Source organism: Dendropsophus ebraccatus, chromosome 10 (genome assembly GCF_027789765.1).
Source record: "Dendropsophus ebraccatus isolate aDenEbr1 chromosome 10, aDenEbr1.pat, whole genome shotgun sequence".
Lineage (NCBI taxonomy): Eukaryota > Metazoa > Chordata > Amphibia > Anura > Hylidae > Dendropsophus > Dendropsophus ebraccatus.
Window position 1 is genome coordinate 8,387,090 of NC_091463.1, and position 125,269 is coordinate 8,512,358.

Below are 125,269 nucleotides of genomic sequence, written 5' to 3' on the forward strand. Positions count from 1 at the left end.
TAGGGCTGCATCCAACTTCTTTAGTCATCGGTAATGAAATACCTCATGCTCGAGTTTCACTCATCTCTAGTGTTAGTGACATTTCACTCTGAGTGGGCTCCGTTATACTTAGCGACCGTAACGTGGCTTGAGGCCAGGATATAACCTGACCAAAGACAGATGACAGATTTTATTTGACATTTTTCTCTTTTCTAGAATAAACCCCTTCAAATTAAAGTCAAGAATATAAAGAACAAACACAATAAAGTAATGCAGACTGCATAGACTTCAATTTTGAGCGAGTGTTATGTCTTTCCCCCCATTGCTGGATTTATAGCTTACACTCCTCGGTACCGCTCCATAATGTCCTCCACGATGCTGCTGCTGCCTCTGAGGGTGTGATATAGAGATAGAGGGAGTAGGATCCTCTCTATTGTATGCACAGTGTATAGGAGACATTATAGCAGTCAGTCTACACCCATTAGCCCAGGGACAACTTCAAATTACAGACAGAAAGTTATAGCCACAGAGACACTTTAAAATCTATTTAAAAAAAAATAAAAAATTTGGTAATTCTTGATAAACGTTTGTATTTCTGCAATTTCAATAGTTCTACCACTAAGTGGCGCTTACAATAGAGGTTGGTAGAGAGAAGTGTTCTGTATCTCTTTTATCCCAATGAAATGCTTCTTCCTGACAGCACACCCTGTGGCGAGGCATGGTACTACGTGAAAAAACTTTATACATGTACATCTACAGTTATACATTTGTATCACTTCAACATCTTCTGATCCTAGTGTGATTTTATGTGTAGAAGAAGAAGGTGACCTCATACTCACGGTTAGGGAAAGTAGTGAAGAAGTCTACCTTTTGCCAAACAAGTCCATTGAGTGTCAGGTTTGGTAGCATGACTCCAAGGTTTAAACTACTGGGTCAAGGTTTCACAGAAAGGCCGAGACAGAGTCAATGGAGTACGTCAGCTTAGGCTCTTTGTTCCATTGTGGATCAATCTCTGGTTCTGTAGATTGCCCTGACTCTAGATGGATCCCAGGCATAGACAAGGTTGAACCCAGGTAAGCAGGGCCGTACAGGGACTAAAAAGCAGCCCTGGCAGTCAAACCCACCAGACCACATACAATACCCCTGGTGCTCATTTGTAGTGCCCTCGGAAGGTACGATTAATCAAGCACCCGGGCAGCAGGAACAATCACTGTATTGTTCATGTGGCCAATGGCATATATTGCTATTGGTTATAGTGAGATGTGCGGACGCCCGCATAAAAGATAAGATTAGCCGAGGTTTCTGTGTTAAGGACCTTTTACGCAGATCAATTATCGGCCAAAGGAGCATTTCTAGCAATTCCTTGCCAATAATCGGCCCACTGCCTTTTTCTTTCAAATCAACTGGTGTTATATAAATTTGTAATTTACTTCCATTAAAAAATATCCAGTCTTCCAGTACTTATTAGCCTCTGTATGTCCTGCAAGAAGTGCTCTATTCTTTCCAGTCTGACACAGTGCTCTCTGCTGCCACCTCTGTCCATGTCAGGAACTGTCCAGAGCAGCAGCAAATCCCCATAGAAAACCTCTCCTGCTCTGGACAGTTCTTGACATGGACAGAGGTGGCAGCAGAGAGCACTGTGTCAGACTGGAGAGAATACACCACTTCCTGTAGGACATATAGCAGCTGATAAGTATTGGAAGACTGTAGATTTTTAAATAGAAGTAAATTACAAATCTATATAACTTTCTGAAACCAGATGATTTAAAAGAAATAGAATTCGCTGGAGTACCCCTTTAATAAAGGACACAGTGTAAGCTGTGGCAAACTGACTAGGTCCCAACACTTGCCACTCATTTCAGTAGGTGACCTCCACCATCATCTCAAGAAGGGGGGAAAAATGGACCAAAGAAACGAATCACATGGTTAGGGACCAGTGAACACTACCACTACACAAAGAACAATATAAAGCATAATACATAGGAGCACTGGAAAGTATTATCACACAGACGACTATAGTACAGAATACAGAACTGAGCAGTCTCAGGTAAAATGTACTATTAGGCTATTGTTCACACACAGTATTTTTGCTCAGTATTTGTCAACCAAAACAACCATATAAGATGATAGGAACAGGGACTGAAATGACTACCCGGGGTCACTAATTGTATAGATATGGTGGGCAGAATTTCAGCCCCTATACCTGTCACCTGGCCTTTTTATTAATATGTGATTGCTACCTTGAAAAACTTCAGTGCAACGGCCTTCTGGGAGAACTGGGAGCGGCCTGAGGGAGCTGAGCTGGAAGAAAGTGGGTAATGCAGCCTTATACTAAACTACATTGCGGCACTGCATGGGCGGGGCTAAAGTTCAGGGGTGGAGTCAACCGGGGCACATAGCATACATACCAGCTCAGGACCATGTTTAAAAATCGGCTTCTACAGCTTTCTGGGGATGGGACTCAGAGCAGAGCAGCCCCTACAGGGACCTACCAACCGGCCCAGGGGAATCTGCCTGCAGGGGAGGTCACTGCTTCAGTGTTCAGTGCCACAGCCAGCACTCCTCCTCCTCTCCTGCTTGGCTCCTGACATGTGAGGAGACACACAGACAGCAGACAGCTGGCCCTGCACCAATAGTGCTAACTATATTCAAAAGATTATCTTCTTCGCCTCCTCCTCTGTGCCGCCAGCGACATCACTGCTCTGCAGCGTCCAGCAGTCTCTGCACGTCACTGCAGTGTGACAATGATGAGACCGTCAGAAGCCGCGGCCCTCTTCAGAAGATTCATAAGCAGCGTGGCGGCGGGCAGCCGCTGATCTATTGGTTCATATTAATATAGAATTCTAACATGCAGACTGGGCAGCTCCCCAGATTGGCAATCAGGGCAGCCCACCTGGCATTTGCCCAGTCTGCCTGATTACCAGTCCGGGCCTGCAGGAGACAGTTGCCCCACCTTTAGGCTTAGCACTGCATAATAGTTTTCTCTCCCAGGCTTTAACTAACTGTGTCTCTGTCTCTCACACCAACTCCACTACACAAGGCGACCCTCCCACCAGGAACTAACTCACTTATATAGGAGTGACCGGTTCTAACCTCCTATTGGTGGGTATTATGCTAGAAAGAGGAGAAGGAAGAAGTGTAATATGTGGAGAGTGTGTGGGGTACCTGCACAAGTGATTGACTGAAACAGAACATAGAACAAACAGCAGTTAACCCATAAGCTTCCTTCAGCTGTGCACAAGATAGGGGAAAGTGAGACACCAAGTGGTGATGTCCCATCCCTGTCACTGACTGGCTGAGACGGGTTGTGACTAGAGATGAGCGAACCGGTTCGGCTGGTATGGGATCTGGGTTGGATTTTCCAAAAAGTCCGAGTCCGTTCTGATTCAGATTTTTGGAAGTCCGCTCCCAATTTTTTTTCTTGCTTTCTAAAATGGCAGCCTCCTATTGACTTCAATGCATTGCTATTGCTGTCAGTTAAATCACGGCAAAAAATGGCCGATGTTTGACGTTGTGTGAACATAGCCTAATACTGGGGTTTTATCAGTAAAATGGCCACTTTCATTAGTTATTCACACGTCCTGCAGATCCTGACTGTCTGTAGCATTGTATGTTGTATGTTGTGTCTGGTCTGAAGTTACGATGGTCCAGAAATTTACATTGTATGTTGAAAATATTGTATCCTGAGGCCATTGTAAGTTGAGGGATCACTGTAGTATTACACCAATCCAATCCTCATCAATGACATCATGGTCATGTATCTATGTCATCAGATGCCTGCATCTATGACATCACGGTCCTGCATCTGTTTTCATGGTCCTGCGTCTATGTCATCATATACCCATAAGAAAGTAACACAACGGGATTGCACGGACTCACAGGGATTCAATTTTTATTTAATTGATAAGTCTAGGTCTCAGGTGGGGTCTCCTTTCCTCTTACACACATATACAGCACTGGTCAGCACAGGTGAGATCTCCTCTCCTCTGACACTCACCGGCCACTTTATTAGGTACACCTGTCCAACTGCACGTTACCACTTAATTTCTAATCAGCCAATCACATGGCGGCAACTCAGTGCATTTAGGCATGTAGACATGGTCAAGACAATCTCCTGCAGTTCAAACCGAGCATCAGTATGGGGAAGAAAGGTGATTTGAGGCCTTTGAACGTGGCATGGTTGTTGGTGCCAGAAGGGCTGGTCTGAGTATTTCAGAAACTGCTGAGCTACTGGGATTTTCACGCACAACCATCTCTAGGGTTTACAGAGAATGGTCCGAAAAAAAAAAAACATCCAGTGAGCGGCAGTTCTGTGGGCGGAAATGCCTTGTTGATGCCAGAGGTCAGAGGAGAATGGGCAGACTGGTTCCAGCTGATAGAAAGGCAACAGTGACTCAAATCAAGTCCTCCACAGTCACCAGATCTCAATCCAATAGAGCATCTTTGGGATGTGGTGGAACAGGAGATTCGCATCATGGATGTGCAGCCGACAAATCTGCGGCAACTGTGTGATGTCATCATGTCAATATGGACCAAAATCTCTGAGGAAGCTTCCAGCACCTTGTTGTATCTATGCCACCAAGAATTGAGGCAGTTCTGAAGGCAAAAGGGGGTCCAACCCGTTACTAGCATGGTGTACCTAATAAAGTGGCCGGTGAGTGTATATATCACTGGTCAGCACAGGTGGGGTGTCCTCTCCTCTGACACATAGAGCACTGGTCAGCACAGGTGGGGTGTCCTATCCTCTGACACATATACAGCACTGGTCAGCACAGGTGGGGTCTCCTATCCTCTGACACATATACAGGTCTGATCAGCACAGGTGGGGTGTCCTTTCCTCTGACACATATACAGCACTGGTCAGCACAGGTGAGATCTCCTCTCCTCTGACACATATACAGCACTGGTCAGCACAGGTGGGGTGTCCTCTCCTCTGACACATATACAGCACTGGTCAGCACAGGTGAGATCTCCTCTCCTCTGACACATATACAGCACTGGTCAGCACAGGTAAGATCTCCTCTCCTCTGACACATATACAGCACTGGTCAGCACAGGTGGGGTGTCCTCTCCTCTGACACATATACAGCACTGGTCAGCACAGGTAAGATCTCCTCTCCTCTGACACATATACAGCACTGGTCAGCACAGGTGGGGTGTCCTCTCCTCTGACACATATACAGCACTGGTCAGCACAGGTGGGGTGTCCTTTCCTCTGACACATATACAGCACTGGTCAGCACAGGTGGGGTGTCCTTTCCTCTGACACATATACAGCACTGGTCAGCACAGGTGAGATCTTCTCTCTGACACATATACAGCACTGGTCAGCACAGGTGAGATCTCCTCTCCTCTGACACATATACAGCACTGGTCAGCACAGGTGGGGTGTCCTCTCCTCTGATACATATACAGCACTGGTCAGCACAGGTGGGGTGTCCTCTCCTCTGACACATATACAGCACAATTCAGCACAGGTGGGATCTCCTCTGACACATAGAGCACTGGTCAGCACAGGTGGGCTCTCCTCTCCTCTGACACATATACAGCACTGGTCAGCACAGGTGGGGTCTCCTCTCCTCTGACACATATACAGCACTGGTCAGCACAGGTGGGGGTCTTCTTTCCTCTTACACACATATACAGCACTGGTCAGCACAGGTGGGGTGTCCTTTCCTTTGACACATTTACTGCACAGTTCAGCACAGGTGAGGTCTCCTCTTCTCTGACACATAGAGCACTGGTCAGCACAGGTGGGGGTCTCTTCTCCTCTGACACATATACAGCACTGGTCAGCACAGGTGGGCTCTCCTCTCCTCTTACACACATATACAGCACTGGTCAGCACAGGTGGAGTCTCCTCCCCTCTGACACATATACAGCACTGGTCAGCACAGGTGGGATCTCCTCTCCTCTTACACACATATACAGCACTGGTCAGCACAGGTGGAGTCTCCTCCCCTCTGACACATATACAGCGCTGGTCAGCACAGGTGGGATCTCCTCTCCTCTGATAATGCTTACCCCCTTGCACTGTCTCTCTGGCTTCTCTTCCATCGTGCTGAGTGGAGTAGTTGCTGTTGTGAGACCTTCTGTCTCTGTCTGTACTGTAACTGTCTGTTGTGTAGAGGTTAAGAGGGGTTAGCATAGTAACATCTATATCATAAAAGTCAAAGTCTGTCCTTCTGTCTGTCTGTCTGTCTGTCCTCTATAGACTTCCAAACGCCTGAACCGTTTGACCCCAAATTTGGCACACAGATACATTGGGTGCTCGGGAAGGTTATTGCGAAGGTCCCGTCCCCGCCAGATGTACAGGAGGGGAGGGGGAGGGGAAAGAGAGGCGCCCCATAGAGATGAATGGGAAAATCTCACTGCAAACACAGGTGATATAATTAGCTGCAGCAGACACAGCAGTTGGAGCCTTAGCAACCAATAGGATTACTGCTTTCATTTTCACAGGGAGCAATGGTTGCTAGGGAAGCTGCCTCACAACATCCACAGTAATAACTGGTAGATCCCCTACTCCATCTATACAGTACAGGTATACAGGACCCCCTACTCCATCTATACAGTACAGGTATACAGGACCCCCTACTCCATCTATACAGTACATGTACACAGGACCCCCTACTCCATCTATACAGTACATGTATACAGGACCCCCTACTCCATCTATACTGTACATGTATATACAGGACCCCCTACTCCATCTATACTGTACATGTATACAGGACCCCCTACTCCATCTATACAGTACATGTATATACAGGGCACAACAGGTATACCAAACTGGGACTGGGTAACACTGCTACACCAGACCTGACCAATACCGCCATACTGTGACTGGATAACACTGCCAGACCTGACCAATACCGCCATACTGTGACTGGATAACACCTCCATACCAGACCTGACCAATACCGCCATACTGTGACTGGATAACACCTCCATACCAGACCTGACCAATACCGCCATACTGTGCTGGATAACACTGTCATACCAGACCTGACCAATACCGCCATACTGTGACTGGATAACACTGCCAGACCTGACCAATACCGCCATACTGTGACTGGATAACACCTCCGTACCAGACCTGACCAATACCGCCATACTGTGACTGGATAACACTGTCATACCAGACCTGACCAATACCGCCATACTGTGACTGGATAACACTGTCATATAAGACCTGACCAATACCGCCATACTGTGCTGGATAACACTGTCATACCAGACCTGACCAATACCGCCATACTGTGACTGGATAACACTGCCAGACCTGACCAATACCGCCATACTGTGACTGGATAACACCTCCATACCAGACCTGACCAATACCGCCATACTGTGACTGGATAACACTGTCATACCAGACCTGACCAATACCGCCATACTGTGACTGGATAACACTGTCATATAAGACCTGACCAATACCGCTATACTGTGCTGGATAACACTGTCATACCAGACCTGACCAATACCGCCATACTGTGCTGGATAACACTGTCATACCAGACCTGACCAATACCGCCATACTGTGACTGGATAACACTGCCAGACCTGACCAATACCGCCATACTGTGACTGGATAACACATCCATACCAGACCTGACCAATACCGCCATACTGTGACTGGATAACACTGTCATACCAGACCTGACCAATACCGCCATACTGTGACTGGATAACACTGTCATATAAGACCTGACCAATACCGCTATACTGTGCTGGATAACACTGTCATACCAGACCTGACCAATACCGCCATACTGTGACTGGATAACACTGCCATACCAGACCTGACCAATACCGGCAAACTGTGACTGGGTAACACCGCCACACCAGTCCTGACCAATACCACCATACTGTGACTGGATAACACCATCATATCAGACCTGACCAATACTGCCATACTGTGACTGGATAACACCGCTATACCAGACCTGACCAATACCACCATACCGTGACTGGATAACACCGCCGCACCAGACCTGACCAATACCGACACACTGTGACTGAATAACACTGCCATACGGGTAAATACAACCCTGCAGGTATACAGGACACTACAGGTATACAGGACCCCAAAACTATACACTACAAGTGCACGGGGACCTCCACAAAACTATATACTACAGGTATACAGGACCCCAAACTTTACACTACAGGTATACAGGACCCCAAAACTATATACTACAGGTATACAGGACCTCCACCAACTATATACTTCAGGTATACAGGACCTCCACCAACTATATACTACAGGTATACAGGACCCCAAACTATACACTACAGGTATACAGGACCCCAAAACTATACACTACAGGTATACAGGAACTCCACCAACTATATACTACAGGTATATAGGACCCCAAACTATACACTACAGGTATACAGGACCTCAAAACCATACACTACAGGTATACAGGACCTACACCAACTCTATAATACAGGTATACAGCACCTTCACCAACTCTATACTACAAGTATACAGGACCCCAAATATACTACAGGTATACAGGAACTCCACCAGCTATATACTACAGGTATATAGGACCCCAAACTATACACTACAGGTATACAGGACCTCCACCAACTCTATACTATAGTTATAAAGGACCCTCAAACTATTTACTACAGGTATACAGGACCCCCGAACTATATATTACAGGTATACAAGACCTCCACCAAATATACACTACAAGTATCCAGGACCCTCAAACTATAAACTACAGGTATACAAGACCTCCACCAACTATACATTACAGGTATACAGCACCAACTATATACTACAGGCATACAGGACCCCCAAACTATACAGTACAGGTATACAGGACCTTCACCAACTGTACACTGCAGGTATACAGGACCTCCCTCAACTATACACTATAGGTATACAGCCCCCCCAACTATGCACTACAGATAAGCGAGACCCCTAAAAACTATACATCGTGGGTATACAGAACCCCTCCAACTATGCACTACAGGTATACACTAATTCCACTGATTAACTCAGATGAAACAATACCTTTAGCTTGGCCTCCTGGGCACCTTAGAACAAATCTAATTAACACACTGACACTTTATACCCGGGCAGCGCCGGGTACATTTTCTAGTATAGTATATTTGCCCAGTAATATGTTTGTATGTTTTATAAATGATGCTTTTATTTTTCCTACATCAATACAACTCTAATGACTTGCTCAGGCTTTGTCTCCCTTTGTGTTGCTCTTTATCTCATTCCTATGTCTTGTGTCTGTGTTTTTGTTACTTGTTCGCCTGTACGTTCGCTTTTTAGCCCACGACTTACATTTCCCTCGGTTACATCCAGCTAAACATGTGTGCAATCTACTGCTTGGCCAGTAGAGGGCGACTATAACCCGTAATTCTAATAGGATTTTCCTTTAGTACACAGGAGTGGCACCACAACTCACCACCAAGCAAGTGACCGGCCGATCCTCCGACATAACATCATCACCGGGGGCTATACACCACATATCTATCTATCTGCTATCTAAAAATGAAACTACATGTAGGTGTCAGAGCACATAAAGCTGTTTATCCGCCCACAAGCAAACAATGTGCGACGTCTCAGCTCATAATAAAAATTACATTTATGAGCTGAAATGTCGCAGATGGATGAATCCCTTTTTGTTCTCTGACACGAGTGCGGCAGACTGGTTGACTGGCAGCAGATATTCCAGCCGCTTCATTAATTGTGCTCAGTCAGTATGAGATAATATATGTAACGTTTTAGGTGGTGTACAGGGAGGTAAAATACTCGGGAAATAGGAGAATATTTTTGGCTGAAACAGCAGGAAGCACTGACAGAGTAACAATGTATAGCACAATAGTAACATAATAAATTAAAAATTACATAGACGTTTTTTAGCCCTTTTTAGGGCGTGTTATGTATGGGAGGGCCGGCTTGAGGGCTGCTAGAGGGTCCTGACCCCTATTATACAGAGTCTGCTGACTGGTTGGTTGTCAAGAATAGTGATGAGCAAACAGTAAAATGTTTGAGTGGTGAAGAGCAGTGGTGTTCGGTTCGAAGTTCGACTCGAACAGGAACTCGAACCCCATTAAAGTCAATGGGAGATGTTCGGGTTAATTATCATCCAGAAGAGTAAATTGGATTTAAGAATAAAAGAGATGGTCAAATAGTGAACTATTCGATAATTCGTACGAATATCGAATCCCATTATAGTCTATGGGAGAAAAATACAAAAGATGTCTCGAGTTGGTCAATGAGCACTGTCTCAAAATTCTGCATTCTTCTATCAATTTCTGTGGGTGGAAGGAAATCGCTTACTATGGTCTTGTAACGTGGATCAAGGAGGGTTGCCCCCCAGTAATCGCTGTTCACTTTTATTGCCTTGATGCGTGGATCATGTTGGAAGTAATGTAGCATCCAAGCACTGTGAGAAGCATGTGTGAGATGCTACTGGGATCTCCCAAACACGGGGTCGAGGGGCAATAACAGGATCTTCATCCTCTTCCTCCAACTCCTCCTCCCCCTGTAATCTGTGCCAACCTCTTACCAGTGAAGGAGAATCAGTACAGATGGTATCCACCCCTGCTTCCTTATCCTCCTCCACTTCTTCCTCCTGACCGTCACCAGAGGCCTGGCTAGCCCATGCGCTCTACCGTGGGAGCTGTACTGCCAGCCTGCACCCGCCCTCGACCTAGAACCAGTGCCTAAAGGAGACCAACACAACTGTGTAACAGTTGGGTCATCTACATTCTCCGGTGAGTAAGGTTCCGTGTCTGCCTCCTCCTCATCCCCCTCCCCCTCCCTCATAACTGATGAGAGCTGCTGCCGCAGAGTGCCTAACGCTTGTTCCAGTAAAAATATCACCAGAACGGCGTCTTGAATGACCATTTTGGTGGCCTCTTCAAAACTGCCAAGGATGGCGCACAGATCGTTCACCTGTCTCCACTCTCTACGAGTGAACACCCAGAGGTCCGCACCACTGCTAGTCAGGCCATGTGACATTTCATACTGTGGAGCGTGGAATTCCAGTGTGTTGCCACATAACAGATGAGACGGTTGACGAGGAGGCCCAGATCCCTTTGCAACGATGCCAGTTGTGCCGAAGGAGGGTGCGAACGTCGGAAGTGGGAGCTAAGACCTCGAGCTTTCTTCAGGAGACCGTCAACCCCAGGGTAACCCTTTCTGCACAACCAGGTTCATGACATGTGCCAGAAGGCACGTGCGTAAGTCTGTCGATCTTAAGGACAGCAAGGAGATTGCTCTCGTTGTCACACACCACCTTACCTGGTGACAGATTCTTAGCACCCAGCCAGTGGTCGGTCTAAGTGCGCAGAGCCCTCCACAGCTCTTGACCTGTGTGTTGACAATCTCTGAAACAAATTAATTTAGGAACAGCCTGGTTTCTCTTGATGCTACCTGTCGAAGTTGTGCACTATCCCAGCAGTTTTGGAGACTGTCGACGGAGACCCAGAGGCACCAGAGGCAGTGTCAGCCACCAAAGCACGTGATGCTACCTGTCGAGGTTGTGCACTATCCCAGCAGTTTTGGAGACTGTCGACAGAGACCCAGAGGCACCAGAGGCAGTGTCAGCCACCAAAGTCACCCATTGAGCAGCCAAGGATAAGTAATGACCTTGACCATGCTTACTGGTCCATGTGTCTGTTGTGAAAAAGACCTTGTTAATGCAACTAACGCGCTTGACATATTTTCTACAGTGTGCTGGGCCAGGGCAGGGACAGCTTTTCTTGCAAATAAATGCCTACTAGGTATCTGATACTGGGGACATGCCCAGGGCCAGAATGTGGTGGAAGCCATCTGTGTCCACCAGACGGAAAGGCAACAATTCCAAAGCCAACAGCCTGGCAATGGCGACATTTAACATTTAGGCTTTGGGATGGTTGGGGTGAAAGCATTTCTTATGCTCCCTGGTACACAGAAGGCTGGCTGCCGGACTGGCAACTGTACGGTGTGCAGGTAGCACTGGTGGTAGGCGAAGGTGTCGGTGTTGGTGGCAGTGGGGAGCGGACGACAGGATCTTGGTTTGGAGATGGTGCTTGATTGTGGTGCACCCGCACATCAGCAGAAGAGGGCCGCTTTGCCTTGGAAGTGGAGGAGGAGGAGGTGGTAGATGTGATGGTAGCTGGAAGCTCAGGACCTGTGTGGCCTTTTTTCTCCGAATGACTATTCCACAGCAATTCATGCTTTCTCTGCATGTGCCTGTTCATGCTCATGGTACTTAAACACTTTTCATTTTTTCCTCTACTGACACGTTGCTGGCAAATACAACATATCACCTCAGTCGGAGAATCAGAGGCTTAATCAAAGAAGGCCCAGGCTTCACAGGTTTGGGACCTCTTAGACGTCGAAAACCTACTACTGGTCTCCCCGCTGCCACCACTGACCACGGTTGACGCAGTAATATCAGCGGACTTGTGCGACCGCCCTCTCCCTTTCTTAGGTGGGACCCGCACTGTAACTACCTGATCCTCCATTGATGATGCCCTCGGCACCTGTCGCTCCAAAGACCGCATTGGATCCGCGATGTCATCATCATCGTCATGACAGGTGACTTCCTCTATGTGACATTCTACATCCTCAAACTGGGGGCTAAAAGCCACAGGCACTTTCAGGCATTGCTGACCGCTCAGTATCTCTGACGACAGACCAGCTTCCTGATCCTCCTCTGAGGGCATCAGCAATTGGGCGTTAGAGCAGACTAAATCATCCTCTTTGGTCTCTTGATTTTTTGGACCACCTTCTGACCAGGGTCAGGGTCTGATAACCACTGAAGAACAGATTGACGACGCTGTTCAATAATAAAGCTCACAGGAAACCTAGCAAAAGAGGACAGGCCTGACGGTCCTGCTACTGACGATGTTCTCGCTTGTATGTTGGCCGTAGCACTGAAAGCAGTGCCTTGTGCACTACCTCTATCTCCCCTTCCTACACCTGATACTGCTCGCCTACCACCTCTGTTTCTTACCATGTTCACAAGATAGAGATATAAAATCTTAGAAGATAAAACAAACAAAAAAATCAACAGATCTACCAACTCTCGATAAATCCATGCACACAAATCAGATGTACGATTAATTACTGGGTATAACAGATGTGAAGTATTCCGTATTTTTTTATGACTGACAAAGAACGTATGTTAGCTTTTAGGAATACTGCCGTAATCAGTGAACAAATGCACATACACAAACGAGATGTACGTTTAATCACTGTGTAACAGATGTCTACTATTTCATATTTTTCCTGACAGGGGACCTTTTGCAGCTTATAGGAATAGAACTGTAATAACTCAAGAAATGCATGTACACAAACGAGATGTACGTTTAATCACTATATAACAGATGTCTACTATTTCATATTTTTCCTGACAGGGGACCTTTTGCAGGTTATAGGAATATAGAACTATAACAACTCAAGAAATGCATGTACACAAACGAGATGTACGTTTAATCACTATATAACGATGTTTACTATTTTGTATTTTTCCTGACGGGACCTTTTGCAGCTTATAGGAATAGAACTGTAATAACTCAAGAAATGCACCTACACAAATAAGATGGGGCAGTATCATGATGTCTCTAGGGGCAGTATCATGATGTCTCTAGGGGCAGTATCATGATGTCTCTAGGGGCAGTATCATGATGTCTCTAGGGGCAGTATCATGATGTCTCTAGGGGCAGTATCATGATGTCTCCAGGGGCAGTATCATGATGTCTCCAGGGGCAGTATCATGACATGGAGCCAGTCTGACATGTCTAAATAAACACAAATATCCTCTAATATTGGGGAAATGTTGTCCCCCTCAGTCTTACATAGCATTCATTCTTTACGGCAATACATGGGTGTTTCCCGGCCCAGCTTAATCCTGAGAAGGCATTATGCAATTGTTTCATAGATTTGCCAAGGTCTGTAAAGGATAATAATAAGTGTGGGAAGATTTTTACAAGGTGCAATCGTCTAATGACTGTCAGGCGGAGGCACTCCCAACATCCTAGCTCTGACTCAATCTTTCCTTATTGGGGGGGGGGGGGTAGTTCAAGACTATAGGGTATCAGGAGACAACCTTATTTTTATCCCATGATAAGTAATTCTTATGTTTATATCTTATTATATTATGGAGATATCAGGATGAAGAGGGGCCCAAGGACAATAGGAAGTGAGGGACGTTCTATCCCCCAATGTGGTCCTCAGCCTGCTGAACCCTGTCCTTAGGTTCGGAAGCTTATTGAGCAAGGTCTACCTTCACCTCCTCAAACATCCCCATCAGGGAAGTCTTACACACCATTATAGCTGTTTAAGTTGTTTGAAAACATCTTGGAGGGTCAGCTCTTCTCCTTCCTCAGGAGGTCTGGCAGTTTCTCCTTTATGCAGGGCAGAGGGCCCGTCACCATCTTGGGTGAGCAAGACCTTGACGTCTTTGGCTTAGGCTCATTGTGGATCTCCTGGTACCCAATACAGTCCTAAGTCACTGGACGAGTGAATGCAGGATAGTAGTAGGACAAGAAAAAACACGAGATCAGTGCAGAACTAAAGCAGCATGCCTCCGCTTGCTCCGGTGTCCTGGCCATGTCTCCGGCTCTCTCTTGTTTATTTTATATCCCGAGAATTTGCCATATTCTTCCATGGTGATGGTAAAAGATCAGGAGAACATCTCTCTCCTACAGGTATACAGGACCTCCATAGAGCCCTATGTTTTCCAGATGTCTTGCTAGGAGCTTGATTGCCAGGTCAAACAGTAGGGGAGAAAGAGGACTCTCCTAGCACGTTCCTCTTCTATATTTAACAAGCGCTGCACCCATCCATTTCCATCTTACATTGTTAAAAGCCTTCTCAGCGTATTCTTGCTTTTGCCTACTTAATTATTGTTAAAAAAAAAGCTACTGCAAAGATACAATATGGGGGCTTCAGGGGGTTCTCGTTCTATATGGGGGGTACTGATTCGATATAAAGGCTGCAGTGAAGGGCTGATATTATATAGGGTCTTCAGAGGGGAACCTGATACTATATGCGGCCTGCAGAGAAGATTGATAATATATGGGGGCTGCAGGGGGGGTGGCTTATATTATATTGGGCTGAAAGATACTTTATTGCACAGAGGGGCTAATACTACATGTGGGGGGTGCACAGAGTGAAAGGGCTGACAAAACATGACAGGCACAGAGCATACCTAACTATTATCTGGGGCACATGGGGGCCTTAAAACTATATGTGCTGGATCAAGGAGCCTAAAATGTTTGGCAGATTTTGAAGAGAGGATTCATGGCCAGGAGAAGACTTCAAGATGTCATGGGCTGGATGGAGAGAGATAGGAAAAGTGAACAACTCTGATCAGAGATGGCGCCCCCTGTGGAAACTTAGATCTCTATCTAAGTAGATCTATCCTATCTATATATCTATCCCCTATCTATATATCTATCTCCTATCTATCTATCTATCTATCTATCTATCTATCTCCTATCTATCTATCTATCTATCTCCTATCTATCTATCTCCTATCTATCTATCTATCTATCTATCTCCTATCTATCTCCTATCTATCTATCTATCTATCTATCTATCTATCTATCTCCTATCTATCTCCTATCTATCTCCTATCTATCTATCTATCTATCTATCTCCTATCTATCTATCTATCTATCTATCTATCTATCTCCTATCTATCTATCTATCTATCTATCTCCTATCTATCTATCTATCTATCTATCTATCTATCTATCTATCTATCTCCTATCTATCTCCTATCTATCTCCTATCTATCTCCTATCTATCTATCTATCTATCTATCTATCTCCTATCTATCTATCTATCTATCTATCTATCTATCTATCTCCTATCTATCTATCTATCTATCTCCTATCTATCTATCTCCTATCTATCTATCTATCTATCTATCTATCTATCTATCTATCTATCTCCTATCTATCTATCTCCTATCTATCTATCTATCTATCTATCTCCTATCTTCCTATCTATATATCTATCTATCTCCTATCTATCTATCTCCTATCTATGTATCTATCTATCTATCTATCTATCTCCTATCTTCCTATCTATCTATCTATCTATCTATCTATCTATCTATCTCCTATCTATCTTCTATATTTACCATCAAAAGATACAAGATACATGTGAATACATCTTGTGAATACTCTTGATCAGTTTATCATTAAACTGATGAAGTTTGTAATGTCATTCAATTATTTCCTGTTCAGTGTTGATTTCTTTCTTCACTTGGTTGGCACCGCGATGGGCACAAGTGTGGCCCCACTGTATGCAAATCTGTTTCTAGTTAACTTGGATATGTCTCTTAGTGTCACAACGCATCAGACTCTGTCCTATGTCCTATAGACTGCTAGTGACAGATTAAATAATTCTATTAAAAAGAATAGGAAATGTATGTAGTCATATATACCAGGAAGTAGAAGGATAAGGGCAGTAATCACACCAATGATTATAGGTATATGGTGTAATAATTATAACATGATAAAACAATGATTAAAAAAACAAATCTAAAGAACATGATAGAAAGTATAACATATTATTACAGAGCGCGTTATAGAGATGTCATGTCTGCACCTATTCAGACCTGGGTCCTCTGCCTGTATGGAGTAATATAAGTACTGTACTACATCCTATAGCTATAATGACTGGTATGACTATATTACTAGTCCAGTCATACAGTATGGGTGAGTCTCCTCTGCCAGGCAGAATGGCTTCTTCTTGACACACCGTCTCATTTGTGATTCTCACTGGGTGATTTATGAGTTCATGAAAAGTAATACAGGTGGGATAGACCGAAAACGTATAGTATCCATAGAGAGAGAGGATAGATAGATAGATAGATAGATAGATAGGAGAGAGATAAACATATAGATAGATAGATAGATAGATAGATAGATAGATAGATAGATAGATAGGAGATAGATAGATAGAAGATAGGAGATAGATAGATAGATAGATAGATAGATAGATAGATAGATAGATAGATAGGAGATATATATATAGATAGATAGATGATAGATAGATAGATAGATAGATAGATAGATAGATAGATAGAAGATAGATAGGAGATAGATAGATAGATAGATAGATAGATAGATAGATAGGAGATAGATAGATAGATAGATAGATAGGAGATAGATAGATAGGAGATAGATAGATAGGAGATAGATAGGAGATAGATAGATAGATAGATAGATAGATAGATAGATAGATAGATATGAGATAGATAGGAGATAGATAGATAGATAGATAGATAGATAGATAGATAGATAGGAGATAGATAGATAGATAGATAGGAGATAGATAGATAGATAGATAAATAGATAGATAGGAGATAGATAGATAGATAGATAGATAGATAGATAGATAGATAGATAGATAAATAGATAGATAGGAGATAGATAGATAGATAGGAGATAGATAGATAGATAGATAGATAGATAGGAGATAGATAGATAGATAGGAGATAGATAGATAGATAGGAGATAGATAGATAGATAGGAGATAGATAGATAGATAGATAGATAGATAGATATAGATAGATAGGAGATAGATAGATAGATAGATAGGAGATAGATAGATAGATAGATAGATAGGAGATAGATAGATAGATAGATAGATAGATAGGAGATAGATAGATAGATAGATAGATAGATATAGATAGATAGATAGATAGATAGGAGATAGATAGATAGATAGATAGATAGATAGATAGATAGATAGATGATAGATAGATAGATAGATAGATAGATAGATAGGAGATAGATAGATAGATAGATAGATAAATAGATAGATAGATAGATAGGAGATAGATAGATAGATAGATAGGAGATAGATAGATAGATAGATAGATAGATAGATAGATAGATAGATAGATAGAGATAGATAGTCCAGGAAAGCAGCACATCCAAGGCTCTATAATGTGTAGCAGGTGCAGGCAGACATTCCCCCCTGGACTGGGGGTCACACATAGTCACTAGCAGATGACCGCACTTTATTGCTGAAATAAAAAGGTATCTGCCGATTATTCTACCTGCCTCCATATAATTGTGCATCAGTATTAGGAAACTTCAGTCTCAGATTCTTTTCCAATTTCTGTATTTTTGTCTCCCTCACTATTTATTCTATAATCCATAGTTAATGGGCCGTATAGGAGACCACCCACCCTGAGAGATACGCAGACATCATTACAGCCCAAGTGTCCTTAGCTCTAACAGTGCTTGACATCGCTAATGGAAGGTGTGTCCACCACTGACAGGGAAAATCTGGTTTGAGTTGAATAACAAGGACAGTGATCTGCAGAGTAATGTACCACGCTCTCACCGAGTCTGATTGATTTACTGGTCAAAATTAACTTTAAGGGTGTGTTCACATGTACAGGATCTGCAGCAGATTTGATGGCACTGATTTGATGCTGTGTTCAGTTATTTAGATCTAATCTGCTGCGATTTTGCTGCGAGTTTGCTGCAAGTTTGCTGCGTATCGCAGCAGTAAATACGCTGCATATACGGTGTGTGGGTTTATACCCTAAAGGTTTGTTCACATGTACAGAATCTGCAGCAGATTTGATGGCACTGATTTGAAGCTGCAAATCCTGTACGTGTAAACGCACCCTAATTTTATTTCAATTAGTTTTTTTGTAACATAACTTTCTTGAACTTCATTGCATTTTTAGGCTATGTTCACACTCCGTAAAAAACACGGCCGTATTTATTTTGCATATAACGGCCATTGTTTGCGCAAATTGTTGTTATGAAATACGGCCATGTTTTTTACGTAGTGTGAACCCAGCCTTACACCGAGGGGCAGAAGTAAGAGTCCTCATGGCCCTTAAGCTGCCACCAGTAGCTATGTCGGGAACTGCAGGGCTGCACAAGCTCTAGTCCCCGTTCAGTTACATATCGCTAGTGCTAGTAGAGAAAACAAAGGTGCACTCTCCGGCGACTAGATGTCTTTACCATAAGAATGTGAAATTGTGAAGCAGGCACCTCCGGAGCAGAGACAACTGAGGGCTTCAAACCGCTGTAGACAAGTTCCAGTGATAGAATCACATCCCTCCCCTTTATGTACCCCTACACCTTCCCTTCATCCATTCTTCCTTTGGTTGACCTAGACCACAGGTGTCTAACTGGTGGACCTCAACCTGTTGCAAAACTACAATTCCCATCATGCCTGGACAACCAAAGCTTTAGCTTTGGCTGTCCAGGCATGATGGGAATTGTAGTTTTGCAACAGCTGTGGGGGCCGCTAGTTTAACACCCACAGATACGGTTCTCAGCCGTACTATATAACTATGCAGCCTGTAATGCCTCTGGTCGCAGCCACGTTTGATCGTCCAATACAAATGGTTTTTTTTACGTTGTTTGATGATATGATATGGTGGTTTCCATAATTGCTTACATCAGAGCAGATTTTATGGCGCGTGCCGTAGGTTTACACTACACTACTGAGTAAGATCAATGGATACAAAGAAAACACAAGCAGATGTCTCCGAGTGATTGGGTTGTTTTACGACTTTTTATACTCAACGTACACACGAGCCGCCTTTATGCACATAATGCACACACAGCACACTTTTACACACAGACAAACTTTTTTGATGCCCATTGGCAAACATTTACACACATACTGGACTTCTACACAAACCAACATGCTTTTGCACATCTGTGGTGCCCCAACACGGGTGTTGCCTGTTCTTACACCTGTCGCAAAAGCCTTTACTTTCAAGTGCCAGTGTTGGTGAGGTATTACTTAAGTTTGCCACTAGATGTCGCTAGTGTGTGTATTGTATATCTAAGTATTGCACATGCAAAACAAGAGTCCGTGGAGCCTCAGTTACGAGTCTCAAAACACGGGATAGCCAGATATCTTTAGCCTGTTGCCAACGGGGTGCCTCCATGATGGGGAGAGCACCCCACCACCCTGATAAATAACCCCTTAAGTCCCACTCGGTTGCGAGTATTGGAACATAGACAGGGAAACAACAGGGTGGCCCCTTTTGTCAATGTCTAACTCAAGGTGCGAGTATTGCGATCATGACAAGGGCTTGCAAAGGCAGGCCTCCACCCACAGACAGCCGTTTCGGGGTATTTGCCCCTCGTCAGTGTGGGGTGGGATTCTGGCTAGTTGGGGCAATTACAAATCAACCAACAAAACACAGTAATCACTGAACTCAAGGAGAACAGCGAAAAAAAATTCCAATGAAGTACTCAATCAAGAGTCTCCACTGATGCCCCCAAAAATTTAAATATGCAAAACAAGAGTCCGTGGAGCCTCTTGTTTTGCATATTTAAATTTTTGGGGGCATCAGTGGAGACTCTTGATTGAGTACTTCATTGGAATTTTTTTTCGCTGTTCTCCTTGAGTTCAGTGATTAGTGTGTTTTGTTTTCTAAGTATTGCACAGCTGTGGTGTCTAAAGGGTTATTGGTTCTGTGATCTGTGCACCAATGAGAGCTCTTTCTACCTATTTCTATTCTTTTCTTTTCCTTGCACTCTCTTCTCATCCACTCACAGCACACGTTACTGATGCTGTAGGAAGTTGTCACATAGGGAGAGGAAGTGTAGCCACACCTTAGTGAGTCTTACTTTGGATTCTGTAGTGGACAGACGCACACAGGAACGCTCCCTACAGTGGTCAAGTTGGGCCCTGGCCTATGCCAGGACTCACACAACTAGTTCAGTGTAGTGTAGTCTAAGGTGTTATAGTGGACAGACGCACATAAAGACAGACACTCTTTTCTTGAAAGCAGCACTTCTACACACTATGCAGTGCTGAACGCACACTCAGAGAGGACGCTGTGAACAAGTTTAAAAGTGCAGGACAGTATCCTGAGAAAATAGGAACTGATCTGGATAGAGCAAAGTTGCTAGAAGCCTAAGTACTCTATCTCGCAGCGAGGATGTCACCAGGAAATCTTGGGCACTCTGTCATCCCAAGTAACAAGGTCTGGGGCTTGTGTCACCCTCTAGGACAGGTCGCCTGACACTGGTGGGCAATAGGTGATGCAAAGACCAAAGAGTCAAAACACGGGCACAAGTATTCTCTCTACTCAAGTATTTTACTTTTTCTACTTCTCAAGTTCCAGCAGAGCACTACTTTGGGTTGGGACTCTCTCAACATCCTCCTCTCTACTTCTCTGAACTTCTCCTATCTCTCAGCACGCAACTCAGTCAGCACGGCTGTACTCCTTCTTAGCTTTCAGCACAGATCGGGTCACTAAAGTAACTTATCAAGCTGAAACTCACTGTGTATCACTATATCAAGTATTCTGGCAGTAAAGAAGAGTTTATTTACTCTCACTGGACTCAGTGGTTATTCTCTAAGCACCTACACAGCCATTGCATCTTTCTTGGGTCGTTTCCCCTTTCAGTGGGTGGCGGTACCAATAGTCTGGGTGGGTCACAACTCCACTCCGGACCACCGTGATAAGTACACAAGGGACCCCCAAACAGCCGGCAGGTTACTGATCACAGGGGAAAGGGTATAGCCAGTCTAGCTAAAATAAAAGCAGGTGTGCCAGCATACCTGTGTGCCCAACCGGCACTGGCATCACAACAGCATAACACCTGGCTGGGCTATATCCTGACCACCCACTACTGCAGTGGAGTCACACAGCACCATCTGGCAAGTGACTGGCCATCCACCACACCGGTGGTGCACCACACATCTACACTTGCAGGACGTCTTTTGCACTAATCTACTGCATATCACACCTATATACAGTATATTTTTTGACCTGCTTCACCTTGTCCTGCCTGACTTTCCTCCACCGATTCACCCCAGTAAAAACTGACAGCAGCAGGTCCGGAAACTTGTTACTTCTAATCTCTTTAGATATATGAGGAGCCCCTGTAAGTCCCACAGCATTATTAATGAAAGGTCAATGTGGGGCAGGGGATGGTATAGGGAGAGAGAAGAGGTCACCAGGTCATGTACACACAGAGCGGGAACAGAACACTCAAGCCCCCGAAGTCTGGTAATCAGCACAGCCAGTAAGAGCCTATTAAATCTGCCGACACTCTCAGGGCCTCCTAGGAGACCGGGCCCCATAGCAGTTGCCTGGTTTGCCTACATGATAGCTACGCCACTGGCTGGAAGGGTTAATCTGAGGTCAAGTTGCTGATAAACTCCCTGTGATTATCCCTCCTGGTATTACAAAGTTGCAGATAGGGACTTGTTTACATCATCCGTCTCGTAAGGGGAGGGGGGAGACAGAGAGAAAAGCTCACACACAGATTTTTGTGTCCTCAGCAGAAAGCAGCAGCTGAGAACTGGGGGAAGGAGACTAAATAGATAATAACAAGTATGGAAGGAATTGTTAGTCTCACCATGGGCAGCAACATATCAGAAGTTATGTATGAGTGGAGTACCCCTTTAAGAGGTGACCACATTGCTAGTAACAGTGTTACCATGGAAGGTGCTTGTAGGCAACTGGAAGGCGCAGGTTTGTACCAGGCAGCTATGTATATAGTCATTTAAAGGGAATGCTGGGAAAATAAAGAAGTGAAGATTTTTAACCCCTCAAGTTCTCTGGATAGTTTTATTTTGTTGGTTGACTAGTCTAATGGGTAAGTATATCCCTGGTGTATAACCAATCCTTCAACGTCCAGTTCCTCTGATATATCTATAGGGGTTCAACGGCCATCGGATATAACGTTACGGCTGTGCGAGGAGCAGCACGGGATCTGGAGCCGTAATAACTGCGGCACAATGTTATTCTTTAGCACAGCTAAAGGGATTTATCAGAGCTTGTGTATAACGTATCCCGGAGGAAACCCATCTGTATACACAGGAGCCAGCGGAATAACAGGTAATAGAGGGAGAGTACAGCATAATACAGGGAGAGAGGCGGTATATAGAGGGAGAGAGGCGGTATACAGAGGGAGAGAGGCAGTATATAGATAGAGGCAGTGTATAGAGGCAGTATATATATAGAGAGAGGCAGTATATAGAGGGGTGAGGCCATATACGGCATAATAGAGGTATAGAGGCAGTATACAGGGTAATGAGGCTTACTCATCATCCAGCAGGTGCAGCGTTACTTTCCATATGAAACAGGAGACACAGGCAGCACCACGCCTGACCAGTGTATGAGTGCATGCTCCCAGGACGCAGCAGCAGATCCCTGAGCCTCTCCGCTCCGCAGCATGCAGCCAGAGAAGCGTAAGTACCTCTATATAGCATGGGGGAGTGTGGGGGGTCCACAGATGGAGCCGAGTCACTGGCCACAACTCCTGCTGATATCATTGACTATCTTCACTAGATTTTGCTTAAATGCAAGAACCTTTATATAACAAACCCCTTTACACTAAAAAAAAAGAAAAAAGTTAGTTCTGTCTTGTTTATTACAACGAGCTTTTATCGTAAAATTGTCAGGGGAGGGGGGTTACGAGATGTGTATAAGGAACATAACATATAGGAGACCACTGAGGACGGCTATTTGCTGTATATTCTCAGCTATCTTTTTTATGTGAAAAATATATATAAATATAAACATATTACATGTGAAAGTATAAATGTATATCAATATACATATATAACATGTATAAGTATGCACATATATCAATATACACATATAACATGTATAAGTATGCACATATATCAATATACATATATAACATGTATAAGTATGCACGTATATCAATATACACATATAACATGTATAAGTATACACGTATATCAATATACACATATAACATGTATAAGTATGCACGTATATCAATATACACATATAACATGTATAAGTATACACATATATCAATATACACATATAACATGTATAAGTATACACATATATCAATATACACAAATAACATGTATAAGTATACACATATATCAATATACACATATAACATGTATAAGTATGCACATATATCAATATACACATATAACATGTATAAGTATGCACATATATCAATATACACATATAACATGTATAAGTATGCACATATATCAATATACACATAACATATATAAGTATACACGTATATCAATATACACATATAACATGTATAAGTATACACGTATATCACTTTTTTTGCGCCTACCGTGTGAGATCAGGGTTGAAATAAATTAATAGTTCAGGTGATTACGCACGCGGCAATACCAAACATGTTTATTTATTTATTTTTATTTATAACATGGGAAAAGGGGGGTGATTCTGACTTTTATTAGGGGAGGGGGTTTTTTATCAATAAAAAATATTTTCTTTTTTTTACACACATACTAGAAGTCCCCCTGGGGTTAAGGTTATTCCCCCTGGGGTTAGGGTTATTCCCCCTGGGGGACTTCTAGTATCACTACACTGATCTCTCATTGAGATCTATGCAATATATACATATATAGATATATAGATATATAGATATATACTGTAGATATAGTATAGATTTACTGCATAGATCGATGAGATCAGTGTTCTATTGCTTTCGGCTTCTGCAGCCGAGAGCAATAGAATGTTGAGCAGGGATCAGCGCCATTGTGGCGCAGACCCCGGCCAGGTACAGATGCGGGGATCGCTCCTACGTGATCCTGTCACGGGGGGGTGGAGACTGCCAGGGACCTGTAAAAGAAGACTTTTAAATGCAGATCCCAACTTTGACAGCTGCATTTAAAAGGTTTATTCAGTGGGCACGATGATCGGACTGTGCCCGCCAATTGCCGCGGTCCCAGGCTGCAGATAGCACCCAGGATAGTGGCGGTCCAGAGCAGGGCCGCTGCACGGCCCCTCTCTGAACGCCCTTAACGATGCAACGACGTACATGTATGCCCTGTGTCGTTAAGGGGTTATAAGCTTAAAATAAATATATTTTTTTATTTCAATTATTATTTTTTACACCTTGAAAAAAAACTTTCAATTTTTTTATTATTTTTACTTGTTTTTGTAAAAAAAAAAAAAAAATGGGCTTTTTTATTATAATTTTTTTATTGGATATTTAGAAGCTACAAAGTGATAGAAATACCTGAAAGACCTTTTATTAGGAGAAGAGTACAATACACTGGACACCTACGGAAGTGTCTGCACAAAAAGCAGAACCGTAATTACTGGCTATTAAAATTAACTACTTATTGTCCTAAAGGGACCGGAAATCATTAACTAGAATCCTGTTCTGCTTGATTTGGTTCATTTGAGAAGAACAAACTGCGATTTTTTTAGTTGAGCAGGGGGACAGAAAAAACTATTTTTTTGGTTTTTATTTTTTTAGTTTCCCTCCTTCTGTTCAGACTTGCCAGTAAATCTGGTGTCTTTTCCAGGGGGGTGGGGGGTTTGGTGGTATTGGTCAGGTCTGGTATCGCCAATAGGTGCTTGAAGATGGGGCGTCTTCAGGTTTAGTGACTAGGGCAGCAGCAGCTGTTAATACAGCCCTGGGCAGGAGTGGTAAGAAGATGCACAGTAGGGGACATTGAATATGGGGGGCAAGAGTGTACATGGGCAACTACAGAGGGAGAGTGTAGTATCCTACTACATATTTTCTTTTTCTTCTTACACCTTGGTAAAAGTGTATCACTCTAAGGTCACAGGTTAGGACAGGAGGCCGCTGTTCTTTACTCCAATCACTAGATGTCCCTCTCACCAGCACAGCTGCAGATAACACTAGGTCTAGCTACACACACACTTCCCTTTTATGTTAACAGCTTTCTTTTAGTTAGTTAGTTAGTTAGTTAGTTAGTTGGTTGGTTAGTTAGTTAGTATCTGGCTAAAGACCAGGCAGATCCTGTACTTAGTCGTTTCTGAAGCTAGTTATCCAACCTCTATGGGTCACTAGACTAGACCCCTAGGAAAACTGGAGACAAGGGAGTCTTCACCCTTGCTTACACTGTGAATCAGACAGCTAACAGGACAGTCGACCAGCTTAGAGAAAAGGGACGGATAAACTCAAGACCGGACCTGCAGCAGAGCACAGTGCCAGAAAGCTTCTCTCTACTGCCAAGACGCTCAGGTTTGTAGGAAGGATTCTACAAGGCAGCTCCACCCAGAGACCTGGGACTTGTACTACCCTAAAGGACGGGTCACCCGGCACTGTGGGGCAGAAGGCGGTGAGGTGAGATAACTGGGACTCATTCAAATGTGAGTACAAGGATATCATCAACACTAAACAGACACTTTACCACATCCCGGCAGAGTACATAGTACATTAGGCAAAAGGTCCTCCTATCCGGTCCCTGACACCTGTTACCTGTTACTGTTTTCTTCTATCAACTTATATATCTACCTGTTGGAGTATTATTGCTGAATATACCTGAGCACTGCTTGTTACTATTTTTGACCAAGTAAAGGCTGAAAGTTCTTTAAAGTGGGAGTGTCATTTCTACCGCCGCACTTGCACCTACACCTTGCACCTCACCCTAGTCCTAACCAAGGTCCAGTTGCCGTGTGTCCGGAGGTGGGTGTTACCGCTCCTGGCCACCGTTACAAGTAGCCTCCAAAACATCAAACCCACCAGCAGGCCCAACATCTGTTCCAGCAACTTTGGTCACAGCAGGAGGTATACAGTATGGGGACTACCTGCAGGGGGGATGTGAACAGTATAGGGGAACAACTACAGAGAAGAAGACAGGTGGAACAACTACAGAGAGGGGAGGGAGGTATACAGTATGGGGGAACTACAGAGAGGGGAGGGAGGTATACAGTATGGGGGAATAGCAACAGAGGAGGGAGGTATATAGTATGGAGGAACAACTATAGAGGAGGGAGAAAGGGTATACAGTATGGAGGAACAATTTCAGAGGGAAGAGGGAGGTATATAGCATGGGGGAACAACAACAGAGGAGGGAGGTATACAGTATAGGGGAACAACTACAGAGGCGGGGGGAGGGAAACATTATGGAGGAACAACTAAAGAGGGGGAAGGAGGTATACAGTATGGGGAACAACTACAGAGGAGGGAGGTATACAGTATAGGGATTCGGGAACAACAATAGGGGGAGGTATACAGTATGGAGGAACAACTACCGGGGGAGGTGTAACGTATGGAGGAACAACTACGGGGGGGGGGGGGGGGGGTATACAGTATGGGGAGAAAAACTACAGAGGTGGGGGAGGTATACAGTATGAAGGGACAACTATTGTTGTCATGGATGCATCTTAAGAGTGCTGTCATATTGACTGTCTGTTCCAAATTACAAGTTACATCTATAGTGCCCACTGAGAATCAAACACCCTGACACATTGATGGTTAAAGGAGAAGTCCAGCTAAAATTTTTGTTAAAGTATTGTATTGCCCCCTAAAAGTTATATAAATCCCCATTATACACTTATTATGGGAAATGCACATAAAGTGCTTTTTTCCCTGCACTTACTACTCCATCAAGGCTTCACTTCCTGGATAAAAGGGTGACGTCACTTCCTGGATAACATGGTGATGTCACTTACTGGATAACATGGTGATGTCACGACCTGACTCCCAGAGCTGTGCGGGCTGTGGCTGCTGGAGAGGATAATGGCAGGGGGACACTGAGGGACACAGGGCACTGGAGGGACACTGAGCATCCCCCTGCCATCATCCTCTCCAGCAGCCACAGCCTCACAGCTCTGGAAGTCGGGTCGTGACATCACCATTTTATCCAGGAAGTGAAGCCTTGATGCAGTAGTAAGTACAGGGAAAAAAGCACTTTATGTGCATTTCCCGTAATAAGTGTATATTGGTGATTTGTATAACTTTTGGGAGGCAATACAATACTTTAATAAAAAATTTTGCCGGAGTTCTCCTTTAAGGTGGATCTCCTTTATTTAAAGATGGCAGCTGGTTTGTATATCCTGGGGGCATGTGTTCTACTAAGGCTCGCGTTAGTACCTCATTAGCTGAGGTACATTAGGAGTTAGTTACGTAGCACTATATACTAACATAAGCTTTAAGGAACGTAATATCTTCTGCTGTCAGTATACACAGTGAGTACACAGGGAGCTGCTGTCAGTATATACAGTGAGTACACAGGGAGCTGCTGTCAGTATATACAGTGAGTACACAGGGAGCTGCTGTCAGTATATACAGTGAGTACACAGGGAGCTGCTGTCAGTATATACAGTGAGTTCAGGGAGCTGCTGTCAGTATATACAGTGAGTACACAGGGAGCTGCTGTCAGTATACACAGTGAGTACACAGGGAGCCGCTGTCAGTATATACAGTGAGTACACAGGGAGCTGCTGTCAGTATATATAGTGAGTACACAGGGAGGTGCTGTCAGTATACACAGTGAGTACACAGGGAGCTGCTGTCAGTATATACAGTGAGTACACAGGGAGCTGCTGTCAGTATATACAGTGAGTACACAGGGAGCTGCTGTCAGTATATACAGTGAGTACACAGGGAGCTGCTGTCAGTATATACAGGGAGTACAGGGAGCCGCTGTCAGTATATACAGTGAGTACACAGGGAGCTGCTGTCAGTATATACAGTGAGTACAGGGAGCCGCTGTCAGTATATACAGTGAGTACAGGGAGCTGCTGTCAGTATATACAGTGAGTACACAGGGAGCTGCTGTCAGTATATACAGTGAGTACACTTACTAATACTGGACACTGAACAATTTTACCATAAAGTGGCCGACCTTTTTAAGGCCTGCCAGCAATCCACTAGGCTGGGTCCCATTAGTACCAGCAGTTGGTTTTCTTTTCACCTGCAGCAAGGGGGATTGTGGGAAAGTGTCTGCGCTGTTGCCTGGCAACCACAGGGTCACAGGTCAGAGAGGAAACCAGGAAGTGGTCAGATACATGTAGAAGAAAAATGGTCCAGGGATGTAAGCTACTTTACTAATAACAGCACATTTGTTCTCCTCTCTCCCTCTCTAAATTCCAAATTCACCAAAAGCTGCATACAAAATCTACATCCAAACAACAAGTCTGAATGCAGCCCAATGGGCCTCAGAGGTGGCAGGTCATTAGATGATGTACAATACTAATACAATAGTAACAAAACAGAAAAGGAGTCTTTATGCCCTCCACCCTCAACAAAACCCTGGTCACCTACAGTATCAGGCTTTCCATGAAGCAATCAGGAACAAGAACAAGTGGAACCTGTCTTGAATACTTTTGCACGGCACCATAGAGAATACATTTCCAGCCAGTTGAGAGAAACACTTCTAAATCTCAAGTATTCTTCAAAAACAAAAGAAGTCATTCAAGTACAATAATAATAATACAAAAATCATGACAAGAATGAAGAATAATTACACAGTGATTTCCCTAGTGGTCTAGTAGGTTTAATATTACTATCCCAGGTCATACAATGGCCCTTATAATCCCCAGGAATCTAGTGGGTTATATAATATCCTTACTAGTCTAACAGGTAATAATGGTGTCCATGGTGAGCCAATAGGTAACTTAATCTTCGGTGGTCTGGTGGCTGCTATATATAACACAATGCCTGTTGGGAGAGTCCTGGTTTTATTGGAGGATCTGTCCATGCATTGGTTAATTCTTTGATTGTCATTTTAGCTGGAAAATCCTGGGTAAAATAAAAGGGAGCTGAATAACCCATCTGTGCTGAGTGGAAGAAAGCAAAATTACGGTTTGTACAACTTTTTTTCTGTAATGCTGCCACCTATGTACGCAAATGTAACTACTTTAATACTGCCCCCTATACAAGGATAAAACTACTATAATGTGGTAGGAGATAGCAGAAACTGGGACACTCATCGAATCTTCCAAGCTAAAAGTCCTTTATTGCATCAGACTTCAATCCAATACGTGAGGAAGGACAGATGGACTTGTGGGCGCTTACACCCCCGGAGTGTAAGCGCCCACAAGTCCATCTGTCCTTCCTCACCTATTGGACTGAAGTCTGATGCAATAAAGCAATTTTCGTTTGGAAGATACAGTGTCCCAGTTTCTCCTACCTCCTACCACATTGCATATACTATCTTCTTTTTATCTGGGTGCACCCAAAGTACAAGCATTTACAGGTCTTACCTCTGGTTATACATCCTATATTGTTAGGTTGCTGGCAGTGACGACTGTACTCTACTGCTTCACTATAGCTACTATAATACTGCTCCTATATACAGGAAAATAACTACTATAATACTGCCCCTATATACAAGAATACAACTACTATAACACTGCTCCTATATAGAGGAATATAACTACTATAATTCTGCTCCTATATACAAGAATATAACTACTATAATACTGCTCCTATATACAAGAATATAACTACTATAATACTGCCCTCTATATACAGGAATATAACTACTATAATACTGCTCCCTATATACAGGAATATAACTACTATAATACTGCTCCTATATACAGGAATATAACTACTATAATACTGCTCCTATATACAGGAATATAACTACTATAATACTGCTCCTATATACAAGAATATAACTACTATAATACTGCTCCTATATACAGGAATATAACTACTATAATACTGCTCCTATATACAAGAATATAACTACTATAATACTTCTCCTATATACAAGGATATAACTACTATAATACTGCTCCTATATACAGGAATATATACTACTATAATACTGCTCCTATATACAGGAATATAACTACTATAATACTGCCCCTATATACAGGAATATAACTACTATAATACTGCTCCTATATACAGGAATATAACTACTATAATACTGCTCCTATATACAGGAATATATTTACTATAATACTGCTCCTGTATATAGGAATATAACTACTATAATACTGCTCCCTATATACAGGAATATAACTACTATAATACTGCTCCTATATACAGGAATATAACTACTATAATACTGCTCCTATATACAGGAATATAACTACTATAATACTGCTCCTATTTACAGGAATATAACTACTATAATACACGGAAACTGGAGAGAAAGGAACGGCTGCACATCCCATCTATGGCTGATACTAATGCCGCTTGGCCTATAATAAAAATCAACACCAGAGTGTCTGTATATGAATTGATCAAGCCATATCGCCCCGTGTACCAACGTGCAGTCCACATGGGGTGATATGGCCCACGGGGCGTCCTCTGGTCCACACGGGTCCCTACGCTAACTCCACACCGTGTTGGTCAGTGACAGGCCCTGCAACCCCCATGTCACAGGACTAGACCCAAAAAGCCCCACCAGAATCCGGCCAGCACCACCGGCGGGGGAGGCTGCCCCCAAACGACACAAGCATGGATAGGGTATAACACTTGCCACTGCTGAACTCAGAGGGAGGCCATTACCTACAGGGGGACTGCCTACAGGGGAGGGGGCTTACTACAGGGGTGAAAACCTTCAGGGGGATTGTCTACAGGCAGTGTTTAATATAGTGGGATTACCTACATTGGGGGATATCCTTAAAGGTTGGTTATTACAGAGGGATTACCTATAGGAGAGACTGCCTATAAGGGGGCGTACTACAAAAGCATTACCCACGTGGGGGACACAATTTACTGGGAAAGGCTAATCATCAGGGGAATGAGGGATACTACCTATTGGATGGGCTAACAATTGCAGGGGGCTACCTACATAGATGCACAAAGGAGCCTAACCACTATATGGGGGCACAGAGGGGCGTTTAATGAGGACACTAATGATTTTGCCGACATACTGTTCTCTACCTCCCAAGACAGCAAACTCTTTCCAGTCTAAGCGGCTTTCCATCAGGATGCAGTTCCTAAAGTGTACATGTAAGTAGCATCTCTATACTAGTCCTTATTATAAGCAGAGGGTATGTGATAGACTTTACACTATCGCCAGTACATACTCCTCAATCCCTTATAAGAAGGGTGTCATATTATTAGAGATGATGGGCAGCTAATAGTCCTTTATCTATTATAAGTGGGCTGTATGATCAGAGACATTATTCTATTTGTGGCCAATAGTCCTCTATCCATTATAAACAGGAGGCATGTGATAATAGTCGTATACACATTATACTATATACCGTTAAAGAGGTAGTGCGATGCTACACATTTATTCACTAAATAACACACATTACAAAGTTATTCAACATTTTTTTAAACGTTAGTGTGACAATTTGATATTATAGGCGGTATTAGGACCAGTAAATATATTGCATACATACCCATGTAGCAGCAGTGAGTATACAGCACACATAACTATATACCAGCAGTAACTATACAGCACACATAACTATATACCAGCAATGAGTATACAGCACACACAACTATATACCAGCAGTAAATATACAGCACACACAACTATATACCAGCAATGAATATACAGCACACTTAACTATATACGAGCAATGAATATACAATACATATTACTATTTATCAGCAATGAATATAGAGCAAATATAAATATATACCAGCAATGAATATACAGCACACATAACTATATACCAGCAATGAATATACAATACATATTACTATTTATCAGCAATGAATATAAAGCAAATATAAATATATACCAGCAATGAATATACAGCACAAATAACTATATCCGCTGTTGGTATATAGTTATGTGTCCTGTATATTCATTGCTGGTATATAGTTATGTGTGTTGTATATTCATTGCTGGTATATGGTTATGTGTCCTGTATATTCAATGCTGGTATATAGTTATGTGTGTTCTATATTTATTGCTGGTATATGGTTATATGTCCTGTATATTCAATTCTGGTATATAGTTATGTGTGTTGTATATTCATTGCTGGTATATAGTTATGTGTGTTGTATATTCATTGCTGGTATATGGTTATGTGTCCTGTATATTCAATGCTGGTATATAGTTATGTGTGTTGTATATTCAATGCTGGTATATAGTTATGTGTGCAGCATATTCACTGGTGGTATATAGTTATGTGTGCTGTATATACACTATTGATATGTATTATGTAGGAAGTAGGACATGACTTAGACACATCTCACATGGTGTAACCTCATCAGGAATAGGTTTATTCACTAAGAACAATGTCCATGATAGAATACACATTAATATTATCTCCTATTGTTCCAGCACTGAGTAACACGAGGAGGATCCTGCTCTTCTGCCTGGTTGGTGGTCTGCTGTTGGGTTGGTGAGTGCGGCGTATACGTCTCCTTCTAAATACTATGCAGTGTCCTGGTACCCGGTGTCATTTTGTCATTACCAACCCCCTATTGTCATCTCTATGGTGTCGTACATTCACATTCTTACTTACAGGTGTCTGGGTCTTAAGAGAGTGTCACTGTTTCTATTACACACTCTACTATCACTATCACTATCACCAACTGATCACATTTACCTCATGTTTGCTAATATCTATGAATAATCAAAACTTTTACGGTAAGCCAAGATGGCTACAAGAGACACCAGTAGACTCAGCCTTGGCTTGTATATCTCACACTGTGCAGAATATTTCTTATGTTAGCCGATGTTTTGTGGCATCTTTTATAGCCATACAGTAGGGGTATACACTACTCACAAAAAGTTAGGGATATTTGTCTTGTGGGTGGAGCTCCTGCTTCAGTGATTTTATATCATGGGGTATATAAGTAGAGCTGACTGGAAGCTGTGTGTGCCCTGTCCCCTCCCGCCTCATCTCCTGAGCCCTCCACTGCTGGCCTGGGATGTGACATCTGCTGGAGGAGACAGCCACAGGAGGTATGTCAGCCATTGCTCCACTACTACCCATCCCATCCTAACAGACTCTGCCATTTGTATCTGCTCTGTGTATTTTGGTATGTCAGCCATTGCTCCACTACTACCCATCCCATCCTAACAGACTCTGCCATCTGTACATAGAGAATTGTGTACACTTGAGAATTAGACCAGAATGAAACCATTCATCTCCGTCTACCGTCCTACCCGTGCCTTACGCTCCTCTAGCGACTTAAGGCTAACATCTGCTCTGTGTATTTTGGTATGTCAGCCATTGCTCCACTACTACCCATCCTAACAGACTCTGCCATTTGTATCTGCTCTGTGTATTTGGTATGTCAGCCATTGCTCCACTACTACCCATCCTAACAGACTCTGCCATTTGTATCTGCTCTGTGTATTTGGTATATCAGCCATTGAGTTATTATCGCCCTCATCAAATTCTGCTTTGCTGTTCTGTATCTGTTTTGTGTCTAGTATGGCTTCACTGATTTTTATTACCCCTCATTTGGCCTTGTTTGTAACATATCACTAGTCCTGTGCCCTCTGATCGCCCCACTCTCACCACTAATCACCCCTCCCAAATTGACACCTGGGCCCGACTTCAGCCTTTTGGAGTCAGTTAATCATAGCCATACAACTATAAGAGTGGGCACACTCCATCGTTCGCTCCATCGCAAGTGACCTCATAAGTGACCACTTGAGAATTAGACCAGAATGAAACCATGAGAAACCTCTGAGGAAAAACCAGTGAGTACTGCACATGTATTCCATAGACCTACTAACCACTTAATACATTTTTACTATTTTCATCAAGCTTTTTATCTCTATATCTGCTAATCTTGTGTCTACAGACCTATCCCCCACCCATTCCCCCTGTGGACTGCCCACCTCAGCCCCTCTCTCCTTCCGTCACCTATGTACTGCTCACACTCACTCTTTACCTTCCTGAACCCCCATCACCTTAGTTTCAGGTGCAGCACAGAAACCGTCCTCATAAGTCACTAAACCATCTACTATCTCTTACTATTCTCCTCCATCTTACAGCAGGAGACATTTCTCCTAACCCTGGTCCTCCCTCTATTACTAACAGCTTCTCTTCACCGACCTCCTTCAGAAACCCCCATAACCTGGTCAGGATCCGTTGCTTGCCGGATCCTATCAGCATTAACTGTGCTCTCTGGAACGTCCGGTCTGTCTGTAACAAACTTACAGAAGTTCATGACGTGTTTATCAATAAATCACTCGACCTGCTGGCTCTTACGGAAACATGGCTACAAGAGTCAGACACGGCCTCACCCGCCGCTCTGACCCATGGTGGCTTACACCTTTCCCATACCCTAGACCTGATAACAGACATGGTAGGGGAGTGGGTGTACTTCTCTCCCAGACTGTACTTACCAGGTCATTCCCCCTGAGCCCTCCCTCTCATTCTCCTCTTTTGAAGTTCACACCGTACCACTTTTCCGTCCATTTTCCCTGAGAGTCGCAGTCATCTACTGCCCCCCTGGCTCACCCACTAAGTTTCTTGATCACTTCTTTACCTGGCTTCCTTACTTTCTATCTTCTGATATTCCTGTTCTAATCATGGGCGATTTTAACATCCCAATTAACACCCCAATCTCCCCATCAGCCGCTCAGTTTCTCTCTCTAACCTCTTTCCTTGGCCTCTCTCAGCATTCTAACTCTCCAACCCCCAAGGGTGGGAATACCCTGGACCTGGTCTTCTCCAGATTTTGCCCAGTTTCCCACTTTTCTAACTTTACCACTGACCTCTCAGACCACAACTTCCTCTCCTTTATCATAACAAATTTCTCGTCCTCCTCTTGACACCCCGACCTCACTCACATATAGGAACTTACGTGCTATAGACACCCAACAATTGCTAGATACCGTACAGTCATCATTGCCCCCCACCTCTTCCCTCTCCTATCCTAATCTGGCTGCCAAACAATACCACGACACCCTCAAAACCACCCTGGACAAACTTGCACCCCCTATACCCCAAACAGCCCGACACAGACGGCCACAACCCTGGCACACATCCAGAACTCGTTTTCTTAGACGGTGTTCTAGGTGTGCTGAACGTCTGTGGAGGAAATCCAAGACAACAGCCAACCTCCTACATTATAAGTTCATGCTTAGAAGCTACTACTCCGCTCTTCACTCTGCTAAGCAATCCTACTTCACCACTCGATCTCTTCTCTTTCCCATAACCCAAAACGTCTCTTTGATACCCTCAACTCTCTCCTTAAACCGAAACTTCAGACACCCATCACTCACCTCTGCGCTGAAGACTTAGCCAACTACTTCAAGGACAAAATAGACACAATCCGCCAGGAGATCATCTCCCATTCCCCAGGTAATATTAATCCTATTCCCTCTCACTGTTCCTCCTCATCCCTCTCAGCCTTTGAGCCAGTGACAAGTCTCCAGAATCCTCTCCTCCTCTCACCCCACCACCTGCCCTAGTGACCCTATTCCCTCACACCTTGTCCAGTCTCTCTCTCCTGTTGTCACTACTTACCTTACTAAAATCTTCAACCTCTCCCTCTCCTCTGGCATCTTCCCCTCGGCTTTCAAACACTCCACCATCACTCCATTACTGAAAAAACCCTCCCTAGACCCCTCCTGTGCTGCCAACTATCCACCTGTCTCTAATCTCCCTTTTATCTCTAAACTCTTGGAACGTCTGGTCTATTCCCGCCTAACCCGCTACCTCTCTGACAACTCTCTCCTTGACCCCCTTCAGTCTGGTTTCCGTCCTCACCACTCTACAGAAACTGCCCTGACTAAAGTCTCTAACGATCTCCTCACCGCCAAGTATAAAGGCGACCATTCTCTGCTCATTCTCCTGGATCTATCTGCAGCTTTTGACACTGTAGACCACCAGCTCCTCCTCTCCAGGATCCGCTCTATCGGCCTCAAGGACTCTGCTCTTTCCTGGTTTTCCTCCTATCTCTCCGATCGCTCCTTTAGTGTATCACTTTCTGGCTCCACGTCATCTTCTCTCCCCCTTACAGTCGGGGTTCCTCAGGGATCAGTCCTCTCTCTCTCCTTTTCTCACTTTACACTTTACCCATCGGACAAATCATCAGCAAGTTTGGTTTTCAGTACCATCTCTATGCTGATGATACCCAGCTCTATACCTCCTCCCGTGATATCACCCCCTGCTATATACAATCTCTATGCTGATGATACCCAGCTATATACCTCCTCCTGTGATATCACCCCCTGCTATATACAATCTCTATGCTGATGATACCCAGCTGTATACCTCCTCCTGTGACATCACCCCTGCTCTTCTACAGAACACCAGTAACTGTCTGTCTGCCGTCTCTAACGCTATGTCCTCCCTATTCCTAAAACTAAACCTTTCTAAGACTGAGCTTCTTGTCTTCCCTCCCTCTGCTAAACACCCTCCACCTGACATCTCCATCTCTGTCTGTGGTGCGACCATAGCCCCTACACAACAAGCCCGCTGCCTTGGGCTTATATTTGACTCAGATCTGTCCTTCACTCCTCATATTAAATCTCTTTCACGTTCCTGTAATCTGCATCTAAAAAACATCTCTAAAATCCGTCCCTTCCTTCCTGTCAAATCTGCTAAAACTCTCATTGTCGCTCTGATTCATTCCCGTCTAGACTACTGCAATTCCTTACTAATCGGCCTTCCGTCCTCTAAACTCTCCTCTCTCCAGTCCATTCTCAATACAGCGGCCAGGCTCATCCCCATGTCCAGCCGCTATACCAATGCCTCCCCCCTGTGCCAGTCACTACATTGGCTCCCTATAAAACACAGGATACAATACAAAGTCCTCCTGCTCACCCACAAGGCTCTCCACAGTGCTGCACCTCCCTATATCTCCTCCCTCATCTACCGTCCTACCCGTGCCTTACGCTCCTCTAGCGACTTAAGGCTAACAACCACCTTGATCCGCACCTCTCACTTCTGTCTCCAGGACTTCTCCCGAGCTGCACCAGTTCTATGGAATCCATTACCCAAGACTGTCAGGCTCACCTCCAATACACAAAGCTTCAAACGTGCCCTCAAAACTCATCTGTTCAAGCAGGCTTACCAGGTTACCAGTTGTAAAGTGCTGCGGAATCTGTTGGCGCTATATAAATAAAAATTATTATTATTATTATTATTATATAAGTAGGTGCCCATAATGCTGGTAAGATGGCCCGGGGGGTAGTGTTGCTGGCTCAGGTGGGGTAGTGTGTGCGTGTATGGAGGGTCAGGTGGGGTAGTGTTTGTGTGGGGATGAGGGTCAGGTGGGGTAGTGTTTGTGTGGGGATGGGGGGCAGGTGGGTAGTGTTTGTGGGGATGGGGGGGCAGGTAGGGTAGTGTGTGGGCATGGGAGGCAGGTGGGGTAGTGTTTGTGTGGGGATGAGGGTCAGGTGGGTAGTGTGTGTGGGGATGGGGGCAGGTAGGGTAGTGTGTGTGGGGATGGGGGGCAGGTGGGGTAGTGTGTGTGGGGATGGGGGGCAGGTGGGTAGTGTGTGGGGATGGGGTGCAGGTGGGTAGTGTGTGTGGGGATGGGGGGCAGGTAGGGTAGTGTATGTGTGTGTGGGGAAGGGGGTAAGTGGGGTAGTGTGTGGGGGAATGGGTCAAGTGGGGTAGTGTTATGAAGGTTGCTTAATAATGTAGCGTGGGGGGGGGGGGCAGGGTAGTTGTGGGTAATTGTTTTAGGGCCCTAGCAATGCCCCTGCCTCAGGTCATTGAGGTTCTGGGATACAAAGTTACGAGCCTCTACACAATGACTCAGCTTATCCCATGGGTTTTCTATAGGATTCAGGCCTGTAGGAATGCAAGCCACTCCATGTGAGGTCCCCCAGTCTCCAGCAGCCGCTCCATGTGAGGTCCCCCAGTCTCCAGCAGCCGCTCCATGTGAGGTCCCCCCGTCTCCAGCAGCCGCTCCATGTGAGGTCCCCCAGTCTCCAGTAGCAGCTGCTCCATGTGAGGTCCCCCAGTCTCCAGCAGCCGCTCCATGTGAGGTCCCCCCGTCTCCAGCGGCCGCTCCATGTGAGGTCCCCCAGTCTCCAGCAGCCGCTCCATGTGAGGTCCCCCAGTCTCCAGCAGCCGCTCCATGTGAGGTCCCCCCGTCTCCAGCGGCCGCTCCATGTGAGGTCCCCCAGTCTCCAGTAGCAGCCACTCCATGTGAGGTCCCCCAGTCTCCAGCAGTCACTCCATGTGAGGTCCCTCAGTCTCCTGCAGCAGCTCCATGTGAGGTCTTCAAGTCTCCAGCAGCCGCTCCATGTGAGGTCCCTCAGTCTCCAGTAGCAGCCACTCTATGTGAGGTCCCTCAGTCTCCAGCAGCCACTCTATGTGAGGTCCCCCAGTCTCCAGCAGTAGCAGCCGCTCCATGTGAGGTCCCCCAGTCTCCAGCAGCCACGTGTGAGGTCCCCCAGTCTCCAGCAGCTGCTCCATGTGAGGTGCCCCAGTCTCCAGCAGCTGCTCCATGTGAGGTCCCTCAGCCTCCAGCAGCCGCTCCATGTGAGGTCCCTCAGTCTCACATGGAGAGGCTGCTGGAGGCTGGGGGAACTCAAATGGAACGGCTGCTGGAGACTGGGGGACCTCACATGGAGCAGCTGCTGGAGACTGGGGGACCTCACATAGAGCGGCTGCTGGAGACTGGGGGACCTCACATGGAGCTGCTGCTGGAGACTGGGGGACCTCACATGGAGCGGCTGCTGGAGACTGGGGGACCTCACATAGAGCGGCTGCTGGAAACTGGGGGACCTCACATGGAGCAGCTGCTGGAGACTGGGGGACCTCACATAGAGCGGCTGCTGGAGACTGGGGAACCTCACATGGAGCGGCTGCTGGATACTGGGGGACCTCACATAGAGTGGCTGCTGGAGACTGGGGGACCTCACATAGAGTGGCTGCTGGAGACTGGGGGACCTCACATAGAGCGGCTGCTGGAGACTGGGGGACCTCACATAGAGCGGCTGCTGGAGACTGGGGGACCTCACATAGAGCGGCTGCTGGAGACTGGGGAACCTCACATGGAGCGGCTGCTGGATACTGGGGGACCTCACATAGAGTGGCTGCTGGAGACTAGGGGACCTCACATGGAGCGGCTGCTGGATACTGGGGGACCTCACATAGAGTGGCTGCTGGAGACTGGGGGACCTCACATAGAGTGGCTGCTGGAGACTGGGGGACCTCACATAGAGTGGCTTGCATTCCTACAGGCCTGAATCCCATAGAAAACCCATGGGACGAGCTGAGGCATTTGTAGAAGCTCCTAAATCTGTACCCGAGAACCTCAGTGACCCGAGGGCCGTCCTTCAAGAAGAGTGCGGTGCCGTACCACCACAGAATAATGCAACTTGTGACCAGCAGGAGGAGTCAATGTCAATCTGTAATTTAACATGACAAGTTGTTGGGGTATTGGGGTACACCCACCACTTGGGTAGGCTATTGCTTCTATAAATTGTTGGAGAATCGCCATTGCTGCTTCTACCTAATGCCCCATGATATAATATCACTACGCTTCCCATAAATTTCACCCTTAAGCCAACTATCCCTGACAATGTGTGAGTAGTGTATGTCACAGAGTTAATGGTGTGAGCCTAGCCAGAGTATTTTTAGGAGACTTACATGCTCGTGTTTATTTTGCAGGTTTACCTTCAAGGACACCCGATCACGTTCAATTGTCAACTTCTTCTGTAGGCGACATAGGTCAGTGCAATTTCTCTTTTTTTTTTGCTACTTTTTTGGGATTAAAAGATTAGAAGAAAAAAAACATGTCTGTCTTCTTTCAGAAACCGCACAACACCTGTCCTCAGGTTACATGTGGTATTACAACTCTGTTCCATTCACTTCAATGGAACTGAGCTGCAACACTGCAGGACAAGGGGGTTTCTGAGGATAACGCAGGAGAAGGGCCATAACGCAGCCATGTTTTTTGTTTTGTTTTTTAATCCTGGGAAACCCTTTTCATTCCACTTTTTTACAATATATCATGACCACTGCGAAACAGAGCAAAAGTAATACACAAGGCCCCCAGAAGGAACGTATCACTAAATCCTGATGATCTATTGTCAGACACACATAGGGCTACGCTGGACCACCCAGTTATATAAGGGGTGCAGAGGCCACTACAGGCTACAAAAAGTTTTTAATTTTTTTTTTTTTCTTCAAAGCTGATGTTGTTCTCCCTAAGATATCCAGTATAAATAATGGCGCCATCTATGGGTGTAATATCTCATTTCTCTCTTTTCCTACCAGTAATAACACTGAAAGAAAGTCTCCTTTAATTCTTCTTCAAGACGTGAAACTTCCAAGGTAACACAAATCTCTCTATTCTGCATATAAAACTTCTACCCTCAACAATAATTCCATTTCTATTTCCTTCTTTTTGGGATTTTCCTCTCTAACAAAAAATCCCATTTTGTAATTTCTTTTTTTAAATAAAAGTATTTTAAGCCTCATGCGTGCGAACTGATTAATCCTGTGATCCATCGGAGGAGCAGTCGGATCACAACCTCCATTGGTTTCCATGGTTCACCATATAGGTTGAATACATGAGACCTCGTGTCCACACTAAATAACAAAGGAATGAGATTAATCCTACCATTTCTTCCTTGAAATTTGCAGAATACTGTACACCAAGCCCGACACCATCCGACCACCGTAAGTTCATGTTTTTTGTATTCTTTTTCCTCCCTTAGTTTTCAACATGAATTCTTTAATGTCGAAACAGTTTTTTCTCTCTCTATAAGGATAGCCAATGACTTCCCATGAGGAAACATCGACCCCTTGTGTTGTGTTCAGTATTGCAGCTGGTTGTACATCTTAAACTAACTTGTCCCCTATTCATTGGATAGGGGACAAATAAGAGATTGCTGGGGTCCAACTTCTGTGCCCTCACTGGCAATCTACCAATTTGCCTCCGGCTCCTTTGTTATGAATACAGCCGTGGGTACAGAACGTGACTCGTGGCTCTATTCATTCCTGTGGAGCCGTCAGAAAGAGCGGAGTGCTACATATCTAATAAACTACAAATTTTCCGAAAATGGCTGAGAGGATCAAGGCAAGAAAATCATTGTCATTCTCAGCGGCCTGTGAACTATGGGGTTATATCAGCAGGTTAGATGCTTCCTTCCCTTTAACCTCTTAAGGACCCATGACGTACCGGCACGTCATGGATCACTGTCACTTAAGGACCCATGACGTGCCGGTACGTCATCCCTTTAAACGGGCGCCGCGGCCGGCCGGGTCCCGATCGGGGGAGATAGCCTGCTATAATACATAGCAGGCCATCTCTCCCTGTCGGCATGGAGGGTTGTTAACCCCCCCCATGCCGACGATCGCCGCTATTGGCTGATAAGCCCATAGCGGCGATCGGAACCTTTCCGGGCCATCGGTGGCCCGATGACCCGGAAAAAAATGGCGGTCGGTGCTGTCCGAGGACGGCACCGACCGCCATTACTGTAAAAAGTAATGGTGGTCACGGTACCACCGTCCCGATCGCCGTGAACGGCCGGCCAGCCGGCCGGCCGTTCACGGCGATCAAAGTCCCCACAAGTAATAAATACCTGCTCCGGACCCCTCAGCTAGGTAGCTGAGGGGTCCGGAGCAGGTATTTGTACATTACTCACCTGTCCCGGGGTCCTGATCGGCGTCTTCCGGGTTCCCGGCGTCCACTTCCTCTTGTCGGGACTTCGGCTTCTTCCGTGAGTCCCGATCGGCTGTTTCCGGCTCCAGCGTCGTCTATTTTCGTATTTTTCCGGCTCCAGCGTCGTCTATTTTCGGATCTTGCGCTCTGCTGCCCCCTAGCGGCTGATAAGTGTAATACACGTATCAGCCACTACAGGGATGTTCAGAATGTAGTAAAAAAAAAAAATTTTTTCCCAATTTTTTTTTTTTCTATTTTCCGCACCCTATCGCCGCTGAGTGTTGATCAGCATCGCACGAAAGTGCGCTGCTAATCAGCAACTCCTCCTTTTTGGCGTAGGGTGTTTTTTTTTTATATCCTACTGCCACGGTCTGCTTATAAGTGCCGAACATAAGTGCGGCATTCATCAGCAACACCATTTTTGGCGTAGGTTTTTTTTGTATACTTACTGTAAAAAACACGTAAAAAAACACTACATTACACCACACTACATTGAATAAAGTTTTACACTACACCACTACATACCCCATATACCAATCCCCATATAAAGATGGCCCCCAGGGTGTTTTCGGTGTCGGACGCATACATTATTATTGCCTCCGACACCGAAACAGCCAGTGAGGATGAATTGGGGGGATCCTTCTTTCCTCCATTCATCCTCATCCTCCTCATCATCCAGTGACGTGTCTGGGAGTAGCGTAGCGTACGCTGCCCCCCAGACACGTCTTTTCCGCCAGTACCGTCCCAATAAGAGATGACGGTATGGCGTGAAATTCTACAAACTCTGTGAGAGTACCTCAGGGTACACTTACAGATTTAGGGTACGTGCACACTGCGGAATGGCGAAGGATAACCCTTCGTGCATTCCGCAGCTGGCACCCGCCGGCGGACTGATGCAGGGGCGCGTCTCCGCCTGTGTCATAGACTCTATCCTATGCATGGGCGGATTCCATTATCCGTCATTCCATCAACACGTTGGACGCAGAGCGGAATCCGCCCGTGCATAGAATGGAGTCTACGACACGGACGGAGACGTGCGCCTGCATCAGTCCGCAGGCGGGTGCCAACTGCGGAATGCACAAAGGGTTATCCTTCGCGATTCCGCAGTGTGCACGTACCCTTAGAGTGTATGAAGGAAGGGACACCCGAATCCAGCCGCCAGATGCCCCCCCCCCCCATCCTCGGAGTTAGTGGGGAGATCGTCCGGGAACTGATCTTCCCACTGCTGGATAAAGGTCACCACCACCCGTACGGGGATAACTTTTATACCAGCACCCCCTCTTCTGGTCCCTCGCTGCCTGAGCTACTGTAGCTTGCGGCACGATCCGAACATATCAGAAATAGTAATAGCGCCCTAATATTTAGCAGCCATGGAGCGGACCCAGCGCTTCTGGATATGAAGGACCCCGTATCGCACCAGGACAACATTTTCCAGGTGACGTCCCCCACACTGGAGAACAGGAGACCCCAGAAGAAGTGCAGAGTGTGGGGTAACAGGGGGATCAGGAAGGACACCATTTACCAGTGTGACACCTGTCCTGATCCCCCCGGCCTCTGCATACTGGATCGCTCCAAGGCGCACTACACGTCATTGGGGTTCTACATTATCTAAATTCTGTCCCTTATTCCTATTTCAGGGGTCACGTTGATCCAGGGATTATTCTGATCGCCATTATGGAGTCGGGAAGGAATTTTTCCCCTGTGATGAGGCTACTGTCGTCTGCCTCACGAGGGGTTTTTGCCTTCCTCTGGATCAACACAGGTTGAATTTGATGGACACCTGTCATTTCCAACCTTATAAACTAATAATTGGCCTAATACCCCCAAATAAATTAGAATTGTCCCTTTTCCACAGCTAAGTAGGTATGGCCGCCATTCCCATTAGAGGATGCCATGATGCAATTACAAAGCCTCTGTGCGGCCAGGACAGTAGAAACCCCCCACAAGTGACCCCATTCTGGAAACTACACCCCATAAGGAATCTAACAAGTGGGGCAGCGGGTATATGGCCCCCTGGTGACGGCCACATTTGGGACGTGAAAATGAAAAAAATGGTATTTTTTATTTTCACGGCACATGTCCTACACATGTGCCCATCACTAGTGGGGTCCATATGCTCACTGCACCCCTTGTTAGATTCCTTATGGGGTGTAGTTTCCAGAATGGGGTCACTTGTCGGGGGTTTCTACTGTTCTGGCAGCACAGGAGCTTTGTAATTGCGACATGGCCTCCATCCCCCATTCCAGCCTCTAAATGGCGCTCTGTCCTTTTGGTGACTTGCCCTGTGCCCATATGGCAAATTATGTCCACATGTGGGGTATTTTCGTACTCAGGGGAAACTACCCTACACGTTTTGTGTTCATTTTCTTTTTTTAACCCCTTGTGGAAATGGAAAAAAATCAAGGCTAGACCAACATTTAGTGTAATTTTTTTAAAATTTTTACTCTAAATCATTGATCTTGTCTTGATTTTTTCATTTTCACAAGGGGTTAAAAGATAAAAAAAAACACAATGTGTAGAGCAATTTCCCCTGAGTACGGAAATACCCCACAAGTGGACATAAAGCGCCATGCGGGTGCAGGGTAAGCCTCCAAAGGGAAGGTGCGCCATTTGGTTTTTGAAGGCTGGATTTGGATGGAATGGATTTCGAGGGGCCATGTTGCATTCAAAAGGCCCCTGTGTTGCCAAGACAGTTAAACCCCCCACAAGTGACCCTATTATGGAAACTACACCCCTCAAGGAATGTAACAAGGGGTGTAGTCAGCATATGGACCCCACTGGTGACGGGCACAAATGTGGAACAATGTGGCGTGAAAATGAAATATTAAATTTTTTACACTATAATGTTGGTCTAGCCTTGAATTTATCATTTTCACAAGGGGTTAAAAGAGAAAAAAACACACAAAATGTGTAGAGCAATTTCCCCCGAGTCCGTAAATACCCCACGTGTGGACATAAAGCGCCATGTGGGTGCAGGGCAAGCCTCCCAAGGGAAGGAGCGCCATTTGGATTTTAGAGGTTGGATTTGGCTAGAATGGATGATGAACACCATGTCGCATTTACAGAGCCCTTGTGCTGCCAAAACACTGTAAACCCCCCACAAGTGACCCCATTCTGGAAACTACACCCCTCAAGGAATCTAACAAGGGGTGCAGTGAGGATATGGACCCCTGGATGACGGGCACATTTGTGCCATGAAAGTGAAAAAATGAAAATTTTCACTTTCACGTCACATTTTTCCACATTTGTGCCCGTCACCAGTGGGGTCCATATGCTCACTGCACCCCTTGTTAGATTCCTTGAGGGGTGTAGTTTCCAGAATGGGGTCACTTGTGGGGGGTTTCCAGTGTCTTGGCAGCACGAGGGCTCTGTAAATGCGACATGGCCCTTGAAATCCATTCCAGTGAAATCCAGCTTCCAAAAGCCAATTGGCGCTCCTTCCCTTTGGAGGCTCGTCCTGCGCCCGCTTGGCACTTTATGTCCACATGTGGGGTATTTCCGTACTCGGGAGAAACTGTGCTACATGTTTTGTGTTTTTTTTTTTCCTTTTATCCCTTTGTGAAAATGAAAAATTGAAGGCTAGAACAACGTTTTAGTGTAAAAAATACTTTAGTCTTTTTTCAAGCCATATTGTTTGGAAAATCTGTGAAGCACCTGTGGGGTCCAGATGCTCACCGCACCCCTTGTTACATTCCTTGAGGGGTGTAGTTTTCTAAATGGTGTCCCTTTAGGGGTGTTTTTTAGGTTTTGGCACCCCAGAGCCTCTGCCAACCTGAAGTGGTACAGTCAAAAATGACCAAAAATAACGGAGCCATTGAAATTCACTAGGCGCTCCCTTATATCTGAGGCTTGTGGTTGCGTCAAATAGCGCAATAGGGCCACATATGGGGTATTTCTATAAACTGCAGAAATGGGGCAATCAATATTGGGGTGCATTTCTCTGGTAATAGGTTTATAATTATGAAAAATATTGGATTACAATAAAATCTCTGCACAGAAAATTAAAATTTTCAAATTTCTTACACACTTAGCTTTTATTTCTGTGACTCCCCTAAAGGGTTAAAAAACTTTCTGGATGTGCTTTTGCAGAGTTTAGGGGGTGCAGTTTCTGAAATGGGGTGCTTCGTGAGGCTTTCTAACACACAGTCCCCTCAAATACACTTTAAACCTGAACAGTTCCCTAAAAATATCTGATTTTGAAATTTTACTGAAAATTTGGAAATTTGCTGCTAATGTTTTAAGCTTCCTATTGTCTAAAAAAAATGAAATATAGTTTAATAAATGCCGCCAACATAAAGTAGACATGTTGCTAATGCTATTTAATATATAATTTATGTGGTATAACCATTTTCTGTATAAGCAGAAAAGTTTTAAAGTTGGAAAAATGCATTTTTTCACAATTTTTCACGCTATTTTGGGTTTTTTCATAAAGATTCGTTATAAGTATCGACTCCAATTTACAAGAAATGTGAAGTACAATATGTCACGAGAAAACAATCTCAGAATCAGCCGGATAGGTAAAAGCATCCCGAAGTTATTAATGAATAAAGTGACACTGGTCAAATTCATAAAATTTGCTCCGGTCCTTAAGGCCATTTCAGGCCCGGTCCTTAAGGGGTTAAAGGGGATATCCAATTTGACCAATCAATTTGGTTAGAATTGCATATAATGAAGCTCACCTATATCCACTGCAGTAAATATGAGAAACAAAACTGGTTTTGCCTTTCAGGAGAACAGATGTTCTAACAGTAACGCCTTGGATGGCCCCTATTGTCTGGCACGGGACCTTCAATAGAGATATACTGAACGCTCAGTTTCATCAGATCAATGTCCGTGTTGGTCTTACGGTATTTGCCATAAAAAAGTAAGTTCCCTATTGCTGATATTTTTGATCATTTTATATTTTATGTTCTTTGAGTAATTATAATACTAGGAGGCCCACTGTCAGTTGGCCATTGGATTTACATTCCACCATAACGCTTATCATTGTTTTCGCCCTCTTTAGATACACAAGGTTTCTCAACAAATTCATTGAGACGGCCGAGAAGTTCTTCATGGTCGGACACAAGGTCAACTATTATGTGTTCACAGATCGAGTCAATGAGGTTACCAATTTCACCCTTGCTGAAGGTAGGCGATTGGTCGTCTTGGAGGTTCCGGCCTACGAAAGGTGGCAGGATGTCACCATGAGACGCATGGAGATGATCCGAGACTTCTCCATTAAGCGCTTTGTCAAAGAGGTGGATTACCTGGCGTGTGTGGATGTAGACATGGTGTTTCTGGATGAGGTTGGAGTAGAAATCTTAAGCAATGTGTTTGGAGCCTTACATCCCGGATTCTTTGAGAAACCACGAAACGAGTTCACGTATGAGCGTAGACCGCAGTCCAGCGCCTGCATTCCAGTGGAACTTGGAGATTTCTATTTTGCAGGTGGATATTTTGGCGGTGTAATAGAAGAAGTCATAAAGTTGACCAACTACTGTCATAACGCCATGATGGCCGACAAGCAGCAGAATATAGAGGCGCTCTGGCATGACGAGAGTTATCTAAATAAATATTTTCTGTCCTATAAACCAACCAAAATCCTGTCACCGGAATATATATGGAACAATTATTACGGATCTCCGGCTGTTGTAAAAACCAAAAGGTTCCTCGGCTTAGACAAAAATTACGATGAGGTCAGATTTTAATGGACTGTTTGTAGAATAATTTAGGTTTGGTCATGATTCTTTAAGCAATGTCAGATATGTGGCATGTCATATTGTCTTGCTGGAAGATTCTATCTGCCCCAAAGAAGACAGTCAGCATTTATGGGTGTATGTGATCTGCAGATGTGGTACCTCACTAGGGGTGTTGCAATTATATACACCCGTTGCAAAAGTCTGTACTTCTTGTAATATTATTAAGGTAAAAGTTGTACTAAAAGTTGGCCACTAGATGTCGCTGTATGTATATGAGGAAGCTCCACAGCTGAAGGATCGCAAAGGGTTATTGTTCTTCTGTGTTACCAGCAGGGGCGGATTACCTTTACCATAGGCCCCGGGCTGTTCACCAAGCCTGGGCCCCCCCACCCCACTGTAAATATGGCGGCACTAGCCTGGCGTTCATAGTACAGGACAGGTAATGTCATGATGTCCTGATTTGTGCAAAATTGCCATTAAAAAAACAGTTTTTTTGCAAATCATGGCAGAAGTGTATCCAGGAGACAGTACACCACTGAAAGTATAAGTCTTTTTGGGTGGTCATGGGCCCCCCAGGAGCTCAGGGCCCCGGGCTGCCGCCCAAAACGCCCCTATTATAATCCACTACTGGTTACCAGAATCTGGAGACCAGTAGGATTTCTTCTTTCTTCTTTCCTATCATCTCCCTCCTTCCTTCTTTTATTGCACTCTTTTACCCAATCACAGCGCACCATACACGCTGTAGAGGAAGTTAGTCACATGGGTGGAGGAGGAGCAGGAGTTTTTCGTTCTGGAAGTCGTGGAGGAAGGACACTCGCTAGATAGCTCTTCACAGTGGTCCTATTTGGGCCCTGTCCCTCTGCCAGGTCCCCTTACCTGAAGTCAGTCTTAGTCAGTACCCCGCATGGAAAGGACGCAAGACAGCTCACTGTTACCCACTTCTTTACTAGTGACAATCCAAAGCACTCTGCACTATTAAACCCCTTTTAAGGGAGGACTAAACAGAGATCATCTCAACCCACGCCGAAGGTACAAGGAGAAGTCACAGTGCAGGACAGTATCAATACCAGAGCCACAGAGCCAGTAACTGATCCGGACAGAGCAAAGTTGCAGTAGACTATGAATTCCATCTCGCAGCGTGAGTGTCAGCAGGGAACTCTCAGCATTCCGCTTATCCCAGGTAACAAGGTCTGGGGTCTGTGTCACCCATTAGGAAGGTTCAGCTGAGTCTAGTGTGCATAAGGTGGTGTGAAAACTGAAGTCAAAGGTCAATACACAGGCACAGGTGTTTTTCTTCTTATTCTTCTTACAAGTATTCTACCTCATCCTGGAACATCCCAGCAGAGCACATTACTATATGGATTGAGACTCTCAAGGCATCCTTCTCTCTGCTACTCTACTTATCGTATTACTCAGCACAACTTAACCAACACGACTATATCCTACACTGCACTTATCCTACAGATCTGGTTGTTCTCTTATCAAGTGTTTATTGCAACTTCTAGTGTGTTCCAGAGACTTTTCACTAAAGAAACCTTATACTGTCACTTCTGTATTACCTGCTGTATTACCTGCTGGTTTACAAGTAGTAAACCAACTCAACTTTATTTCAAGAGTCTGTGATTATTTGTCACCACCGACACAGCACATACACCGCAACCTTGGGACATTCTGCCCTTTCTGTGGGTGGCGGGTCCTATCATCCGGGACAGTCACTACACCACTCTTGCCATCCGTGATATCACCCCAAGGGACCCCGTAGCAACCTGGCAGGACACTGACCACAGGGGAAAAGGGTACAGCCGACCTGATAAAATAAAGGCAGGCGTGCCATCACACCTGTATGTTCACCAGGCACCGGCGTCACGTGACAAGATCTCGAGATCCAGCTGTATCTCGGCCATCTACCATAGAAGTGGTGTCACACTACAACACCTAGCAAGTGACCGGCCGCTCCTCCGATATAACACCACACCGGGGACTGAACACCACACAGGGATGGATTTATTCCCAAATCAGAGAGTGCCTCCACATGGATAGGTAACCCAGAGAACATCCCAAGAACATCCCCCAGACCATAACGCTGCCCCCACCAGCTTGTGTTCCTCCAGGCATGGCAGCAGGGTGTTTGTTCTCTGATGTTTCTTGCCCCATACACCAACGTCCAGGTGTCCTGTCCCAAAAGCAAATAATCATTGTATATCAATGACCTGTATTGTTGGGGCCACTCTGCAGTATCTTGTCCAGATCTTGGGTATGGGATAAGTCATTAAATGCCATTGTCTTGGTTAAACAGTCATAGAAATTATACACAATCTGAACACGTAATCACAACTTTTATTCCAGGCTATTGGCACATCTTGTAACTTGTCAAAAACACCCTCATACTTGCAGGTGATATCTCCTTACTATAGATGAATCCGGTCCCACTGTCCATGACCTCCTCGAGCACCTGTAGACTTGCTGCCCCGCTTATCACGGTGTGACCCCAGTGACCCCCCCCCCTTTATTGGCTATTTTCTTATATCCAAGATACTGTTTTCTAAAGCCTCAAGCACCCACATCCTCAAGATCCCCATTTATGACCACGGTCGGATATTGCTGTCCTTGGGAAAGGCCCAACCGACCCCATGTACAAATTATTAGATATTTCCCTCTTACTTGGGGAACTCTCCAAATTTCCTAATGCACCTACTGAATTTAGGCTAGGTTCACACTGGGTTTTTTCATCCATTTCACTGTATCCATGTCAGGGCGTTCAATTGTAAGGGAAGCTTTAAACATAACGGAATCGCAGCGGATTTCACACTGTGAGTTCACAGCAAAATCCGCTGCGATTGCCCTCCTGTCACTTTCAGTAGGATTACATACTGGCAGGGAATTGTCATCCAGCTGCGTGTATGTAATCGGCAGCCCCTTTAACCCCCCGCAGCCTGGTGCATACGTTACCTGGTCTGCGCTCCACCTTGTTCTGTGGCTCCCTGACATCCCACTCAGCCAATGAGTCCGCTGTCCCGCCGCAGTCCTATTGACAGGAGGGGAATCGCAGAGGATTTAGCTGCAAACTCACAGTGTGAAATCGGCTGCAATTGCATTATGTGTGAAGCTACCCTAACGTACAGAAAAACGTGATCAATCATGTTCTCTGCGTATGTTTAAAAAAATGAATTAATTTCGATCCATTTCTTTTGATAATATAAGGCAAGGGAAAACGGATCCTGCAGGATGACAAACTAACAAATCTCTTTTATCATCTGCATCATCATTTATCATCATTTTGCATTGTGGCTCCAGCCTATGTTAATGACTATTACCAGCATGTAATGATATTCCACATATTATTGATATATTATATGTTGGGCTGCTTCCAGGGCAGTACTCCGGGGTGGTCATCCCAACACCACCACCATGTTCTGTATATTCTTGTCAGGAAATACAATACCGGGAGGGGGACTGTCTCTGCACAGCAGGTGGTATACATTGTGGCGTTGATAGTGATCAATGTAAAACAAACCTCTTGGTAATAGCCCAATTATTACTTACACAGATGGTGCAGAATATGTGAGCAAGTGCTATACAAACAGTTCAAGACAGGTCGATGTCATACATAGGGCTCAGACACTACACGTGCCGTGCCTCAGTACCCCACGATCACTTTTTACACTTCCATGTATTTATTGTCCTCATTTGACTCAGTTATGGCCGGCTATAGGTGTTGCATGGCCAGTAGAGGGCGCCTATAACCTGTAATACTAATTCTGTGTACTCAGACTCACTATCCAGCACCTATTGATAGTAACAGCTGGCGTCTTGCACCTCGGCCATAACGACATCTTTTTCTATAAAATATATTTATTATGCTGTGATGTTTGTATTACTCAGTGTTGTATTTGTACGTTTCTTTCTGCAAACATTACCTTTTATTATATTACGAATGAAGTAAAAATGTCTAAATCCCTGCGATCTAGTTGTGTTATCTTCTTTTGGGGATTTATGTGTATAAAGACGCAGGATCGCAACGACATAGACGCAGGACCGTGATATCATAGACTGAGGACCGTGATGTCATAGACGCAGGACTGTGACGACATAGACGCAGGAACGTGACGACATAGACGCCGGACTGTGACTACATAGACGCAGGTCCGTGATGACATAGACGCAGGACTGTGATGTCATAGACTGAGGACCGTAATGTCATAGACGCAGGACTGTGACGACATAGACGCAGGACTGTAATGTCATAGACACAGGACTGTGATGACACAGATGAGGATTGGATTGGTTTAATATCATATATACTCATCTACAGATGCTTCTATATCCGTCATCTGATCACATGATCACGTGATCCTTTCATTACACTGGACAACAAATTTTTTCGAGAGTTTTGTTACCTTGAAAATCTGATGTGATTATGACAAACTCATCTGAGCTAAGCGGAAATATAATTCTGGATAGTTTTACTGATAAGTGGTAGTTTGACTGAAACCAAAGTGTCTCCCTGCTGATTTTTGTTTGTACTCAGCGTCCGGTCCATCCCGTATTAGTGTCCAGCTATGGGTAGGATATCATGAACAGTTTACCCATATAGGTGCGTCCCAGCCAGTTGCTGAGGGCATGCCATAGCGTTCATAGCTGCCGGCCGTGTTCCTAGGGGCGCGTCTTGAGTTTCTGCTGCGGCTGGGGCCGACCTGCCCCCGGCTGAGCAGCACAGCCGCCTTAAAGAGGACCAATCACCTAAATTTAACTGTCCCTGTTGTAAAAGTTCCTCTCTCCCTAAGTCTATCTCTGAAGATACAGACTGTCTTTACAGTCTGTATCTTTCTAATTTACCTAATCCATCCTAGCGGCGCAGTAAGGCCGGGCGCGGCCATCTTGATTATGTCCCTTGCGTTCCAATGGTGCGTTCCACCGTCGGACCGCAAGTGACGTCATCAACATGGCGCCCGGCTTTACAGCACCGCTACAGAGGACTGGGTAAAGTAAAAGATACAGACTGCAAAGGCAGTCTGTATCTTCATAAAGTGTATTCCTGAAGATACAGACTGCTTTTGCAGTCTGTATCTTATACTTTACCCAGTCCTCTGTAGCGGTGCAGTAAAGCCGGGCCCCATCTTGATGACGTCACTTGCGGTCCGACGGTGGAACGCACCATTGGAACGCAAGGGACATAATCAAGATGGCCGCGCTCGGCCTTACTGCGCCGCTAGGATGGATTAGGTAAAATATAAGATACAGACTGCAAAGGCAGTCTGTATCTTCAGAGATAAACTAAACTGTCAGTTAGGACATTCATACACAGTGATCTCGCACTGTATAGCGCGGATCACTGTGTATTTACAGAGCCGCGGGCAAAGGCTCATGGGAGCCCTTCCCGCCGCTCGGCATGCCGGGAGTTTCCTGTCGCGCGCCGGCTCTTTTGAAAAGAGCCGGCGCGCGACAGTGAACGGAAATGCAAATATATTAAAAACCCGGCAAAAAAATTGATTAATTATATTTACAAAAATGTATTAAAAATTAAATGTTATTAAATGGAGCAATAAAAAAAAAACAACATTTGCCCGTGATTGGTTCTCTTTAAGTCTCATATGATTAAATGGCGGCCAACACTACCAATAAGCCTTCATGTATGTCCTGGGGCTAGGATTCCAGGCCTCATAAGTATCCTCCCCTTCCCCCTGGTCCTGCGATAGAGCCTAGTTTACTAGTGTCTTGACCTAGCGTTCCTTCCTGAATTTGTGTACCTGGTATTCTGACTTCTGGCTTTTGGACTTCGACTATTCTCCTGGTTACGTTTTGTACTGCGCTGCTCTTTTGTTGCTGTCTTGGACCTCTGACCTTGCTGTATTGTGTTGCGTTTGTCTTGTCTATTGTTCTGTGTTTAATCTTAGAAAGGATTAGGGACCGTCGACCAGTTGTCTGCTGCCTTTAGGGCTTTGAGGCAAATAGGCAGGGACAGCATCAGGGCTGCACCCGTCCTTTGTCTTCCTGGTCCCATATCCTGACGTCTGCTTTCTTTTTGTTTTCTATCCTAGTAATAGTAAGCATTGATAGATTCCAGGTTAGAATTCCAAATGTGAATGTGGAACATAAATTTTCAATGACATGCTGCACTGGATCACTTTGTAATCTGGAGGGCACCTGACTGACTATTGGGGTGAACACTGACTGGCACCTCCATAGCTTGGTTCAGTGTAGGACTAGGCCAGGAAAGGGTTGGCGTGTTCTCCTCCTCTCCTCATACCCAGTACACCTATGAGTACCCAGGCTTTATAGGAGCAGTCCCGTCATCAGCCTCCAGTCCACAGGGCAGGTTCCAGATGGTTTGGCCACCCTGATAAGGCCAGGTATTGGGATTTTACCTACTTGCACCATACCTATATGACTACACCTATATATACTGCCCTCTGAATGAGGAGATGATCAGAGCGTGATCAGAGCGTGATCAGAGCGTGATCAGAGAGATGTTCTGGTTGAAGAAGAGGAATGCTGGAAGCACGTCAATGAGAACAGCTCCTGGAAAGTTATCATTTATAGTCACAATACCCAAGGAGAAGAGAGCCAGTAATCTATAAACAATTTTTGAATAATAAAACATTGTGTTACCTTGACTGCGCAGTACAGGATGTACTAACCATATGTGGACTGGGCTACCAGAGTGTGACATGTATGTGTCTTGTGACTTGGAACCCCGCCTGTATTAGATGTTACATATTTCATATGACTGAGTAGTACCGCCCCATATTCTGTCTATAAAATGTGATAACCATAATAAAACTTGGGCCATTTATCCAGGCTTATAATCATGATACAATGTCTTATCTGTGTCCGTGATTTATAAGTGACGAGTTGGTAATACTGCAGGTTACAACTCTAGATATATTTAAAAACCATCTTTTATCCTGGGTATTTGACTTTTTCTCCATAGAGAGGGGTCAACATCTAAATTTAGACTTATCACACCCTCCCTTCCTTTTAGGTATGCTGTTTGAGAAGTCACAGCAGGCAGTAAAATGTAGCAAGGTGGACTTGCGCAGTTGGAGTTGGCGGTGGCATACCACTTGGTACCCCATCTTTAAATTTATTGGGCACCACGTGCCTGTTGGGTATTAAGTTAACATTGAAGTTAAATACACATTGCTGTGCCCCACCACCACTCAGCATCACAAGTTGATGGATTTTTCATTCATAGCAGAGAAACCAGAGACATTGGTTAGACAGAAAAAAACATTGGTCACATGATCGTTCTATCCTGTGGATTGCTCCGTGCATTGAGAATTTTTCTTTTCATTGCCAGAGCCCATAGTCTGTTTTTCAGCAGCACACGTATTTATTTGCACGGTACAGTAACAGTAAAGCAGGTGATTTAAAAAAAAATTGTGGCTAGAGTCATGTTCAAGGGGAATTTATTGTGAAATCACCAGTGCCGCAAAATCTCTTGTTGGTTAGTAACATGTTTAGTTTTTGCAAAGAACAGTCACCGCTCTGCATCCTCTGCTGTATAATTCTCAATCTAATGGCTGCATGTGGCATATACAAATCCCAAATAGCAAAGTCCAAAATGGCACCAAATTGAAACTCTCAACCAGCCAAATTTAAAACACTGACTACAGCTTCAGTCGAAACCATGGAAGTGTAACATCTCAGGCTCTAAGACCAAGAATTCCAACTGCGAAGGTTCACTTTGTGTGCAAATGTCCATTAAAGTCGGAAAACTTCATAGTTAAGAGATGAGTCTAGGCAGGGATAACAATTTCTATTAGGCTCACATATGGGACTACCTGTGCCACCATGCCTGTATGTCTGCACTGGTTCAGCTGGACTGTCTCTTGACTGTTCACCTGGAGAGTCTTTGCTCATGGCATCTGTTATTGGTCTAGCACTACCTGAGCCTGGCCTGTAGGTCAAAGCATCTAAGGAATGGAAGTCCTACATTCAGAGAAGACTTGTCCTGCCTGTGTTCTTCCTGTTCTGCTGGGCCTACCAATCATTGCAACACTGGAAAAAGTCTTCAATGGGGCTGTCAATGCCATTCCTACTGCCCATCTGAGCTGTGACCTGCATCCTGTACTCCAGTGCCACACAACCTCTCTAGGCGCCCATCTCAGTAAGCCTCGCTCTCTGACATTTTCATCAAAAAGGAGGTCGGGACTCTTCTTCCCCACCATATTACTGTCCAATGGAACTCTTAGTAAATAGTAATTGCCAGCTCACTCTTGCGCATCCTCCGGTGCACGGACCCAACTCAACCAATCGGGTAAAATTTTCAACACCACAGGAGGTACTTGTGACGCGTTTCCAACACATGCACGTTCTTGATCACCAACATAGCATCTACCACCAGACATTTAACCCCTTGCCTCTAAAGCCTGTTTTGGCCTTAATGACCAGGCTCATTTTTCAAAATCTGACCTGTCTCACTTTATGCGCTTATAGCTCAGTGATGCTTTAACGTATGCTAGCGATTCTGAGATAGGTTTTTTTGTCACATATGGCACTTTATATTAGTAGCAAAATTTGGTCACTACTTTTTGTGAAAAACATCAAAATATCATGAAAAATTTTGTATATGTCTTCTTTATTCTGGCATAATTTGGTAGACATATTTTACTTTTTTAGGGTGTTATGGGGCATAGAAATGTATCAGCAAATTATCAAATTATCAGTTCTTTTTTTAAATGGATTTAGAAGGCTTGTATCCTGGAAAAAGTGACCCCATTTTGGAAACTAAACACCTTAAAGAATTAATCTAGGGGTATAATGAGCATTTTAACCCTACAGGGGCTGGAGGAAAGTATTCACAATTAGGCCGTAAAAAAATCGAAAATTTAAATTTTCCAGTAATATATACGTTTAGGTTAAAGTTTCTCATTTTGAAAAGGAATATGAGAAAAAAAGTATGCCAAAATTTGTAACGCAGGTTCTCCTGAGTACAACGGTACCCCATATGTGGGCGTAAACCACTGCATGGGCACACAGCGGAGCTTAGAAGGAAGGGAGCGCCAATTAGCTTTTTTAATGCAGATTTTGCTGAAGATGTTTCTGAGCACCAGGTGCGTTTGCAGAGCCCCTGTAGTGTCAGCAGAATAGAATCCCCCCAAAAGTCACCCCATTTTCGAAAGTGAACCCCTCAAAGAATTCAACTTTGGGTAGGATGAGCATTTTGACCCCACATGCATTACAGGAAAGTATTCAAAAGAAGACAGTAAAAATGAAAAACCCGAATTTTTACAATAATATGTTCGTTTAGTTTGAAATTTCTCAATTTCACGAGGAACAATAGAAAAAAGTACCCCAAAATTTGTAACGCAGGTTCTCCTGAATACAACGGTACCCCATATGTGGGCATAAACCACTGTATGGGCACACAGCCGGGCTCAGAAGGGAAGGAGCGCCAATTAGCTTTTTTAATGCAGATTTTGCTGAAGAAGTTTCAGAGCACCAGCTGCGTTTGCAGAGCCCCTGTAGTGTCCGCAGAAGAGAACCCCCCCAAAAGTCACCCCATTTTGGAAATTACACCCCTCAAAGAATTCATCTTGGGGTGTGGTGACCATTTTGACCCCACAGGTATTAGAGGAAAGTATTTAAAATTAGACAGTAAAATTGAAAAACTAGAATTTTTCCAATAATATGTTCGTTTAGTTTGAAATTTCTCAATTTGACTAGGAACAGGGGAGAAGCTGCATGCCAAAATCTGTAACGCAGGTTCTCCTGAGTAGAACGGTACCCCATATGTGGGCATAAACCACTGTATGGGCACACAGCAGGGCTCAGAAGGGAAGAAGCGCCAATTTGCATTTTCAGTGCAGATTTTTCCGAAGAAGTTTCTGAGCACCAGGTGCGTTTGCAGAGTCCCTATAGTGCCAGCAGAATAGAATCCCCCAAAAAGCCCCCCCCCCCCCCCCGTTAGGAAAGTGCACCCCTCAAAGAATTCAACTTTGGGTAGGATGAGCATTTTGACCCCACATGCATTAGAGGAAAGTATTCAAAAGAAGACAGTAAAAATGAAAAACTCGAATTTTTCCAATAATATGTTCGTTGAGTTAAAGAGTCACTGTCGTATTTTTTTTTTTTGCAGAAATCAATAGTCCAGGCGATTTTAAGAAACTTTGTAATTGGGTTTATTAGCCAAATCTGCCATTATCTGCATGTAAAAAGCCTTTTCCCAGGTCCCCCCCTCCTTCCTCTTTTTCATCCACTCTGAAAAATCTGAAAATTGTGACTTGTTGCAGGAGACGTACCCTGTCTGCTCTAGGGAGAGGGGAGGGGGGAGGAGGAAGGAGGGAGTTAGCCGGCAGCAGAAAGCAGCTAACAGAGGATTACAGGCATGAAGCTGGGTAACAGCTGTAATCCGAGCTCAGACAGGTCACTGGTGATGGTCAGAACAGATAACGGGTGAGGGATTTGTAGATTAACTCTTTGTTGTCCTGTTTTGGTCTTTTCTTTAGCTCTCTCCATAGGAGAACAATGAAGACAGGGGGGAGAGCTTCAAACTGCTTTTTCATGATAAAAATGCATTTTTCGGATAATAAACCCAATTACAAAGTTTCTTAAAATCGCCTGGACTATTGATTTCCGCAAAAAAAAATTTCACGACAGTGACACTTTAAAAATTTCTCAATTTCACGAGGAACAGGAGAGAAAAAAACGCAGCTAGTAATAGTTATTAGAATAGCGCAGTTACTAAAATACAATAAAAAAATGAGATTGTAGGTAATGTGGGGTGGTTACGGGCAACCTGGGGTGGTTACGGGCAACCTGCGGTGGTTACGGGCAACCTGCGGTGGTTACAGACAATCCGGGGTGGTAACGGGCAACGTTGGGTGGTAACGGGCAAAGTGGGGTGGTAACGGGCAAAATGGGGTGGTAACGGGCAACGTGGGGTGGTAAAAGATAAACTGAAGTGCTTATAGGTAATCTGTGATGGGTACATGTAATTTGGGGTGGTTACAGCCAATCTGGAGAGGGTCACTGGCAATTTGGAGTGGTTACAGGCAAAGTGCGGTGGTCAGAGGCAACGTGCGGTGGTCAGAGGCAGCGTGCGGTGGTCAGAGGCAGCGTGCGGTGGTCAGAGGCAGCGTGTGGTGGTCAGAGGCAGCGTGCGGTGGTCAGAGGCAACGTGGGGTGGTCAGAGTCAGCGTGCGGTGGTTAGTGGCAGCGTGCGGTGGTAAGTGGCAGCGTGTGGTGGTAAGTGGCAGCGTGCGGTGGTAAGTGGCAGCGTGCGGTGGTCAGAGGCACCTTGCGGTGGTCAGAGGCAACGTGCGGTGGTCAGAGGCAACGTGCAGTGGTCAGAGGCAACGTGGGGTGGTCAGAGGCAACGTGCGGTGGTTAGTGGCAGCGTGCGGTGGTAAGAGGCAACGTGCGGTGGTCAGAGGCAACGTGCGGTGGTCAGAGGCAACGTGCGGTGGTCAGAGGCAACGTGCTGTGGTCAGAGGCAATGTGCGGTCGTCAGAGGTAACGTGCTGTGGTCAGAGGCAATGTGCGGTCGTCAGAGGCAACGTGCTGTGGTTAGAGGCAACGTGAGGTGTTTAGAGGCAACGTGAGGTGGTTAGAGGCAATGTGCGGTGGTTAGAGGCAATGTGCGGTGGTCAGAGGTAACGTGCGGTGGTCAGAGGCAACGTGCGGTGGTCAGAGGCAACGTGTGGTGGTTAGAGGCAATGTGCGGTGGTTAGAGGCAACGTGCGGTGGTCAGAGGTAACGTGCGGTGGTCAGAGGCAACGTGCGGTGGTTAGAGGCAACGTGCGGTGGTTAGAGGCAACGTGCGGTGTTTAGAGGCAACGTGTGGTGGTTAGAGGCAATGTGCGGTGGTTAGAGGCAATGTGCCCTGGTCAGAGGCAACGTGCAGTGGTCAGAGGCAACGTGCAGTGGTCAGAGGCAACGTGTGGTGGTTAGAGGCAATGTGCGGTGGTTAGAGGCAGTGTGCGGTAGTTACGGGCAATCTGGGGGGGTTACGGACAATCTAGAGGGGGTCACTGGCAATTTGGGGTGGTTACGGTCAGGGCAGGGGCGTAACTAGAAATGGCTGGGCCCCATAGCAAACTTTTGATTGCCCGCCCCCCCCCCCCCCCCGACTGACCACTAAACGGTCAAGTAAAGTCATAACTACATAACTGCTAGCTCTGGTCAGGAGTGTTTTTCACTTTTTCACATTTACACTTTTTCACTTTTTGTACTTTATACATTCCTTTTTTACTATTTTACTATGATTACTGTGATATTTTCTATCGCAGTAATCATAGTTTAGTGACAGAGACCAAATTGGTCTCTGTCACTTTAAATTTTCCGAGCTGACTGCTTCTGACGTGCATGTGCACATCAGAAGCAGTCAGGACGTCGAGGAGGACGGACCTTTCTGGATCAGGTAACGTATATGGGGAAGGTGGGGTGACTGTGGGACGGCGGTGACTGGGGGGGGTAGGGGGCGATATACTGACACTTTTTATCCCCTGTCACCAATCATTTATGATGACAGGGGATAAAAAGTGCCGAGCAGCACTGGGAACAGGCGATCAGCGGTATATAGTATATACCGCCGATCGCCTGTTCCGGGACCCCACAGGGGGGTCCCCGATCACTGCCCCATGCTCTCCGCTACATCCGGTACCAGGGGGGACAGGGAACAGCCAGGGGGAGGATCAGTTGTGGCGGCGGGAGGAGGCAACATGCCAAAGCCCCCTCCCGCCGCCCGATCGCCTCCCAAACAAGAAATATGTTGCATTGACCGCGGCGTCTATGGGGTTAACTGCCCGGAGGGAGCGCTGCTCCCCTCCGGGCAGAGGCAGCAGGAGGATTCTGTGTGACACAGCCTCCTCCTGCTGCCCGATCTTCGATAGGGACAGAGGGGGGAGGCAGGGAAGCCATGACGTTTGGGGAACATCATGTTGCAGGAACTACCTGCTTTACATGACGTTTCCCAAACGTCATTTTGCGGCAAGGGGTTAAATATACATGTGTTAACTAAAAATGATCAGTAACTGGTGTGTTGCCCATTAAAAACTTACTTTATTCCTACCAAACAGAATACTATATAGATTCCCAAGTTACCAATACAATAGTTACAATATCATGGTTTTATACTTTTATTCATGCCTGCTGGCATTCCCGAGCCCAGTGTGAATTTACTACTTTATCGTCATGGTCTTAACAAGATTACCTAACAGGACAAGTACTTCTTACTAGAGATGAGCGAACCGGGTTCGGGTTTGAGTCGATCCGAACCCGAACCTTTGGCATTTGATTAGCGGTGGCTGCTGAACTTGGATAAAGCTCTAAGGTTGTCTGGAAAACATATATACAGCCAATGACTATATCCATGATTTCCACATAGCCTTAGGGCTTTATCCAACTTCAGCAGCCACCGCTAATCAAATGCCGAAAGTTCGGGTTCGGATGGACTCCAGCTGCTCCAGGTTCGCTCATCTCTACTTCTCACTCTTTAATATGATGTGTGGAGCCAAGATCTTCTCCAAGCTAGACCTGTGTGGATCCTACAACCTGATCCACATACATGAGGGTGATGAGTAGAATGCTGCCTTCCCAATCGCTCAGTATCCTGTCATGCCTTTCCGTCTATGTAGTGTTCCAGTGGTTTTCACAAGCTCTATAACGCCATCTTGTGAGATCTGCTCCACATCTGGGTGGTGGTATATCTACACAACATCCTGATTTACTCACCAGATATGACCTTACACTGGAACCGCATTCACCAAGGGGTCTTAAATTAGGCCCTGGCCGAATTCATGAAGGGGCGCAGGTTTGGGCACCTGGGGGACATTTATTAAGTCTGGCGTTTTTAACGTTTTTTGTGCAAATAAATTGAAACCTATGCCAGCTCAGAGTTGGCGTAGTTTTCACTATAATTTTTCCCACAGTCAAATGATAAATGTGGCCCACGCAGAGGCCGCGCCCCTCTGCTTGCTGTCGGGGCCCCCGTAACACCTCCTCTCCGGCCCACTGGCGCAGGAGGCACAGATGGGCCTAATGCAAATAAAATTTTAGCAAATAAGACATTCTGCGAATATTTTTACGCCGATCGGGGCCCATCTGTGCGTATAAAAGGCATTTTAGCCTTTTAATAAATTTCCCCCCCCTGTGTACCAAATCTACACCTGCAGCCAGACGTAAATCATGATAAATGTGGCGCGGGAGAAGGCTACAGCTACAGAACGCTACAGCGCCACCTATCAGTGACTTTATTTCCTAACTGGCGAGCACATTATGGTTGTCTGGTTTCCATATTATTTGGCGCAGCAGACGCCTCCCGAGCCCTCTGCGTTGGGGGAGGTTACACTAACCTGACCTGCACATGAGCACAGTAAACACTTTGCAAAAGCTATTGGTGTTTCTCCAGAGCTGTCTATGGATGAGCTGTACTTTTAGTATTTTGGGCTCTTTTTAATTTAGCTTTTTGAAAGGCAGAAAAAAAAAGGTAAATTCTATACAGGTAAATTCTATAAAGGTAAATTTGGCTATAGGCCAAACCCCGACCCCACCCCCGCTCTGCTGAGCTACTTAACCCCTTCATGACCGGAGCTTTTATTATTTACTAATTTCCCATCTGGTCTTAAGGCTGAAGGTTTTTATTACAATTATTAATTATAAAGCCAGGGATAGATGTAACAGGAGGAGGCGCCCCAGTCCTCCAGTTACCATCTCTTCCTGGGTTTGTATAAGAAAAATTCTAATTTACATGAGAACACAGGATAAGTAATGTAATCCCTGCTCGCTGAGAACCATTCGCCCAGCTGAGGGTCTGTTATAACTAAGCCACACAAAACCCATCCAGAAGTGCTCACAGGTAGTCATTATATAACACAGGACAAAGCAGGGCTGGGCCCTTTAAGAAGGATGCTAATGATCTGGCTGCATTCTGTTCTCTCCCTCCCAGCAGCAGAAGCTTTCTAGGAAACCTGAGCGGACGGAATAAACCATGAGGATATTTTCCAAAACCTGTAAGTAACATCTCTGTACTATAGCTGGCGCATATACGTGTAATATCTCTATACTATACCTGGCTCCTATATATGTGTAACATCTCTATACTATTCCTGGCACATATATATATGTAACATCTCTATACTATACCTGGTACATATACGTGTAACATTTCTATACTATACCTGGTACATATATATATGTAACATCTCTATACTATACCTGGTACATATATATGTAACATCTCTATACTATACCTGGCACATATATGTGTAACATCTCTATACTATACCTGGCACATATATATGTGTAACATCTCTATACTATACCTGGTACATATACGTGTAATATCTCTATACTATACCTGGCTCCTATATATGTGTAACATCTCTATACTATACCTGGCTCCTATATATGTGTAACATCTCTATACTATACCTGGTACATATATATGTGTAACATCTCTATACTATACCTGGTACATATATATATGTAACATCTCTATACTATACCTGGCACATATACGTGTAATATCTCTATACTATACCTGGCACATATACGTGTAATATCTCTATACTATACCTGGCTCCTATATATGTGTAACATCTCTATACTATACCTGGCTCCTATATATATGTAATATCTCTATACTATACCTGGCTCCTATATATGTGTAACATCTCTATACTATACCTGGCTCCTATATATATGTAATATCTCTATACTATACCTGGCACATATATATATGTAACATCTCTATACTATACCTGGCTCCTATATACGTGTAATATCTCTATACTATGCCTGGCTCCTATATATGTGTAACATCTCTATACTATACCTGGCACATATATATGTGTAACATCTCTATACTATACCTGGCTCCTATATATATGTAATATCTCTATACTATACCTGGTACATATATGTATAACATCTCTATACTATACCTGGTACATATATATGTGTAACATCTCTATACTATACCTGGCTCCTATATATGTGTAATATCTCTATACTATACCTGGCACATATATATATGTAACATCTCTATACTATACCTGGTACATATATATGTAACATCTCTATACTATACCTGGCTCCTATATATGTGTAATATCTCTATACTATACCTGGCACATATATATATGTAACATCTCTATACTATACCTGGCACATATATATATGTAACATCTCTATACTATACCTGGTACATATATGCAGCTATGTAATATAAGTGTAGGGCAGGTAGTGCGATAGACATTATACTATGTGCAATAAGGGTACTATCACACTAAGTGATTATTGGCTATACTTGACCAATCACCAGCCGTTCCGGCCCATAATCATTCTGTGTAAGGGGCTTTCACACGTACACAAATTTGCGGACATTACGGACAGGCAAGAAATGTCATGGATTTGTTTCCCGCCCAACGCTCTCTGAATCATTGTGGCACTGAAGTGATATACAGTACATGGGGATACCTGTATGCAGTGTTCACACCTGGGGATACCTGTATGCAGTGTTCACACCTGGGGATACCTGTATGCAGTGTTCACACCTGGGGATACCTGTATGCAGTGCTCACACCTGGGGATACCTGTATGCAGTGCTCACACCTGGGGATACCTGTATGCAGTGTTCACACCTGGGGATACCTGTATGCAGTGTTCACACCTGGGGATACCTGTATGCAGTGCTCACACCTGGGGATACCTGTATGCAGTGTTCACACCTGGGGATACCTGTATGCAGTGTTCACACCTGGGGATACCTGTATGCAGTGCTCACACCTGGGGATACCTGTATGCAGTGCTCACACCTGGGGATACCTGTATGCAGTGTTCACACCTGGGGATACCTGTATGCAGTGTTCACACCTGGGGATACCTGTATGCAGTGCTCACACCTGGCGATACCTGTATGCAGTGTTCACACCTGGGGATACCTGTATGCAGTGTTCACACCTGGGGATACCTGTATGCAGTGTTCACACCTGGGGATACCTGTATGCAGTGTTCACACCTGGGGATACCTGTATGCAGTGTTCACACCTGGGGATACCTGTATGCAGTGTTCACACCTGGGGATGGACCTCACTAGCTTCTACCTGTCTGGATCTGCAGAGCTTTGTTCTGAATTGTAGAAAATTGTGGGACTTGTGGATGGAATTGTAAGGAGATTAGCAGAAAGCTGATGCAGCTGCTAGGTCTGCAGGATAATGGTGGGTAGGCACGCAATGCCATTGTATGAGGGGGTGCTGAGACCTGCCCGGCTTCATCATGTGATCATGTAGTCAAACCAGCTCTCTGCAGGGTGTTAAACGTCAGCAATGTCATCCAGATGATGACCCCCTCGGGTGCTTTAGCCAGGACAGGTTATAGGTAGTCAAACCAGCTCTCAGCAGTATGTCTGACATCAGCAATGTCACCAAGATGGCGACCCTTCAGTCACTCCTAATACAGCGTGATGGTACTACGCCTCCTATCATCTTCCATTGCTTGTGGATTTATTCTTGAGCTCCTTCACCACCGGTTATCCGGAACTGAGGAACGGGCAGCAGACGGTCTCTTATGCTTCCTGTACATGTGACTGGCGGTGCCGTGGTCGGAGTGGCACTAATAGTGCACTATTCATTCTGTTCTATCTCTGCATTACCACTCTTTTTATTTTATTTTTTCTCTCAGTACCCAGTGGCGTAGCTACCACGGTCGCAGTGGTCACCATGGTGACCGGGCCCCTTATTGCCCGGGTTTGCCCAGCCCCTGCCCACTGTGTGCATTGATCTCCCTTCTGCCAGAACACTTTGCAGGGCCCACACCCCTCCCCCAGGCCGTACAGTTATGGAAGTGGGCTGCGTGTCCACATGAGGGGAAGTTTTGCCTCAGTCTGTGCTCCTCCAGGCCTGCAGGGGGCAGCAGTCTGAGCACCGGCAGTGACAGCAGGTGGGTATATGGTGTCACTGGCTGGTATGGCAGGCAGTCATATCAGCCAGCCCAGCAGGGAGCAGGCAGCCATATCAGCAGGCTCAGCAGGGAGCAGACAGAAGGCAGGCAGCCATATCAGCCAGCCCAGCAGGGAGCAGACAGAAGGCAGGCAGCCATATCAGCCAGCCCAGCAGGGAGCAGACAGAAAGCAGGCACCCATATCAGCCAGCCCAGCAGGGAGCAGACAGAAGGCAGGCAGCCATATCAGCCAGCCCAGCAGGGAGCAGACAGAAGGCAGGCAGCCATATCAGCCAGCCCAGCAGGGAGCAGACAGAAGGCAGGCAGCCATATCAGCCAGCCCAGCAGGGAGCAGACAGAAGGCATGCACCCATGTCAGCCAGCCCAGCAGGGAGCAGGCACCCATGTCAGCCAGCCCAGCAGGGAGCAGACAGAAGGCAGGCAGCCATATCAGCCAGCCCAGCAGGGAGCAGACAGAAGGCATGCACCCATATCAGCCAGCCCAGCAGGGAGCAGACAGAAGGCATGCACCCATATCAGCCAGCCCAGCAGGGAGCAGACAGAAGGCAGGCAGCCATATCAGCCAGCCCAGCAGGGAGCAGACAGAAGGCAGGCAGCCATATCAGCCAGCCCAGCAGGGAGCAGACAGAAAGCTATGCTGAGCTACTGCAGCTCCCATACATTGTATCAGGAGTTGAGCTGCAGTAACTCAGCACGTCCACTATGCAGTGAATGGAGCAATCTGCTTCTGTCGCTGTCCACGGCATAGACTCAGTCACAGCAGCCGCCAGGCAGAACCTCGCAAAATTGTTGCCAGCCTGGAAGCCTTCACTAGGCCTCTGGCTGCCATGACAAGCAGGCTGTGATTGGGAGTGGCGCTTGAAGTGGCGTGGCATTGCCTATGGGGGGGGCCAAGTTGACCTCTTGCACCAGGGCCCATGTGACTTTATCTACGCCCCTGGGGGTACCTAAATCTAAGGGGTCAGTCACACATCCGTAGAACGCATGAATGGCGTGGCTGGCGGTGAAGTTTTGACCTCTGTGCCAGAGATTACGCTTTTGGCGCTTTTGTGCCTCGCTGCCTTCTTGGTTCTGACCCTCCGCCTGTTTTTGTGACTTGCCTTCGTCTGCTGCCATTGTACCTTGTCCGCCCTCTCTGTGCTGGCCCGGCTTGTCTCACCATTCCTGTTGTGTCTATTCCTGTGTTTTGTCTGCATTTTGTCTGTCAGTGTTTTGTCCGTCTTTTTGCACATTTCAGAGCAGGGACGTTACATGATCTCGTTGTGGACGGTTATTTAAGACCTGCTCTGCAAGTAGGCAGGGACAGCGTGGGGGGTGCTAGCCTTAGGGCCCACTTGTCCTATGTTTTTGACCCCCTGGGCCCTGACATAGTCATGATGCTGGGAGCAAGAGCCCTGAAGGCAGAGACTGGGCAGGTAATATCTGCAGGGACATAAGGTGGTATGGAGGATTAGAGCAGGAGCACTGGATATGACAGGGATAAAATCTATCTTGCCACCAATAACATGTCGTCATTTGTAAAGGACAGGTAAACCTCATAGTGATAAATTGGAGACAGTGTAATAAGGAACTAAAAAGCCGTGGTTCAACATTTATGGCCCTACTACAGGGAGCGATAATCTGCAGAATCTGGCCTATTCGGGAGATTATCGCTTCGGGAGATTATCGCAACTGCGGACAGGATTTGGAATGTGTTTCAGTAATGCTGCGTTTACATGGAACTATTATCGTGCGAATTCGCACTATAACGATCAAATTCGAACCATAATCATACGTGTAAACGCTGCGAACGATCAAACGGCGAACGAGAAATCGTTCATTTTGATCTTACAACATGTTCTAAAATCGTCGTTCGCAAAAAATTTGCAGATCGTTCCGCGTAAACAGTCGTTCACCGATTTAACCAATGTGTGAGATAGGCTCAAGCGATCGCAAAACAAATTTCCGTACAATATATAATACCGTCTAAATGCTGATCGTTAAGGGAAAAAAATCGTTACTCCGACAATGTTAATCGTACGATCGGGCCAATTATCGTTTCGTGTAAACGCAGCATAACCGTCCATATTTGCATGGACCCCCTGTCAGATAGGTGACACGGACACACAATGGCTTAATAATTTTTTGTGTGTGTGTCATGGAACATGGCCCCAAAACGGATCGGTAACACCTGTGATGGCTATATGTGAAATGATGTGTGAAAGGGGTCATAATGTCATCTGAATATATAACAATTTTTAGGATCCTACTTGTACCACATGATGGAATAATGTGCACCTTTGGGTCTATTATACAGTAAGAAACCAGACACTTTTTAGAGCAACATAAGTTTATTAATGCAAATCTAATTCCTAGGTCAAAAAGGACATGTAAGGGGCAAAGAAGGACAGAGGGACTTGGCTTAAAAGTAGGGACTGTCCCTCCAAAAGGGGGACACTTGGGAGGCATGTAATGGATGGCTGTCAATTTAATGCCATAGATGATGGAGTCTCAGGACCGGTGGGGAGATGAGGGGGTCCCAGTTCCGCGTCCTGGGTCGCTGGATACTGGTATTAAACCGGTCAATGGCCTTTGGTGTTTTGGGGGCAAATTGTCACGGTGGTCAGGAGTGGTAACACCCACTCTCGAACACACGGGCAACCGGACCTTACAATAAAACAGATGTAAGGTTCAGGGTACAACGGTAGAGAAGACAAAGTCCCACTTTAAACAATATTCAACTTTACTAGGGATGAGCGAACTTTTGAAAAGTTTGATCCGGCGAACTTTCCTGAAGTTCGGATTCGTACGAACCGAACCTAAAACGAACCTTGCTCTAACGGCTGAATAATTTCAGCTAAAATAGTGGGACTGTGATAGGGTATAGTTTTGTTTAGTTGCAGTTGCTATGACAATGAAAAAAGTGGAAAAAATCAAAGTGCAAAAATAGTTAAAAAAAAAATTGCCGGCAATAATACCGCACCAAATAAGGGTTAATATTTAATTAATAAAACAAATTTTCGTTCTAAAAAAGCTATTTTCCTTGTTCAATAGCATAATTAAAAGGAATCAATGCTTTTTCAATTAAATATACTGTTAATAAAAAAAAAAATATATATATAAATAAATGTGAGTGTGTGTGTATGTGTATATATATCAAAAATTAATAAAAAAAAAATATAAATAAATGTGTGTGTGTGTGTGTGTATATATATATATATATATATATATATATACACAAACACACTCACATTTATTTATATATATATATATTTTTTTATTAACAGTATATTTAATTGAAAAAGCATTGATTCCTTTTAATTATGCTATTGAACAACGAAAATAGCTTTTTTAGAACAAAAATTTGTTTTATTAATTAAATATTAACCATTACAGGGAGCGGTATTAAAGCCGGCAATTATTATTGTCGAAAATACAGTTCAAAGTCCTACTTAGTTAGTATATTAAGTAGGCTCTCTAGAAGTTGGTGGGGTAGTGTGAATATAATTCTCATCTAGTCAGACAAATAATGTGGAATATAATTAATTATTTAATATATAGCTAATACCAAAAAAATAATAAAACAATAAAAATATACAAAAAAAAAATAAAAAAAAAAAAAATATATATATATATATATATATATATATATATATATATATATATATATATAGAGCTAAATAATGCTGGCTGTGCCGGGCGCTTTGCAGTCCTGTGTGAAGTTGATGTCGCTCCATTCTGCAGCGCGTCCTTCAGCTATTGTATGCTCGCTGCAGAACGGAGCGATACAGGAGGGGTGAGAAGTGCCAGCAGGCAAACGGATGACTGTACATCCCTTAGCACAACCAGCTATTGTATGATAACTGCACTATTATCCTTAGACTTGCTTTGACCTGTAGTCCGCCTAAGACAATGAGATATTAGCCTAATCTGCTATCACCGAGCATGAGTTTGTGTTTTACATGGACATCAGTCAGTACTTTATGTTTAGATGAATTCACATGTGTTTTTACTATTATTACCACTGTTTTCATTCCAGGATTTAGCATAATGACACATTATTGAATCAATACTAATAGAAGGGCCCTTTAGGATTTTATGCTTTTACGACTTTATGGTGCTGATTTTATTATTGTTATCAGTTTTATTATCTGTATTTTCATTACATGATCCATTTCATGACCATTATTATTAGATTTTTAACATTTCCTTCATAGATGACATCCTTTTATACATTTTTTCACAAACACTGCTTAGAGGTCTAGGCCCCTTCCCTTTTCTATTTCTTTATTGGACTATTAGTGATTTTAGGGTTATCACTGCCTATTCTGGACCTCAGCCTCTGAGGCACTTGGGAGCTGCACACACTCTTTTGATTGATATCAATGTAATATCTACCAAATACGTATAACCATACATCCTATCTATCGGCTGTTTGTGCAAAGCGCCCGGCACAGCCAGCACTATTTGGCTCTATATATATGCGAGTTCCATCTGCCACGAATGGTTACATTATATGAACCTATACACAAGCGAGTTCTACTTGCTGCTACTGTTTACAATATATGAACTTAGCAATTTTAAACATTGTTTTATTTTTTGTATATTTTTAATTGTTTTATTATTTTTTTGGTATTAGCTATATATTAAATAATTAATTATATTCCACATTATTTGTCTGACTAGATGAGAATTATATTCACACTACCCCACCAACTTATTAACAGTATATTTAATTGAAAAAGCATTGATTCCTTTTAATTATGCTATTGAACAAGGAAAATAGCTTTTTCAGAACGAAAATGTGCTTTATTAATTAAATATTAACCCTTACTTGGTGCGGTATTATTGCCGGCAATTGCTAGTTGCCGTTCCCAGTAATACACACATCTTGATACTCACAGAAAACCAGGATACAAGGGATTATAAGAGTAATAATCCCTTGTATCCTGGTATATTCTGTGATTTTATTTGTTATTGTTATTTTAACCAGATTCGTTACGAACTTTCTCAAAGTTCGGTTTGGTGACGAATGGAACTTTTTCCAAAGTTGGTAATGAATCTGGCTCGTTATGGTTCGGTTCGCTCATCCCTAAACTTTACGTATCTTCAGTGCAATACAAAGTGCAAAATTGTGTATACTTACATATAGATCAGTCCTAGTTATCTTACCTGACCGCCTTCTGCCTCTCAGTGTCGGGTTTCCATCCTGATTGGTAACACGAGTCCCAGGCCTCTGCCTCTGGTGCAGCTAACTAGTAGTTTCCTTCCTTCTCAGTAGAGCGAAGTTCAGTAAAGAGCGGCTAACTTGCATCCGTGCTCTACTGCGGATCCATCTTTCTTTTCTCTCCTTCTTTAGGGGGTGACTGTCCTGAAGTTAGGATCCACGGCGCAGGCAAGGGGGAGGGGGGGGCTCCTTTATCTCCAGTTACCCTGCAGTCAGGTCTAGCAGTGCATTACTACTGTTGTCTGTCATATTGGGAACAAGTCTGGTCTCTTCCTCAGCTAACTACCCTAACTCAGGAAGGAAATCCTGAGTGTGCGTGACAGACTAAACCATGGGTCTCCAAACTGCGGCTCTCCAGCTGTTGCAAAACTACATTTCCCACATGCCTGAACAGCCAAATCCAAAGCTTTAGCTGTCCGGGCATGATGGGAGTTGTGGTTTCACAACAGCTGGAGGGCCGCAGTTTGGAGACCCATGGTCACTAAACCTTTCTTCTGAACTGCAGCTGTGTCCTGGGGGAGCGAGACACCTAGTGGCTGGAGTAGGACACAGCAGCTAACTGTACTAATTGTGACACCTGACAAACACTTTTGCCTGGGTGTGTAAAGAACAAAGAAACACATAGTGGGACACTACACCAGGACCGCTGGAAGATGAGGGGGTACACAGAAAAGATCCTATACTTTAAGTTTGAAGGGAATGATTCATTTTGGACCATAAACTAAGAGGTTTTCCAGAATCACAATAAGACTGCTTCCTTTCAGAGACAGTGCCACCCCTGTCCTCAGTTTGCCTGTAGTATTGCAGCTTGGTTCCACTGAAAGTGAATGAAGCTAAGTTGTAACAGACTACACAGCCTGAAGACAGGGGTGGCGCTGTTATTGCCTTTTTTTAAAAATTCTGGATATCCTCTTTGATGTAGGGCATGAATTTTATTATAATGGCTGATAACAGAGAACAGTGAATATACATCCTCTGGATACAAACATGTCATAATGGCTGATAACCGAGAACAACAGTGAGTTCCCGGACACCTGATGTGCAAATTTGGGCCTAAAGGGGAAAATGAATTGCTCGGTCGTATAGTCAGGTTCTTCCTGTTGCCCATAGCAACCAATCACAGCTAAGCTTGCAGTTCCCATATTGCTGTGGTAAAATGAAAGCTGAGCTGTGATTGGTTGCCATGGGCAACAGAAAGGATCTGGCTACAAGACAGTTCAGCCATTTTGAAGCCTATAGACGACAGGCTGTGATAACGGCTGATAACAGAGAACACCATAAGCGAGGGCTGTGTATTTATATCTTACACTAGACTTATTAGGAATTTTGGACACTATAGCGACACCCCCGATAAGGGAAGGTGGGATAACATGTTTCATCAGGAACGTAGCATGGCTCCAGTGTGACTGTGCCAACAATTTTGTTCTCATCTTTCATAAAGTGAGCCAACTAAAAAGCAGTCTAAACTTGGTCTGGACGGTCCGCAGCTTAGTCAATGGGTGTGTTACAGGCCTAAATAAGGTTCAATAGGGAAGTGTTTATAATTTAAAAAAATTGAACACAAGAACAAGGGGACACAATCTAAGGTTAGTTGGGGGAAAGATCAGGAGCAACACAAGGAAATATTATTTTACTGAAAGAGTAGTAGATGCCTGGAACAACCTTCCAGGGATAAACTTATATCTATGGTACTTTCTGCGCCTACCATTATGACCATGAGTAACGGAGAATCAGGGTTGGATTCCGGAGAGGGAGCCTTAGAAACAGTTACCACATCCAAGGAAGGCAGCAGGCGCGCAAATTACCTAGTATCGACTCGGGGAGGTAGTGATGACAAATAACTAGGGATGGTCTGAAACTGCCGAGGTTCGGGTTCGTATGAACCCGAACGCTCGGCATCAGATTCCCGCTGTCTGCCCGCTTTGTGGAGCGGGTGGATACAGCAGAAGGACCGCCTGGAAAACTGGGATACGGCCTATGGCTATGGCTGTATCCCAGTTTTCCAGGCGGTCCTTCCGCTGTATCCACCCGCTCCACGGAGCGGGCAGACAGTGGGAATCATAACCGAGAACTCGGTTCGGACCATCCCTACAAAAAACAATACAGGACGCTTTTACAGGCCTGTAATTGGAACACTTTAAATCCTTTAATGAGGATCTGGAGGGTCTGGTGCCAAGAGCCGTGGTAATTCCAGCTCCAATATCATATAGTAAAGTTGATGAGGGTTATAGCCTTCCTCCGGATCAATACAGCAGAGGGTTTTCCCTCTTCTTTCAACCTTATTAAAGGGGTTATCCAGTGCTACAAAAACATGGCCACTTTCTTTCAAAGACAACACGACTCTTGTCGGTTTGCAATTAAAGGGGTTATCCAGCGCTACAAAAACATGGCCACTTTTCCCCCTACTGTTGTCTCCAGTTCAGGTGCAATTTGCAATTAAGCTCCATTTACTTCAATGGAACTGAGTTTCAAAACCCTACCCAAACTGGAGACAACAGTAGGGGGAAAGTGGCCATGTTTTTATAGCGCTGGATAACCCCTTTAAGCTCCATTCACTTCAATGGAACTGAGCAGCAAAACCCCGCCCAAGCTGGAGACAAGAGTGGGGCTGTCTCTGGAAAAAAGTGGCCATGTTTTTGTAGCGCTGGATAACCCCTTTAACTATGTAACTATCCTAAGATGATAACTGTGCTGCGGCTTAGCGATGTCATAACACTGTGTGTTCATGATGTCATAGCATGCTGTGCTAAGGCTAGAAAATGTCATAGCACACTTAACTGCAGTTTAATGATGTCATAGCGCACTGTACTGAGGCACACTGATGTCATAGCGCACTGTACTGAGGCACACTGATGTCATAGCGCACTGTACTGAGGCACACTGATGTCATAGCGCACTGTACTGAGGCACACTGATGTCATAGCGCACCATATTGGGGTCACTGATGTCATCCTTTATTTGTTCCAACAGTAAGTAACCCGAGGAGACTGCTCTTCTGCCTGTGCGCCGGTCTGCTGCTGAGCTGGTGAGTGAGGCGCATGTATCTCCTTCTCTATATCCTCCCATCCCACTAACATAGGTGAATAGATGTGAGTGCATGTGTGCAAGAAAAAAGACAAACAGGCAAGATGGAGGGTGAGCAAGATAAGGGAAGTAAAGACAGGCCAAAAAGTGTGAGTGTGAGCAGACAAAAAAAGAGCAAGCAGAAAGTGAACAGAGTAATAAGTAAGCAGGAAAGAGAGTAGGAGAGTGTACGAATAGGGATGTGTGAGAGGACAAAAAAAGCAAGAGAGCAAGCAAGCAAAAGAGTAAGAAAGACAGTGTGTGTAGGAAAAAGACAAGAAAAAGCAAATGAGTGGTAAAAAGTGCAGAAGAGAGCGAGCGAGAAAAAGGGTGAGCAAGACAGAAGAGAGAGAGCAAACACAAGGAAAAGATGAAAGCTCAGCGGGAAGATAGAAGAAATCGCTCGGTAGCTGAGGTCATGGCTCAGTCTTTATGAGTTTTTTTTCACCAGGATCTGCACAGACATGTGATGCAATGTGAACTATGTGAATGTTATCAGGCTACAGATCGGACCCATAGGCATGTTATTACCTAAAGGTCTCGTCAGGATAAATCGTTCTGTAGATACCTTCATTTACCAAACTTGTCCTGAAACGTTCTGCTCTTTCCCTCCCATTGTTGGAGCACAGCTCATAGCCAGCATGAACCCAGCTGACCGCAGCAATTTTATGGCGGTAAAACGCTTAATCTGTGGTTCAGTGGGGGGGATAATCTTCCCGCGAACGAGACATAAGTACTGCATTGATCTCTATGAGCAAACGGTGTATTGCTCGTATTTGCTATCACTGCATCTGGAATCCCCCACCAAAAAGTCACATATAAGCGAGTACTAAAGTAAACTGGCAATCATTGTAATCATAAAAACTTGAGGAACACAGATATGTTAGTTTTAACGAAAGGGGTTTTTTACCCAAAAAAGTTTTCAATTTAACTGCTCAAATATTTTATTTTTTTTTTTGCTTAGTGGATTTTATACGGCAATGGACCTTTTACACAGGCAGATTATTAGCAGTGCGTGTTGCTAGAAACGCTCCTTTAGATGATAATCGACCCATGTAAAAGTGACAGCGATCAGCTGAGGACGGGAAAACGCCTGATCCTCAGCTGTCAAGTCTTTTAAGGAGGCTTTAAAATTTATTGTTGTTAGCCACACATCTTCCTGTGTAAACGGGAGTTATGTGTGGCCGATAACGATAAAAGCAAACCTACAGCATAGATTTACATTATATATTTCTGTCCGGCATCTGGCTCTCCAGCCCTCTGTTGTCAGCTGTATCTTTAGACCGCCGCCTTCTCCAGAATGACTGACAGTTGGAGGAGGCGGGGCCTAAAGATATAGGACATAAGAGTCAGTAGAGCAGGATGTCACATCACAAGCAGCGCGGATGGTTAGTATGTACTGTGAGATCTGACTGACAGCTGGAGAAGGTAGGGCCTAAAGATATAGGACAAGAGAGCCAGCAGAGGATGATGTCACACCACAAGCAGTGTATACTTACAATACGCGCTGCTTGTGATCCAGCATCCAGCTCTCCAGTCCTCTGGCCATCAGCTGTATCTTCAGACCACCACCTCCTCCAGAATGACTGACAGACAGAGGAGGCCGGGTCTAAAGATATAGGACGAGAAAGCCAGTAGAGCGGGATGCCGCATCACAAGCAGCGCAGATGGTAAGTATGTACTGCTATCTGATCTGGAAACTGACAGCACAAATATATGTATATCCTATATGTACAGTATCTGTGCTGTCAGTTTTAATGGCTGCATGAATGATACATGGATTGTTTATGCAGTCCAGCCACTTGATTTTGTTGTGCCGTGTAAAGACACCGCAAACTAGTTCTGACCTCTGACAAATCTATTAATATAAAAGAACCCTAACAGCATGGTACACTGGCACTGGCAATTGCTCCCTGTGTAGTGGCTCCCAGCGTACTGTAGTCTCTTATTCACTTCACAGGGAGCACTGCCAACTGCTTCTGGCTCTATTCCCACTGTAGTGCAGGTGCGAGAAGCTGGTTGACGGGATTATAGCCGGATCAGCCCCATATTCCTGTGCCATTGTCCTCTATCAGGAAAGTCCCTACAGAATGAAAGTATAACAAGTTAGTGGAATTTTTCCCCCTTGTACAAACTTTTACAGGACGATGTAAGTAAGACTGTACAGCTCGGGTATACAGCCAACAAACGTTTACAGGACGATGTAAATAAGACGGTACAGCTCTGGTATCCAACGAACGTTTACAGGACAATGTAAATAAGACGGTACAGCTCGGGTATACAGCCAACAAACGTTTACAGGACGATGTAAATAAGACGGTACAGCTCGGGTATCCAACGAACGTTTACAGGACAATGTAAATAAGACGGTACAGCTCGGGTATACAGCCAACAAACGTTTACAGGGCGATGTAAATAAGACGGTACAGCTCGGGTATCCAACGAACGTTTACAGGACAATGTAAATAAGACGGTACAGCTCGGGTATACAGCCAACAAACGTTTACAGGGCGATGTAAATAAGACGGTACAGCTCGGGTATCCAACGAACGTTTACAGGACAATGTAAATAAGACGGTACAGCTCGGGTATACAGCCAACAAACGTTTACAGGACGATGTAAATAAGACGGTACAGCTCGGGTATCCAACGAACGTTTACAGGGCGATGTAAATAAGACGGTACAGCTCGGGTATACAGCCAACAAACGTTTACAGGACGATGTAAATAAGACGGTACAGCTTGGATATACAGACAACAAACGTTTACAGGGCGATGTAAATAAGACGGTACAGCTCGGGTATACAGCCAACAAACGTTTACAGGACGATGTAAATAAGACGGTACAGCTCGGGTATCCAACGAACGTTTACAGGACAATGTAAATAAGACGGTACAGCTCGGGTATCCAGACAACAAACGTTTACAGGACGATGTAAATAAGACGGTACAGCTCGGGTATCCAACGAACGTTTACAGGGCGATGTAAATAAGACGGTACAGCTCGGGTATACAGCCAACAAACGTTTACAGGACGATGTAAATAAGACGGTACAGCTTGGATATACAGACAACAAACGTTTACAGGGCGATGTAAATAAGACGGTACAGCTCGGGTATACAGCCAACAAACGTTTACAGGACGATTTAAATAAGACGGTACAGCTCGGGTATCCAGAAAACAAACGTTTACAGGACGATGTAAATAAGACGGTACAGCTCGGATATCCAGACAACAAACGTTTACAGGACGATGTAAATAAGACGGTACAGCTCGGGTATCCAGCCAACAAACGTTTACAGGACGATGTAAATAAGACGGTACAGCTCGGGTGTCCAGACAACAAACGTTTACAGGACGATGTAAATAAGACGGTACAGCTCGGGTATACAGCCAACAAGCTCTTACAGGACGATGTAAATAAGACGGTACAGCTCGGATATCCAGACAACAAACGTTTACAGGATGATGTAAATAAGACGGTACAGCTCGGGTATCCAGCCAACAAACGTTTACAGGACGATGTAAATAAGACGGTACAGCTCGGATATCCAGACAACAAACGTTTACAGGACGATGTAAATAAGACGGTACAGCTCGGGTATCCAGCCAACAAACGTTTACAGGACGATGTAAATAAGACGGTACAGCTCGGGTATCCAGACAACAAACGTTTACAGGACGATGTAAATAAGACGGTACAGCTCGGGTATACAGCCAACAAGCTCTTACAGGACGATGTAAATAAGACGGTACAGCTCGGATATCCAGACAACAAACGTTTACAGGATGATGTAAATAAGACGGTACAGCTCGGGTATCCAGACAACAAACGTTTACAGGACGATGTAAATAGTTCGGGTAGCCAGCCGACAAACCTTTAGGGTGTGTGCACACTACAGAACCTGGGTGGATCAATCTGTCCATTCTTTGGGTGGACGGCGGAATCCACCTGTGCATAGAATGGAGTCTATGATACGGACGGAGATGCGTGCGTGAGCGGTGGGTGATCCGCCCGGGTTTCGTAGTTTGCACATACCCTCACAATATGATGTAAATAAGACAGTACAGCTCGGCTATCCAGACAACAAACGTTGAAACGCATCCAAGGTTCGGGTGGGTTCACACAGATAATCTGCCGCTGATTCCGCAGCTTGCGCCAGTGCGCATCTCTGCCTGTGCCATAGACTCCATTTTATGGTCGGGTAGATTCTGCGGTCCGAGGAAAGGATTGACATGTCAATTACGCGCCATATATAAGATTTAGGCAATAGCGATCTGCTCACAAACATCAAGGGTCAGATCATCCACATACCCCAAGATGTATACCAGTGGGGATTGTTGTAGATGCAGAGTAAGCTCCACATATGCTGCCCCCTGGTGGTTGCATGTCTCCAGGTAACCCAGGCCCTATTATACGGGGCGACTATTGTGCAAAAAATTGTTGTATCGCCCAAATTTAAACAATAATTATGTGTGAATGCTGAATCATCATTAAAGGGGTTATCCAGCGCTACAAAAACATGGCCACTTTCCCCCTACTGTTGTCTCCAGTTTGGGTGGGGTTTTGAAACTCAGTTCCATTGAAGTAAATGGAGCTTCATTGCAAACCACCTGAAATGGAGACGACAGTAGGGGGAAAAGTGGCCATGTTTTTGTAGCGCTGGATAACCCCTTTAATCGTTCAGTATAATTCCATATCGTTTGTTCATTTGCTGGGACTAGATGGAATAAGGGTCCATTTACACAGAAAGATTATCTGACAGATTATATGCCAAAGATTTGAAGCCAAAGCCAGGAACAGACTATAAACAAAGATCAGGTCATAAAGGTAAGACTGAGATTTTTCCTCTTTTCAAATCCATTCTTGGCTTTGGCTTTAAAGCAGAAGTCCGGACAAAATTCTTATTAAAGTATTGTATTGCCCCTTCACAAGTTATACAAATCCCCAATATACACTTATTATGGGAAATGCCCATAAAGTGCTTTTTTCCTGCACTTACTACTGCATCAAGGCCTCACTTCCTGGATAAAACGATGTCACTTCCTAGATAACATGGTGATGTCACTTCCTGGATAAAATGGTGATGTACGACTCCCAGAGCTGTGCAGGCTGTGGCTGCTGGAGAGGATGATGGCAGAGGGATGCTCAGCGTCCCTCCAGTGCCCTGTGTCCCTCAGTGTCCCCCTGCCATCATCCTCTCCTCAGCCACAGCCCGCACAGCTCTGGGAGTCGGGTCGTGACCTCACCATGTTATCCAGGAAGTGACCTCACCATGTTATCCAGGAAGTGACCTCACCATGTTATCCAGGAAGTGACCTCACCATGTTATCCAGGAAGTGAAGCCTTAATGCGGGAAAAAAGCACTTCATGGGTGCCTTCACACCTACCATATCGCTGCGGATTTCTCACGTAAAATTTACATGAACAGGGCGGCGATTTCTGATGCGAGAAAATCGCATTTATGTGCAAATTGTATATTTACCCAGATGCCATATGACAGCACCCCTGGAGAGGACCTCCCACCTCAGGACAGGAAACCTGAGAAGATAAAAGTCTGACACACCTCTCCACACCCCCAGTTCAGGTTTCCTGTCCTGCGGGTAGGAGGCCTGTGAAGAGCCCCCATCCTTGGGGTGAAGTTTTTCATACCTTTTCCACATAGCTGCAGGTCCTCCGTTGGCACGGCCTAGTGGGGCTCCCTGAGGGCAGAAGACTGTCTTCGGACAGCAGCCTGTAGTCTGGTGGCAGTCTGGACTGTGTGGTGTTCCTCCTGCAGCTACCCGGATCTGTTCCCCTGTTGCGGCGGCTGGTTCCGCAGGTGGGGTGGGGGTTCGGGTGGCTGTGGATTCGAGCAGGCCATGTTCTGTTCCCCAGCTTTCTGGCTCGGTGTGTGGATGCCGGGCCATGTCGCATCCGGCGTGATGCGGAGTTCGGCATAGACCCAGGAACTTTAATAAAGCCAGGTGGATCCCCAGCACATTGTCCATATCTCCCAGCGTCCGGGGAAACCAAGACTACCCACCAGCCAGCTAAGAGCCACTAGTTAGTGGAGCAACTCCAGTCTGTCAGCAAGCAGTCTCTGCAGACAAAAGGAGCAAATGGACGCCATGAATGATCATCCAGGACCGAGACCATGCAAGTGTGGATGGTGTGCCATATCCATGTTCCTTTTGAAATGCTGCAGAACTGAAAAATTACCAAATATAAACTAAAAAATGGCAGAACAGAGTTTGGTAATCCATCAGCAACTACAAACTGTATAGGCAATGATGCCCATTACAATGGAATTGCATTGTATGCCACATTTGCACACTAATGCTCCATGGAGACGGAGGAAAAGTGGTCCCAGCAGGCTTCCTGTCATAATGACAGGTGCCTCATCTCTCCATGGTGAAGAAAGAAGGTGTATGCTTCAGCACAGAGAGACGCTGAGAGGTGAGGCGTGAAAGCCACCTATAGCCTGTCATTATGACAGGCAGGCTGGCGGCATTCAAAACACTTTACCTCAATGTACAGGGAGCAGAAAAATAAAGTACACCCTAAAAAAAATTTAATTAAAAAAAAAATTACCTGTTTGGTTAGGAAGTGTGTCCCACTCTGGGTATAGAGTTAAGATAATAGTCTTCCATGCATCTGCCTTATGATGCCGATCATTATATTTAGGATCATTTGTATTCCTCAGGATCTTCAACCTTTATCCAAGAAATGAAACGAAACAATAAATTAAAGCACATTCGACATAGCATATGGGCAAAATCTATGGATACGGTCATCACTGGGTAGAATATTTTGAGAGGAGCCATATTACATACTTGCATGACTGTCCCGTTTAGAATATAAGCTAAAAGAATTTTCAAAAATCAACATTTAGGCAATGAGCCTACAAACCAAATTAGTAGTTGCAGCCCCCGCAGCAATGCTATCACCCGATGCCCTCAGGGTCCTAATGCCGGGGGGTGGTGGTGAAACTACCGACTAACCGCACACCGATCCAAATAAGGCGCATGAAAAATACAAATAAAACTGCTTTTATTATACTTACCAACCCGATTAGACGGGAGACGTTGATCCCCATTCGGCTGTAACAGGTCATGTCCCCCAAGATGGCCTCTACGACCATGAACGAACAACTTGTCTTCTTCTTCCGCCGGGCCAGCCACTAAGGAGGAAGTGACGTCTTGTCAAATAAACTTTATTTCTCTGGCTGGTACATGAACAAGTCCGCATTGAAAAACGCATAAACCAAACTGCGGATAATAAACGCACGAAATCCGCTGCGGATACACATTCCCATTGACTTTCATAGCAATCATTATCGCTGCGGATTTCATTGCGATAAACTTGCAGTGTGAAATCCGCAGCGATACGGTAGGTGTGAAGGCACCCTATAAGCATTTCCTGTAATAAGTGTATATTGGTCATTTGTATACCTTTTGGGGGCAATACTGTATGTTAATAAAAATTTTCGCCAGACTTCTCCTTTAAATCTCTGGCAGATAATCTTTCTGTGTAAATGGACCCTAAATGACTAACGTTATATGGTGAACAATTTTAGGTGGCTCTCGTTTGTGATCATTTATTGTTTATCATTAAAAATCACTTAGTCTAATAGCCCTTTACACAGACAGACTTTTGAAGCCAAAGCCAGGAACACTATAAACAGGGAACAGGTCATAATAAAAGATTGAGATTTCTCCTCTTTTTAAATCCATTCCTGGCTTTGGCTTCAAAAATCTGTCAGATAAATCTCTCTGTGTAAACGCACCCTTAGTCTAAAACCGGCCTGGTAATAGATGAGGGTCTCCACACAATATCACTGGTCTCTCTGGAAGACGATGGTTCACACCTGTATGTTCGTATTGCAGGTTTACCTTAAAGGGCACCGGACTGCATGCGAATCTTGACCTTCTCTGTCAGTTACATAGGTGAGTGCAGTCTCTTCTTTTTCTACTTTTGCTTTAATTTCATGTTGTTACCATATGTCATGAGCCCTGCTGAACAGACCCAAAAATACACGGGACCCTCAGGAGGACTGAGTGTAGGTTTAGAACACAGAAAAAAAGGCAAATTTGGTCAGCTCTCCTAGAACACCATTCACACTAGGCAGAAGCACGTTGCTATGACTTGACTGAGGGAGAGGTGATATCCGTTTATCTTTTACCCCCACCCCCCAAAAGAACCCGCACACAGACAAGGGTTAAGTGGTATAAAAGGCCACAGCTTTTATTATAAACAACCATAATTTAACATTTTCAAAATAGAATCTGTAATAAAATCCTAGTGCAAACATCCTAGTGCAAGTTGTAACTTTTTTCTTGCTACATAAAGTTCAGAGAGGGGGGTCCCCCGAAGGCACCCATCCATCCACAACCAGTACTCGGTCTGGACCTTGCCCACAGTCGTAACACACCAGACCTGCGGACACCCATCTTCCAGACCTACATAACTCTTCCTGGGAACCCTGTCCAACAGGACTTCAAGCCACCGTTATATTATTATTACCACTCCTTCCTCCATTGCCTTCTAGGACCCCACCTCCCCTCTATTCCTTAAACTGCCGCCGTGACAAAGCAATAACTACAGCGCCCAAATAAAGGGCGGGCGGGCCAACTTCTCACTCCCAGCACCAGGCTAGACTGACTCGCCCACGTGATGCTGACTTTTATACTAGCCCCCCTTCTGACCAGCTATAGCTCCACCTCCCCACTCCTACCCCTCCCCTAGTCATGGGCCCCTCCCGTTTCCCTTTGGCTGAACTCCCGGGGCCTTACTGAAATTGCACGCACACAAAAATACAGAAAAATGCAACAGCTCGCCGCAATGGCAAGATACAGATCCACTACAGACATGAAAATAGTAAAAAGCAGCCCCCCCCCCAAACATGGCATGTAATACGCCTATGCTCTGGGCATGCAAGATCCATCCTATACTAGCAAAAGTAATTACACCACCTGGGGGCAAGGGTGGAGTGCACAACCAAGTAGGGGCAGCTGCTCCCCACAGGTGGTCTAATTACTTTTTCCGGTATAAGATGGATCTTGCATGCCCAGAGCAAAGGCGTATTGTGTAGGACTGCCCTGAGCCTGGGGCTGCCTTATCGTGGTGGGGTGGTTTACACTGTGTGCAAATGGTAACCAAAAGCCTCATTATTTTTGTGGGAATTTTTGTATTAGCAGTTGGGGGGGGGGGGGGGCTGCTTTTACCTATTTTCATGTCTGTAGTGGGTCTGTATATTGCGGTGAGCTGTTGCATGTTTCTGTGTGTTTGAGTATAGGTTTATGCTGCCATTCCTATCCCTGTATAGTAGGAACTTGTTACGAAGATTTCCATCAAAAGAACATGCAAAGTAGCTCTTCCCCAGCTCTCTGGTGCCACCTAGTGGAGGTGAGACCTTGAAAGTCAATGCCTGGCTTCAGTGAAGTTGTGATCACAGACTCTTTTTTTAGCCCATTGCTTCCTATTGAGCTATTACACGTTCCCTTTTTTTTTTTTTTCATGGATCTGCAATCCGTTGTGTGAATGAATAGAACATGTCATAGCTCAGACAAGATGACCGCACGGATTCCCGCATAGAAGTCTATGAGATCTGTGTTTTTCACGGATTGCACGGATCTGACATCTGTGCAAACACAGTTGTGATGTAATAAGTGAAATCTGAAAAGCTTTAAACAGATCTGTGTTGTGATTCACAAACTTAGGTCCACAATTTGTCAGTATTAGGCTGGGTTCACACTACGTTTTTGCAATCCATTTGTTTCATCCGTTTTTGCAAAAAACTTGTCAGGACGGGGCAGGCAGGGGTAAGACATGACAGTGAGCCCTGACGCTGAACCCACCGGCCGTGGACAACCACAATGATGTTCCCTGAATAAGTGCACACAGAACAAGATTGACAAACAAACACAAAATGGGATAGTCAAAACCAAACAGGCAGCGCAGTACAAAAACAAGTGACAATCGGATAGTCAAAAGTCAAAGCCAGATGTCAGGTAACACAGTCGAGCAAGCAGAGAGAGTTAGGACGGGGACTGCAGGAATAGCCAAGGGGGAGCTGGGACCAGGGTATTAAACCTAATAGCCTGTGAACAGGAACTGAAGGCTGGCTCCTTAACCCTTAGACGACCAAGTACATACCGGTACGCCCTGGAAGTCTGTGCCCAGACGACCCTGGGTGTACCAGTACCTCCTGAGCCATGAAGCGCGCTCCGGAGCGAAGCTCGCTCCATAGCAGGTGGGGGCCGGCTGCAGTGAGCAGCCGACACCTCAACATTAGTGACAGGCTGCAACAATCGCAATGCAGCGTGTCATTAACACCTTAAGTGCCGGGGCCAGTCACACTGCGGGGGTCCTGATTATTAAAACTGACCGCCTGAGGTCTCTCATCTGCCTCCGTGCGGTCCGATCGGCAATCTGCTCACTGAGCCTGCACAGGCAGGCTCAATCAGCAGAGCGCCGATAACACTGATCAATGCTGTGCCTGTGGCATAGCAATGATCAGTGTAAAAAAGGAAAGCTGTGTATGTACAGGTCCCCCAAAGGGACTTCAAATGTGTAAAAGGAAAAAACATTATTACGCTACCCCAAAACCCTCCCCCAATAAAAGTTCAAATCACCCCCCTTTCCCGTTATAAAAATAAATCTTATAAAAATAAATAAATAAACCTATAATTTACCGTAGCGTGCGTAATTGTCCGATCTATTAAAATATAACAAGCGTTATTGCGAACGGCGTAGACGAAAAGAGGGGAAAAAGTGCGCGGATTACCAATTTTATGTTACATTATGTATAAAAAAAAATTTATAAAAAGTGATCAAAACGTCCGATCTTCACAAATATGGTATTAATAAAAACTAGAGATCATGGCGGAAAAAATGACACCCCATACAGCCCCGTAGGTGAAAAAATAAAACCGTTATAAGCGTCATAATAGGCCCATTTTATTAATAATTAATTGCCAAAAAAAAGGATTTCATTAAAAAATATATATATAACATTAGAGAATCTGTGTAACCTGCATATGGTTGTGTTCGGACTGACCTATAGAATAATAGTATCATGTCGCTGTTACCATATAGTGCATTACGTAGACACAGGAACCCCCCCAAGCGTTACCGTATTGCATTCTTTTTTTACGATTTCACCTATTTATATCTTTATAAATAATAATTTTGGGGTTCCATCATACATGTTATGGGAGAATAAAAGACGCCATTACAAAGTACAAAAACAACAAGCCCCCATATGGCCCTGTAGATGGCAAACAAAGTGCTAGAGCTCTTAGAAGGGGAGGAGGGAAAAACGAAATCGCAAAGATCAAAGTTTGCGCGGTCCACTGGGTCATTTTGGGCCTGGTCCTCAAAGCGTTAAAGAGGATTTACCATCAGGTACATCCTCTTTAATCTGACCCAGGGATAGAACGGCGCCGTCACGGAGAAGCCGGTGCCGCGGTCCGTTTTTTAAACCGCGGCCTGATTCTAATGACAGCGCCATTCTATCCTTGGGTCAGATTAAAGAGTGTGTATCTGATGGTACATCCTCTTTAAATACAGGACCAGGAGCCCGGACCAGAACATCATTGGTCCGGACTCCTGAGTCCTGATTAGAGTCAGCTGAAGCACTGCTGAGCGACGTCTGCCACTCACTCTGAGTGCTAAACACCGCTCAGCTGAGCCGCCGACTGAACAGAGTATCTGTGATCTCACTCGGAAGGCGCCACCACGGGCCGGAGGCTAAGAGCAGCGCTCGATCCCAGTGAGGTAAGTTCCTGACACAACTGATGGAAAAATTAACCTCTTAAGGACCCATGACGTACCGATACGCGGGTCCTTTAAGAGGGCGCCGCAGACCTGCCGCATGCGATCGGGAGAGATGGCCTGCTGAAATACACTGCAGGCCATCTCTCCCTGTCGGCATGGGGGGTTGTTAACCCCCCCCCCCCCATGCCGACGATCGCTGCTATTGGCTGATCAGTTCAGATCAGCCAATAGCGTCGATCGGAACCTTTCCAGGCCATCGGTGACCCAATGACCCGGAAAAAATGGCGGGCGGTGCTGTCCAAGGACTGCACCGACCGCCATTACTGTAAAAAGTTATGATGGTCACGGTGACACCGGCCCGATCACCGTGAACGGCCGGCCGGTAGCGGCCGGACGTTCACGGCGATCAAGGTCCCCAAAAGTAATAAATTTCTGCTCTGGACCCCTCAGCTAGGTAGCTGAGGGGTCCAGAGCAGGTATTTGTACATTACTCACCTGTCCCAGGGTCCTGATCGGCGTCTTCCAGGTTCGGTGCGTCTTCGTCTTCTCTTCGGGTCTTCGGCTTCTTCCGTGCGGTCCCCTTCGGCTTTTTTCGGCTCCAGCATCGTCTTTTTCCGGATTTTGCGCTCTGCTGCCCTCTAGCGGCTGATAAGTGTAATACACTTATCAGCAGCTATAGGGATGTTCAGTATGTAGTAAAAGTTGTTGTTTTTTTTCCAATTATTTTTTTTTTCTATTTTCCGCATCCTATCGCCGCTGAGTGTTGATCAGCATCGCACGAAAGTGTGCTGCTAATCAGCAACTCCTGCTTTTTGGCGTAGGGTGTTTTTTTTCTATATCCTACTACCACAGTCTGCTGATAAGTGCCGCACTTTATCAGCAACACCATTTTTGGCGTAGGTTTTTTTTTTTATACTTACTGTAAAAAACACTACATTACACCACACTACACTACATTGAATAATGTTTGACACTACACCACTACATACCCCATATACCAATTCCCATATAAAAGTGGCCCCCGGCGTGTTTTCGGTATCGGACGCATACGCTATTATTGCCTCGGACACCGAAACAGCCAGTGAGGATGAATAGGGGGATCCTTTTTTCCTCAATTCATCCTCATCCTCATCATCCAGTGACGTGTCTGGGGGTAGCAAAGCGTACGCTGCCCCCCAGACACGTCTTTTCCGCCAGTACCGTCCGAATAAGAGATGGCGGTATGGCATGAAATTCTACAAACTCTGTGAGAGTACCTCAGGGTACACTTACAGATTTAGGGTAGGTGCACACTGCAGAATGGCGAAGGATAACCCTTTGTGCATTCCGCAGCTGGCACCCACCGGCGGACTGATGCAGGCGTGCGTCTCCGCCCGTGTCATAGACTCCATGTTATGCATGGGTGGATTCCATCGTCCGTCCAAAGAATGAACACATTGGACGGAGAGCGGAATCCGCCCGTGCATAGAATGGAGTCTATGACACGTGCGGAGACTCGCGCCTCCATCAGTCCGCCGGTGGGTGCCAGCTGCGGAATGCACAAAGGGTTATCCTTCGCTATTCCGCAGTGTGCACATACCCTTAGAGTGTATGAAGGAAGGGACACCCGAATCCAGCCCCCAGATGCCCCCCCCCCCCCCCATCCACGGAGTTAGTGGGGAGATCGTTCGGGAACTGATCTTCCCACTGCTGGATAAAGGCCACCACCTGTACGGGGATAACTTTTATACCAGCACCCCCCCTTCCGGTCCCTCGCTGCCCGAGCTACTGTAGCTTGTGGCACGATCCGTAAATATCAGAAGTAGTAATAGCGCCCTAATATTTAGCAGCCATGGAGCGGACCCAGCGCTTCTGGATATGAGGGACCCCGTATCTCACCAGGACAACATTTTCCAGGTGACGTCCCCCACACTGGAGAACGGGAGACCCCAGAAGAAGTGCAGAGTTTAGGGGAAGAGGGTAATCAGGAAGGACACCATTTTCCAGTGTGACACCTGTCCTGATCACCCCGGCCTCTGCATACTGGATCGCTCCAAGGCGCACCACACGTCACAGGGGTTCTACATTATCTATATTCTGTCCCTTATTCCTATTTCAGGGGTCACGTTGATCCAGGGATTATTCTGATCGCCATTATGGAGTCGGGAAGGAATTTTCCCCTGTGATGAGGCTACTGTCGTCTGCCTCACGAGGGGTTTTTGCCTTCCTCTGGATTAACACAGGTTGAATTTGATGGACACCTGTCACTTCCAACCTTCTAAACTTATAATTGGCCTAATACCCCCAAATAAGTTAATAATTGTCCCTTTTCCCCAGCTAAATAGGTATGGCCACCATTCCCATTAGAGGATGCCATGATGCAATTACAAAGCCTCTGTGCGGCCAGGACAGTAGAAACCCCCCACAAGTGACCCCATTCTGGAAACTACACCCCATAAGGAATCTAACAAGGGGAGCAGCGGGTATATGGCCCCCTGGTGACGGCCACATTTGGGACGTGAAAATGAAAAAAAATGGTATTTTTTATTTTCACGGCACATGTTCTACATATGTGCCCGTTACCAGTGGGGTCCATATGCTCACTGCACCCCTTGTTAGATTCCTTATGGGGTGTAATTTTCAGAATGGCATCACTTGTGGGGGGTTTCTACTGTCCTGGCAGCACAGGAGCTTTGTAATTGCGACATGGCCTCCATCCTCCGTTCCAGCCTCTAAATGGCACTCTGTCCCTTTGGTGGCTTGCCCTGTGCCCATATGGCACATTATGTCCACATGTGGGGTATTTTCGTACTCAGGGGAAATTACCCTACACGTTTCGCGTTTATTTTCTTTTTTAACTCCTTGTGGAAATGGAAAAAAATCAAGGCTAGACCAACATTTAGTGTAATTTTTTTTTAAATTTTTACTCTAAATCATTGATCTTGTCATGATTTTTTCATTTTTTTACAAGGGGCTAAAAGATAAAAAAAAAACACAAAATGTGTAGAGCAATTTCCCCTGAGTACGGAAATACTCCACATGTGGACATAAAGCGCCATGCGGGTGCAGGGTAAGCCTCCAAAGGGAAGGAGCGCCATTTGATTTTTTGAGGCTGGATTTGGCTGGAATGGATTTCGAGGGGCCATGTTGCATTTAAAAGGCCCCTGTGTTGCAAAGACAGTTGAAACCCCCCACAAGTGACCCCATTATGGAAACTACACCCCTCAGGGAATGTAACAAGGGGTGTAGTGAGCATATGGACCCCACTGGTGACGGGCACAAATGTGGAACAATGTGGCGTGAAAATGAAATATTATATTTTTACACTATAATGTTGGTTTAGCCTTGAATTTATCATTTTCACAAGGGGTTAAAAGAGAAAAAAAAACACAATGTGTAGAGTAATTTCCCCCAAGTCTGTAAATACCCCACATGTGGACATAAAGCGCCATGTGGGCGCAGGGCAAGCCTCCGAAGGGAAGCAGCGCCATTTGGATTTTGGAGGTTGGATTTGGCTAGAATGGATGATGAACGCCATGTCACTTTTACAGAGCCCTCGTGCTGCCAAGACAGTGGAAACCCCCCACAAGTGACCCCATTCTGGATACTACACCCCTCAAGGAATCTAACAAGGGGTTCAGTGAGGATATGGACCCCTAGATGACGGGCACATTTGTGGCGTGAAAGTGAAAAAATGAAAATTTTCACTTTCACGTCACATTTTTCCACATTTGTGCACGTCACCAGTGGGGTCCATATGCTTAGTGCACGCCTTGTTAGATTCCTTGAGGGGTGTAGTTTCCAGAATGGGGTCACTTGTGGGGGGTTTCCAGTGTTTTGGCAGCACGAGGGCTCTGTAAATGCGACGTGGCCCTTGAAATCCATTCCAATGAAATCCAGCTTCCAAAAGCCAATTGGCGCTCCTTCCCTTTGGAGGCTCGTCCTGCGTCCGCTTGGCACTTTATGTCCACATGTGGGGTATTTCTGTACTCGGGAGAAACTGCGCTACATGTTTTGTGTTTTTTTTTCCTTTTATCCCTTTGTGAAAATGAAAAATTGAAGGCTAGAACAACGTTTTAGTGCAAAAAAATACTTTTGTCTTTTTTCACGCCATATTGTTCAGAAAATCTGTGAAGCACCTGTGGGGTCCAGATGCTCACCGCACCCCTTGTTACATTCCTTGAGGGGTGTAGTTTTCTAAATGGTGGCCCTTTAGGGGTGTTTTTTAGGTTTTGGCACCCCAGAGCCTCTGCCAAGCTGAAGTGGTACAGTCAGAAATGACCAAATATAACGGAGCCATTGAAATTCACTAAGCGCTCCTTTATATCTGAGGCTTGTGGTTGCGTCAAATAGCGCAATAGGGCCACATATGGGGTATTTCTATAAACTGCAGAAACGGGGCAATCAATATTGGGGTGCATTTCTCTGGTAATAGGTTTATAATTATGAAAAATATTGAATTACAATAAAATCTCTGCACAGAAAATTACAATTTTCAAATTTCTTACACACTTAGCTTTTATTTCTGTGACTCCCCTAAAGGGTTAAAACACTTTCTGGATGTCCTTTTGCAGAGTTTGGGGGGTGCAGTTTCTAAAATGGGGTGCTTTGTGGGGCTTTCTAACATACAGTCCCCTCAAATACACTTTAAACCTGAACAGGTCCCTAAAAATATCTGATTTTGAAATTTTACTGAAAATTTGGTAATTTGCTGCTAATGTTTTACGCTTTCTATTGTCTAAAAAAAATGAAATATAGTTTAATAAATGCCGCCAACATTAAGTAGACATGTTGCTAATGCTATTTAATATATAACATGTGGTATAACCATTTTCTGTATAAGCAGAAAAGTTTTAAAGTTGGAAAAATGCTTTTTTTCACAATTTTTTACGCTATTTTGGGTTTTTTTCATAAAGATTTGTTATAAGTATCGACTCCAATTTACAAGAAATATGAAGTACAATATGTCACGAGAAAACAATCTCAGAATCAGACGGATAGGTAAAGGCATCCCGAAGTTATTAATGAATAAAGTGACACTGGTCATATTCATAAAATTTGCTCCGGTCCTTAAAGGGGTAGTCCACCCAAAAATTTTTTCTTTCAAATCAACTGCTGCCATGAAGTGACAGAGATTTGTAATTTACTTCTATTAAAAAATCTCAAGCCTTCCAGTACTTATTAGCTGCTGTATGCCCAACAGGAAGTTGTATTATTTCCAGTCTGGAGAGCAGAAGGGGTTTTCTATGGGGATTTGCTTCTGCTCTGGACAGTTCCTGACATGGACAGAGGAGGCAACAGAGAGCACTGGGTCAGACAGGAAAGAAAACACCACTTCCTGCTGGACATACAGCAGCTAATAAGTACTGGAAGACTTAAGATTTTTTAATAGAAGTGAATTACAAATCTCTGGCACTTTATGGCACCAGTTGATTTGAAAGAAAAATTTTTTGGGTGGACTACCCCTTTAAGGCCATTTCAGGCCCCGTCCTTAAGGGGTTAATGCATTTGTGTGCATCCGTTTTGATCCATTTTTCTATTGACTTCCTTTTTTAAAAAAGGGATCAAAACGCGTTCGTTTTTCTTAATGTACACAAAAACGTAGCAGACCTTATTTTTGTGTATGTTAAAAAAAATGGATGCATTTTGATCTGTGTTTTTTTATTATGAAAGCCAATGGAAATACTGATGCACATGAATGCATCAGTTTTTTATGCAAAAACGTAGCGTAAACTTCGCCTACGTCCTTAATTTTATGCTGGTTGTAAATAAAAAGAGTGAACAGATTTTTAATTCTGTGGACCGTACATCCGTAAATTGTGGATGCTACCGCAGCCAAATCGCGAATCCATAAAACTATGGATATATGAACTGGCCCTATAGAAACCTTTGGGACCACAATTTTATTATTGCTCTTAGGCCTTGTTCACATGTCTGCATTTGTTGTCCATAATTGCGGACCCACAACTATGCGCATCAAATTTGGAACAGTTGTAAAACATGACTGGGGGATTTTAAATAACCGATCCAGAATTGTTCTTGCGGGACTTGATGGCCTGGAAACTCTAAAAATCTCATCAGATGAGCATAGTCCCTTCTATTCCATTCCTGGCTGGTATTATTGCTAGACCATTGAGGACGGCAGAGGACCCTACAGGCTACAAAAAAAAAAGGATTTATTTATTTTATCCTCTCCCCAAAATATTCAGTATAAAAATGTCGCCATCTATGTTTTCCACATGATAATGATACATATTTCTTCCTCAGAATCCTGTCCACCGAGGCCGACCTTCTCAGCCAGCAGTAAGATAATTTTTGTCTTTTTTTCCTCCTCCACAACTTCCTCTGACTTCTAAATGCCAAAAGTTTTTCAGTTTTATGAAATAAAGTCCCCTTGAAAATAGCAACTGCCAAAAGTACTACTTTTTCTACTCCTATACTGTATATCCAGTTTATTTAACCATAAATCTTTATCCACTTCAGTCTTTATAGCATGGTTAGCTGCATTAACGATAGACCCAGCGACATAGGGGGACAGAGGCTACAAAAAGTTTTACTTTTTTTTTTCCTCTTTGGAAGACAATGTTGTTCTCTCCAAGTAGAGATGAGCGAACCTGACAATGTTTGGGTTCATATAAACCCAAATGATTGGCCTTTGATTCGTACTGTCTGCCCGCTTTGTTAAGAAGGTGGATACAGTCCGAAGACCACCTGGAAAACATTGATACGGCCATAGGCGGTCCTCGGGCTGTATCCACCTTCTCCATGGAGCAGGCATTCAAAAGCCGATGTTTTTGGCTCGTACAAATACTCAGGAAGCCCGCTTCACTTATCTCTATCGCCAAGATATCCAGTATAATGGCGCCATCTACTGGTGTAATATCTCTCTTATATCTTCTAGCAGTAATAGCACCGGCACAAACTCTCATTTATCCCATCTCAAGGACGTGAAACTTCCAAGGTAACACAGTTCACTCATTCCGCATGTAAATCTCCTCTGCTGTAATGTCTTATTCCTAATTTATTTATATATTTTTTTAATTTGTTGAGGCAAAAAATACTTTAGGTCTCATGTGTACAAAAGCACTAAAAGCCTAAAATAATCAATAGCAGCCAATCCAGCTGTGACCTATCGGAGGAGATGCCACCAGCCCCATCACGACCTCCATCTCTCTAATGCTCCGTCCCCTTGGCTTCCACTGGCACCATATTGGTTGAATACATGAAACCAAACTACATAACAACCATTAACCCCGAATATTTCTTCCTCAGGATCCTGTACACCAAGTCCGACGTCTTCAACCCACAGTAAGATCATGTTTTTATTTGTGTTCCCTTTTTCCTCTTCTAGGTCTGACTTCTAGAATCCTCCTATGTCCATAGATTGTGTCCAGTATTGCAACTAGATCCTGTGTACTTATAAATTATTCCTTTTTCTAATCTAATCTAATCTAATCCAGCACTTTGATCAATTAGTGTTTGGGTGTAAAGCCGTGTTCACACATGCATTTTCATTGCAGCAATTATTTAATTGCCGTTCAGTCGTCCTTCATTGCGTTACTGCATTGAAACTCTAGATTGTGTGGACAAACCCTAAAGGGTCACCTTATAATAAGCAGATCACAGTGATCGGCTGTGATCTGTAGAGGAAGCTGTCAACTAGTTTTCAATTTCCCTACAGCGCCACCACAGGGGAAATTAAGAACTACACAGTTGAGATCTATGGTCTGTCTATGTCATGCATGGACATGCCAAGTCCTCCATATCTAGAGATAATCGTAGTAGTCTCAGCAGTCACCATTGTACAGTATATGGAGGGAGCAATGTGTTCCATCAGCACATTGTTGTGGTAAATATGAGTAACAAGAGTAGTTGCACCCCATATAGTGACACATATGCCTACAAAGAGGGAAAAAAGATATTAAAAGGTTTTCCCTTTCAGGAGAACAGACGTGCTAACAGTAACGCCTTGGCTGGCTCCTATTGTCTGGCATGGGACCTTCAATAGACATATACTGAACACTCAATTTCATCAGATCGACGTCCGTGTTGGTCTTACGGTATTTGCCATAAAAAAGTAAGTTCTCTTTCGCTGAAAGTTTCGCTTTTTAAAAAAAAAACATTAAAAATATGTTTCCATTTTAGAGCTTATATTTTATGATGTTTAAGTTATCATACTAGCATGCCCATTGCCACTTGGCCATTGGATTTACATTCCACCATAACGCTCATCATTGTTTTCGCTCACTTTAGATATACAAGGTTCCTCAACACATTCATTGAGTCAGCTGAGAAGTTCTTCATGGTCGGACACAAGGTCAACTATTATGTGTTCACAGATCGGGTCAATGAGATTCCAAATTTCACCTTTGCTAAAGGTAGGCGATTGGTCGTCTTGGAGGTTCCGGCCTACGAAAGGTGGCAGGATGTCACCATGAGACGCATGGAGATGATCCGAGACTTCTCCATTAAGCGCTTTGTCAAAGAGGTGGATTACCTGGCGTGTGTGGATGTAGACATGGTGTTTCTGGATGAGGTTGGAGTAGAGATCTTAAGCAATGTGTTTGGAGCCTTACATCCCGGATTCTTTGAGAAATCACGAAACGAGTTCACGTATGAGCGTAGACCGCAGTCCAGCGCCTACATTCCAGTGGAACTTGGAGATTTCTATTTTGCCGGTGGATATTTTGGAGGTGTAATAGAAGAAGTCATAAAGTTGACCAACTACTGTCACAACGCCATGATGGCCGACAAGCAGCAGAATATAGAGGCGCTCTGGCAAGACGAGAGTTATCTAAATAGATATTTTCTGTCCCATAAACCAACCAAGATCCTGTCACCGGAATATATATGGAACAATTATTACGGATCTCCGGCCGTTGTAAAAACCAAAAGGTTCCTCGGCATCGACAAAATTTACGATGAGGTCAGATTTTAATGGACAATTTGTAGTAAGATTAGATTATGACTAGCCATATTGGGGGGCTGGGGGGGCACTGATTTTAAGGAGCTCAAACTGAGGACAAAAATCCTAAGTATTTCAAAAAGTTTTATGTGGTGACCAAACACCTTCCTAATAAAGAAATACCAGGATGGTGATCGCCATAACGCATATAAGTGGAGCTGGTAAGATTTTTTTTTTTTAACGTGGTCTTTTTATTTGTTGCGTTCAACAGTTGAGGCCAAAATGATGTGACCATGATTATTATTTCTTTAAAGATTTTTTTTTTCCAGAAAAAATCCCAAATTGAATTCACCACAAGAGCCTAAAATAAAAATAAAAAGTTTCTACAGATGGATATGGTGTTGATGAAACCCCCCAAAATGATTAATGATTGGCTCGGACAGCAGCATTGAAACAGCATGGCCGCATGTCATTGGCGGGTTAGGGATCGGATTGTCTTCCTGCAATGAGATTGTGGGGAGCAGATCCATTGTCATCGCTGCTCAAGGCTCTCTGTTGGCTTCACCAAGAATTATCACCCATACAGCATCATAGACAGAAAAGTAAATAAAATATTACTTTAATTTTTAGTTTTAAAAAAATTTAAGTCGTAAAGCATGACAAAAACTTTACAAGTTGGGTATTGTAATTGCGCCAACTACAGAGGAATACAGAGAACATGCCAACTTTACTGCACAGTAAATGGTGTAAAAACAATATATACCTCACAAATATATATATTTTTTTTCTACTTTGCAGTATATTTTATGGTCACTACAAAGTTCAATAGCCTCCTGTGTGAGCAGTGTACAGGGGACACTATAGCGGCTAGTCTACCCCAACTACCCCACAGGCAATCTGTGCAAAACTGGTATAACTGTGTGTGTGTGTGTGTGTATATATTGTGCAGAAGTAGTCCTGCTCCTCATAGACATGACAGCTTATACAGAAAAGTCACCTGAAGGTGTAGGTACACTTTAAAGGACTTTTTCAATAGTCTGATCTCCTGACCTGCACAATAAAATTCTACTTTGAAATGTGTATAGTAAAATCTTTTTGACGTGTAATGTATTTAGTTATTTTTGTACAGATTAAAAGTATATTATATAAAAAGATTCGTAGCCTTAAGTATTTGTTCCCCTCGGGCACTTCCTAGGTAACGATGCCCTGGCAGGTGGAAGGCCTGTGATGGTGCGTGTGGAGTTAGAAACCAAGATACTGAGACTCAAGGGAACTTTATTTACCTTCATCCACAGAGCACAGGCACACGGCTTAAAGGGGTACTCCAGTGCTGATAAAAAAAAGGTCCCTGAAGCTCCAGTTGGTGTCCTCATTTTTTCTGTGCTTCCTGGTTTGGGCTTTCCCATGATGCACTTTGTCTCCTGTGATGTCTAACTGACTCTGTAAAACTGTTAGATGGCTTACAGCTTGCTTATCCAATCAGAGCTGAGCGACCCAAGTATTCTGACAAAGAGAGGCTGGTTTAACGGGGCTTAGACCCGTCTCCCTCTTGATGATGTCATTGTCACAAAATGGCTGCCACAGAACAGCCTGGGGTCAACAGTCATTAGGTAAGAATGAGTTTACTTCACTTCCTGGTAGGGGATTGAGGGGGGGGGGAGATAGGTGATTTAAGTTTATTACAAAGTTATATAACTTTGTAATGTGTTTCAATTACTGGGAAAAATCTTTTCACTGGAGTACCCCTTTAAACATGGCAGATGTGAAAGATCTATAATGGGGTAGAAATTAATCCCTGTCTAGTCAGTGTGGTTATTCCCTGATATTTAAGATCCCCAAGAGGACTTTAAAGGGGTTATCCAGCGCTACAAAAACATGGCCACTTTCTTTTAGTGAAAACACGACTCCAGTTCAGGTGTGGTTTTCAATTAAGTTCCATTCACTTCAATGGAACTGAGCAGCAAAACCCCGCCCAAGCTTGAGACAAGAGTGGGGCTGTCTCTGGAAGAAAGTGGCCATGTTTCTGTAGCATTGGATAACCCCTTTAATATCTATCCAGGTCCAGTCTCCTGAAGGCAGCTATATAACAGCTATACTTACTGTATCCAGGTCCAGTCTCCTGAAGGCAGCTATATAACAGCTATACTTACTGTATCCAGGTCCAGTCTCCTGAAGGCTGCTATATAACAGCTATACTTACTGTATCCAGGTCCAGTCTCCTGAAGGCTGCTATATAACAGCTATACTTACTGTATCCAGGTCCAGTCTCCTGAAGGCAGCTATATAACAGCTATACTTATTATATCCAGGTCCAGTCTCCTGAAGGCTGCTATATAACAGCTATACTTACTGTATCCAGGTCCAGTCTCCTGAAGGCTGCTATATAACAGCTATACTTACTGTATCCAGGTCCAGTCTCCTGAAGGCAGCTATATAACAGCTATACTTACTGTATCCAGGTCCAGTCTCCTGAGGGCAGCTATATAACAGCTATACTTACTGTATCCAGGTCCAGTCTCCTGAAGGCTGCTATATAACAGCTATACTTACTGTATCCAGGTCCAGAGTCCTTAAATGCAGATTTTTAAACTTGTGCTGGTTAAATAAATAAGACCCAACACAGGAATTCCAGCCAGTACACAGAGTCAGTGGCGGATTATAATGTGGGCGGTTTGGGCGGCCACCCGGGGCCCGAGGCTCCGGGGGGCCCATGCAGCGCCGTCCACATTAGGATGTAACAGAGCAGAACATCACTTTCGGGGCCCAGTGGGCCCCTGAGTAATGCTCTGCCGGGTTCTGCAAGGCGGGCCCAGCTCCTGCCCTGACCATGTAATCGGCGCAATCCCCCGCTACACCCCTCCCCGCCCGCCGCCGCCACCTCTACAGACCTCACTGATCTCCTCTGCGCTGACTGAGGCAGCTTCCTCTCCCCCTGCGCGGATCCCACTTGGCTCTCTCAGACAGCTCCTCTAGCAGGCCAGTGATGACGTCATCGGGCCTGCTGGAGGATCCGTGCGGCAGCTGACAGGCTGGAGAGCAGAAAGGAGAGGAGAGAAGACAGGAAGACCGGAGCCAGGATTAGGTGAGTATATTGGTTTGTTTTGTTTTCTTCTGTGTTCAGGCAATGCAGGGGGACTACGGGGGTAATGCAGGGTGTGCCCCTGTCCCCTGTATTATCTGTGGTGTTACATAGGACTGCAGGTGACTACTACATTATCTGTACTCAGAGATATCACTGTATTATATGTGGTATTACATAGGACTGCAGGTGACATCTACTATATTATCTGTACTCAGAGATATCACTGTTATCTGTGCTGTTACATAGGACTTCAGGTGACCTCTCCTACATTATCTGTACTCAGAGATATCACTGTGTTATCTGTGGTGTTACATAGGACTGCAGGTGACCTCTCCTACATTATCTGTACTCAGAGATATCACTGTGTTATCTGTGGTGTTACATAGGACTGCAGGGACATTTCTTACATTATCATACCTCCCAACCGTCCCGGATTTCGCGGGACAGTCCCGTTTTCGGGGTTCTGTCCCGCGGTCCCGGAACGGCCCCCCGTGTCCCGCATTTTAAGTGGCCCCAGCGAAAAAAACAATAAATCAGTAACTCACCTGTCCTCCGGTACCAGCAGCTCCTCTCCCGGCAGAGCGCGCACTCCCGTCATCCTCCGGGGCGGGCAGCGGGGGTACAGAGTCACTGACTGTACCGGAAGTGACCTGCAGCCTCTATCATGAATCACTTCCGGCACAGTCAGTGTCTCTGTACCCCGCTGCCCGCCCCGGAGGATGACGGGAGTGCGCGCTCTGCCGGGAGAGGAGCTGCTGGGACCGGCGGACAGGTGAGTTACTGGTTTATTGTTTTTGCCGCTGGGGCCACACTAATGGGGGGATTGGCTACTCTGTGGGGCGCTATATGGGGTATTGGCTACTATGTGGGGGGATTGGCTACTATGTGGGGCATATTTGGGGGCATTGGCTACTATGTGGGGCATATTTGGGGGCATTGGCTACTATGTGGGGCAAATTTGGGGGCATTGGCTACTATGTGGGGCAAATTTGGGGGATTGGCTACTATGTGGGGCATATATGGCGGCATTGGCTACTATGTGGGGCATATATGGGGGATTGGCTACTATGTGGGGCACTATATGGGGGATTGGCTACTATGTGGGGCATATATGGGGGCATTGGCTACTATGTGGGGCAAATTTGGGGGATTGGCTACTATGTGGGGCATATATGGCGGCATTGGCTACTATGTGGGGCACTATATGGGGGATTGGCTGCTATGTGGGGCACTATATGGGGGCATTGGCTACTATGTGGGCACTATATGGGGGATTGGCTACTATGTGGGCACTATATGGGGGATTGGCTACTATGTGGGGCATATATGGGGGCATTGGCTACTATGTGGGGCATATATGGGGGATTGGCTACTATGTGGGGCACTATATGGGGGATTGGCTACTATGTGGGGCATATATGGGGGCATTGGCTACTATGTGGGCACTATATGGGGGATTGGCTACTATGTGGGGCATATATGGGGGCATTGGCTACTATGTGGGGCATATATGGGGGATTGGCTACTATGTGGGGCACTATATGGGGGATTGGCTACTATGTGGGGCATATATGGGGGCATTGGCTACTATGTGGGCACTATATGGGGGATTGGCTACTATGTGGGTCATATATGGGGGCATTGGCTACTATGTGGGGCATATATGGGGGATTGGCTACTATGTGGGGCACTATATGGGGGATTGGCTACTATGTGGGGCATATATGGGGGCATTGGCTACTATGTGGGCACTATATGGGGGATTGGCTACTATATGGGGCATATATGGGGGCATTGGCTACTATGTGGGCACTCTGGGGGTTTGGCTATTATGTGGGGCACTATATGGGGATTGGCTACTATGTGGGACACTATATGGGGATTGGCTACTATGTGGGGCACTATATGGGGGCATGGCTACTATGTGGGGCACTATATGGGGCATTGGATACTATGTGGGGCACTATATGGGGCATTGGATACTATGTGGGGCACTATATGGGGCATTGGATACTATGTGGGGCACTATATGGGGGATTGGATACTATGTGGGGCACTATATGGGGGATTGGATACTATGTGGGGCACTATATGGGGGATTGGATTCTATGTGGGGGATTGGATACTATGTGGGGCACTATGTGGGGGATTGGATTCTATGTGGGGCACTATGTGAGGATTGGATACTATGTTGGTCACTATATGGGGGCATTGGATACTATGTGGGGCACTATGTGGGGGATTGAATACTATGTGGGGCACTATAATGGGGATTGGCTACTATGTGGGGCACTATATGGGGGCATGGCTACTATGTGGGACACTATATGGGGATTGGCTACTATGTGGGGCACTATATGGGGGCATGGCTACTATGTGGGGCACTATATGGGGCATTGGATACTATGTGGGGCACTATATGGGGCATTGGATACTATGTGGGGCACTATATGGGGGCATTGGATACTATGTGGGGCACTATATGGGGGATTGGATACTATGTGGGGCACTATATGGGGGATTGGATTCTATGTGGGGGATTGGATACTATGTGGGGCACTATGTGGGGGATTGGATTCTATGTGGGGCACTATGTGAGGATTGGATACTATGTTGGTCACTATATGGGGGCATTGGATACTATGTGGGGCACTATGTGGGGGATTGAATACTATGTGGGGCACTATAATGGGGGATTGGATACCATATAGGGCATTTTTGGCGGGATTGGATACTATATAAGGCACTATTCAGTCAGCAGCATGTGGTGACTGTAGGGGAGTGGCTATGGAGGGTTGATATAGGGGCGTGGCTATGGAGGGTTGCTATGGGGGTGTGGCTATGGAGGGTCGCTATGGGGGCGTGGCTATTGGGACCGCGGCGCACATGTCCCTCTTTGCTCTTTGCAAAAGTTGGGAGGTATGCATTATATGTACTCAGAGATATATCACTGTGTTATCTGTGGTGTTACATAGGACTGCAGGTGACTACTACATTATCTGTACTCAGAGATATCACTGTGTTATCTGTGGTGTTACATAGGACTGCAGGTGACATCTACTACATTATCTGTACTCAGAGATATCACTGTGTTATCTGTGGTGTTACATAGGACTGCAGGTGACCTCTCCTACATTATCTGTACTCAGAGATATCACTGTGTTATCTGTGGTGTTACATAGGACTGCAGGTGACATCTACTACATTATCTGTACTCAGAGATATCACTGTGTTATCTGTGGTGTTACATAGGACTGCAGGTGACTACTACATTATCTGTACTCAGAGATATCACTGTGTTATCTGTGGTGTTACATAGGACTGCAGGTGACCTCTCCTACATTATATGTACTCAGAGATATCACTGTGTTATCTGTGGTGTTACATAGGACTGCAGGTGACCTCTCCTACATTATCTGTACTCAGAGATATCACTGTGTTATCTGTGGTGTTACATAGGACTGCAGGGACATTTCCTACATTATATGTACTCAGAGATATCACTGTGTTATCTGTGGTGTTACATAGGACTGCAGGGACATTTCCTACATTATATGTACTCAGAGATATCACTGTGTTATCTGTGGTGTTACATAGGACTGCAGGTGACCTCTCCTACATTATCTGTACTCAGAGATATCACTGTGTTATCTGTGGTGTTACATAGGACTGCAGGGACATTTCTTACATTATATGTACTCAGGGAATTAAGTTGCTGGAAATGTGCGGAGCCTGAGATGTTTGACTGGCAGAGGCCAGAGGAAGAGGAAAAGGATCGTTAAAGGGGTATTCCCCCCCCCCCCCAAGAGCCAAAAAATGAAATTCTCCCAAGTATTTTTCACCCGTCTTTCTAGCTGCTGCCGTTCCCGAGAAAAAGTTTTTCTAAAAAAAAACCACGATGTATGTATACAAGATGGCGCTGGCCAGGAAACTACATTTCCCAGCATGCAGGGCTTCCTGCTGCTTGCTGGGACCTGCCAATAGGACATGATGGGAGATGTAGTTCTGCAACCTCGATGGCTATCCAGGTTGCAGAACTACATCTCCCATCATTACCTGTCAGCAGGGCATGATGGGAGTAGTAGTTCTGCAACCTAGATGCCCTCAGGTTGCAGATCTAAAACTCCCATCATGAACTGTTAGCAGGACATGGTGGGAGTTTTAGTTCTGAGGGGGGGGGGGGGGGGGGGGGGGGGGGGGGGGGAGGATCTCACCTTACCTGGTATTCCGGTGGTGCTGGGGACGGTCCTGTAGCCTGATGGCGGCTGGTGCAGCAGGTGGTGAGTACCGGGTGATTGGCAGAGGGGGGAGAGGGTGATTTCCGGTGGGGGAGGGGGGTGATTTGCCGCGGCCAGCAGTGGGGTAGTCCTGGGGGGGGGGTGCTGCTGCTGATTCGGGGGGAGATGCCGCCAGCGGGGGCATTGCGGGGGGGGGGGGGGGGGGGTATTGGGAGTATCTGCAGCCAGCACCAGGGTCAGTTGCAGGGGGTTAGGCGCTGGCGGGGAGCACACATTGGGTGGAATAAGACTTAGTGGACCACTGGGACACTACTATAAGGGTTACATTACTGTATTACCCAGGTAGAATAAGACTTACTGGACCACCCGTACTGGGACACTACTATAAGGGTTACATTACTGTATTACCCAGGTGGAATAAGACTTAGTAGACCACCCATACTGGGACACTACCATAAGGGTTACATTACTGTATTACCCAGGTGGAATAAGACTTAGTGGACCACTGGGACACTACTATAAGGGTTACATTACTGTATTACCCAGGTAGAATAAGACTTACTGGACCACCCGTACTGGGACACTACTATAAGGGTTACAGTACTGTATTACCCAGGTGGAATAAGACTTAGTGGACCACCCGTACAGGGACACTACTATAAGGGTTACATAACTGTATTACCCAGGTGGAATAAGACTTAGTGGACCACCCGTACTGGGACACTACTATAAGGGTTACATAATTGTAAGTGGCAAATAAATATACAACCTATTAAACAACAATATCAATGTTCCCTTGTCCAAAATCCAGTCCTCCCAGGGTTAACTGGGAGACTCCACCCCCCCCCCCCCCCCCCCCCCAACAAAGTCTGTGACAATATTACGAGTCCATAACAATAGGGGGCAGGTGGGCTTCTTCAGGTGATCCGCGGCGATGAAGCCAACAGTGGGCACAGGCTCCTTATATTTGAATCGGATTTCCTGCTCTTACACCGGCAGCCAATCAGCAAGTGTTCCCCTTGGGACTCAACTGCCGAACCAATCACAGAGCAGGAGAATCTTCTGGAAGTGGTAAGCACCACCTGTAAGGAGAGATAATACAGGTAATGGGACAGACCAAGTTGCTCCCAATACATTTCTATGCAGAAAGGGGGGGGGGGAGGGGGCACAATTCTGTGTGTCCCCTTATTAATTGGGGACACCCTTACCAGATAAAATAGTGGGGACACCCTTACCAGATAAAATAGTTACTTCTACAGCGCCACCTATTGGCGACTTTTTTTGTACTTTTTAATAAGGCAAGACAAGTAAAGTCAGATGTGTACCAGATACGGTACATACAGTATTATTAGCGCTATTAGTGCGGCATCTTACATCACAGGATCATTTTCCTCCCCATGGATCTAATCACTCCATGGTTTCCTCTCTGTACTGGGACCTGGCAGTTGCCAAGCAACAGATCACACGCTTTCCCACAATCCCCTGAGTGGAGACCAACTGCCAGTACTTCCTGGAGATTACAGCTGTACTGAGCGTGTCTGACCCGTCATGGAGGGTCGTAACCAAGGGCAACCGGTTATCGTGTATAAGTCATATATGTTTAATTTCACGTAATGCTTCCAAGAGCTAAAAACAGTTCCCGAGCTGTCAGTACAGGAGCTGTGTCTTTCATTGACTTTTGGCTCTTTGCTGAATTGTGTGAACATTGCCTTAGGACTGTATTAGGCTGCTTGACGTTTGTGCAGCTAGGGCTGTGTATATAATTGTTAGCGATGTCCGTGCAGCCCTTGCTGCATATATAGAAGATGACAAATCTATACTTTACATCTCTACGCTCCCCCGTTGTCCCCGCTGGCATTTCTGACACGTCCCTGAGCTGACAGGCCACGGCCAGTGATTGGCTGAGCCACCTGTTACTGCAGAGGCGACTTCAGAAGCTTCAACGGCAGCAGTGGTGAGTAGGGAGACGCCAGAAGAACACAAGGGAGCCTGGAGAGGTAAGTATAACTTTATTATACTCGCTATACTTTCATCAGCCGCCAACCACACACCTCTTTTTACATGGAGCAATGTGCAGTCGGCATCCGATGATTTTTAAACTTGGTGAAAGGCAACGATCCGTCAATGATTGCTTCCTCGGCTGATAGTTTGTCTTTATTACACAGGCCGATATCTGCCTGATTGAGCAGGTTTTCGCCCTGTGTAATAGGACCCTAATGGTGTGTTTACACAGACAGATTTATCTGACAGATTTTTGAAGCCAAAGCCAGGCACAGACTATAAACAGAGCACATGTCATAAAGTAAAGACAGATTTCTCCTCTTTTCTAATCCATTCCTGGCTTTGCTTCAATAATCTGTCAGATAAATCTCTCTGTGTGAACGCACCATAAGAATCCCAGTCTCTTTGCACCATCCACATCACTATGTACATCCCTGAATATGTATCTTGAACATTGATGCAGATGCTGATGGTTATTCCACACACTTTCTACTTTTCTACAACAACCATTTATTAGGTGATGGTTAGTTTTGCTGCTGAAGATTTTCATTACATATATAATAATTATGAGGCCAGGGGTGGATGTAACAGGAGGAGGCGTCCCAGTGTTCCTATTACACCTGTCCTCCAGTTATCATCTCTTTCTGGGTTTGCATCCAATACCTGCAATTATAAACCTGAACCGGAGAAGACAGCCTGAGGGTCGGTTATAACGGCAACCAGCCTAAACAACACAAAAACCATACAAAAGTGCAGGTAGTCATTAGACACAGCACAACAAAGCAGGGCTGGGCCCTTTAAGAAGGATGCTAATGATCTGGCTGCATTCTGTTCTCTCCCTCCCAGCAGCAAAAGCTTTCTAGGAAACCTGAGCGGCCGGAATAAACCATGAGGATATTTTGCCACACCTGGATGTGTAAGTAACATCTCTATACTATACCTGGCGCATATATGTGTAACATCTCTATACTATACCTGGCGCATATATATGTGTAATATCTCTATACTATACCTGGCACATATATATGTGTAATATCTCTATACTATACCTGGTACATATACGTGTAACATCTCTATACTATACCTGGTACATATATGTAACATCTCTATACTATACCTGGCTCCTATATGTGTAACATCTCTATACTATACCTGGCACATATATATGTGTAACATCTCTATACTATACCTGCTCATATATATGTGTAACATCTCTATACTATACCTGGTACATATATGTGTAACATCTCTATACTATACCTGACTCCTATATGTGTAACATCTCTATACTATACCTGGCGCATATATGTGTAACATCTCTATACTATACCTGCTCATATATATGTGTAACATCTCTATACTATACCTGGCACATATATGTGTAACATCTCTATACTATACCTGACTCCTATATGTGTAACATCTCTATACTATACCTGGCGCATATATGTGTAACATCTCTATACTATACCTGGCGCATATATATGTGTAATATCTCTATACTATACCTGGTACATATATGTGTAACATCTCTATACTATACCTGGTACATATATGTAACATCTCTATACTATACCTGGCTCCTATATGTGTAACATCTCTATACTATACCTGGCTCCTATATGTGTAATATCTCTATACTATACCTGGTACATATATGTAACATCTCTATACTATACCTGGCTCCTATATATGTGTAACATCTCTATACTATACCTGGCTCCTATATGTGTAACATCTCTATACTATACCTGGTACATATATATGTAACATCTCTATACTATACCTGGCTCCTATATATGTGTAACATCTCTATACTATACCTGGCGCATATACGTGTAACATCTCTATACTATACCTGGTACATATATGTAACATCTCTATACTATACCTGGCGCATATACGTGTAACATCTCTATACTATACCTGGTACATATATGTAACATCTCTATACTATACCTGGCTCCTATATATGTGTAACATCTCTATACTATACCTGGCACATATACGTGTAATATCTCTATACTATACCTGGCACATATACGTGTAATATCTCTATACTATACCTGGCTCCTATATATATGTAACATCTCTATACTATACCTGGTACATATATATGTAACATCTCTATACTATACCTGGCGCATATATATATGTAACATCTCTATACTATACCTGGTACATATATGTGTAACATCTCTATACTATACCTGGCTCCTATATGTGTAATATCTCTATACTATACCTGGCTCCTATATGTGTAACATCTCTATACTATACCTGGCTCCTATATGTGTAATATCTCTATACTATACCTGGCTCCTATATATGTGTAACATCTCTATACTATACCTGGCTCCTATATGTGTAATATCTCTATACTATACCTGGTACATATATGTGTAACATCTCTATACTATACCTGGCACATATATATGTGTAACATCTCTATACCTGGCACATATATATGTGTAACATCTCTATACTATACCTGGCACATATATATGTGTAACATCTCTATACCTGGCACATATATCTGTAACATATCTATACCTGGCTTCTATCTATCTATTACAAGCAGGGAGGTGTGATAATAGTCTGGTAGTTGTTATACTATGTGGGGCGAATACTCCTCTATTATAAGCAGGGTTATGTAATAATAGTCTGATTATATTATTCTATGCGGGGTGATCAGTGGCGGATTATATTAAGTCCATTTTGGGTGGTAACCCGGGGCTCATGGACATCCAGACGTCTGTGTTATACTGTCAGATGTGTGTTATCTCCTAGCTACAGCTCTGCCATGGTTTGCTGCTTTTGAACTGCGATTTTGTGCAAATCAGGGTAAAACTTCAGCCAGGAGACAATTCAGTAACATTAGAGAACATACTGAAGGACCTTAACAAGGGACTATGATGTCACCACAGGTTCTGTACAGTCTGCACTACGGAGGAGGAAGAGTAAAGCTACAGGTATGTGGGAAAGGGACAGGGAGGACAATCAGTGAAGAGAGGGGTACAGGGGGACCAGTCTGGGTGGGGGCAGGGGGATACAGGGGGACCAGTCTGGGGTGGGGGCAGGGGGATACAGGGGGACCAGTCTGGGGTGGGGGCAGGGGGATACAGGGGGACCAGTCTGGGTGGGGGCAGGGGGATACAGGGGGACCAGTCTGGGGTGGGGGCAGGGGGATACAGGGGGACCAGTCTGGGGTGGCGGCAGGGGGATACAGGGGGACCAGTCTGGGGTGGGGGCAGAGGGGTACAGGGGGACCAGTCTGGGTGGGGGCAGGGGGATACAGGAGGACCAGTCTGGGGTAGGGGCAGGGGGACCAATGTGGGTTGGGGGCAGAGGGATACAGGGGGACCAGTTTGAAGTGGGCGCAGGGGGATACAGGTGTACCAGTCTTGGGTGGGGGCAGGGGGATACAGGGTGACCAGTCTAGGGTGGGGGCAGATGGATACAGGGTGACCAGTCTGGGTGGGGGCAGGGGGATACAGAGGGACCAGTCTGGGGTGGGCGCAGGGGGATACAGGGTGACCACTCTGGGTGGGGGCAGGGGGATACAAAGGGACCAGTCTGGGGTGGGCGCAGGGGGATACAGGGTGACCAGTCTGGGTGGGGGCAGGGGGATACAGGGTGACCAGTCTGGGGTGGGGGCAGGGGGATACAGGGTGACAAGTCTGGGTGGGGGCAGGTGGATACAGGGGGACCAGTCTGGGGTGGGCAGGGGGATACAGGGGGACCAGTCTGGGGTGGGGGCAGAGGGATACAGGGTGACCAGTCTGGGGTGGGTGCAGGGGGATACAGGGGGACCAGTCTGGGGTGGGCGCAGGGGGATACAGGGGGACCAGTCTGGGGTAGGGGCAGGGGGACCAATGTGGGTTGGGGGCAGGGGGATACAGGGTGACCAGTCTGGGGTGGGGGAGGGGGATACAGAGTGACCAGTCTAGGGTGGGGGCAGGGGGATACAGGGTGACCAGTCTAGGGTGGGGGAGGGGGATACAGGGTGACCAGTCTAGGGTGGGGGCAGAATTGGCTAAGTGGGCTGTCAGGACACCGTGATGGCCTGGAGAGTTAAGTATAACTTTTTTATTATTATTATTATTATTATTATTATTATTATTATTATTATTATTCTTTATTATTATTATTATTATTCTTTATTATTATTCTTTTTCTGTACTCTTTCATCAGGCGCATCATACGTCACCGATGGTTTTCAGACTTGCTGAAAGACGATCCGTGTCTTTATTACATGGGTCAATATCTGCCCAATTCTGCCTGATTGGGTAGATAATCACCCCATGTAATGGGGCCCTTAGGGGCCAGGGTAGTATGTGGAAGTCTTGGTTATGCACTTTCAACCGATGTCAGATATTTTTCATTGTGGAATCGTCTTGCTGGAAAATTCTATCTGCTGCGGTAAAGCAAGTACAGGGGCACAAACAAATAAGACTGTGCATACAAATGGGAGTAAAAGAACAAAAGCTAACAAAGACTAATAGGACAAGCAGGGACATGTAAATCTTGTGGTGAATACAGACCCTGGCGCCTCACGTCAGAGATACAGGGATACAATTACACTGACTGCACAAACACGCGGCCCACCTGGAGGAAGGGAGTATTACCCAGGTTGAAAAAACTGAATGTGGGGTGAGTGATTTAGATATAGACCTTAGATATTAATAAACTACAATATATTTCAATATACTCCTCTATTACTATTGCAATAGACCACACGCACAAAGAAAACACCCTAATGAAAAATTTTCCCCATAACTGTGGCATAAAATTTGGCATAGAATGTAAGCTTAGAATGTAGGCATAGAATGTAGGCATAGAATGTTCAGTTAAAACATGGAGATAAAATCTTGACATAGAATGATGACATAGAATGTTGAGTTAGAATGATGGCATAAAATGTTGCGTAAGAATGATGGCATAGAATGTTAAGTTAGAATGATGGAATACAATGTTGAGTTAGGGTGTGTTTACACTGATAGGTTTATCTGACAAATTATTGAAGCCAAAGCCAGGAAAAGACTATAATCAGAGAACAGGTCATAAATGAAAGACTGAGATTTCTCCCCTTTTCAAATCCATTTCTGGCTTTGGCTTCAAAAATATGTCAGATAAATCTCTCTGTGTACACACACCATTAGAACGGGGACATAAGAGTTGGCATAGAGTGTAGGCTCAGAATTGGTGGCTTAGAATGATGACATAGAGTGTTATAATGGAATGTTGAAACAGAATGATGGTATAAAATGTCAGCGTAGAATGAGGCTCCACTGGCTTTTTTTGGCATAGGATGTTGAGCTAGAATGATGATATAGAATGTTAGCTCTGGAAGTTGGCATAGAATAGGCTTAGAATGATGATCTACAATGTGAGTATATCTTGTTCACATAGAATGTTGGCATATATTGTTGGCATAGAATATAGGCTTAGAATAATGACATACAATATAGACTTAGTTCAGTGATGTAGAATGTAGGTATATATTGTTGACATAGAATGTTGGCATATATTGTTGGCATAGAATATAGGCTTAGAATAATGACATACAATATAGACTTAGTTCAGTGATGTAGAATGTAGGTATATATTGTTGACATAGAATGTAGGCATATATTGTTGGCATAGAATATAGGCTTAGAATAATGACATACAATATAGACTTAGTTCAGTAATGTAGAATGTAGGTATATATTGTTGACATAGAATGTAGGCATATATTGTTGACCTAGAATGTAGGCATACAGTATATTGTTGACATAGAATCTTGGCTTATATTGTTGACATGGAATGTAGGCTTAGAATGACGACTAGAGATGAGCGAAACTCAAGCACACTCAGGTTCTCCCAAACCCTAACGCTCTGCATTTGATTACCAGTGGCTAAAGAAGTTAGATGCAGCCCTAGGGAGTCCCGGAAAATATGGATACAGCCTATGGCCTATTGTTCTACTGCCCATAATCTTTCTATTCTGTGAAAGTATGCTTTTCGTGAGGTCCAACAAATGGATAATATAGCTATATAGAATGTGGACAAGGGCGGTATTGTTGTCATGGACGTGTACAACCAACAAGTGGATCTATGGAGCAGATGTTCCTGTCTGACAGCTCTGAATAGCGTAGATCCAGTGATAATGGCAGATAACACAGAGCAGTTCTCTGATAACAGAGATCAATGGCCAACAAGTGCTGTAGATATCCAGCAAGGGGCGAGACTTTTAGGAAAATCTTACCCGATACCCCATGTGCTTAAATGGCAAATTTGAGACTTAAGGGGGAAATTATAGTCGGGTTCTCAGCTTTCAGATTTTTTAAACCTTAGGGACAGTTCACACTGAGCAAGATCGTGGGAATTCCGCAGAGGAGATTTCCGCCGCGGAATCCCGCCATGCTCAGTGTGCTGCTGTAAGTGAATGAGAGGCCGCACGCTCGTCCGCTGCCACCGCTCTCCGCTCAAAGAAGTAACATGTTAGTTCTTTGAGCGGAGAGGAGAGGGAGCGGACGAGCGCGCGCCATCTCCATTCACCTACAACAGCACACTAAGCGGAATTTCGACGATCTTGCTCAGTGTGAACTGGCCCTTAGTGTAATGTGTCCAACAAGGGAAGGTGGGGTAAAGTCTTCTATCAGGAACGTGGCACGGTCTGAGTGTGAAGGGGCCAACTATTTTTTCCATTATTTTGGTAAAGTGAGCCAGCGATCATAAGAACAGGGTCCCGAGTTTACATGATTGTGCTGTCAAGTATGTGCTCCATTCAAAGACTGTGGGACTGATGAAGATAGACGAGAAGATGGCTTCTTGGAGCCACAATGTACTGCAGCTCAGTGATGTCATAGCATGTTGTACTGCAGCTCAGTGATGTCATTGCTTGCTGTCCTGCAGCTTAGTGATGTCATAGCAAGTTGTACTGCAACGAGTAATGTCATAGCAAGTTGTACCGCAGCTCAGTGATGTCATAGCATGTTGTACTGCAGCTCAGTGATGACATAGCACCCTGTACTGCAGCTCAGTGATGTCATAGCATGTTGTACTGCAGCTTAGTGATGTCATAGTATGTTGTACTGCAACGAGTAATGTCATAGCATGTTGTACTGCAGCTCAGTGATGTCATAGCATGTTGTACTGCAGCTCAGTGATGACATAGCACCCTGTACTGCAGCTCAGTGATGTCATAGCATGTTCTACTTCAGCTCAGTGATGTCATAGCATGCTGTACTGCAGCTCAGTGATGTCATAGCATGCTGTACTGCAGCTCAGTGATGTCATAGCATGCTGTACTGCAGCTCAGTGATGTCATAGCATGTTGTACTGCAGCTCAGTGATGTTATAGCACCCTGTACTGCAGCTCAGTAATGTTATAGCACCCTGTACTGCAGCTCAGTGATGTCATAGCATGTTGTACTGCAGCTCAGTGATGTCATTGCTTGCTGTCCTGCAGCTTAGTGATGTCATAGTATGTTGTACTGCAACGAGTAATGTCATAGCATGTTGTACTGCAGCTCAGTGATGTCATAGCATGTTGTACTGCAGCTCAGTGATGTCATAGCATGTTGTACTGCAGCTCAGTGATGTCATAGCACCCTGTACTGCAGCTCAGTGATGACATAGCACGCTGTACTGCAGCTCAGTGATGTCATAGCACCCTGTACTGCAGCTCAGTGATGTTATAGCACTCTGTACTGCAGCTCAGTGATGTCATAGCATGTTGTACTGCAGCTCAGTGATGTCATAGCATGCTGTACTGCAGCTCAGTGATGTCATAGCATGTTGTACTGCAGCTCAGTGATGTCATAGCATGTTGTACTGCAGCTCAGTGATGACATAACACCCTGTACTGCAGCTCAGTGATGACATAGCACCCTGTACTGCAGCTCAGTGATGTCATAGCACAATGTACTGCAGCTCAGTGATGTCATAGCACCCTGTACTGCAGCTCAGTGATGTCATAGCACCCTGTACTGCAGCTCAGTGATGACATAGCACCCTGTACTGCAGCTCAGTGATGACATAGCACCCTGTACTGCAGCTCAGTGATGTCATAGCACGCTGTACTGCAGCTCAGTGATGTCATAGCACGCTGTACTGCAGCTCAGTGATGTTATAGCACCCTGTACTGCAGCTCAGTAATGTTATAGCACCCTGTACTGCAGCTCAGTGATGTCATAGCACCCTGTACTGCAGCTCAGTGATGTCATAGCATGCTGTACTGCAGCTCAGTGATGTCATAGCCTGCTGTACTGCAGCTCAGTGATGTCATAGCACGCTGTACTGCAGCTCAGTGATGTCATAGCATGTTGTACTGCAGCTCAGTGATGTCATAGCATGTTGTACTGCAGCTCAGTGATGTCATAGCTCGAGTGTTACTGATGTTGTCTATTATTTGTTCCCATAGTAAATAACCCGAGGAGGATCCTGCTCTTCTGCCTGTGCGCCGGTCTGCTGCTGAGCTGGTGAGTGAGGCGCATGTATCTCCTTCTCTATATCCTCCCATCCCACTAACATAGGTGAATAGATGTGAGTGCATGTGTGCAAGACAGAGAGCATGCATTATAATGAGACGACTGCATACACACTAATGAGCACGAGTGCGTGCAAGAGAGAGCAAACAAGTAAGGAAAAGAGAGGGAGCACATAGGAGAGACATGTAGGAAAGAGACCGCATCTACAAGAATGAGAGAGTTTGAAGAGAACGTGCAGGAAACGGCAAGCAAGAGAACGAGCAAGCAGGAAAGTGAGCAAGCAGGAAGGCAAGAGAGCAAGAAAAAAGAGCAAACAAGAAAGAGTGAGCAAGAAATCAGTCATAAAAAGAGAGGTAGAATAGGGACAAGAGAGTAAACAGAAAAGAGCATACAGGCAGGAAAGAGAGCAAATAGAAAAGAGTATACAGGCAGGAAAGAGAGCAAATAGAAAAGAGTATACAGGCAGGAAAGAGAGCAAATAGAAAAGAGTATACAGGCAGGAAAGAGAGAGAGCAGAAAAGAGTATACAGGCAGGAAAGAGAGTAAGCAGAAAAAGGCATACAGGCAGGAAAGAGAGCGAGCAGAAAAGAGTATACAGGCAGGAAAGAGAGCGAGCAGAAAAGAGCATACAGGCAGGAAAGAGAGCAAATAGAAAAGAGCATACAGGCAGGAAAGAGAGCGAGCAGAAAAGAGCATACAGGCAGGAAAGAGAGAGAGCAGAAAAGAGCATACAGGCAGGAAAGAGAGAGTGAGCAGAGAAGAGCATAAAGGCAGGAAAGAGAGAGCGAGCAGAAAAGAGCATACAGGCAGGAAAGAGAGCGAGCAGAAAAGAGCATACAGGCAGGAAAGAGAGCGAGCAGAAAAGGGCATACAGACAGGAAAGAGAGAGCAGAAAAGAGCATACAGGCAGGAAAGAGAGAGAGCAGAAAAGAGCATACAGGCAGGAAAGAGAGCGAGCAGAAAAGAGCATAAAGGCAGGAAAGAGAGCGAATAGAAAAGAGCATACAGGCAGGAAAGAGAGCGAGCAGAGAAGAGCATACAGGCAGGAAAGAGAGCGAATAGAAAAGAGCATACAGGCAGGAAAGAGAGAGAGCAGAAAAGAGCATACAGGCAGGAAAGAGCAGGAGAGAACAAGAAAAAGCAAGGGAGTGGGCAAAGTGCCCACCATAAAGAGCACAGGCAAGAAAGTGAACGAGAGAGGCATTACACAAGAGAGACAAAACAACAACAAGTAAGAAAGTCTGAAAAAGAGAGAGACAGAAAGCTACAGGAGACATCTTCCCGACCTGATAACTAATGTCAGTAAAACGATACAAGAAATCTCTCTGTAGCTGAGGTCAGAGGTCAGGATCTGCACAGGAGTCACTGTTACTGCACCCCACGTGTCAGGGAGGAGTCACTGTTACTGCACCCCAAGTGTCAGGGAGGAGTCACTGTTACTGGACCCCAAGTGTCAGGGAGGAGTCACTGGACCCCAAGTGTCAGGGAGGAGTCACTGTTACTGCACCCCAAGTGTCAGGGAGGAGTCACTGTTACTGGACCCCAAGTGTCAGGGAGGAGTCACTGTTACTGCACCCCAAGTGTCAGGGAGGAGTCATTATTACCGCACCCCAAGTGTCAGGGAGGAGTCACTGTTACTGGACCCCAAGTGTCAGGGAGGAGTCACTGTTACTGGACCCCAAGTGTCAGGGAGGAGTCACTGTTACTGCACCCCAAGTGTCAGGGAGGAGTCACTGTTAGTCACTGCCGGATCTTATCATGGCTTTCCCTGTCACCAGTTACTACCTTGAATTCAAAAGTCTGTAGTGTTCTGAACAGGCTACAGATCTGACTGATCCATGGACATGTTAGGGAGCATAATACCTGATTGCTGACTGTTTCCAGCCAGCAATTATCTTACCTTTCATAATGGATAAGTAACATGAGATGTAGGGACGTTCTCTGTAGCGGCTCTGTTGTTGCTAATAGATGACGTTCCCCGCACATCAGACGATGGGTCACACCTGTATCTTCATCTTGCAGGTTTGCCTTGAGAGGCACCAAATTGCGTCTAAATCGCAGCATTTTCTGTCATCTATACAGGTGAGTGCCGTCTACTCTATTACTGCTTTTATTGCATTCATGTTGTTACTATATATCATGAGCCCTGCTGAACGGACCCCAAAAGTACACAAGACCCTCAGAAGGACTGTGTATAAATTCCTGCAGTCACTCCTTGCCCCCTATAGTACCGCCTAGTTACTGAAGCTTCTATTAAAAGTGTTGGGAAAAGGGATATGAGAAGCAGCTCTGGTGCCACCTAGTGGACATAGAATCCTTGTACATCAATGTGTCCCTGTGGTTTAAAAAATAATTGATATCATAGAAACAAGTCAAATGTTTTGATTGGTCGGAGTGTTCAGACCTGTGCCGGTTGGTCCTCTCCTGACTCTGTGTCACATGATGATTCGGGCTCCTATTGTAAGTCTATTTAGCGTAACTCTTTCACTGACACAGACAGACAAAAACAGCAACAGTGTCAGGACTTACCGTATATACTCCCCCAGCTGTACACACAATAAAAAGTGCTCTGCTTTTATAAATGAGGCTCTTAACAAACCATTTGATCAAATAGAGTGTACCATCTCACCACATTAAGGTGACGGCTGCCCCCCATGTAATCCAATATGACGGTTCACACTATGCAGGTTGCTGTTGCATTTTTCTGTTTTTGCATGCAATAAGAGAAGTCTCGGCACTCGGCTTTCAGGCAATTATAGTGATGTGTGTTGCCGAAGGAGGCTATTGTATGCAATGCCAACTCCAAATAGCAGTCTTTTGTAAACTTGTCACGTAGAAGAGATAGTGGCACTCACCAGGATGAATTGCAAAATCAAACAAACTTTATTTCAGATCTGGTAACTGGGATGTGGATCAACGGGCGACAATCCTTTTGCGTGCACAAGTTTTGCATGCACACATGACGCACGGAGGCCGAGAGGAAGCGTGCATCACGTGTGCGCGCGATACGATCGTCGCCCGTTGATCCACATCCCAGTTACCAGATCTGGAATAAAGTTTGTTTGATTTTGCAATTCATCCTGGTGAGTGCCACTATCTCATTTTTCTGTTTTTTGCCTGTGTATTAGCCACAGCAGCGTACAACCTGCACAGTGTGAACGATGGTGTTGGAGTGCTTTTTCTAATATTTGTGACAGCGACCCTTCAAAGGGATTCCTCTCCTGGATTTTTCGAGTATTGAGGCCTTCACAGACTACGAAGTTAAGAAAAAAATCAAACATGATGTAGTTTTCCCCAAGATATCCAGTAAAAATAATGGCGCCATCTACTGGTGTAATATCTCTCTTATCTCTTCCAGCACTAATAGCAGTGACAGACACTCACCTTTAATCCTTCTCAAGGAGGTGAAACTTCCAAGGTAACACAAGTCACTCTATTCTGTATACAAATCTCCCCTGCTATCATTTCTTATTCCTACTTACTTTTTGAGGTTAAAATACTTAAAGGGTTTGTCCAGTGAAAATCTTTTTCTTTCAAATAAACTGGTTTCAGAAAGTTATATAGATTTGTAATTTACTTCTATTTAGAAATCTCCAGTCTTCCAGTACTTATCAGCTGCTGTGTGTCCTGCAGGAAGTGGTGTATTCTCTCCAGTCTGACACAGTGCTCTATACTGCCACCTCTGTCCATGTCAGGAACTGTCCAGAACAGCAGCAAATCCTCCTGCTCCCCTGCTCTGGACAGTTCCTGACAAGGACAGAGATGGCAGCAGAGAGCACTTTGTCAGAATGGAAAGAATACACCACTTCCTGCAGGACATGCAGCAGCTGATAAGTACTGGAAGAATGGAGATTTTTAAATAGAAGTAAATGACAAATCTATATAACTTTCTGAAACAAGTTGATTTGAAAGAAAAAGATTTTCCCTATAGTACCCCTTTAAGTTCTCCTGTATACAAAACCACTAAAAGACTAAAATAATCAATAGCAGCCAATCCAGCTGTGACTTCCTAATACTGTGACCTATGGGAGGAGATGCCACCAGCCCCAACCAGACCTCCATCTCTGTAATGGTCCATCCCCTTGGCTTCCATGGGTAACACTGGCACCATATTGGTTGTATACACGGGGCCAAGTGTCAAAACTATATAACAAAGATTAAACCAAATATTTCTTCCCCAGAATCCTGTACACCAAGCCCGACGTCTTCAACCCACAGTAAGATCATGTTTTTATTTGTGTTCCCTTTCCTCTCCTAGTTCTGAATGCCATTTTAATTTAAAGGAATTGTCCAATTTGATATATCGATGTTTGGTTTAGAAAGGCCCCCTAAAAATAAGCTGATCGCAGCGATCGGCTGTGATCTGTAGAGCAGCGTGTGTTCTATCTCCCTACAGCGCCACCACAGGGGAAATTAAGAATTACACCATCATACTCAATGGGTTGTCTATGCAACACACAGTCATACAAAGTCCTCCAGAGCTAGAGACACTCTTAGCAGTTAGTCTCAGCAGTTGCCAGTATATAGGGGGAGAGATATTATACCGCCACGTAGTGACAAATACATCCACAAAGAGAAAATAAAATGATATTAAAAGGTTTTCCCTTTCAGGAGAACAGACGTGCTAACAGTAACACCTTGGCTGGCACCTATTGTCTGGCATGGGACCTTCAATAGAGAGATACTGAACGTTAAATTTCATCAGATCGACGTCCATGTTGGTCTTACAGTATTTGCCATAAAAAAGTAAGTTCTCTGACGAAATTTTTGATCATTTTATGTAATGATGTAAAATATTTTGTTAAAAACTGATAATGCAGGGAGATTGGGTTTGGGTCCCTTAGGCTCTTTTCACGGCAGTCCTGAGTAGCGACTGACCCACCCGGACTGTTGGTACCGCCACCCACAGAAGGGGGAAAACCCAAGGTGTGCGGTGGTGTGTGTGTATAGGTGCCGATGCATATAGAAGATGACTGAGTCCCGGTAGTGTAAAAATATAACAGTTTTACTGTCAGGCGTTGCGATATAACAGTACATGTTTCACAAGTGGATAAATCTTTACACACTGGAGTGCTTGACCTTTGTGCTTGGAAGAAATTCCACTTGTAATTGTGTATAGACTTTGGTCGGACCACCTTCTGCCCCCTGGTATCGTAAAACCTGTCCCAGTAGGGTAATACAAGCCCCAGCCGTGGTTATCTGGGTGTAGCTAGGTGTCCGAGTTGTCCGAGTTACCTGCACTGCGCGATAGGATACATAGACCTTCTTTATGGTAGCTTTGTCCTATCGAGGCTAGTTCCTCTGTTTTCAGGATACTGCCCTGCTCTTTTCTGATGTGTTCCTGGCGTGGGTCAGGGTGTTCCTTGGTTACCTCTGCCTTTGTGTGCTTAGCAATGCATAATAGATAAAGTAGTAGTAGTGTAAGAACTGTTGGTCCGGCTGCATCTATACACTTAGGTGACTAGAATCAACTCAACATGTTGTCCCTGACAGGTATCCTGGCATCAGCCAGGCCCTGGCTTAACTTCTGCAGTAATGGTTGCTTTTTGTGTCTTTTCTCTCTGAGAATCTAGTAAGGACTAAACTGCACTTCCTCCACCAGTGAAACTCATCCTACAGGGATGCCTGCCTGTGAGTGGTGGGGAAAGAGATAGCAACAAGGAAAGACATAGGTTAGAAGAGAAGAGCACCTCCTATTGATCAGCAATAAACACATGGTATAAGTAAAACATTAACCCATGACACCAATACATACAAATATAAAACACTGACACCTAGTGGTGAAACTTAATATCCTTCGTCCACCATTTAACCTGAGAGAAAAAGGCTTTTTTGACAGGTGCAAAGGAGAGAGAAAAAAAAACAGTGGTGGGACACCAGACATACAAATTCAAAAACTGTTGGCTGAACAGTCATCACTCCGACCTTCTCCGGTCCTCTACATACACAGCGTTCCTGTACTCTCTATGGGGGAGGAGTAAGCCACATCCAGACCACTCTGGCGGGGGCTTATCCCCTGAGAACAAAGAGATCAGGCAGTGATTTTCCATCACAACCAACCCCAGTGTCCACCAACATCATCTGTCAGTGGAGCATCGAGAGTCCCCATACACTTTATATAGATGTCTGAAGCCAATGTGAGCAGCAGGTACAGCCAACAAAGATGTAAAGTGTATGGAGACCTTTAGTGCTTTACAGGGTTCTAATGTATTTTTAACCAAATCCTACCATTTTAGAGCTTATATTTTATGTTTTTAAGTTATTATAATACTAGGCTGCCCATTGGCACTTGGCCATTGGATTTACATTCCACCATAACGCTCATCATTGTTTTCGCCCACTTTAGATACACAAGGTTCCTCAACACATTCATTGAGTCGGCTGAGAAGTTCTTCATGGTCGGACACAAGGTCAACTATTATGTGTTCACAGATCGAGTCAATGAGGTTTCCAATTTCACCCTTGCTGAAGGTAGGCGATTGGTCGTCTTGGAGGTTCCGGCCTACGAAAGGTGGCAGGATGTCACCATGAGACGCATGGAGATGATCCGAGACTTCTCCATTAAGCGCTTTGTCAAAGAGGTGGATTACCTGGCGTGTGTGGATGTAGACATGGTGTTTCTGGATGAGGTTGGAGTAGAGATCTTAAGCAATGTGTTTGGAGCCTTACATCCCGGATTCTTTGAAAAACCACGAAACGAGTTCACGTATGAGCGTAGACCGCAGTCCAGCGCCTACATTCCAGTGGAACTCGGAGATTTCTATTTTGCAGGTGGATATTTTGGAGGTGTAATAGAAGAAGTCATAAAGTTGACCAACTACTGTCACAACGCCATGATGGCCGACAAGCAGCAGAATATAGAGGCGCTCTGGCATGACGAGAGTTATCTAAATAGATATTTTCTGTCCTATAAACCAACCAAAATCCTGTCACCGGAATATATATGGAACGATTATTACGGATCTCCGGCTGTTGTAAAAACCAAAAGGTTCCTCGGCTTAGACAAAAATTACGATGAGGTCAGATTTTAGTGGACAATTTGTAGTAAGATTAGATTATGGCCAGTCATATTGGACATTGGGGGGGATATCTAATTTTAAGGGTCTCGAACTGACAAAAAAATTCCAAAAATTTTTACGTGGTGACCAAAGACCTTCCTAATGGTGGGATTTGCTTTTTTATTGTGGTGCATTTCATTCACATGGGTTGGAGCAAAGATGGTGACAGGACCAAGATTACATAACAAAAGGTTCCATGTATGAATATTAAAGGGGTAGTTTTATTTTAAACACGGTTGCAATTGGTAATGGTAAAACCAGCTCTTAGAAGGGGAGGAAAAAAAATAAAAAGGCAAAAGTTTTCTATCGATATAGTGGTAAGTAATCGTGCCGGTACATCACCGAGCACACTTCCTAATCATATACCTGTACACGTATATTTCGGAAAGTGTGCTTGGTGCTCTACTGGTACAGTTACTAAGCGCCATATTGATTTTTCCCAAATGGTTTCCTTTAAGGGGTTAAATAGGTGCTACACATTCAACAAACCGGACAAGTCAGTAAAACAAGGCAATGTAATAAAAACCTTGTAATATATCTTATTAGAGAAAAATGCCTCTTTCTCCATTCTCCATCAGGCTTCTTACCTTTTTCCTTCCCCCTCCTAATCCTAATATTAAAATTGATCTGGAGGAGGGCTAGATCACTAAGGGATTAGGTTACAGCGGCCGTCCATAGAAGTCCATGGAGAGGGAAAAAGAGGGAGCGGCAGGGAGAAAGATACACAGTGTCATAGCTCCACCCAGTACAGGATTTACAGCTTAGCCTGATTATTGCTGCCCTATAATGTCATCCATGCTGCTGCTTCTGAAGAGCTGAAGAGCAGCACCTCTCCCTCATATGTGTGTGCAGTGTATAGGAAACACCACAGCAGCTAATCTACATCCACTACCTCCCAGGCAAATAATGCAAAACTGGTCTGGAAAAGTCACCTTAAAGTGCAGGTGTTTTATAGCCTGACCTCCTGGATAGCACTTTCTGCAGCTAAATACAATTTTACTTGGAAATATGTAGCATGAAATCTTTTTAGGGATGTGAAATATTTGTAATGTTTTTGGTTATTTATGTACAGCTTAAAATTATAATATATAAAAGAATAAATAAAATGGGATATTTCTTTAAAGTGTTTTTCCCCCACTAAATGCAGATTCAGTTTTTCTACCTGTAAGAGGTGTCCAGAATTGAGGTGGATGATGTCCCTTCTCTAGCAGGGGTCTCCTTCACCTCCTCAGCACACCTAGTGGTCGCCATTGGTATTGCATGCAGAAAGTCTATTTTCTGCTTAGAAGGTTATTGTTGATGAGTAATAAAACATCTTTCAAGCATTCTTCTCATCCTAATATGATACAGGTTACAGTGACATGTGGACACAAGCATAGATATACCCACTGGCCAGTGGTATACCTGCCATAGAGACAGACCACATGGTAAAGGGGGGTCCTGACGCTGAACTGTCACTGCTTTATGTCAGACCCCACTAGGTTACAGCTCACTGTATGGAGATCCGTGTAACTCCTATTGTAGTTAGCATTAGCTCTTGTGGATTGTAGGCAACAGGGTCCTCTCTCTCTATGTAACAGTATACAGGGTCCTAAAAAGAGATTAGGTGTGCCCAAAAGATTTAGGTGTATGAGGTATGTTACCAGTCCTGAAGAACCCATAACCCACTGAGACTCCATATAAAAACCAATAAAACAGCATAGCATAGGAGGAAAAAGAAAAGAGAGAAAAGAAAAGGAAAAGAGGGGGAAGGGGGAGAGGAAGCTTCAGCTGTCGTCATGGAGACATCAGAGCTTCCAACATGTCATCAGAACTTCTGGAAAGATTCTGTGTAGTCGAGTGGGGACACGATACCAACATGATAATATCTTTAAGGAGTATTCCACTCAAACATACCTTTTCATATGTTGCTGCTCATGATGAGACTAACAATTCCTTCCATACTTGTTATTATCTATTCAGTCTCCTTCCCCCAGTTCTCAGCTGCTGCTTTCTGCTGAAGACACAAAAATCTGTGTGTGAGCCTTTGTCTCTGTATCCCCCTTCTCCCCCCTCCCTTCTGAGATGGATGATGCAAACAAGTCCCTGGCAGGCTGTATCTGTAACACTGTGGCTTCTTTGTAATGCTGGGAGGGTTAACCACAGTGAGTTTATTAGCAAATCGACCTCAGAATTTAAAGTAAAGATGTTCCCCTGTGTGCAACAACCAATATATAGTACATGTCCCCCTTTCTGCAACCACTGTATAGTAGGTGGCCCCCTCTGTGCAACAACTATATAGTTTGTGGCCCCCTCTGTGCAGCCACTATATAGTAGGTGGCCCCTTCTGTGCATCCTCATGGTAAGTGGCCTCCTCTGTGCAGCCCCCATATAGTAGATCTGTGCAGTCTCCATATAGTAGATGGCCCCCTCTGTGCAGCCCCCATGTAGTAGGTGGCCCCCTCTGTGCAGCCACCATATAGTAGATGGCCCCCTCTGTGCAGCCACCATATAGTAGATGGCCCCCTCTGTGCAGCCACCATATAGTAGATGGCCCCCTCTGTGCAGCCACCATATAGTAGATGGCCCCCTCTGTGCAGCCACCATATAGCAGGTAGAAGAATAAATCCCAGCACACGCCAAGATGAATTCTGCTTATTTTATTGGTGCAATATATACAGGAGGGAGCGCGTGTTTCGGCTAGATAACCTTCATCATGTTGATAAAGGCTATCTAGCCAAAACGCGTCCTCCCTCCTGTATATATTGCACCAATAAAATAAGCAGAATTCAACTTGGTGTGTGCTAGGATCTATTCTTGTACTGCTCTGGGACAAGTCTTACCACGAGCACCACCAGCTTTACAGAGTGCTGTCCTTTCCTACTATACTGCACCATATAGTAGGTGGCCCTCTCTGTGCAGCCTCCATATAGTAGATGGCCCCCTCTGTGCAGCCCCCATGTAGTAGGTGGCCCCCTCTGTGCAGCCCCCATATAGTAGATGGCCCCCTCTGTGCAGCCATCTTATTGTAGATGGCCCCCCTCTGCGCAGCCACAGTGTAGTAGGTGGCCCCCTCTGTGCAGCCCCCTATATAGTAGATGGCCCCCTCTGTGCAGCCATCTTATTATAGATGGCCCCCCCTCTGCGCAGCCACAGTGTAGTAGGTGGCCCCCTCTGTGCAGCCCCCATATAGTAGATGGCCCCCTCTGTGCAGCCCCCATGTAGTAGGTGGCCCCCTCTGTGCAGCCCCCATATAGTAGATGGCCCCCTCTGTGCAGCCATCTTATTGTAGATGGCCCCCCTCTGCGCAGCCACAGTGTAGTAGGTGGCCCCCTCTGTGCAGCCCCCTATATAGTAGATGGCCCCCTCTGTGCAGCCATCTTATTATAGATGGCCCCCCTCTGCGCAGCCACAGTGTAGTAGGTGGCCCCCTCTGTGCAGCCCCCATATAGTAGATGGCCCCCTCTGTGCAGCCCCCATGTAGTAGGTGGCCCCCTCTGTGCAGCCCCCATATAGTAGATGGCCCCCTCTGTGCAGCCATCTTATTTTAGATGGCCCCCCTCTGCGCAGCCACAGTGTAGTAGGTGGCCCCCTCTGTGCAGCCCCCTATATAGTAGATGGCCCCCTCTGTGCAGCCATCTTATTATAGATGGCCCCCCTCTGCGCAGCCACAGTGTAGTAGGTGGCCCCCTCTGTGCAGCCCCCATATAGTAGATGGCCCCCTCTGTGCAGCCATCTTATTGTAGATGGCCCCCCTCTGCGCAGCCACAGTGTAGTAGGTGGCCCCCTCTGTGCAGCCCCCATATAGTAGATGGCCCCCTCTGTGCAGCCATCTTATTGTAGATGGCCCCCCTCTGTGCAGCCACAGTGTAGTAGTTGCCCCCACTGTACAGCCATGAAAATAAAATACAAAAAAAACCTCACCTCACACACGCTTGATCACTGTTGCTCAGCGCATGCTCTCCTCTCTTCTGGTACAGATAGTGTTTTACAGAGACTCTGCCTGTGGTGAAAGTCCCTGACATCCTCTCAGCGTTCCCCTTAAGCCTGAAAAGGACACACACACTTAAATGGTGATCTCCCGGGAATCTGGGATAGGTGTCCTGGATTCCTCAGATGTCCTCGCAGTAGAGCCGCACAGCCAAGGGAGCCTATCTAGACGATCCTCCTGTGAGCCTTTTAGACACTGGATGTGCCTAATGCTGTCATTCTCAGAGAGATAAGCCGCCGTCAGAGGTACAGCCAGGATATCACTGTGAAATATGAAGCAGTGTGACAAAAGCAGAGCAAATCTCCTCCATATCTCCTCCATCAGATTATCTCTATCCGGTCTGTCTTTCTGTTGAAATACTAAATATATTCTTATTCTGTGCAATTACCGTCCTTATCTGGATTTATAGATGAAGAAGATGAGACATTAGGGTGCAGCTTCATTACTGCAGCTCCACGCCCGATGCCTGAAGAGCGTCTGGAAACTTGTAGAATGTGGGAACTTTGGTCATCCTCTGAACCCTGGGGACACCAGCCCACCGGGACCGTGACGGCAGCTCCTGCTCTGTGGACGGCTTTAGTGGTCCCCTCAACATCTCATGTCAAAAACATCATCTCACTTTAAAATAAAGAACCGCCATCACCACGTCGGCACCTCCTGCACTGTGACTGGCTTTAGAGACACCCTCACCCTTAAAGGGGTTACCCAGCATTTAAGACGTTTTTATTTATTGTGGCACTCTTGGTTAACATAATACACATGTTGTACTTACCTCTCCAGGTGTCCTGATGCGGCCTCTTCGGTGTCCCCTGTTGACTGCAGCTTTGCTATTTCTAAGGCAAACTTGTCTCAGGAGTGACAGCCCGCTCAGCCAATCCCTGACTGAGACGGGATGACGCTACAAGATTGGCTGAGCGGGCTGTGACTCCCAAAACAAGTTTGCCTTGGAAGTAGCGGAGCTGCAGTCAGCGGGGGACACCAAAGAGGCCACATCGGGACACCGGGAGAGGTAAGTATAACGTGTGTATTATGTTTACCAATAGTGCAGCAATATATAAAAAGGTCTTAAATAGTGATGGTCCGAACCCGCCGAGGTTCGGGTTTGGCTGAACCCGAACGCTCGGCATCGGATTACCGCTGTCTGGCCACTCCGTGCAGTGGGCGGATACAGTGGGAGGACCGCCAAGAAAACTGGGATACAGCCTATGGCTATGGCTGTATCCCAGTTTTCCAGGCGTTCCTTCCGCTGGATCCGCCCGCTGCACAGAGCGGGCAGACAGCGGTAATCATTGTGGATGGTTCGAACTCGGTTCGGACCATCCCTAGTCTTAAATGCTGGATAGCCCCTTTAATAACATCATCTCAATTTACAATAAAGAACTCCAGCCCACCATGATGATCTTGGGACCTCCAATTTGCCTTGGATTGGCACCTTGCTAGGCATAAGTGCCTGCAGATTACTGTAGGACCGGCCAATGATCTAATGCACATTGCGGCTGGACATGATGGTTGCTTTCTTCCCGAAAACAGTGCCTCTCCTGTCCTCTGGTTGCTTGTGGGGTTTGCACCTAAGTTCAATTGATGTTAATAGAGCTGAATTGTAATACAACATACAACCTGAGGACAGGGGTGGCGCTGTTTTTGGAAGAAAGTAGCTGTGTTTTTTCTAACCTTGGATCACCCCTTTAACTTACCTGGTGCCAAAAGGCCCATCATGACTATGTGGCCACCTCTTGCTGTGCAGCTGGTATCGTCCAGTGTTAGGTACTTCCTGGGCCTTG

The 125,269-nt window shown here is 45.0% G+C and overlaps 4 protein-coding genes across 14 annotated transcripts in view; all 4 read left to right on the forward strand.

The window, feature by feature from the left end:
- Positions 1–271, forward strand: part of LOC138802919 (histo-blood group ABO system transferase-like) — a 50,515-nt gene extending 50,244 nt beyond the window's left edge. For both annotated transcript variants that reach the window (XM_069986679.1, XM_069986680.1), the window contains exon 7: positions 1–271. This exon is cut by the window's left edge and continues 1,007 nt beyond it. The gene's annotated coding sequence lies outside the window, so the exon portion shown is untranslated.
- Positions 272–22,725: 22,454 nt separating this feature from the next.
- On the forward strand, positions 22,726–50,612 carry LOC138802890 (histo-blood group ABO system transferase-like). Of its 3 annotated transcripts, XM_069986610.1 has the most exons (10): positions 22,726–22,805; positions 23,023–23,158; positions 29,427–29,499; positions 30,770–31,611; positions 32,906–32,966; positions 40,164–40,223; positions 40,773–40,829; positions 41,142–41,177; positions 46,892–47,026; positions 47,168–50,612. In XM_069986610.1, exons 4-10 carry the CDS (start codon positions 31,503–31,505, stop codon positions 47,850–47,852), a joined length of 1,143 nt encoding a protein of 380 aa, XP_069842711.1. In that variant the 5' UTR covers positions 22,726–22,805; positions 23,023–23,158; positions 29,427–29,499; positions 30,770–31,502; the 3' UTR covers positions 47,853–50,612. The 3 variants fall into 3 exon arrangements, with proteins under 3 accessions (XP_069842711.1, XP_069842712.1, XP_069842714.1); XM_069986611.1 differs by lacking the exons at positions 22,726–22,805; positions 23,023–23,158 and adding an exon at positions 28,671–28,729; XM_069986613.1 differs by lacking the exons at positions 22,726–22,805; positions 23,023–23,158 and adding an exon at positions 29,203–29,277.
- A 9,560-nt stretch (positions 50,613–60,172) lies between these two features.
- On the forward strand, positions 60,173–95,761 carry LOC138802501 (histo-blood group ABO system transferase-like). 4 transcript variants are annotated; one of them, XM_069985889.1, is made up of 9 exons: positions 60,173–60,207; positions 62,734–62,797; positions 73,924–73,978; positions 81,887–81,946; positions 92,025–92,060; positions 92,659–92,718; positions 93,030–93,065; positions 93,700–93,834; positions 94,011–95,761. In XM_069985889.1, exons 2-9 carry the CDS (start codon positions 62,776–62,778, stop codon positions 94,693–94,695), a joined length of 1,089 nt encoding a protein of 362 aa, XP_069841990.1. In that variant the 5' UTR covers positions 60,173–60,207; positions 62,734–62,775; the 3' UTR covers positions 94,696–95,761. The 4 variants fall into 4 exon arrangements, with proteins under 4 accessions (XP_069841990.1, XP_069841992.1, XP_069841991.1 ...); XM_069985891.1 differs by having other exon boundaries at positions 92,662–92,718; XM_069985890.1 differs by having other exon boundaries at positions 60,174–60,207; positions 62,737–62,797.
- Positions 95,762–103,481: 7,720 nt separating this feature from the next.
- Positions 103,482–119,786, forward strand: LOC138802500 (histo-blood group ABO system transferase-like). 5 transcript variants are annotated; one of them, XM_069985883.1, is made up of 9 exons: positions 103,482–103,565; positions 104,830–104,899; positions 106,911–106,955; positions 112,394–112,451; positions 114,483–114,542; positions 115,819–115,878; positions 116,642–116,677; positions 117,072–117,206; positions 118,807–119,786. In XM_069985883.1, the coding sequence occupies exons 2-9, from the start codon at positions 104,872–104,874 to the stop codon at positions 119,489–119,491; spliced, it is 1,107 nt and encodes a 368-aa protein (XP_069841984.1). In that variant the 5' UTR covers positions 103,482–103,565; positions 104,830–104,871; the 3' UTR covers positions 119,492–119,786. The 5 variants fall into 5 exon arrangements, with proteins under 5 accessions (XP_069841984.1, XP_069841986.1, XP_069841985.1 ...); XM_069985884.1 differs by lacking the exon at positions 103,482–103,565 and adding an exon at positions 103,608–103,628; XM_069985885.1 differs by lacking the exon at positions 106,911–106,955.
- Positions 119,787–125,269: the final 5,483 nt, after the last annotated feature.

Excerpts from the sequence above, each read along its gene's own strand:
- LOC138802890 (XM_069986610.1), top strand. The coding sequence starts at position 31,503 with ATGAGGACACTAATGATTTTGCCGACATACTGTTCTCTACCTCCCAAG. Across the intron at positions 31,612-32,905 it reads GCAGTTCCTAAAGTGTACAT|CACTGAGTAACACGAGGAGG; the intron begins GTAAGTAGCATC and ends CTATTGTTCCAG. Across the intron at positions 32,967-40,163 it reads GGTGGTCTGCTGTTGGGTTG|GTTTACCTTCAAGGACACCC; the intron begins GTGAGTGCGGCG and ends TTTATTTTGCAG.
- LOC138802501 (XM_069985889.1), top strand. The coding sequence starts at position 62,776 with ATGAGGATATTTTCCAAAACCT. Across the intron at positions 73,979-81,886 it reads GCCGGTCTGCTGCTGAGCTG|GTTTACCTTAAAGGGCACCG; the intron begins GTGAGTGAGGCG and ends TTCGTATTGCAG. Across the intron at positions 81,947-92,024 it reads CTTCTCTGTCAGTTACATAG|AATCCTGTCCACCGAGGCCG; the intron begins GTGAGTGCAGTC and ends TTTCTTCCTCAG.
- LOC138802500 (XM_069985883.1), top strand. The coding sequence starts at position 104,872 with ATGAGGATATTTTGCCACACCTGGATGT. Across the intron at positions 104,900-106,910 it reads ATTTTGCCACACCTGGATGT|GTTCTGTACAGTCTGCACTA; the intron begins GTAAGTAACATC and ends ATGTCACCACAG. Across the intron at positions 115,879-116,641 it reads AAGGAGGTGAAACTTCCAAG|AATCCTGTACACCAAGCCCG; the intron begins GTAACACAAGTC and ends TTTCTTCCCCAG.